The 109,008-nt window shown below is 39.2% G+C and overlaps 6 protein-coding genes across 9 annotated transcripts; 4 read left to right on the top strand and 2 right to left on the bottom strand.

Annotated features, from left to right (window-relative positions):
* The first annotated feature begins 248 nt into the window (after positions 1-248).
* On the top strand, positions 249-39,752 carry grm2b (glutamate receptor, metabotropic 2b). Its single transcript, XM_074666763.1, has 6 exons — positions 249-791; positions 7,017-7,640; positions 27,442-28,279; positions 29,452-30,515; positions 35,554-35,746; positions 39,104-39,752. Exons 2-6 carry the CDS (start codon positions 7,131-7,133, stop codon positions 39,175-39,177), a joined length of 2,679 nt encoding a protein of 892 aa, XP_074522864.1. The 5' UTR covers positions 249-791; positions 7,017-7,130; the 3' UTR covers positions 39,178-39,752.
* A 2,679-nt stretch (positions 39,753-42,431) lies between these two features.
* Positions 42,432-48,567, bottom strand: rrp9 (ribosomal RNA processing 9, U3 small nucleolar RNA binding protein). 2 transcript variants are annotated; one of them, XM_074677661.1, is made up of 15 exons: positions 48,317-48,567; positions 48,118-48,209; positions 47,907-48,019; positions 47,748-47,815; positions 47,014-47,055; positions 46,775-46,901; positions 46,502-46,626; positions 46,311-46,403; positions 46,098-46,198; positions 45,877-46,011; positions 44,540-44,602; positions 44,266-44,423; positions 43,895-43,974; positions 43,671-43,744; positions 42,432-42,585 (listed from the first exon to the last, which is right to left on the bottom strand). In XM_074677661.1, exons 1-15 carry the CDS (start codon positions 48,398-48,400, stop codon positions 42,483-42,485), a joined length of 1,458 nt encoding a protein of 485 aa, XP_074533762.1. In that variant the 5' UTR covers positions 48,401-48,567; the 3' UTR covers positions 42,432-42,482. The 2 variants fall into 2 exon arrangements, with proteins under 2 accessions (XP_074533762.1, XP_074533771.1); XM_074677670.1 differs by having other exon boundaries at positions 44,278-44,423.
* A 119-nt stretch (positions 48,568-48,686) lies between these two features.
* On the top strand, positions 48,687-52,239 carry LOC141796512 (uncharacterized). Of its 3 annotated transcripts, none has more exons than XM_074677699.1 (6): positions 48,687-48,987; positions 49,266-49,438; positions 49,530-49,686; positions 50,844-50,986; positions 51,234-51,462; positions 51,566-52,239. In XM_074677699.1, exons 2-6 carry the CDS (start codon positions 49,283-49,285, stop codon positions 51,766-51,768), a joined length of 888 nt encoding a protein of 295 aa, XP_074533800.1. In that variant the 5' UTR covers positions 48,687-48,987; positions 49,266-49,282; the 3' UTR covers positions 51,769-52,239. The 3 variants fall into 3 exon arrangements, with proteins under 3 accessions (XP_074533800.1, XP_074533783.1, XP_074533791.1); XM_074677682.1 differs by having other exon boundaries at positions 48,689-48,987; positions 50,844-51,019; positions 51,566-52,238; XM_074677690.1 differs by lacking the exon at positions 48,687-48,987 and adding an exon at positions 49,009-49,165 and having other exon boundaries at positions 50,844-51,019.
* Positions 52,240-52,792: 553 nt separating this feature from the next.
* LOC141795630 (putative G-protein coupled receptor) lies at positions 52,793-57,223 on the top strand. The gene is made up of 2 exons (XM_074676595.1): positions 52,793-53,024; positions 55,827-57,223. The coding sequence occupies exon 2, from the start codon at positions 55,917-55,919 to the stop codon at positions 57,195-57,197; it is 1,281 nt and encodes a 426-aa protein (XP_074532696.1). The 5' UTR covers positions 52,793-53,024; positions 55,827-55,916; the 3' UTR covers positions 57,198-57,223.
* Positions 57,224-64,731: 7,508 nt separating this feature from the next.
* Positions 64,732-66,774, top strand: cav4a (caveolin 4a). The gene is made up of 3 exons (XM_074670654.1): positions 64,732-64,959; positions 65,099-65,286; positions 66,095-66,774. The coding sequence occupies exons 1-3, from the start codon at positions 64,732-64,734 to the stop codon at positions 66,243-66,245; spliced, it is 567 nt and encodes a 188-aa protein (XP_074526755.1). The 3' UTR covers positions 66,246-66,774.
* Positions 66,775-69,014: 2,240 nt separating this feature from the next.
* Positions 69,015-77,129, bottom strand: oxtrb (oxytocin receptor b). Its single transcript, XM_074670640.1, has 3 exons — positions 76,994-77,129; positions 75,800-76,865; positions 69,015-70,197 (listed from the first exon to the last, which is right to left on the bottom strand). The coding sequence occupies exons 2-3, from the start codon at positions 76,722-76,724 to the stop codon at positions 69,935-69,937; spliced, it is 1,188 nt and encodes a 395-aa protein (XP_074526741.1). The 5' UTR covers positions 76,725-76,865; positions 76,994-77,129; the 3' UTR covers positions 69,015-69,934.
* Positions 77,130-109,008: the final 31,879 nt, after the last annotated feature.

The raw sequence follows: 109,008 nt of genomic DNA, 5'->3' as shown, positions 1-109,008 counted from the left end.
AAAGTAAGATTGACACCCCTCAACTTAGCTCCACGGGGACTGCAAGGGACGGGTGTATCACTCGCAGATAGACAAAACACAAGAAGTTGGGGACCAATTTTAAGTTAAATGTACGTTTCTATAATGTGTCACTAAACATTATTTGTCTTCTTTTGGGTGAGATATCTCAAATTATTTCCGAGTCCCTCCTGTATCTGTGCAGTGACTCACTGGCAAACAAAGCTCAGTCAGGTTTGTAAGAGGCGCGAGCGCAGCGCTCATTAGAGCTGTGGAGCTGCTCAGAGAGGCTGCACGCGCGCATTCGACACTACTCCAGCAGGATTCATCCGCACAAGTTGATTTCATGAACTTTTCAGTGACTCAGTGCTATAAATAGGACGTGTAATGTAGAGAGATAGGTGTAGTTGTAGTTCAATGTAGATTCACTCCCCTCGGGGCTGCTGGTAGTGTCACACAGCTTTAGATTCCTTTAAGAAGATCATTGGTGTTGCTGCGTGTGGACGTATAAGAAATACTGGGCGGTAGGTTATATTATCACACCGGTCTGTGGGCTTTTCCTACCCACTATTTCTGACTGCAGGCACGAGTTGGAGAGCACAAGGGGGGAGTTTGGCACACTTGCCAATGTGAGCGAGACTTCAGAACCAAGGACAGAGGCAAACCGCTGCCTGGCAAACATGCTCAAAGTGAACCACATCTGGACAACGCTCGTCACGTGAAGATCGTTGCGAGGGTTTGTGAAAAAACGACCAGCAGATACATCACAGGACACGTCTGGAGCTTCAAAAAAGGTAAGACACGATCACTTCAAACTTCGATTTTTAATACCGAGGTTGACTTTTTGACTCTGCATTTCTAATTGCATTCTTGTTTGATAAGATTTATTTCAGTTTCGGTTGTACCTCGCAATCACAACTTGACTGCCTTCACTTAATCGATCAATTAGGCAGTTCATTGTGGAGCAACATTTTTAATTGGGATAAAATCTTACATAGCATCAAATCTTCAGGAACCAGAGATAGATTTTTCAAGATTTTTCCAACTTGACCCAAATTAGACAACATCCAGTCTAACATCAGACTCAGACCCATCAATGCTTTTGCTTTGGGTTCAACCTCAAACAACAGCTCACTTCTGTGATGGTAATTGGACTTCCTACAGCTTACAAGCTCCATCATAGTATTTTTTTTTTTAAATAATGTGAAATGGACAGAAGCTTGCATGCATTAATTTGTTGTCAGTGGATCAGCAGGATTTGATGTCAGGGGATTCCTTTCAAGAGAAAGGAGATGACAGTGATAAATTGGTTGTATCTCCACCATGTCTCTGTGGATGTTATTAACACGTTATTATTAGATACTCCCCTTCATTCAGTTATCAAAGACATGTTCCCATTACTGCATCTGCACTTTTTCTCTCAACCCCTTTGTTTCTACAACCATATTATAATTCAAAAAGCCCTCTGTTGACTTAGAGTCACACAGCCCAGCGACTAGATTCCCCTGTGCTATTTTTTTCCTACAATATGATGCACTTGATCTATGTTCAAATTCCCACTCAGCTGGCTGCTGTCCACCACAGAGGCTTCCTAATTCCTTCAGCTGACATGTCCAGGTGGAGGGATAAACTGTGTCCCGAATGGAGATGATAGAATGATGGAGATTATTAGTGGGGTGACGGCAGCTTTTCTTGACGTTTACTTTATTTAAAGTATGCATGGAACTGTCTTGTTGGGGGGCTAGTCCCAGTCCTTTAAAGGGTTATCAGAAGTCTAATGTGAAGTTGTTCAAGTGGTTTGGTAGTTTTCTCAAGCACCCGCATAGTGTGTATTTTTAAATTCTTATGGCCCCAGTTTGGTGTATTTGTACTTTAGTTTTGGTGCCTCTTACTATCTAAATATCCTTGTTTTTTATGTTGCTATTTAAAAAAAAAGTTTGCTTTCTGCTTTTGTCAATTTTTAATGTACCCTTAAAAACAAGAGCAATAGTATTAGCATAAACTTTTAATCATAATGGATGGATGAATGAATAGATTAATAAATAACTCTGTCATTAATAATCCCCCTATCCAGTTAGTCTTACAAGCAATGTTTTAGATGAATCTCATGAAAAAAAACTGCTGCGTTTAGACTTTTATTACTCAGCCCTAATGAGTCGTGTGGTGAATAAGAACATCAAATTTCATGTCTTCAACGGCAAGGATAACCAAACAAGCAGCGTAGCTAAGTCTAGATGTTTGATGTGTTGGTATATAGGTGATCATTTACATCAAAAACTCCTCCTATAGCTTTTCTGTTTATATCCACTGGTTTTTGTGTCTTTAATAACAAACAGGTGCTTCGTCTCTCATCTCGACACCTTGTTCCACAGACATGAATAGCACAGTTCTTCATACATTAATGCATACATATAGTAATACAGCTGACTGTGCCAGTCAGCATCATCGCCGTGAGCAACCGTGCTGTGAGTCATACATTACACATCAGCCATAAGGAAAGACGCTCTCAAAGCATCTTTATGTTGATGCTGATGGAATACAGTCCTGGGCGGGAGCTGATGTGCATAAGCGGCTGGTTCAAAGCTGAGTAAAAGACACAGCCTTTTCTTTTTGAACTCGCCTTTCAGAGGGAATATTGTGCTCAGACCATCTGGGGGGCGAGTGGCTGAGTGTGAGCGTGACAGTTGTTTCCACATCAAGATACTTTTAATGATGTGATCTGAGGATAATAGGGGCTACTTTACAGCTAATCAGAGGCTGTGATTTAACACTCAAGCAAGTTCATAACACTTCTCTCCATTGGAAATTTTATTTAGAAATATGCTTCTGTTTGGACTCAGATGTATTTTGTGTCAGTCTAAATCTGCTCAGCTCCTATTTGCACTTCTTAAGGTCCTGAAAGGCTCTTCTGGACCCCCAGCCTCTCTTTGACCTATAGGCTGCCTAATTGGCTGTTCTGTATTGGACCATTAATCCACTCTGTGACCTCGTCTTTGCAACCAGAAAGCCCCCATCTGCTTCCTCAGACAGCACGGAGCAATTAGACTTTTTATGTTCAGCTCTCACATCTAGTTTCTCACCTTGGTTCTAATAAAAGGACAAACATGGGGAAGCTTTTCCAACACATGTATCTGCTAATTAAAGAATAAAGAAGAATCTTTTTTTTTTAAATTGCAAATCTTTTTTTTAATTGTTATTATTTTTATTTCACCATCTAAGATAGTTCAATTACTTTTAATTCCCTGCCAATACCACTTGCAAATTCCCCTTATTTATGAGAGAAAAATCTGGTAGGCATTCTGATTGAGGGAAACAACACCTGTGCCTAGTGGCACACCCTTAAATTGAAAAATATGTAACAAAAATCCTCAAATGCAGAAAACGTTAAACCTGTCGCCTAACTGCTAATCTCTGTGTACAGATTAAATGTAGGAATTTATATTTGAGGGTCTTGATTTGATACGGTGGTGTTTGATATGCCGTGTTCTGTTTTCTGTTTTCTTTTTATATAGTGTGTTTCAAGTCCATGTACTGACCATCATGTTAGCAGTTTTAAGCTCTGGTGTTAAAAAAATCATGAAGCAGCTATTTGAGCAAACATGATAGCTATAAATAGCAGATAAATTTAACAAATCTGGTTTCTTTTCTGGACTCAAACCTTTGGTCTTACCCACACTGAAGGTTTTGTCTGTCTTACTTTTCACAGTGAATCTGAGACTCAACTGAAAAAGATTCCCAGCGTTTGCTTTGGGAATATTTGGACAGTGTTTATTTTGCAGAAATGCCTGGAGAGGTGGTTTTTACTTCTCTTTTGACACAAACACATAGTTGCTTCCCAAATCACTAATTGGGCTGTCAAAAAAATGCAGAGCACAAAAACTGGAGTCTTGGCTGTGAGTCGTTAACTGACAGGGTCGAAACACTGATACAAGAGTTTCAAAAAGCCTCCTGTAATCAAAAAAAAAATTAAAACTGCAAAGTACATCCATCATTTTAAAGTATAAACAAAAGTATGGGTTGAGTTATGCACAAAACCATTTCAAAAGAAAACGTTTGATGTATTTTTCCACATTCGTTTGTTGCCACAAAACCCCCCAGGATAATGTCTATTGGTTGTGGCAGGCTAATGAAGGAAACACAATACAATACAAGTGACAGTGTATTAATCAAATGCCATAATATCAGTGACACATGTAGGACGCCTGATTTTCTACCAGTTAGATGAATTAAGTTTTTGAGGCTTTTTTTTTTTGTCTGTTTTTGAATCATCTATTTGTGTATTCCCATGTCAAGGGGAGGGGGAAAAAAGCAGTCTATCTGTCATCAGTTATAAACCAGGTTGTTATCTTTCACCAAAAAAGGAGTTTCTATTGTTTGTTCTTTCAACTCCCTTCAGCGAACTGTTTGAATATTTTAAAAACACAGTGAAAACTGTTTTAATCCGTATCGGTGCAAGGTAAGCACAAGCTGTAGATCATACTGTGCATGCACATAGCCAAGACTTCAGACAGTGTAAAACTGAAAGAATGACAGAAAATGAGTCATACCTTCCTCTGTCATTTCTTGTTTATTAAAAAGAAATACCAATAGATCAAACATTTGTCTTTTTTTAGAGAAAAAAAAAGTTGAATATGAAGTTCCGTTCTTTTCCTTGGTGTTTGTCAGTTTTTGGAGTAACAAAGCGATCTGATGATTCATCATTCTTGTATCTACTGTACAGGATGCAGCCGGCTGTACTGTAGATTTTACTACGTTTTTGTAAATGCACCATAAGGTTTCCCACCCACCACCTGATGTAATATTTATCTGGCTGGATAGGCAGAATCCATTTAACTTTTCCTGTGAAGTGTCTACATCACATGCTTCTCCTGGGTTGTCAGGGGGTATTCTTTAGATGTCTCTGAAAAAGCAGGTTTCCACACGTATGCATGCCCACACGCTATATGAACTTCTGTGCGTAGCTGTTTCAGCTGGTGTTTTTGTAACCTCTGTCCTGCCTCTGTGAGCACAGGAACTGGGAAAACTCTCTTTTGAATAAATTGCCTCTGTGAATAGATGGAAATATTGCTTCTATATTTAGGTTTACAGGTGGCATGTTTTAATTTCATCCCATAATATCAGTTACATTGCTATGTGGCAAATAGGAGAAGTCACCAATAAGCTACCTGCTGCTTGTTAATGGAGAGTGGAGCGGCTGCACATTCAATAGTCCAAACTACAGCTAAGCTCTGTGTGTGTACCAGCGTGAACCATGATTTAAAAATCCAAACACACAGGACATTTGTACATCTCTCTGACTTCAGAAAAATATTATCTGCAGATATGAAAAAGATCATGAATCATGAATAAAAGCCACAAGCCGTAAAGCATCTGTATCTCTGTGTGAAAACAGCTTGAATCAATCTGTGAGCTGGACCTGTGTATTTATTTGTGTGTGTTTTTGATGAATGTGATGAGTGTGTGTTTGAAAGAAACAGGATTGGTTCCCTCTCTCTGTGAGCTCAGCAACTGAACCGGCCTTCCTCTCTAATCAGACATCATAACACTTCCCGGTGAGGCTGAAACCTGTAACCTCCACACAATAGGAATCCATATTAGCATACATGTCTCACTGCCCACTTCACTGCAGTCTGACTCTTTTTCCCCCCTCATCCAACCATGTTTCCATGGCAACCTTAGCCATTCAGGAAACCCACCATTTATGTGGTATCTCAGCTGTAGGCTTGGATATTAGGCATTACTTGAGAGGTGCCTTAAATTTCTGTAAATGTTTGATGTGCTCACTTGGCTGTAATAAGTCTGAGTTTGTCTTTCAGGTGATTAAATTTAACACTGGAAACCCAGAGAACCTGCAATCTCTTCTTAAGTTGTGCTTCAAGAAGTAACTCTGCAGATATGTTGTCTCATCTCAGCCTCCCAACCGAGCAGAAAGCATTATTACTGTCCAGTGTTTTCTATGAAATTCCTATAAATTGTATTAAACTGAGGGAGAAAGAAGAGAAGTTCAGGCAAAAATCGATAGGAGTACAATAAAAAGGAAACTCTCCAGAGAAGGTCAGGACACTTAGATGTGAAACTACCTCACTCAGGCATAAAAAAAGAGTTTCGGCATGTGTTTTCCTGTTTTAATAATTTTGAGTAACTCTAAAGTATGAAGTAGTAGGAAGAGGAAATGAGAGGGTGTCAATCATGCACATATTAGGACATTGGTTGTGTTATTACTCAGTTCTGATTAATTCATCTTTAGTTTGAGAGTGTGTTTTTCTACTTATGATGTAGATTAGTTATTTCAGTTGTTTTCAGTCAAACATTGTGACAAAAAAACAGCTCAGGGCACAGTATTTACCAACCCTCTAAAGCCTTTCTTCTAATATAAACGTCACAGTGGCGTGATGGTTCTTGTCCCGGCATCAGAGGTAATAATAAAGGCATTATGGAGGCGTGACAGGATCACTGTGAACCCACAGAGCAGGCTAGGTTTGAACAGGACTGTGGGTGAGCGCATGTAAATACTGTTATGCTTCTATTACACAGTGTCACAATGTGGAGACACCAATTTGGACACCAATATGTCACTGTTGCAGGATGCAAATAAAAGTAGAACTGTGTTGTGGTGTTGTTGCAGACTTAAAATTTAAAACACAAAGACACATGAAAAGAACATACTCTGAAACAAAGTTACACAAATCAAACAATGCAATAATACAATGATGCATTGGTAAATGCCACATCTGTTCAGAAACACATTTAAGTTGATGCTTTCATGCACTGTTACATTGACACACAGGTGCAAAGACACAACAACACTTTGGATACTAAGAATAAAGATACTTACATAGGAGTTACGAGGTGTAGAAATTAAGATGCCCAGGGATACAAAGATTCATGGATTCATACAGAGATGTAAAAACATGAATACATAAATACACCGACCCTTCAAAGGCTGGTTATTAGGTTAAAAGATATCAGACTGGGCCTTACACAAAATTAACTGTTTCATTATCTTTTCCTTCACTCAGAAAAGATCAAACATGCTGCACCCACCAAATGAAGACCTGAAAGAGATCTGCCTGTGAGCCCCTGTGAACCTCTGCTTCTCTGTACTTCAACAAACCCCTCTCCCCGGTCCTGCCATGCTTAGAGTTGTGCTCTGCCCCCGGTCATTGGCCATCACTGCCCATTACTGGCCTCTCCACATGCTCCTGCTGGAGCTCCTCATACTAGGAGTCCTGCCCAGCATTTCCAGATTACCACCTGCAGCCAAACGTGAGATCATCCTGGATGGGGACTTGGTGATTGGAGGCCTTTTCCCAGTGCACCACAAAGGAGAGGGGACAGAGGACTGTGGTAAGATCAATGAGGAGAGAGGGATCCAGAGACTGGAAGCCATGTTGCTGGCACTTGATGAGATTAATTCCAGTGATCACATCCTTCCTGGACTCCAGCTGGGGGCCCACATCCTAGACACCTGCTCCAAGGACACATATGCTCTGGAGCAGTCTCTAGATTTCGTCAGGGCCTCGCTCACCAAGGTGCAGGATCCAGGCTTCATCTGCCCAGATGGCTCCAGACCCATCCAGAATGAGGTTCCACTCGCCATCTCTGGAGTCATAGGGGGATCTTACAGTGACGTTTCCATCCAGGTAAACAAACAGACTTTTTTTTCTCTCATGTTTTTGGTAATTTAGTGATATCTATGTTTAGTTGCAATGGAGGCTGACAAGGGCAGGCACACTACAAAGGCCCAGGAGATTTTCTTCATGTGAAACCAGCTGCAAATTCAGAAATTATGCAAATTCAACAGCACATATAGAAGTCCAATACAAACAACAAATATATGCTGCCAAAACATTTACAGCAAGTATAAGATGCAGTTTCCAAAGCACACAAATAGGAAACAGCAGCAACAAAAAAAACACTGCTTTACAGGCATCATATTAGAAGACACCCTGGCCTGTAGAGGGCGCTGATACAAACTGGCTTTTCATGATGCACAACAGTAGCTAGAATTTAGATTTTGGCAGCTGGAAGGATGAGATATTGAAAAAATGCAGGATGCCTGGTCTCAGTCTTTCTCTTTCTGTCAAAAATAAATCAAGTTTAACCTAGTGCCCCCTACAGGCCTGGAGCTCTCTGACTGTGGCATGTTCCTCTGTGTTTGCCCCTGAAGTGTTGTCATGCTCCATATTTTTACAATACATAGGATCAAAAGCAGTAAAGAAAAAAAACTACATTTTATATCATGATTCTCAACGATTATTAATATGAAATAGTAACTAATTAAATAACTGATTCTGAATTTTTTTTTTTTGGGGTGGCGGTGGGGGAGGAGGTTGTTATCATTAGAATCAAATCTGTCTTTTCTCACCAACAATAACCTTTTTTCTTAATTGCAGTGTCAGAATTATGCGCTTACTCATTTATATCAAGGGTTTTCTTTGTCCCACTTTTTTGTTTAAAGTTGATGTAAACATACCCACACCTCATTTTTAACTGCAAACCCCACGTCCCCTGCACACTCACAAATACAGATAATTACCAAAAAATACCTTGCATCTCCACCGTGACTGAGCCAAGGGACTGAACTGTCAGCAAAAGAGATTTTCCTTTGGTTGGGATAAGAAACCATCTGGGATGAATCTGTATGAACACTCACAGAGACATCCATCAAACCGTCAGGGACTTCATTTCTGTCTAGCAAGGAAAACAGACCTTCAAAACACAAGGTGATGCAGTTAATTTATCCAGATTGCCCTCTAGCACCCTATTTACCGTGATGCGGATGTTAGTGGGACAGTTTGTTGGTTTAATTTTATTGCAGTTCATAAGACATGCATAGTACAAAAATTCACATAAAGATTTGTGAGCTGAGCCTAAGCTCTTTTGCCTTTAGCATTATGCAAATAAAAAGACTATTTTGATGGGCATTTGGTTTATTTCTTCATTTTATTCGTCTGGTTTCAGATAATTCTTCAATTATTTAATCTATCACTTTTTTGATATCGCCAAAACTGTCATTATGCTTACAATCTTTATTAGCTTAAACTAAGCTTTATGTAACCTATGTACCCTTTTCATACAGTGGTGAAAATTTAGAATCATTAACATACATTAACATACAACATTAACAATCTAAAGGAGAAAAAAATATATCTTTTTTCAAGCTCTCCAAAATATTTTAATTAGCTTGTTTTGCCACTGGCCACAATGCCCGCCTCATTATCTCCAGAAAACTTATGGAAACTTCAGACTGACTTGTTGTTAGTGCTGCAATATTATCCCTTAAAAAACATCAAAACATAAATGGTTACCAACCTCATCTGTTATATAAATTAAAGCACACTTCCTATGGCTACATCCATCCCCCATCTATCAGCATCATCTGACTTCTTTAGAAACACTTAGATGCCAAGCTGTTTTAAAGTTTTTATGAGAAACACAACCCTCAAAGGTCATGCATGTGCTTTCAGTATAACCGTCAAGCATACAGTATGACTAATGCTGAGAATTTCACACATGGCATTAATGAAGCAGTCATGGATTTTCTTTATGACACTTTAAACTATAGATTTGTTTCAGTCTACTTGTGAATATGCAGATCCAGCCTTACCACTATATCTGCATGAAAATGATGAATACTTGATGAATACTGATTTTCATGGTATTCAATGTTAAAGCTTGTCATCAAGGCGGATTGTGGCAGTTTAGTGATTCTGATTATTTCAGTGATTACCCAGTAAGCAGAATAGGGTGAAGAAAGTGAAGTACATCATAAAATTAAATTATATCTAAAGACAACTTAATCTAAATAACCCAAAGCACAAAAAAACAAAAAAACAAAACAAAAAACAAGATAAGAAACAATGAAGCATGAATACACTTCTTACATTGCCAAGGTTCCTTTAGGTTTGATAAATCAAAGTTAAATAACTGATCAATGTTGAACCTTATTCAAGTTTCAGGCACGTTTTAGTGTATTGCCACAATAAGTCTTCCTTCAGCGTAAAATTTTCATTCAGTATTTTTTTTTTTTTTTACTGTAAATAACTTTGAAAACCCTTTTGATGCGTACCGTTTCCTAGAGACAGGGGGTGGATCAATTAACCCACAGGCTCAACTTACCCCGTTCTCCCCTATGCACCAAAATTATGGTTGGCCCTGCAAAATCTTACTCCAAGGTTTTTTGAAAAGTTGACAGCCCTGCAATGAGCAAAAATATATGTTGCTGGAGTGTGGGCTCACATTATTCTCAGAACCCTGCTCGGGGCACCCCAGTCTAAAAAGTCTGGGAACGCCCCTGCTCGTCACCAGGTGCCTCGTTGTAGCCTACGCTTCGTTGCCCATGGATTTGTGCCAAACAGTGGATTCAGCTCTTGGAATTGAGAGAGTTACAGTAAAAGACAGGACTCACCTTTCCCCAGGTAAAAGTCAAACAACTTCACAGGTCTTTATGTCCACAGTGCGCTGATCTCTCTCATTGATTCCTAAATGTTTCAAAGATCGTAAGCAAACTGCCAGCACAGAGTGAAAAACGTACCGTAATACTGTCATCTTTAGCATCTCTCCCAAGCGGCAACCTCCGGTCTAAGAATATGAGACAATGCGGAAGTGCTAAAATCTGCAGTTTCTTGAGTGTTCGCTTGAGGCTGGCACTGGAAGTACCGGAAGTCACATACACACTAAGCCAAAAAAAGCCATTTTCAAGGCAGAAATTAACCTATTTACAGCCTGGTTCAAGAAACGTCTCCTGAGTCGCTAATTTTACTATCGGCACACACTGTATGGGGGGTGAATTTTTTTCTAACTCGGCCATTAAGAGGATATTAAGATAAAAAGCTCGCCCAATAAGAGGCACAGCTGGGGGTCATGTCGTGCGACAGGCGCGAAGCCCTTGCCACAACCAATATGGCCGCCATAGCCGATGTGCTTCATTTTCCGTTTCAGGAACAGATGGGCTACGTCAGCGAGACAACGTCCATGTTTTATACAGTCTATGATCTCTCCCCTACCCTTCTGTTAACCTGTGTGTCGCTGGCTGCTATTACACATGAGATGTCCTCATGCTGAAAACTTGATGAACACTCGACGTCCGCCACTCCCTGAGACGCGCATTCGGTTTGAAGCTGAAGTATTTCTACACTGGATCTGTGGCGTTTCACTTAACCATCATCTGTTTTCCTCCTAATTTCCACTACTTTTACCTGCTGCACCCAGTGTTTACGCTAACCTGATGTTAGCAATCCGTAAAACTGAAAATGTTTCAGCAAAGAAAATCAGTTTAATTCTGTGTGGACTGAAAAGTATTTATTTTACCACCAAGTCCAAAAACCCTGGATTTTTAATTGAATAGCCTGATTTAAAATGTTCATTAGGGATTAAAATGTAACAGTGTGTACCCACAGAAAGCGTCGCAAATTTTTCGGGCATTGATATTACATACAAAGTCAATTTAAAACCGCGAATTGACGCTGCATCGGGCAAGCATAGAGCGGCGTCAAGCGTTCAAGCTTTGAGCAGTGAGTGGCGAGCGTTTCAAGCAAAAATTGCTCGCTGCTCACCGCTCAACGCTTGATGCTTGAGTTGAAATAATGGAACTTTTCGAGCGAGCGTCTTGACGCGCCGGGACAGCCTATCAGTGTGGAGATCATCACCGATGGACAGGCGCTCCGCAGCTGGAATGGAGCGCCTGTAGTTGGTATCCAAGCGGGAGATCCTGGCACCAACAGTCAGCCTGAAGTACCGCTGGAACCGGCCGTCGTCCAGATGCAGCTCCTGCAAGAGACGGTGGAACTCACTGGGCTCACACCATCTCCGTAGGGTAGCATGCATCCAGTACTGACGTCTGCGCCTAGCCCGCAGCAGATGACTTCTCGACAGCAAGTACAGAGCAGAGCCATGTTCAAGGATAAAATGATGTTGGCGGACTTTTTGTGCAACAAAGCCGCGGCGAGCAGTGAGCGTTTATAGCATATTTGTACCAGCGTCAAAACTTGAGCGTCTAGCGCGGTGTGATTTCACTTGATGCGCGAAAACATTCGCTCTCAACGCTTTCGGTGGTACGCACTGTTATGTAGTGGCCACACCAAACACGAACACAAGAATTTATTCGCGCCGTGTGCACGCCCGAGTCTCGCCGCTGGACTACTTTGACAAGCTGAGGGGCGAACGCGCGTTAGCGCGAGACTGTGCATGCGGAGTAGAGACCCCGTTCATTTAAAGACTGAAAGCCCAAAAGAGCATCTGAAAACAATGAGCTGTGGTTTCAAAAGTATGACAGGAGAATGTGTGAAAGCTTTGGAGATCAGAATCAATGCCTGCTGCCTCTCCCTGGTAATCCACCAGCCCTGCCTGGCTGTTCCCTGCGATCTCATCCTCGATCCCCCGAACCTCCGACCCCCCGAACCCCTGACCACCTGAACCCCCGACCCATGTTCCCGGAGGTCTCCCTAGGGAAAATGAAGGGGTTGAGGAAAGAGAGGACTGCAGAGAACTTCCATTTTTCCCTGGCTCTGTCCCTGCCCCGCTCCTTCCTCCTCTCTATCAGGCTAAAAACTCCATTGAGGAAAACACAGTCGGACTCAGTAATGACCCGTGCAGGCAAATCCAGATGGGAACAAATATTTACAGAACTTACCTTCAAAACCTGTCTCCTCAGCGACTTTCACCCAACAGAAGCTCATGGGAGACATACAGGCCAGCGTGTGGTGTTTCCAGAGCCTGATGAGGTGGTGGCTGACCTTTCGGGCTAGGACCCACAGTGACCGGGTTGCAGAGAGCCAGCACATGACAGCTCCGACCACCAAGGGTTTTTCTATGACCAAAGTCCCTCTGGATGACGAAGCAAAGACACAGTTCAAGGAAACAGCTGTCAGAGTACTTGAAGAGATGCTGGTCTCCAAGATCCTTACCAACGCCAAGATCACTCACACCTCAGAAAAAACTGAGGCCATCATCCAGCATTTGTTTGAAAAGATCTGGGCTGAAGTTGATGATGCAGGACTCAAGATCACACCAAAAAACCTCAGCAAAATCGAAAAAGCCATTTTCAAGGACCTGGGCAAGAAGCTGAAAAAAGGGGCCACAGGAGTGGTTCTCCTGCAAATGAAGAACAGCGACTTTGAGAACTACATCGTCTCAGTTTTCAAGAAGCACATGACACCAAAAAAGCCCAGTGCCTGCTGCAGATTCTTTAGGTCCATCTTTGGGGCCTTCTCAAGAAGATCAACTCCGTGATGTGTGAGCTGCCAGTTGCAGCCCCCCCTCAAAACCTCAAAACAGATGATATTATTAACATGTCAAATTTCCTTGAACATCTTGCTGACTCCAGGGTCTTCTCCGGGCTTGCTCCGGTTTTTCCCAAAGAGTCCTTTAGGATGTCACTTTAAAAAATAAAAAGGGGTCAGCTGATGTTCAAGTGTCAACATTCCTCTTGTTTTCTGGTTTTAATTCAGTAGGAAGGGTTTGCTCTGGCACAAACACATGATCCTGACTGTACAACGTAGTAATAAAGCTGATGTCCTCACAATAAACTTACAGCTCTGAGCGTATTTTGGTATAACTCTTTCGACTGTTTTCAGAAAAAAGAACAATTTTACTAGCATAAACATGGTGATGTTTATAATTTATGTTTCTTTATGTTTGTGTTGAAACAAATGAAAATAAAATATGCTCTCAGTCAAAAATTCCACTTGAATACAAAAACTATAATTAAGGGAAGGTTTTCTTTAGTGATGAAGCAAACGTCACTTTCTGTGTTCATGTAAACTCTCATCACCCAGGTCAGAGTTATATAAATGGTTAGATTCAAATTGTTTTATTTTTAAATGCTTTGTTTTAGTCTTGTTTGGTTTTTATCGGTTTCATTTTTTGTTAAAGCTGTAGTCTGTTGATCCTGTATTTGTCATACAATAATGATGTGGTGTTCACTGTATCGTTCACTGCACTGAGTAGCCCAAATGGAGCTCTCAAGTCAAAGCAAAAAATCAGTCAAGAGACAACTCGCATCCCAAAAAAGTCTTTAGTTGGGACCTTCTTAAGTCAAGGTACCACTGTGTCATGCTACAATTTGATGAAAGCAAGCATAGCGTAGAATAAAGCTAGCCACAACAGCTAGGATGCTTCTTACCAAAAGTGCTGAATGTTAGGCGCTGCTCATGTTGTTATTCACAGAAAAGCTGTTTGGAGACATTTTTTCTTTTTGTTTTTGTTTTTTTAATTGGACCTACTCACTGAGCTAACAGTTTCTTGGCTTAAGCTAGTACAGGACTGTTGCTGTTGTTGCAGTCAACAAATCAAACAGGTTAGTCAGTATTCCCTGATTTCAAACTACCTTTTGAACAAAAGAATTATAATTTTGTTTATCATGTTTACTTTTCCGCGACATGTACAAATTTATATGAAGACCTCATCAGCAAATCTGATCATTGTTTTTAAACCTTGAGGACAAAGTGACCCCTCAATTACTGAGCTGTATCTCCAAAGGCACAGTTGTAATAACCTAATGCCAATAGCTTCAGACTTTTTCCCTGTAACTCTTTTAATGTGAGCTGCAACAACCTCAGAATACAGAGTCTAGAGGTATGAGTTTGTCATATTTGCATGAAAAAGCTGGATTTGTGAGTAAGTTAATAGACAAACAAACCGGGATAGGGATGTCCACTTCCCTGGACTGGGATCATTTTCAAGCCCCTATTACACTCAGAGCTTCTTCACTCAGAAAGAAAATGGTAATATGGGTTTTCTGCTCCTGTATGGTTAGTGATCCTTTGACAGCAGCATGTCTTTGAGCAGCATCCAAAGGACTCTGTGTGTATGTGGCTTTCTGTGAATGAGAGACCACACAGTCACAGAGATTCTTAACAAACTTGCAGCTTTGGGGTGTTTTGTATGAATTTGAATACATACCTCTGCTGTCACTGCACTCAACGGCCTCTTTGTGGGCTCATTCAGTCAGAGCCTGGCTGCTGTAATGAATTGCTCCATGAGAGTACGGACAAGGAGATTGTGGGATTTTTTTGGGAGAGATCACTGATTTACACAGCCCCTATTTATCCCTGAGAAGTACTTTGTGGTGATGAAGAGGGTTATAAAACAGAGGAGGACAAGTGCCAGAGATGGTCCCGGGAAACTCTGTTTTTCCCAACTGTGGGGTGCATCTCTATTGGCTGGCAGAGACATGTCCACCTGTTTTTTGGAGTGCAGGCTGAGGCTGCCTGTGACATTGGCCAAGGGAGAGATGTGGGAAAGACAGTGGGAGACGAGCCAGTTTCTTTTCAGCCTCAAAAGGATTTTTTCATAATTAGCTCAGCAATGTTTTAGAGGCTTTCATCATCTCCTTTCTCATCCTGGTTATCCTTTTTATGCCCCCACTGTTGAATTTATTGCCATCTGGGTTGTTAGCTCTATAGAACCGACCATAAGAAATGACTCAGTCAGAGCAGCCTCCACATTTTTACACTTGTGAATTTAACCTAGTGTTACCCACATGGATACATAATGAAAGAACAATGGAATCAGACCAAACTATTCCCACACTTCTCCTCCAAAACAAAAAGTCTTTTACAATTGCACAATCAGAAGAGGCATCTTCACAACTTTATCTCCATGAACTTAATGCAAATAACTTGTTGAACAAATCCACATTCAGATTATCTACATTGTTAAATCATTTACATATCAACTCAAAATATCTTTGGTTTAGCAGCTTTTCCCCTGTGAATGAAACACCTCCTATGGCAGCACTGTTGAGCCGTTCTCCATGCAGATGATGCTTATTGTGACGGGATACCCCTAAAATAGAACAGAGATAGATCAGTACACAATCTTTCCTCAAGAACAGAATAAGCACAGATTCGTTTGTTGAGACTGGTGAATTGAGAAAAGTATTCAGTTTGTTGGAAAGTGTAGACTCTATTGCTATGAAAAGTAATAAACTCACAATGAATGATAATGGAGCTCACTGAAGATCATGTCTCCTACTGCAGCATATTAGAGTTTTTGAAGAGGAAAATGGAGGCCAAGGAGAAGAGTGTTTTTTTCTCTATTTTCTTTCTCAAATGTGTAAAAATAAAGTTGCAAATGTTTGAGAATATAAAACCCAACCTTTGTGAGGAAAGGCCTCTGAATATGTGAGAGAACAGTCGCAAGGTAATGTAAAAAGTACAAATATGTGCAAAAAAGTTACTAATTTTTGAGACAAATGTAGACCATTTATGAGATAATAAAACCACAACTTTGTGCAGAGAGTTGCATATTTGTGAAAATTAAGCCACGAAAAAACACATTTTTGAGATTACAAAGTGGAAAAAGGCTTTCAAACAATGAGAATAAAGTAGCAAATTATACAATTATCAATTTTGACCATTGTGAAGGAAGGCTGCTGATTATGTAACAGAAAAGTCACAAATATGTGGGGAAAAGTACCACATTTTTGAGGATATAAAATCCCAAGTCTGTGAGGAATGACTACTGATTACTGTAGAAATAATGAACAGTATAATTCTACAAAAGTTGCACCAACTAGAAGACTTAGAAAAGGTAAATCCAAACAGCACGTAATGGGTATAACTTGGCTTAAAATATAAATTTTCTTCCTGACCTAATTTAGCTTTAAATCATGTGTTGTAAATAAATCTCAAACCAAATGCGTCATTTATTTTTACTTTTGGTAAGCCAACCATGCTTGTTACTGTTACATCTCCTCGCTCAGTGTATGTGTGACATATTCAGATTACAGGCTACAGTTAGCGTGATCCAAAGCAAAGCAACATGATTTTTTTAAAAGACAATTTTCTTCATCAAAATTTGAAACTTTAAAACTGCACAGAGTTTCTACTTTTCTCACTAATATGCTTTTTTTCTAAGACTCAAGCTCAGGTCCTGGGCTTTTTCCAAGATCCTCTCTCATGGTATGAAAATGTTGTATAAGCTAGACAGGCTGGCTGCAGTGCCCACAGTGCATTCAATTAAATGAAATGGACATTTTTTTTAAATGTTTGGAGGAAAATCTGTCTGTGATCTATGCAGCAATATATGAAACCTGAAGATACCGGAAAAATCTTGACAATAGCAAAGCATTTTTACTTCATAACCCTATGTCTGATGAAAAGAAACATTGAGAGATGAATAAAACACCCACTCAAGCCTCAGAGACTATTACACAACTATCATATCACTGCTATGACTCTTGGGGTGCTCCCCAATAATTTGGGGTTATAAGAATTCATATCTGTCCTGTACACAGTTTTTTGGTGTGTAATATTGTTGGTTTGCTGTGCTTTATTAAATCTGTTGTTGTGTTGTGCACAGTAACTGGAGACGGCTCTGTCTTTATTGTGTTTCTGTCATCATAGAAGGCTTCAAGTGGAAAAAAAAGCAGCTTTGGTGTTCACTTCAAAAAGAGTCTTGTTTATCTTGTGATATTGTAGCTGAACCCATCCCCACCAACCCTCCCTTGTTTAACCCAGCTCCCCCCCTCCTCCCGTCTCCTCTCCCACAGACTGCGATATCGGAGCCTGAAGTTTTAGCACATTGTGAGGAAACTGCTTCGCTGCTTCATTAGCACATCAGAATGTCGTTCGGAGTGAAGGGAAACATATAATGACTGGAAGGTTGGCTGGAGTCAAGACCCATGCGGTCAATAGTATTGCTTACCAATTGATTTCCAGACTCACTTCCCTTCATCCTGTCTGTCTTTGAGCTGTGTTTATTTTCACATGATATCACAGGAAGAAATTACCATGCTGTGCTCTGAATTTCTGCATGTTGTTTGGATTTTTCACATGGTCACTGCACATTTATTTTAATACCTCTAAAAAAAAAAGATTCTCTACTTGTACACTTTATTTCATATGGGACTTTTTCAGTACATTGAACCTAGCAGATGATGAAGAACATTTTCCACAGATGCATCCTTGTACTGAGGAGTAGTTCAAGGGCTTCTCTTGTGGTGAGCGCTGCTTTGCTGAAAGGAAGTAACACAGGGTTGATGTGTTGTAAGTCTCTGCAGCTAATATTAAGCCTCAGTTCTTGCACGCCAACAACAATAACATGGAGTGTCCTCCATATGCTGACATCTACAGAGCGCTGGCCTGTCAGTCAAGTCAGTCATGCTCTTATATGGGCAATAACAAGTTATTTAAAAATTAAAACCCTCATACAGCGTGGGTGATTAAGTATTTGAACCGGGCTAAAAACATTTAAATTTTTGCTGTAAAAATCAGTATTGTGGTTTACAGTGTAGAACAGCAGCTTTTAGGATTTCCATATAGGCTTGGCATTACTCCTACTGCACTTTTACTTTTACTTTCACTTTTCCCTTAAAAAAAGGACTTTTACTTTTGAGTGATAATTCTAGTGAGCAAACTCTTCATACACATGTACAGGCCTATAACAACGAAGAGATAAGAAGAGCTGCCATGTCCACAAAAGACACCAAAACCAAATAGAGCCCTGTCTGCCCATCCCCTTTTTGTGGTCACTAAAACACCAAGGATACCTTGAACATAATGGCCCACGGGGATGACTGAAGTTGTTTTAGACACTCTAACATTTTGTAGTAATTTGGTCAAAATATCAGTGTGGTAGGTGAAAAAGAGCTGATATGCAAAAGTATTTCCAGATTTCCTAGATGTCCTAATGGTCCAGGAATAAATTTCAGCGTGCCATGGACTAGTCTCCTGCATGTATTGTTTCCCGCGATGCACAGCACTAATGTATTTCCCTTTTTTTTTCTATGGCAGGTGGCACTCAATTTTAAGGTGGAGTACTGCCACCTACTTTGCCGGAGTGTGTGTCAGAATTATTTCCAGTCCTAGGTTCTTATGTTTGACGGTTCATCAGAGCTACACTGAAGTGATGCATAGGACCTGCTGGTGAATATTATTTATTTCAGTCATTACAAAGGTGACACCCATCTCAAAGGTAATAGCTTCTTACTAGGAAAAAATATTACATCATACAAGTATATAACACTTCTTCCAATTTTCTAAGCTATAAGTGAATACTAATGTGGTTTTTCCATCAGCATGGTCATTGTTTACTGCTTTTTAAAACCAAAAACCAACAAGCAAAACACTAAAAATCAGCGCAAGCAAGGCAGTCATACTCCATACTAGCTTACTAAGTAGTATGCTGTACATTCAGCTTTTGTAGATGAAATGTAGCAGACAGTGTCTAATGGGGCCATTTTTGGTTCTCAAGGGTCAAAGGTTTAGCAGCTGAAGTCTATGTTCCTTCCATTCTTGAGAACATGACTCACATTTGCTCTGAGATAATTTAATCAATTTTGATGGAAACATCCACTTCAACTCAAGGATGAGCTGGTTAGAACAGGCCGGCAATGAAAAAAGGGGTTATAAAGGGTTCTTGATGACTAAATCCTTAATGCAAAACCAGATCTTTTAGCTGAAAACAACCCTTTAATTTTGAATTATTTAACTTTTAACATTTTTGCAATTGATATGTGAGCAAATTGCTGCTATTTTCTGCCAAGATTCATTTTGAACTAGAATTAGAATCTCCGACATTTATATGTCATTATCTTACTTTATCAGCTGATGCCGAGTCATTTCTTTTCCAACCAGAGTCTTGGAACAGGAATTGTGTTGCCAGGCAACAAAAGTGCTGCACAGCATGTATGGCGCTGAAGATAAACTGCACTTTTACAAGTACCATATAAACCAAGCAACCTTCCTCCAGGAACAAGTCATTTACATCAAACTATGTTGAACTTGGCTTTTTATATTCCTTCTTTGAATGCTGGTGGTGAAGATATGGAGAGTGTGGTCCCAGGATCCATCAAAGCTGCTTCAAATCTGAAATAATCCTACTCCATCGAAGAACAGATGGGTGGCTGATCTGACAGCTATATGTTAAAACAATGCAGGCAATTAGACAGTTTTTGCAGCTCAAGCTATGTGTTCATTTTTACTGAAGAGGTATAAACAAAACAGTTCAAAATGAGCTTTGTGCTACAAAAAAATGCATGCAGGAAAATGTATCAGAGGTGTGCCCAATGTTGGTTTTCTCATTCTTATTTGTAAAATCAATCCTGGAAGGATTGAGGCTGAAGATAAATTCCTGCTTTAATTTAGAAATTGGCTCAAAATAGAGAACGCAAAGTTGATCCTTATAGATGATAGTTTAAGAAAGCATGTTTGTGATGTTTCATGGCTAATGTAGTCACCCTTTCACTGGTATTTCAGGCCTGCATGGTGCACAACAGCATAATAACAATTTAGGGCTGTTTCCTCGAAGCTAATGTGGTATTTGCAATTTAGTCATTCCCCTCATATGGTGGCATCTTTAGATGAAACCCCGTGCACAGAAATAACTTGTCATCATCATAAACTGAACTAGAGTTTTCAAAATTTGGACCAAACCCAAGCTTGGCGCAGACAATTTGGGCTACTCTGTTATTACTGCATATGTGTTTTATTTTGGAATCAGATAGTATTATAGAAATACTGCACTCAGAGCAAGTGTGTTGACTTAGAAAAAAAAAGAAAAGAAGAATCCTCAGAATGTAATAGCTGTGAACCGAGTACCTTCTTCTTTAAAAACTTTATTTAATGATGTATTATACAATTCTTCACTTGTTTGTTACTTCTTTACAAGTCATACAAGCACATTTTTCATCACAGTGGTCATCCTGGAAACCAAGTACCCTTTCTGTACCAAGTAAAATGTTCAACATATATAGGGTGATAGAGTATTTTCTTAATTATGTGATGTTCAATTTCTGCATAAGCTGATGTATCAGGGGAAAAAATGTTAAATTTGGGGTTAGATGGGAGTCGTGCTCAAAATGATAACTCAAATGGTGCATTTATGAGTATCTTTGTTTACTCAATGTCTGCTTCCTTCCAACAAATACCCAAAACCCCAAACCAGACATCTGCTACACGATAGCTGCTATCTAATATCCTTAACGTCATCCCTGACACTAATACCAGATACCGGTACCCATATTTGTTATATGATAGCTGTAACCTTTTCCTTGATTCCTAAAACCAATTTATGGTACCTGATAAACAATACTCAGTATCTTATACCCAATTCCAGATACCTGTTACATGACAGCTGTTACCCAGGTCCTTCTCTCAGGGCTGTATCAGAGACATATAGGTATCTGCATTTAAAACACCTCTGGAAAACAGCTCTATGATTCACCCTTGACATTTATTTTTGCAACTAGGTTTTTGATATAAATAACAACCGTCACTTCCACCATCAAATGAAATGCACCACTCTAAACTAAGCTGCAATGTGCATTAAATCTATTATGCATCACATGGACCTTCACTAAGTGGCATTGCTGGTGAACTGTACAGCCGGATGTCTCATCTCGTGCCATCTACTGTATCTACTGTAGGACGCAACATGACAGTAACCCCAGGGACACAAAGATGGACTTTTCATGTTTAAAAAAAATCATGACAGACATATGAGTAAGAGGCTGCCCGGGTTCCAGCTGTCTCATATCTTCCCTCAAAGCATCTGTGCTGCTGAAGAAACACTGGTCCTGGAATCCAAATACTGCCCCTCGTGAAACATCTCACACAACAAACTATATCAGGCATTAGTTCAATTGTGATGATGAGCAAGTAATAGATAAAGACACAAATATTTACTCATCTTCCAGAAATAGATGTCATAAATTCTAGTGATGCTCTTCCTTCTGTTCTTGAAAAACCATTCTTCCTTAACATACTTTACACCTCAACACCTGAGTTTTCTCACCAATGCAGGAAACACTGACATAAAAGATTTACAACATGAGGTGACAAAAGACTTACTGTAAGTGCAAACACTGTAAATAGCAATTCTTTAGCACGCATATCCAGTTTTAGTCATTGACTGTTCACTGTGTAATGCTTTTGCTTTATGTTTGACAAAGAGAACATATTGAAAAAGGAAAACTTGTGTCAATAGTAAAAAAGAAAGCAATGGGAGGTATAAAAGAGATCCTTCATTTTTGTTGTTATCGTTCTTTCTTGTTTATGAACTATTTAAGTCAGGTTTAAACATATTAACAATCTTTTTAAGATTTAAGTGATAGCGTCTCATGTTGTTCCTCACAAAAAAGTTCATTTACATTTTGAAAACTTTTGAACATGTATCTCCCCCTTTGATGAACAATTTAGAATACATTAAATCATAAATGTTCATTTTAAAAGTTTGACGGCTCTAAGGTGTTCCTGACATGTCTTTGAGTAAGAGCGTAGATAAATAGAGGGAAACTGTCTCCCTGTATAAAAACAGATGCAATATCAAATACTTGACACTCATTATTTCATGTAGAGAGGTTTTAATATCCAAGGAAAGTGATACAATAATCAGGTTCTTTTCACTGTAGGTGGTCTTCCTCTGTGGTTGCAAAATAAGCTTTTCAAAGCAAAGGTACAGTAATGGTATGTAATAACACCACTCAGTTCAAACCCACTTAATTTTAAGTTTGGAGCTATGATGTTACTAAACTTGTATAACCATATTAGGACATAATTTGGAAGCTGAATCCTTTGTGTTTTACTTTGATATAGCTCTGCTAAAAAAATTATCTAAATTTTAGCAAACTAAAAAAAAACATTATTGTCTCACAAATTAACACTGATGTATTATGTAGATTGGTGTTAATCTTGGTTTATGACATGATTCATTTGCAGGAATGTGTGTGATAGAGCATGCTCTCTGTTGTCTGTTATTATAGTGCAAATTCCACCGAATAACAACAATAAAATTAACTAAACTAAATAGAAAATAAGGTATATATATATATATCCAGTTGTAGGGAAAAAAACTCTGTTGCGTTAATAAAAAAATGGTACATAAGCCCAAGTGTGTAACACAGTGCTAAAATGACACCTGTCTTCATTATGAGGGATTTGAATTTTTCGGACCTCATACAATGAGTGAGGTGATTTGCACAAATGAAAACAGTAATTCTTTAAGTTTTCTCAAGTTTGAAAAGAAAAGCAAGAAGAGGCTTCCAAAAAGTAGTCAGACCACCATATACAGCGAGGCAGTGGTATGTGAATGCTTCTGTCAGGTGTGAAGGTATTATTTTTTTGGATACTCAGGTCAGAGCTTTATCACACTTGGAAACCATTTTTTAAAATTTGAACCAGTGGACCATGAAGAGGTCCTAATAGGTGCCTCATATCAGTGCATTTGAATCCAAACAAGCTAAAGGGGCTTGCACCTTTACTGGATGTTGGTTAAAGTGGTGCTTATGTAAATCAGTGTGCACTGGGATTAAGGCTAAGTTTGCCTTTTTCGATCTAGAGTAAGTTTGCAAAATTAACTATAAAATTAGTTGCAAAGTTAGAGCTGATATATTTTTGTGGAGTGGAAGCATATTTACACTTTGAACCAAAGCCTGTACTGTTGTGTTCTCATCTGGCTGGTAGATACAGAGGGTGAAGGGAAACACCACATGAGGACAAACAGACGGTTACTGTCACACACTCCAGTGCCGCCCTGAAAGGTGGGCTGTCAAGCTTCTCCCAGTATCTACTGATGAAGGCCAACTGCCTGTCTGAAAACACTGCAAGAAGAAACCACCTTATTACCATGCAAGTGTGACTGACCGGCAGTGTGGCAGCTCCTGTATTAGCCTTCAGAATACAAAATAGTGTTTATACTGGGCAACATACATGAAACAGGAAGCTCAGGGATGTAATCGAGCATTTGCATAGGTTAACAACAAAATCACTTCTGGGTTAAGATGATAAGACCTCTGATCTATTATGTGCAGTGGAGAGGACTACTGCAGGCTGAAGTACGCTTGTCTGAATACATCATATACGCAGTTCATACCCTGAAGTGCTTTAAGTCCCCCCATGCTCCTGCTCTCTCCTGTGTTTGGGTGTTTTATTCAAAAACAGTTAAGCAGAAAGTTGTGCTTGGATCAGGGTCACTGTAAGTTATTTCTATGGTGAAACAGAATGTATTTGCATTGCAAATGAACTAGTCAACTAGTCTTATCTGTTTCCTTTAGTCAGGCAACACCAGGCTAGCAACTTTTCATTTAAAAGCTAAAGGTGGCTGCATGAAGTACAGCTGCACAATATGGAGTGTGTATGTACTCTTCAGTTAACCCTAGCATACTGTTAGGGTGAAATTTGACCCGTTTTGACATTTGCCATCAATAAAAATACCCTAAACATTGTTTTTTAGCCTGAAACTCAATAACCTAAAGTGATCATAAATACACAAAAACAAAATTATCTTATTATTGTATACTTTTGTGCAAGTGCTACAATTTTTTCATTTGAGGGAATCTTAAAACTGTGAAACTATACAGGCCATGTTCGTGTGTAATTTGTTATGGAACAGGAGGACAGAATTAGACAGTGCCACAGAAACCGTCTGTGTTTCCCCTCATATTTGCTCAGGTTCCAGCAGAGACAGACACCTGCTGGACTTTGAAGGAGCACAGGGAATCTTGAAACAGTGAAAAGTGAAACAGTGACACAGTGTAAAAGCCATGTAATGATCAAACATTGTGCACACTAAGTCATCCAGAGGTCAGAGGATGCCTTAATATAGACATACGAATTGCACCTGCAAACGCAAGCACCTGTAATGTGATTAATAATCCACTGAGTAACAAATCTGAATCAATTTGTGTTGGGGGCCGGTAATGGTGGTTCATGAAATTAAAGGTTCCTGAGCTGACATTTCAGTGACTGACATCATGGTAAGTTTGGTGTGCAACAGGCCCCTGATCTGTTCTTCTGAGAGGAGGAGGTTGGTGGTGGATGAAGATGTGTCAGAATGTGGAAGAATATTCTGATGACAGTTGAGTGTCATATCACTTGCTTTGAATGCAGAGACTAGTTCATAATAAGCTTTTTATCATGTCATGTTTGTGTTCTAGGTGGTAAATGTTGAATCATTAGTGGTAAAAATGGTTTCTTGTGATATAGCAGTGAATAAAGCAGTAGTTAAAGATAGTATTGAAATAAATTCCAAAAGTTTTAGAAGTTCCTGCAATTTTTAAATTCAGTAAGATATATTTAAATTATTCTGGCTTTTATGTGTTTGTATCTTGTGTAAAAGAGAACATGATACTGTGTAAAAGTAGGTGTTTTTCTCTTAAAATGAATGTTGGACATCGTAACAATACACTCTCCCTGCTCTCTATAATATTTTTGAAGGATCAATTGCATATCAATTAATGTAAAATAAGTTATTCAAACAGTCTTAATAGTTCTGTTGTTGAAAAGGTGGTAAAGACTATGAGGGATTTTTTGGTCTGTGTCAAAATTGACCTAAACCATACTTGTAAGGTATTAACAATGAACAGTAATGTGAGGGTTAAATAGGCTAAGCTAATTCCGAAAGAAACTGATGGAGGCAATAGATAGAGAGTCAGGATTGTTTTGTTGAGGATGGCTGCTTTAATGTTCTCAAATCAACCAGAATTCATATGTTTTTTTGGGGGGGAAACATCCCTCCTCTGGTTTTCCACAAACTGCATGTTTTCTGCTTACCAAATGAAATCTGAATTTAACCAACAGCTCCATCATTCAAATTTTCACAGAGTGATGGATCAAACTGACGCAGTGGTATTATCATCCTGGAGCATTGCTGCTAGCAAGCCTAAAAATAGAGTCTGGAGTAAAATGTTCGTGGCACACAGTGAGAACCTGGGGCTGTTTTTCAAATACATGCAGAGTTCAACCCCTGAAATTGAAAATATATAAGAAATAAGAGCCAGCTTAGTGATTGGAATCAGTGAGCAGAAACAGAGAGTCTTTTGATAGCTCTTGCTGTGAGTATGGTTCCAATTATATCCATAGGGATGCCATTGTTTGGGAAGCCTGCGGGCATACAATGATGCCTTAGGGAGGAGGCTGGTCAGTCATACTGACGCTCATGGGAATTCGCTAATCACCACTGAGCCACATGAGGAATCCTGCGTGGTGACAAGTTTTCGCCAGCTCTCTGTCATACTAAGCTCTGTTATTGCGTCTGGGGAGATAATTGCTTTGGTTTTATGACTTTGACACAATCGTTTCAGCAGGCTTGTGTCCAACATGGATGCCTCGCTGAGTTTTCAAATATTACCGTCCATGTTAGATGCAGAACTACAAATGTATCATCCCCACAAGGAAATCAGTGTGTTTGTTTTGGTCAGGTGGGCACCATAATGCCCTGCACCATGTGTCAGGGGACTCTGAATGACTTAGCTCTAACTTTTAAGACGACAGAAAAACAAACAAAAAAAAAAAAAGAAATTCTCATCTGCTGCTTTTGCTGCTATCTGGCCTAATATTTGAAAGGATTTGTGACATGGCTTCTGGTGATGTAGATCCCTGACAGAGGGAGCGGTTTGGGAGGAAGATTGAATTGTTGCAGTGTTCAATGATCTTTTTCTGCCCACAGAGCTGAAGTACACTTAACAGCAGCTCTGGCCTTTAAAGCCCCTAGAAACACAAACCAAGCACAGCACTGTACCTCACTGCCAGGGGTTTTAGGCCCTATGATAAAAAAAAAAAAAAAAAAAAATCAAGTTGGGCCTCATCATTTCCACATCTTACATCTTCTTATATTCATCAAGGCCTCTGTCAGCTGTCATCCATGAACCCCCAAGGCCTTTGAATCTTCTTAGATCATCTGAAAGCAATACATTTTATGAAAGAACTATAACTCATGTCTTGCGATGTTCACAATGCTAACTTTTATCCCCCAATTTTTTTCAGAACAGGTAGGATTTTCCTGCATTTTTCAAATCCATCCAAATCATTTGAAGGTTAATTGCAGCAAGTATTCAAAAAAATACAAGAAATGCCTTTTCATTTATCACCAAACTTTAATATCTATATCTGCTGGATTTCTACTAAAAAAACAACCCTGAAGAATTCAGAAAACATTACTGGAAACGTTTCCACGGCAGCTATTTGGCTGTTAACACCCACCTCTTGTTGTCTAATTTCAACCACCACAGATGTTGAACGTTGCCTGTAGCTGTCAATTCCTGTGCTGCGTTAGTGTAGTTAAGGCAGTGGGGTATCTATTTTCAGCAGCAGATGAAGCAGTGGAGTAAGTGTCGCTCTATTGTAGTATACAGCATTAATTACAGCACCATCATCAGTATTGCAGAGCTCTAGGAACTAATTGGAGCTAATGTTGTTTGTGTGTGCCAACCACAAACTGTGAAATTGCGACATATGTCTTTTAGCATTTTTGACTGAAAGATTCTTCCTCCCTCCCCTGAAAGAGCTTTTTTTTAAAACTAGGTATCGTTATAGCCATGATTTTTACCACTCTGGCCTAGGGAGACTCCTGTGACATTTCAATATTTACAAGTCACATCCTCTGTGTCTATAATGGCTCATCTTTGCTCACAGACTGAGGGAATATCTGCCAGATATATTCAGACTGTTTTAGCTCATCAAAACAAATCTCTCAAAATAACTTTCTCTGAATTTTCTACAGGTGGCAAACCTTCTGCGATTGTTCCAGATCCCTCAGATCAGCTATGCCTCCACCAGCTCAAAGCTCAGCGACAAGAGTCGCTATGACTACTTTGCCCGCACCGTGCCTCCTGACTTCTACCAGGCAAAGGCTATGGCAGAGATTCTGCGCTACTTCAACTGGACTTATGTGTCAACTGTAGCATCAGAGGGTGACTACGGTGAGACTGGGATAGATGCCTTCCAGCAGGAGGCCCGTTCTCGCCAGATCTGTATTGCCACTTCAGCCAAGGTAAGCCGCTCCATGAACCGCCAGGGTTATGACAACGTGATCCGCTCTCTGCAGCAGAAGTCCAATGCCAAAGTGGTCATATTGTTCACCCGCAGTGAAGACGCTCGTGAGCTGCTGGTGGCTGCTACTCGTATGAACGTCAGCTTCACCTGGGTGGCCAGTGATGGCTGGGGAGCACAGGAGAGTGTGGTGAGAGGAAGCGAGGCTGCGGCTGACCGGGCTTTTACTATTGAGCTGGCTTCCTACCCAATCAGAGAGTTCGAAGACTACTTCACTAAACTGAACCCATACACCAACATGAGGAACCCCTGGTTCAAAGAGTTCTGGGAGCACCGCTTTGGTTGTAGTCTGCAGGAACCAGGCTGTAGTGAACACAGCCTACGAGATGGAACTTTTGAGCAGGAATCCAAGATCATGTTTGTGGTAAATGCCATCTACGCCATGGCCTACGCTTTGCACAACATGAGGCAAGCTGTGTGCTCCAACACATCAAAGGTTTGTGAAGCCATGAAACCAGGTAATGGAAAAAGATTCTACAAGGAGTTCATCTTGAAGACCAAGTTCGAAGGTAAACACGGATCAATGCAAACACATGCAAAGTGTTACACACCAACAAGAATGCCTGTTTCATTTACCTTTAGAGCGTGAAATTTATGGTTAAATTGAATTAAGGGCTGCAAATTAAGCATAGAGCTGGTTTAAGACTTCAAATGGTTCCTTTGCAGCATTGAACAGGGCTTTGAGAATATTAAACAGCTAAAATTAATTATTGATTAGCTTCAAAGGATTAGTTGAACAGAGTCTATCTTTAACATTCTTTCTGAATATACTGGATACTGGTTAAATGAAAAAGTAACCCATATCAGCCTGAGTATTAATTACAGGAATCCAGTGTGTTGAGTAAAGACAGCAATTCAGTAAATATATGTAAAGACTGCAATTTTTTTTATTTTATTCATAGTTTGTGTGTTTAATGTGTGTTTTTTTAAGCACAGGAATGCACTTTTATGTAAAACAGTTGTGGGATTGTTACTGTAATATTGCCTCCATAAGCACAGAGGGGTAAAAGAAAACAACACCCCAGGATCAATTTTTCAGTTCTGAAAAAACTTCCCAAAAGATCTCGCACAAGTTTATACAATCGGCATACATAAAAAATCATAATTTGCTCACACAAGATATTTATTTTGTCTTGTAAATAAAGACCTGTTCCCATAAGAAGAAATATGAACAGCTTTCTTTTTGCCACAAAATTATTTCTCCAGTGCATGATGACTTACTCTCACAGGATTTTAATGTGCAGTCAAACATTTAGAAGATGTTTTTTCAATTTTCTTAAACTTTTTTAAATAAGAAGATAATTACAGGTTTCCACAAGACAACTATCTCGTTCCCACAGGCTAGTAGCATATTTGCATCACATAGTGAATAATGTATTTTGGTCACAGAGAAAATCCTTTATGGTAGACAAAGGGTATTATCTTGACATCAAAAGACCATAACTTGTTCTCACAAGATTTTAACTTGAGTGGACAAGATTCAAAATGAATATTCCCTTGCAAGACTTCAGGGGTTCTGAGATTGTGATAACATATAAATTTATTCCAAGATTGAGTTTAGACACAAAGATATTTTTGTTCCTTTCATCCTTGTCTTATTCTCTTAGGTGTCAAGAATCTTGCTCTTGAATCTGTTTTAGTTGCTTAATGTACTCTATTTTGTATCTTTGCTTCCTACCAGCTCCGTTCAGACCTGCAGACACAGAACACCTTGTACGCTTTGACTCTTTTGGTGACAGCATTAGCCGCTACAACATCTTTCATTACCACCAAGAAGACGGGAAGTTCATCTACAGGAAAGTTGGCTACTGGGACCAGACCCTGACCCTGAACACTTCCCTGGTACCCTGGCGGGGTCAAGTTCCCCCCACCTCCCAGTGCAGTGACCCCTGCAGGAAGAACGAGGTGAAGAGTATGCAGCCTGGAGATGTTTGCTGCTGGATCTGTATCCCCTGTCAGCCCTACCAGTACCTCCAGGATGAGTTTACCTGTGCTGACTGCAGCTTTGGTCAGTGGCCTCTGGCAAACTTGACTGGATGTTATGACCTGCCTGAAGAATACATCCGCTGGGAGGATGCCTGGGCCATTGGGCCTGTCACCATCTCGTGCCTTGGTATCCTCTGCACTCTGTCAGTCATTGGCGTGTTCTTCAAGAACAACGAGACACCTGTTGTCAAAGCGAGTGGACGTGAACTTTCCTACATCCTCTTGTTGGGAGTGCTGATGTGCTACCTCATGACCTTCATCTACATCACCAAACCCTCCACTGCTGTTTGCACCCTGCGGCGACTGGGTTTGGGCACCTCATTCGCAGTGTGCTACTCAGCTCTTTTAACCAAGACCAACAGAATCGCTCGAATCTTCAGTGGGGTGAAGGATGGAGCTCAGCGACCCCGTTTCATCAGCCCTGCCTCCCAAGTAGCAATCTGTGGCGCTCTGATCTCATGCCAGCTGTTGGTGGCTATCATCTGGCTGCTGGTGGAGGTGCCTGGTGTTCGAAAGGAAGTAAGCCCAGAGAGGAGAGACGTGGTCACCCTCAAGTGCAACAGCAGGGACTCCAGCATGCTCATGTCCCTTACCTACAACTGCATCCTAATTGTCCTCTGCACTGTCTATGCCTTCAAGACGAGAAAGTGCCCCGAGAACTTCAACGAGGCCAAATTCATCGGGTTCACGATGTACACCACTTGCATCATCTGGCTGGCTTTCCAGCCAATCTTCTATGTCACTGCCAGCGACTACAGGGTAACTACCATGAAAAATCTTATTTTTAAAGTCAACTTTCCAGCAATAGCTAATGTGACTTAGAACTTTTTAAGCCAACTGTTGTGGAATAATGTAAACAGAGTCTACAAATGACTTCCCCTTGTGTTCCCTTCAGCTGGAGAAGAAGGTGTCACTTTATGATTCCATTTGATCACTGGTGCCCAAACTCATGAAAGAGTGAGCTTTCTTTTCATGTGGGTTGAAGGATCTTTCAAGGCGAGAACAAAGAAAACAGTCAGATCAGGTCGGAATATACAGATGCAAATAATTAATGACAGGCAAACTGATTCATTAAAACCTCAGCAGTTCTTAATGCTTAATGACAAAGTTGAGGTGAATTTGATGAGTTTTTTTTTGTTTTGTTTTTTCAACGGTTTCATTATAGAGTGCAACTGTGGAAAGTATATATAGATCTTTATCGTGATGTGCAAACTGGTATTAAAGCATGTAGTCAAATAACTGTGAAAAGCATGGAGTGATGGTTTCCTTACAGGGCTTAACCTCACTAACAGGCAGATGAAATATGACACTTCTTCCACAGAGCTGTCAAAAGGGGAGAAAGTTTTGCAGCTTTTAGCCTTAACACTTATTTAGCATTTACCCTGCATCACACAAGATGATGAATAAATGGATCGGATCTGCATAGAGCACCACACAGGCCATAAATTAGAATATATAACCTTAATTTTCCCCATGTGTAAACAGCTGCAAGGATAAATTCATGTATTTCTCATTGGAATTTAGAGTAAGATAGATAAGAGGAGAGGCATAAAGCTGACAGACCTTGTAAGTTATGAGTGCTGTTCCCTTTAGAAGACAAGGGTAATGCCCCAGTGTTTGGTCAGGCTATGCAACAAGGTCTTTGTTGTGCAGACAGATGGAGGGAGGTCCAGGATCACACAAGCTTTGGATCATCATGCAGTACCTCAGGCTTTTCATGTCTGCAGTGATCACTCTTTCTGACACCCAAACAGTGAATCCAAAAACCTTCACCTTTCCTGATCCTCAGTGGGGGAAAATGGAGCCAGCTGAACGTTGCTGAATGTACGGCTTCACTTGCACTAATTGAAAGAATGAGAGGTCTGGCGCAGTAACAGAGACCTTGATGCTTTGGATGCGTGTGACACCAATAATGATGGCTGTGGGTTCAGTCGCTACATTTCAAATTAGAAGTTGGACAGCAGAGAAGTATCCTAATGAGAGGCTGGCCTTGTTGTCCGGTGGATCATGATGAACTCAAGACTCCACAGATGGAGACAAATATTCAATCTTTCAAACACTGTTAGGTGAAATTGGTTTCAGATCTGACTTGTAGTACATTTGACTTTTTTCTTATTGAATTAAGTGCACTTTAACACTTGGGGAAACAGCCTGCTTTCTCCACCTCAAGCTGATTGATTATTTTAACAATTTCTTTAAATTCAGAAAAATTTATAAAAGATAGATTGCAGTTTGTTTTAATAAAAGTCAAGGGATAATTTGCAGCGAACAGATGGTTATGCAAATAAAAAAAACTAACAGGGTGAGCAGGACCTTGATGCAAAGCTGCACTCACATCTGTGCCCTGTAATTATCATTATTCACAAACTCAAAACCAGCATGGCATAGAAAGTAATATTTTTAACACAGTGTTTTCTAATTTAAAATGCTTCCTGAAAATTTAGCACAGAGTTAGTTCACCAAGGCAACAGAGTCACAGGCTGCTCTTAACCAGCCACCAGCCTCTATCCACCTCAGCCCCCTTCCTTGACGTTGTGTCTGATTTCATCAGCGTCATCTGTCACTGATGCTCATTCTGTTCTATTCTGTTCTGTACCCCTGGGAGTCTTTGCTGCTGCTCTTCCTACCTTGGCATTTTATTTATGCACAAAGAAGAGGGGTGTGTGCTCCCCCCACCTCAGGCGTTGGCATTTCACTTAGGCATATGAAAGGATGTGGAGCTCCAAGGAAAAGAGCCATATTGTGAAATCTAAGTTATTTCATGCTAATATATGTTTTTTAAATGAAACACAAGCGTGGTCCCAAATTAACTGATGTGTTTTTGCCACAGTGTCAACAGGCTAATTAAATTGGTATGGCTTGAGTGATTAGACTTTCCCTGGTTTTGCCCTTGCAGTAGAGAATAAAATAACATTATGGGGTCTGGACTAACCAGGATCAATTTTAATACAAAGTATTAAGAAAACTTGGTATTCGATAGCTGAAACCTTTTAGAAAAATGTAGGGTTAAAAAATAATCCTAAACAGGTTTGTCGTAAAACCACTTCTTTAAACAAAGTAAAAAGGTGTTGACTTCTTTTTCTCGCTGTCCAGACCCATGGCTAAGCCACGCTCCCCTCTACTTACTCAGACCATGTCCACACGTAGCCGGGTATTTGGGAAACCGCATATGTTTTTATATGTTTACGCCTGTCGTCCACACAAAACCACAGCTTTACGTCACTAAATTAATGTTTTCTGAAAACTCTGGCCAAAGTTAAGACTTTTGAAAACTCCAGTTTCATGGTTTTGTGCAAACAGAGTTTTCGGTTCTCAAACGTCACAGCTAAATAATGGGGGCTCATTCTGATTACATCAGGAAAACAACTCCCATTATGGGTTTGGCGTGCTTGGAGCCGGTGGATTTACCCGCTGCGTGTGGCCGAGGTATTTTTTAAAATGAACGAGGGGGGGATACTCATTTTGAAAATACCCAGCTACGTGTGGACATGGCCTCAGTCAAACAATGAACATTTGGTGACAGGGGCTATGGCAGGTGTCACAGTAGAAGACATTTTGCAGGAGGCCATTGATGTTTTTTGGAGACGTAAAGATCACATATCATCTAGAAACCACTAAAAGGGTCTAAAGTACACATTAGAGGGGTATATGGAGGTGGATATAAAGCTTTACTTACAAGCCAAAATTTACAGGTCCCAGTACAGATGTTATAAACAGTATCGCTTTGCTATCACTATCAGCATGGAAGTTAAGGTTCTTGGCTTAGAATATGGGAAAAGTATCATTTCCTTTTGACCATCTTAGCAAGAGTGTCTCTACATTAGTTTTTGCTACAGTATTTTTTGAACCATTCAGCGTGACATTTACCAACCTTTGTTATCTAAGCTATTACAGATGAGTTAAAGAAGCTAAGCTCCAGATGCTAATGTAAGTTGACTGGAGCTGTTTGGACAGCAACTAACAATGATGTACGATCACCAAAGTACACAACCTCGAACAAAATAGGTGAATAAACTCCCAACAAAGTGACACAAAGAATGATAAAGCTTGGAGCTTAAGTTGGGCTAACTTTAGCTAATGTAAGAGATGTTGAAAATGACTGTATAATTTTTTCCCGCTGTGATGACATTGCCCCAGATATGATGTTGACTTGCCTCAGAATAGATGTTAATTTTATTATGTCGAGTCAATGTTGTGATCTACTGCACAACTTTATCAAAAGAAGACACCTTTCTCAGTTCAGATCTGGCTTAGGAAAGGGTTGAAAATGCACTCTGTCACCCAGTCTTTTTTATCATAACTTGTTTTGGAGATGCATGTACCCCATGAACAACTTTGGACCTTTTTTAAACTTCAAATCTCACAAAAAAACTCACAAAACCAAACAAACACTGACTTTCTTTAATGCATTTCAATGGACTTCCAGGCAGAGAATGTGTGAGTGTATGGGAATGGCTATATGTGCATTGATTGGCTCATTAAAGGGCAGGACTTAGCCATAGGTCAATCTGAAAAAGGACTACAGTGTTGTTTACAAAGTATGGGGTCATATGCTGTTGCTGCAACATCATCTCTTTGTAGAGCAGTCCAGCTGCCATGGATCCATCCTCTGAGATCAGTCGCTGCCAACGAAAGACAAGTGAAGTAATTTTACCAGCCTTCATAGCCACGGTTTAACCACACATTTCTTTAGGCTGGAGCTTGAATGTGTGAGGACTTCTCATATTTCTGCAGCCTTGTTGTTGTGCAGTATGTTTAAAGAAGGGAGGGATTTCACTTCACGCTGTGGTTCTGCAAATAGAAGTTTCTGGACTGCAGGGGTGACCAGTGGGGTGGGAAGAGGTGGAACTCAGGAATATGACCCCAGCAGTCAGCTCACATTAGCAGCTGAAATATGACTAACAGAGCCCAGGCTTTCCTGGAGAGCCAGCTGTGCATCTTCCACTTTCTTCCTCCCCTCGCTCCCCTTCTCATGCACATACAGATACAGCATTTGAATTGCTAACATGCATAATTGAAAACTTCACACACACATAAATAATTCAAAATGAGTATAAGGGAATAGCCTAATAAAGCTGCGGGCTCTGGGTATTTTTTTTTGTTTTGTTTGTGAGGCACTGCAGGAAGCAATTTAAGAGCAATTTAGGGAAAGTTGATTTGTTTCAAAGTGGCTGAATTGTGAAACTTAATCTGACGTTTTTTCACTGAAGTTTTTTTTCTATTACGCTGACAATACCCATGTTTTGAATGATTAAACATTAACGAAAAGCACAACTATTCTTTTTTTCCCGTAAGCAATAAATCAATCAACGTAGAAGTAAAGAAAATAACCAATCATCAGTGAGAGAACACCCCCCATGTTCAGCTAAAGGAGGTGATAAAGGGTGGGGGAGAGGTGTTGCTGGGGCTGAAAGACAATGATATAATAAAAAGGAGAGGCTTTTGGAAGGATTTTTGAAAAATAAGCTGGATAAAGGATTTGGGAAAATTCAAGATGGAGACATAAGGGAATTCTCCCTTTTTGAATTAAAGATTTGAGTCTAGCACAAGAATGGAATAAATAAAAACGTGGGTGAACTGACCGGATCAAAGGCTGCACTAAAGTAACAGGTGTGTTTGTGTGTCTCTGTGTGTTTGTTTGTGTGTGTGTGTGTGTGTGTGTGTGTGCATGTGTGTGTGTGTAAAGTGGCCAGGTGTTTTTGGCACAAACTTCATTAGGTCTTTTGAAGACAAAAGGAAAGATATAAATGCAGGCAGCTCTCTTATTCATCAAACACCCACTCTCTGCCCCTCACAGGTGCAGACCACCACCATGTGCATCTCTGTCAGTCTGAGTGGCTCCGTGGTTCTTGGCTGCCTCTTCGCCCCCAAGATTCATATCATCCTGTTTCAGCCCCAGAAAAATGTGGCCTCACTCAGAGTCACTGCCAACCGCTTCAGTGCCACAGTGTCTGCATCTGCTTCCGCCCCCAGCTCCAGCTACTCCAAAGGTACAAAGATCCAACACTCCCCATTTTTTGGTTTGTTACTGCTCATTCTAAAGAAGTAAGTAAATCTATTTACTGGAAACTGTCCTAAATCATTACAAATGTATGCTTTCTAATCTGTGCTGCATGCATGCATTTATAATAAAAGTAGAATCAAAAGGAAGAATAAAAACCTGAGGTAATGTCAGTGTTTGGACTTTGTTCTTACAGATAATTTTATGGACCACGACTTTAAAGAAGAAACCTTAGAAGGAAAAAATCCTGAATATATTTTCACTTATTTTCCTCTGGTTTTGCATCAGAGTGGCTCAGCAATTAAAATCCCGTCGCTGAGTTTGTTTTCATGTTGGCAAGTCTTATCTTAAGCTTCTTAATGAACTGACAACTTATTCACAGAACAAACTTCAAAAATAGCACCGACTTACAGTTTACAGAGTGCAAGTCAGTTAAACTCTCCTTGTTAGAGAGACAGAAAATCGGGAGGAAGGAGGAAAAAAAAAATCCCAACTACAAGTGAGCATTCAGAGGATTAACTTTTGTTTTACTGCAATTAACACATTTAGCTATCAGAAATGAATGTGCCATGATAGAGACTTAGAGGTAGAGGAAGAAGTCAGTTTTTGGGCTTATGCACTTCTACAATATTTGAATGCAGAACTATTTCTCTGACAGACGTGTGTGTATGACAGGGGCAATTTTTCCACATCAGTGGATATGCTGGATTATTCAAAAAGGTTATTCTTACTGATGCATTCACGTGTCACTATTTAGTGTAGTTTATAACTGTATTATATATACCGGTTTTAGTTCAGTCTGTAACAAGAAATATTTTCAATCCCAAATATTGCAAATCTTTAGCATTTAATTAATAATAAAAGATTCCCAACAAATGTTATCTCAAAATGATTTACACACAGAGCAGGTCTTAGTGTACTTTACTTTATGTAATATTATTGACTAAGATCCGAAATCAATACAGTAAATGATCTTATGGCTGAAACTCATGCTGTGTCCCAAGTTGTGTACTTCTCCGCTTACACTCACTATTTTGGGTGCATAAGTGCTTTCACCCTGACAGTATGGAAAACCATAGTGCACCTTGATTTCTCAGCTCCCACACTAAAAATAGCCAAAAAGTCGAGTATGGAACACTGGACATTTCTTGCACCCCATGATTTGCTGTATTGACTACGCAGAGGAAGAGGCGGTAACGAAGCAAACGATGGCTGATGGTTGCAATCAATAAACAGAGGAACACCTGTGAAGAGATGTGAAATCATAATTTCCTGCAAGTGTGAAGGTGCAGGTCACATGCAAATTGAAAGTAACCCTCGAGTGGCACATGAGCAGCTGCTGAGTGATTGGGACTTAGGTCTGACAAGAAAATCATCTTGTACTAACACTGAAAATTTCTGACTAAAATTCCAAAATTATTACAAATATTGACTGCAACACCTATCATGACCTAGCAACTAACCCACAATGCATTGTGTCACTGAGCATGTCCTACACAGGTGAAAATGTCTCTTCCTACCCTAAAACAAAAATCAGCAAGGAAAATTGCCAGTTTAATCCTTCTAGGACTGAAAAGTATTATCATAAGTATTATTTATTTATTTTACCACCCAGTCCAAAACTTTATCAATATGTTTGCTCTGCAGTGAGTGTTGCAGTGCTGAAATATTTTAATGTCCGAAAACACCACACTGACAAACATGTTGTGTTTTGGACAAACTTTCCCAAGGGATCTCATAAGGGAGCAGCTTAAATTCAGAGTTTGACTGCATCTTATAACTGGTGCTGTACTACAATAAAGCAGACTCCCATAGCTCAGGAGAGGGCCACAGCAGCTTAACTTTGCTGCTAAAAATGTGCAGCCCAGCTCATGTCCGTAGTCTAAAAATCCAGCCAGACCAATTTGTAATTGTATAGCTCTACTGTAAGGTTCAGAGACACAACTTGAATCTTATATCTAGCAAGTGGCAAGAAAAAAGTTCCTTCGACAGACAAAAACCTTGTGCAGAAACAGACTCGTGTTAGATATCTGACCATTGCTTTTAATAGTCTTTACCTGCAAAATAGCAGAGGAGTAGACGGAAAGGTAAGAGATGATCAAACCTAATCCTCTTTATTCAAACAGCACTTTACAGAAATCCAAAGTGATTTACAGCAAACAAAGTGAGAGTGGAAAAAACACAAATGATAAAACAAACAGAAACAGGAAGACAAAGAGGGAAATAATAATAAAACCAGAGTCATGAAAAGTCAACAGAATCATCTATCTTTCTTAGTCTAATGAAACAAATATCACCATCTTTACATTCAATTGAACAAAAGTGTAGGTCAGTTTGATAAGTAGTTCTGCATGTTGATATTCCCCTCCTCATTTAGCTTCTTCTTTTGGCTGAGCTTGCCAGTTGACACACTTTTAGGAATAAATGAGACTTTTTTTCTACTTCTTTTATCAGTTCTTCTAATTTTGAAGTTTCTTTCTAACGATGGTCCAGTACAGGGGTCACCAACCCTTTTGAAACTGAGGGCTAACTCACAGGAAATGAGTAGCACAGGAGCTACTTGTCTGATGACAACTTTCTGAAAAAATTGCAGTTTACTTTTAATAAAATTAATCATAGTATTTGTAGTAATACTTTGTGAATAATAATAATAATAATAATAATAATAATAATAATAATAATGATAATAATAATAATAATAATAATAATGTATTGTATTTATAACACACTTTACATTTATTGGCAAATCTCAAAGTGCACAGAAGGAAAAAAAACAATAAAAACATTAATAAAGACAATAAAAACAGTAAAAACATAAAAAAAGAGAGAAGAGACTGCAGTGTTAATTATTTCACAGTCATTATTAATGATTTAAACAATAATGATGATAGGAAAAACACTGTGTTGGTGACCCCTGGTCTAGTACCTCTCATATCTGTCCTCAGTGTATCCTAGCTCTCAAGTCTAGCCTGAAATGCAAACAAATGTAAACAATGTAAAGAGAATGAATGTCAACATGTCAGACTCCTTTCCAGGGGTTGGTTTGGTTTGATGTGTAAGATCATGTCTCTGATTTTGGCCAAACAGAATAAAGAATTTTACAGAATTTGAATAATAAAACACAATAAAACACAGTGAAGATGTATTGGATTTAACTATGAGTAGTCACCTATCTCTTGCAGATGGCTTCTGAAGATGTAAACCTACATCATAAAAAGACAAACGCACAGATCTGCACCTTCTGTGTCCATAAACCTTTGGGTTTTATTATCTCTGCTCTACAGTTGAATTTTCCACCAGTGAAAAACTTCCTGCCTGGCTAACTTTGCTGTGTTTACTCTCCAAGGATCAGCCTCCAACTACGTGCCAGCAGTTTGTAATGGCCGCGAGGTGGTGGACTCAACAACATCCTCTTTGTGAACAAGGTTTTCTCTGGAAACACAAGAGACCATCCCCATCATCAGTCATCCCTTCATGAAACAGGCCTATGTACGCTGGAGCTCCCAATGCCATCCAACATGCTGCAGAGAGATAACTCTGTCTGTGTAGACTGACTGACGGTGGTGAGGTTAACTTTAACTGTGAAAGCTAAATGATGTTCCCACAGCAAGCAGTATGTATCAATTGTAAAGCCTTTTTTTGTATAGATTTAATATGCTGTGATCTCCTCGGTTTACAGATAGATGTGATTAAATGCACCGTGCCTTGTCCTAAAGAGTCTTGTTGTCAAATGGGTGCTTGTGCAGCAATAGTGTTAAACAGTTGTTCTTATCTCGTCCTGCCAGTGCTGTGATTATATCCAAATGTTGTAGACAATGACTTAAAAAAATGCTGTGAAATGAATTTAGCCCTCTGTTAAACAAAATGTGTGACAAATTATAGTGAACGTGATGAAAAGTAGACAACTAGACAACATAAGGGACATGTGTTTAATTGTATAACAATGTGTGCTTTTTCTGTAATTTATGTAAATAAAATGTTTTTTTAATATTAAACACTGATGTTTTTGGGTTTATATCTGCTGTTCTTACTCTTTCCCAACTCAGTGTAGCTTTTGAGGCCATAACAATTAGCATTTTTAACATAAAATAGCATACTTTTTGGCATGTGCTACTTCTATTGAACTAAAGGGAAACTTTGTAGATTATTTATTTACTAATTTAGATATAGATAGATAGATAGATAGATAGATAGATAGATAGATAGATAGATAGATAGATAGATAGATAGATAGATAGATAGATAGATAGATAGATACATACATACATACATACATACATACATACATACATACATACATACATACATACATACATACTTTGGCTGTGTAGGATGGTAGATTTTTTTTTTTAAGTATAAAATACAATCTGCTGAAATGATTAAATGTCTTTTTAAATTCCCTGTAAAAAAAAAACAAACAAATAAATACAAATACACCAAGTCTGTTTTTTCCCCAGAGAATTCACATTTTTGAACACATTTTGTTTAATAATGAGATTTATAAAGAACTGTTTTTCCTCAGTATTTCACTTAAAAAGAGCCCAAACAACAGATTTATGCAGCATAACAAAATCTTTAATGTTTTAGAAATACAATCACATAGTTGTTGCCAGAAATCCTATATATCTGGATAAATCAGGACTCCTTCTGAAGTTCGGCCGTGTCCATCATATTCGTTGTTCACGGGCAATGGATCTTGGGATATGTGAGGCTACGAAGGATTCACCGAACCTGTCCCTCATGGCACCTGAAAAGGAGGCCAGATCGGCCAGATTCGTCGGCCACGGAGGAGGAGGAGCCTTTGAAATGGGACAGCCCAAAGACAGAATGGGTCCTTAAATTGAGCCTTCGTAACCTGCAGCCCCTGAATTGGGACACAGCCTTTATTTATCCCAAGGGAAATTCAAATAGTTCTGTCAGAAGTCAGACTTATGATTTTTACAATAAAGATTTACAGAGATTTAAAGACAACAGGATGTGAATTCACTTTAGCAAACTCCAATCACAGATGTAGAACAAAATCAGTGAAAGAATAAAAGGTACCACTTTGTCCTCAGGGGGGCGCCACAGCTGGTAGAAACTTAAATGTTCCTCATGAGTGCTTTGAGGACAAATAACAGCAGAAACGCAACATAATTATGCTATATTAACACAACTATGACACAGTCAAAAGGACAGCTCCGCTGAGGAGGAAAACACCTGTAAAACTAAAGTAGGCCAAAAGGCTTTAACCTGTGGCATTAACCCTACAACAGTGACTCTCACCTTTGATAAATCAACATCTGATAAAAGCAACTGTTCTATGAAGCTGTGCTGATGAATTGCTCTGCTAACCAAAACACCAAGGGTACCATCACTTTCATGCACTGACAGGTAAATAGTTTAAGCCTCTTGGTATTCCCTGCAGATGATTTTAGTCCATTTGATCACTTATCAACCTGAACACTAATAATAACGTTCTATTGTTGTGAAGTTTTACAAGATTCTGCTCCTCCTTGAGAAATACAGAAGGGGGTATGATGATTTTCCATAAAGTAACAATGCTATGGATATTTATACTTAACGTCAAAATTTTCAAACCACTACACATTCATATGTTGCTGCAATCCGTCTAATAAAAGCATATGTTCCTCACAAGGCTTAAAAGACATGCTGAAATGACAAGGTCATTGCATGAAGACCTCTTCACTAGTTTGACATGTCAGAGGGGCAGGTCTTAAGCACTAAGGTCTGCCCATAGTGCTGCTCCTGTCAGACCTCCAGAGAGCTGGCCAGTCAGAGGACAGTGGCTTTATGAAGCGGGGATCCTTAAAGAAACAGCAGCCAAAACAAAATGTTTCATCAAGGAATGAACAAGGGTTTTCTAAAACACCAGTGAGGGGAAAACTGTGATTTTTTGATCTGTAAATCACATTGAGATACATCAGGGGTACCAGATAAACAGCACAAACCCCCTCTTTAAGATTTGTGTCCAACCACAGACTGTATGAAATGAGTGCATGGATGTCGGCTGAGAGGCATCGATTCGTTTCTGAGGAGGCGTTATGACTCCATCAAACTGCAGGCTGTACTGACATCCAACTAAAAGGGGTGAGTCCAGGCTATAGTTTTAAGGTACAACACACCCACCTATCAGTGGAATCAGCCCTTTTACACATCATCATGCATGTCATCAACAGATATAACGACACGGGATGATTGTTATAAAGACTCTGATGAGCATTCCTTAGCTTTACAGTCTGCATAAAGTCATCACTGATGAACTGCAGTGTTTTGCTGATTTCAGGAGCTGTACTAATGGATCACTAAAGGACATTAGAACCATGAGGCTGCTGTAAGTTATTATCTTACTTAAGAGAGGAACTTTCAGAATAATTTTCAAGAGAAAATGAGCTACATAATTAGAAGGAAAACTTTGGATCTTCTGATCTTGGGTCTTTGTCAGCTCAGACACATTGTACTGACTCTTTAAGCAGCCACAATTATGTGCAAATCCACACAATGTCAAACAAGCACACACTTAAGATTCCAGTTCTGAAGCTTTAAAGCTTCTTAAAAAACTTTATCTTAAATATGAAAAGAAAGAGACCAGACTTGTTGTGAATTCATTTGTAAAACAAATTATATTTTTCCATTTGAAAATATCTGGAGATTCTTTTAAACAAAGGAAAACGAACAAAATTGATACACTTCAAGTTACAAACTAAAAGATTTGAAGCAGTCCACTATTCATCCACTGTGGCTTCCTCTGGACAAGGTGGTTTCCTTTTCAGAGGAATAACATAGATCCCATTTTTGGCCTCTTTTATTCTCCACCATCGGCCCAACCTACAGAAAAACAAACACAAGATCAGAGGTAAGGGGATGAAAACAGCCTGCATCATGCTGATAGGGCTGAAAACAAAACCAGAGAGGAGAGGAGAGATGAAAGCTTGTTCATAATCACACTCCTTTGACATCATCAGATAGTTACATCAGCACACTGATCCATCAAAAACAGCCGCTCTAATGTTCATATCTGACCAAACTCTGTGGTTAACACCCTTTATCAGCACCTCAAACATTTCAGTTCCCCAGCCATGTTGTACTCAAAGGGGATCATAAAACTAAAAACTCTGCTCAGATATAATATGAAATATCAGAATTTGAAGGCTGGCTGCTGCAGAAGTTCTTGAAATGTCTGGGGGCTTAATAAACTTTAGGTTATGATCAAACTGTCAACTGTGATTGTTATCAGTGCACTTTTGTCTACCTCAAGGATTAGAAGAACCCGCATATAAAATTAGATTTAAACTACAGGTGGAAATCCATTTTAGATTAAAGTGTGAAAGGTGTCCAAATCTGGTTACCAAGTCTGGTAAAGAAATAACCAAAAGTCAAAAGTCTGAAGAAAGCTGAGATGATTATGGCATAAATCAGCTGTACTTCATGTAGCATTGAGTATGGCTCTTTATTTTACACATAAAAAGGGGATCAAACCATATAAATTACAGAATGAACTTTTGTCACACATTTTAATGGCCATGCATTTCCCATTTGCTGAATTGTGTTTTTACATACTTGCAGCTTGAGAAACTTTTCAGGTAAGTTTGGGATTCTATTCATTCACTGTGTTAAGATAAACCATCAATTAGGGTGCTTTCTCTAATTTGATGGTGAAACGAAAAAAAAAAAAATCAACCAACTTGTAAAATAATCTTAAAACTTTTCCAAAATGATTTCCTTGAATAAAAAAAACATCCTTAGGCACAAACACAATCCTATGTTTATGCCTTTCCACTGTCTGGAATAAGTGAGAACACTGCCATCTAGAGGACAATTATCCCATGACCATGTGCATGCATTGACACATAACCGTTAATAGGGATGCCTCCAGGCAACACCTATGGAAACATGCTCATTAGTTCGGTTACCTGTGCTCCTGTCCGACTCCTGCCACCAAGAACTGACCACTGCTGGAAAACTTGAGACTGTTGATAAAGCCACACTGGGAGAGAAAGAGGGGAAAAAAATGAATTTAGAGATTTCCAAACAGGGATTTAATGTTTAGAAAAATCTAAAAAGTTATATAATTAGCTGAAGGACAGGTTGTATGTTAATGTGACCTTTGAAAGTGAGTGGGTTTTAAAAATCTCACCACTGGTATACTGAATAGAGGATCCAGCCTGCGGTACTTCTCTCCACACTTCCACAGCTGCACCTGGGAGTTGTGTGAACCTGAGCAGGGGAAACATGCAAACTTTACTTCACACTTCTGCTAAAAATATAAAAAATGTCTAACTACTCAAAGCAAATCCATTGGTGCATTTAGCTACAACTAGCTGCACCAGTTGCTTTAGATCTAAGCGAAAATCCAGGAATATAGGGCACTTAATCCAAAGTTAATAAAACATGTTGATATAATTTACTTTCATCAGAGCAAACTAAAAAAATCTTCAACTAACTGCACCCTGTCAAATGGATTCAGAGTGTGTTTGGTATTAGAAAGCTGGTAAGAAGGACTCTCACAGCCGGAGGCACCTGAGGCAACGGTATCTGAGTTCTGAAGCGCTGCCACCGAAGCGACCCAGTGAGGCTGCTCCAATCCCACGTCACCATGGCAACCATGCGCCTGCTTCACTGTGCTGAGAGGCTTCTTCTTGTTGACGCTCCAGAGAGACACAGAGCTGAGGTGGTTTAGATCATTAATGAGAGAGGGTTTATAAATATCTAATGAAGAAAATCGGTACATATAGGTTCGTCCCAACTGCAAATAACGAGTCAGGAGGCGTGAATGTCTCACCCGTCATCAGCTCCTGTTATCATGTGCTCTTCATTTATAAGCTGGATACAATCTATGGAACCCCTGTAGTAACACAAAACAGTGACCAAGTTACACACAGTTGTCTCTGTTGATAAGAGTCATGAAAAACTCTATCAGAATTTAACTTAAGGAGAGGGTGATGGGCTTTTTGTGGAGTTTGGGGCCTGCCAGCCCTCCCATGTGTCATTAACCAATTAGGAAATCCTTATGTGATGACCTCACCATTTCAGCAAGTCTCATTCTCCTGCCATTTTGGGAACAAACCATTTGAGTTACAGGCAGATTCAGAGATTTCTACAATGTATGAAGATGTAACTTTCTGAAAATTAGATCATGTAAAAATAAAATCATGAAAATTCAGCACTGTGACTTTATACCCATGCTTAAGATATGGGGAAGTATAACACTCCCTCTTTCAGCTTAAATCTTCTTTTTTTCTTGTTGCTTGTGTAGGTAAATTTAATAAAAGTTTGTTTTCAAGAGGTTTTAACAATCAGATTCAATTTGACACAGCAGAATAATGAGTAAGAAAATGAAGTAATGAGGCTTTTTTAAAATCTGGAGCTTTGGTTTTGGTGACTCTTTACATTGTTCTCTTAATGTGCTCAACGTTCTCAGTCCTGAGGATAGATAAATGTGTGAAAGCACAATAACAAAGACTTCACACTTGCAAGCTGTCACATGGTGGCAGTGAAGTCAAAGTAAACTGTTTTATTTATAATTTGATGTGCTGTGGAAGTCAGCAAATTTTGTTGGCAGAGGATAACAAGGAAAAAGTGGGAGAGAGCCAAACTTTTAATGATGCCCTTTTGTGCAGAAAGCGCAGATACTGAGTGTGTGTGACTGTGTGTGTTTGGGTGCTGGGTCAAAGCTAAAAGTGGATGGTTTATGGTGTACGTGGCTTCAAGGAAACATTTTTTCCACCATTTGGGATTTCACTGATGCTTAAATATCAGCTGACAGTTCCTTAAATCAGATTTTTAAAGCAAGTTTAGAAAACTCACATCGATGGGGATGCGAACTTGAAAACCAGGATGTCATGTTGAGGGTGGTATAAATGTTACATAACTGTTGATGACAACTCACATTAAGACTTCATTTAAAAAAAGGAACTTTGATTAGTATAATCTTGGAGCATCAACACAAGGCTTGCTGCATAAGTGCAGTTAAGTCTCTTGAAATCATACTAAAAGTTTAAGAAATATAAACTTGTGAACTGAAATATGCAAAAAGTTTTTTTCTGTAAAACAAAGTGCAAAGTGCAAAGTGCAAAGACCCTCACAGAAACAAAACATGAGCTACACACAGAGACTTACTCATGGCCGTGAAACACCAGCTGAGACTCTTCGGCTATCTTCCACACTCTCACCGAGCGGTCCCGCCCTCCTGCTGTCACACAGCACTCACGGCTCAGGCTGTCCAGTCCTGTGATGGCGTCCTGATGCCCGAATCTAGAGAGTCACAATTTGTATCCAATGAACAAGACAAGTTCATGTGTGTGACAGTTAGGTGAATTAATTCATGATCAGTCACTCACAGAGTTTCTACGTAGGCATTTTCATCCACATTCCACACTTTCACTGAGCGGTCATGAGAGGCGCTATACAGATCATGAGTTCCTTTCCTAAATGACAGACCCTGAAAAAGAAATGGCATGCCATTAAACTCGCCTCAAAAACAGGTTAACACTGCACAACATAACTACAGAGGTTTTTCTAATGTAACAGAGAAAGAAAGAGGGAGTACGAACCGACACTGGACCTTTGTGGCCTGTGAATTTATAAAGATGTTTACATGTTTCTGCCTCCCAGATCATGATCAGTTTGTTCATGTCTCCAGTGGCCTTAAAAAGTAAATAAGAGAAGACAGGCATCAATAAAGCTTCTGTATATCTTAGTTACATACAACTGTAAAGTGCATGATACACTGAAAAATACTAACCAAGTATTTTCCATCTGATGATATGGCCATACACAGGATGTGTGCTGTATGTCCAACATGCCGATCCTCTGTACCTTTTCTTCCACCGTGTATTGTGTAGAGTTTCTTTCCACTCCCAACATCCCCTGGAATAGTAAAAAAAAAAAACAACTTGACTGATAAATCAGATCATACATCTCAGTAACAAGACAGGATATTTTTCAGTTTTTCAAAGTTTACCCTAAAACTTTGAAATATTCAAACAGACACTTTGAGATTTTCCAGTACACTAACATTTGATGATGGAGCAGTCTTTCGCAGCAGAGAAGATGTACTTTTCGTCAGAGGAGATGACAAGACAGGTGATTGGGAGTTTGTGCCCTCTTAACAGTCTAATATCAGAAGCATCTGGTGGCATGAGCTGAAGACAGAATTGATATTCAATCAAAGTCAGCCTGTTTTACAAAAAGCTTTCTCTCTCATACACTAGACAAGTACAGGAAATTGAAGATTTAAAAAACCCACACACTTACGTCTTTGGCAATAAATCGTTGAAGCTTTCCTTTTTGTTCGAGCTGAAAAATCAGAATAAGACAACGATCAAGAACACATACTAGGTAGTGGGAACTGACCTCACATTGTTACTCAAACTTACTATTTTTTCTTATTACAAGCAAAGATGTTGCTTTGGTTTCTCTCTAAAGAGGATGATATTTCGACTGATTAAAATCTGATCCATAAAACGTACCATCTCTCACACTATATAAACAAGAAGATGTCTTAAAGCCCACATTCAACACTTTAAACCACATAACCTCCTTAAATTATAGGAGGTATGGAAATATAGAAGAAGTGAAATTTTTCCATTAAATGAGATTTTCTTGATAGTCCTTCTCTCCTTTTTTTCTATCTCAAAATAGAGCTCTTTGAAAGCTTGTGTTTTTCATTTTGAAAAAGTTTAATGGCATAAAAGCAGCAACAAGAGCATTAGGATGTGTGATAAATGAAATTGTGCCAACCTCTCTATAACTTCAAGAATCAGTAAGAGCTCCAGTTTTATTTCAATCAGCAAGAGTGTGAAGTCTCATGGAAGTCATCACTGGAGATGTTTTACATGAATAAGTCATAAGATAATTTCTAAGTGTGCCAAAAGGATCATGTTTTATTGGTGAAGGCATGGGATAAAATGAATGGTCAGGGCACTGACAGTGGAGTCTGAGAAGAAAAAATTCTAAAATTCTGTACAGTTAGCAGAAAGCACTCTTACCACTTCATCCTGAAGTCTCCCAGCAATAAGATCGGTCTCAAAGGAGTCATCTTCTGCTTTCTTCTCCTCTGATGGGATCAATGGGATCACAGTACATGTGATACATACAGACATGGGATTCAGTGTAGGAAACTTTTGGGCAAGCTAACACTGCCTTACCTTCTTCCTTTAGCTGATCGAGGTAAAGTTTGGCTAATCTAAGCTTCTTCTCCTGTGGTGTTTCATCAAACTCCTGCTCTTCATTTGATGCTTTTTTCCTGGGAGCTGCTGGACTGGATATCAAAATATATAAAACCATAAAAATTAGTGTGATTAATGGTGTGTCTAAATTCTGTCAGGTGGCTACAAGTGAACATATAAAAATATGTACCCCTCTGGCTCAGAGTCACTGGAAATCTCTTCATTATGTCTCGATGGTTTCTTCAATGGAACTTTGCTGCTTTTACCCAAATCCCCATCCCCCTGTCACAAGACAGAAGAAAACGAGGGTTTATATCGATGGAGCTTTCAATGGAGTGAGTCCCTGTTATAGTGGCTCAGCCGAGTTGCTAACAGGCTAGCGTACTCACCTTCCGTTTCGGTCCCACTGTATTTTTCCCCTGTTTCATAATTTTGGGGTTTCCTTTTTTCTTAATGAAGAAAGATGAAGACATGCTGAACGGCGAACGCAGTGTACCTGATTAATTGTAAACCGTTTGTGTTGAATTAACGCTAAAACTTTCCTTTAGAGCAAGTCAACATTAAACCCACATGGGTACATCGCAACCAAACGAGGTAATAGAAGACACGTTGCGAGAGCAGACGCTGATTGGCTGATCTTCATATACACTCACTGTTATCCCGCCTTTTCTCAGAACTCTGAATGCTCATTGGTTAAACTGCGAAATTTAAGGCGCAGGAAACTGTACTGGGGCAAAATACTTCCCTCGGGGAATAAGTTTTCGCACCTTTGTTCCGGACATTATTGTAAAAATATATATTTCACAACATAGGTATCTTGCGCACATGGGTTCTGCACATAGTAAATGAGAAATACAGGAGCAGTATTTCACAGGTATTGAACCGGAAACGTTATGCGCGGATGTTATAAATGAGCCGCAATTGTGCCAGGACCCATTTACTGTACTACTGCAGTAGTACTACTACTTCCTCTACTACGCAGTATTTTCATTTACTGCGCTGTCTGTGTCCACGGTGATTGTTGTTGCACTATATTCCTGAAACCGTGCTGAAAAGCCAGGTGAGCCTCCCGTGAACCGCGTGACATTAAATTTGACTTGATTTTGATGGTGTATTTCAGGACAGGTTTTATCAGTCAGGGGTCCAGCTGAGGCTAGAAGGAGGGGTTGAGGAGCTAGGGGGAGGGGGATGCAACCTCAACAAACTTTCCATTCTTGTCTCGCATGACGGAAATTAAGGTGAACCACGCGAATAAAAAAGTTTGAGTTGAAGTTTTCTTGTACCATGTACAGAAAAAGAAACTCATCTTGTGTCACCTCAATTTTGACTCTCCCCCAGGTTTATTTTCAACCCCGATGCCACCAAAAAGAGAGCCAGGAGCGCTTCAAACAGAACCTCAAGTCAAGATGATCAAGATCGGCCCTGACGCGCAGGGGTTTGGCTGTGATCCAGTGGAGGAGAAGTACAGGATGGTTGAGGAATCTAGCTACTCACCTTTCCCCAACAACGAGGTGGGAGAATTTTATGGTTATAATTTAGCATCAAAGGTCGTTTTCAATGACTACACTCAACACTTTATTCCACATTTCCCCTCTTCTGCAGCATGAAAACATTGATTTTGATGAAGAAAATATTTCAAGTCCAGGCATCAGGACAGACACCATCACCCTCCTCATGAAAATAGAGCAACTGCAGGCACAACTCAAGTACGAGCGCAGATGTAGGATTTTGGCAGAGAGGGAGCTGAGGGAGCTGAAAGGTGGGTGGAAGAAGCTGATCAGTCCTTATTTTTTTTTCACTGTACACTAAAAAATAGCTGCTGAGACCACACAGATTTACTAGTGTTTGTTAGCTGCAGATGAGCAGGGCTGAAGTTATCAGTGAGGTCATGACTGAGGTCATTAGATCACACATTTGATCCCATGTGTAGAACATTAAAGCCGAAGGAAATATCAACAAAGTTTATGTTAAGTGCAAAAAGGCAATCTGAGTGCTTTGCTTTGTGCTTGGATTGCAAAACATTATAATAAAAAGTGTATGAAACACTAAAGAGGATACCTAAAAAGACATTATGAAAGCAGTTCAAACTAAGACAAAGAAGAAATATAAACTGAAAAAAAACCTTGAAAGTTGAAATGTAAGAAGTTCAAAACTTAAGTCACAATGTAATGTGAAATAACGATAGATACGAAAAGTATATGTTGACTATTCTGTGGGAAGTTTTAAACTGTCTACAAAACATATATCTCTTGATGACCTATACAAGCATAAAAGACCAACAGAGATAAGACTGTCAATTTCTTTATTGTAAGATTAATAAGCTTAAGAAACAACTCATCTTTATGTTTTCAACTACAAATGTTCAAAATGAGTGATACATTTTACTGTTCAAAGAAATCCAAACGGGGGTTTTGGGAGCCAAAAAATTCTTCCTTGGCATTCCTAGACTACAATTTGGGAAACAATCGATAGAAAGTTTTTCTGGATTTTATTTGTTAGACATCTGCTGTCTCTTTAAGACTCTATGCTCCACATACCCTCCTCTCTCTGATTGGCCAGCTCTCTGGAGGCCTGTCAGGTGCAGAGCTATGGCTAAACCTTGTTGTTTGAGGCCTGCCGCCCCTCCAACATGTCATAAGGAGATCTTTATGCAATGATGTCAGTATTTCAGCAAGTCTTTTAAAGATCTCATGGCGAGCTTGTGCTGTTTTTTAGAACGGACAGTTTTGAGCATTTTCCATACAGATTCAGGGATTTCTACAACATAAGAGTATGTAGGGGTTTTGAAAACTGAACGTTAATCATGGACACCCAGCATTTATACTTGGCTGAGGCTGTGTATTCATCCCATATTATATCATCAGCAAGCGAACTTACTTCATTCCTGCATTAACATGTGATTTGCCCCTTTTCCAGAGATGAACACACTCATGATGCAGATGAGACACACAGCACATGAACTAAGAGTCACCCTGGATCATGTTCTCCAAGGAGGCGAGCCAGCAGTTGCACCACAGAGCTCTCAGGATGAAACTCTGTCTTTTCTAGCTGAACCTGAGGTAGAGATGAGAGCAGTTCATAACATCCCTGAGGTCAGTGCTTAGAAAGTTAACGTCACTGCAAGAGTAGAGAAAATGTTTCTGCATGCAAATTTTTTTGTCTGTTATTGCAGGAAAAATAGCCTGCTGATGTTCTGTTTGAGGTTTGATTAAGTCCAGGTTTTATAACATTAGAGTTTTACAGAAGCAGTGATACCGGAGTGATTCTGTGTGTGTTACTGAATACTGGTCTGTTTTTTGCCCTCAGGATAATCATAACTTTGTGTACCTTGCCGAGAATCTTCAAGTGCCAAAAAATCTTTATGAGCGTATTGCAGAGATTGGAGACTACAAGAAGTACACGTCAGCACTGCTGATGATACTTTTTGACAGAGAGACATTGGCCACTCACTCTCTGCAGGGGCGAAGGAACACATTTACAGGAGAAGACTGTCAGAAGCCTCAGCTGCCACCTGAGATCCTGAGAAGCATAATCAGTAAGATTAACATTCAACACACATGCGTTTAATGCTGAACCTCATTGCAGATGTGACTTTGATGCTAAGTTTTTTTTTTTTTTTATCATGTTTCTTCCTCCAGATCATGTGGCAGTCAAGTTTGGCGTCGATGGCAGCCAAATCAAAACTTCAATACGCACAAAGTTGAACAATGAGGACAAACTATTAAAGAAGAGACTTGGTTTGAGTAAAGCTGAGCACAAAGCTGTTATTGAACAAAGCCTTTGCCGAGAAGCATCACTCCTGGCTGAAAATGGAGCCATGAGAAGTGATCCTCACTTATAGCCTTTTTGAGTCTACCTTCATGTACTAGTCACCATATTACATCTGATAGTGACAGGTTGCCTTTTTTATCCACAAATCATCACGTAAGTTTCAAAATCTTGTGCAAAAAGCTGTCACCTTTTTCACACTTTTTATAAATCTTCCTTTGTTTTTGTCTGTTTGAAAAAAAAATGGTGACAAACTCTTCAAACTACACAATGAAATAATCACATGTAACCATGAACATATAAACAACCAAGTGTCTTATGTAATTTAAGGTAGTAGGTGTTAGTCTGATAACTAATCACACTGGGTTAAACTTTTAAGCACCAGGCCTTTTATGTCAACGTATGTGAAAAGTAGAATGGTTTTAAATAATAAGGATTTTAGTTTGTAACTTGTTGATGACAAACTGTGTATTGCACCATGATACTGTGTTTCTAGAGTAGTATTTTTTAAGTCACAAATATGCTGTAATAAGTGATAACCAATAGTTGCTTCCATGACTTTTTGTCAGCGTAGTGTTTGTTGTGTTTGTGTAAGAATCAATAAAGTTTTGGAACTTATTTATCACTGTTATCTAAGCTTTCCTATATCAGTACAGTTCTTTATACTCTGGTGAGAATGGAGTTTTCTTTTCACAAGCAGCCAACAGATGTCAGTGCTGAGCCCTGTGTCTGCCTCTGTGAGCAATGAGGAATGAAGGTTAGTGCAACTTCATGTAAATAAAATATATGGGAGGCAATGTTGATAAGAAATAGAGCGCAAACTGCAGTATACGCTGAAGAAATCTGTAAATTCTTTTGATTAATCTGCTTCTTTCTCTAAGAAGTAGAATAAAGTAGTGTACATAAAGACAGGCTTATCTGACAATCGGTGTCACATTCTGATGGATGAAATTGTGTGTGCGTGTGTGTGTGGTGGGGGGCATGCTGCATGTCAGAGGGTGGCAGTTTGAGTCATCATCCCTTGAAAGATGTGATGTGAAAATCTAGTAGTTGGCTCCTCCTTTTTTCCTTTTCACTCAGTTAGCTGTGGTGTCTCAGTGGACATGCACACATACTTACTCAACACCTCTCTTTATCTCTTAGTTTCTGCCCTCCCTGGGGATCTTCTCTTAGATTTTGCCAGCTGCTGATAGACGTCTTTGAGGGTGGACCACTGCTTTAAGATACCTGGGAACTCCACCTGAACATGCAGGTGCTTTTAACAGAGTCATCACCAGGGTTTGGAGGAACTAAACTTTTTCCGAATTTCCTGCTGCCAAAAGTTGCTCGGTGAGTAAGTAGTTCCAGATAAGTTTGTTTTTACATTTACTGGAGATTATATCATACATGCTGAAAGTTTTTCTAACTGAAGAAGAACAATAGGATGCCATCACTCAGATTTTTATGACAGTTCATTCAGAAGGTACAAACCATTTCCTGTGTTCTAGTATAAAATGATTTTTTAGGGATAGTTCAATTCAACGGTGTGTTATAGATTATTTTAATCAATCCTGTCATTTCACTGTTTCTTCAAAATTTGACAACTTTGGACATGATATCTGTTTAAATCGAGCCTTTTTGGTTGAATGCAGGGCTTTAAGACATTAAAAATTTTTGTCAAGCAACCAGTGATGCTATTAGCCAATAATACCAAAAGAACATCACAGATTTCAGGTGGTTTTAAATGGTGAAAGAGTCACAAATAAATGTTTCCTGTCAGCACCGATGAGAGGAGATGGACCAACTTCTCCGTATCACTCAACGTAATTGTTTCTGGTTGTATCCCATGTTGCCACTCACAGGTCATTCTCATGCACAAATGTTATTTAACTTTAATGTGGAAAGTTATTTTTATTTATTCATATTTTAAGAACATCAATTAAAACAGCTTCTTTTCATAAAAACGGAACCCTTTTTCCTATATCTTTCATATTTAAATTAACATAAAAGATAACAGTCGCAGGTTATATCCCAGATTGCATTTAAATTGGGTATTAACATAATTAAGAATGTCCTCACAATGGGTGGGATTATGGGGTTTCCCTGCGCGGGGTAAATACTCTGCACAGCAGCGTTGTGAGGGATTAAAAAAGCTGTATAATTCTATAATCCTCATTATAATGCATAAATACAACATGTAATGATGATTTCTTTTTATTCAGAAACTGGCAACAAAGGAGAGTCAGAGCAAAGGAAACATTGGCTGTGTGTTTCTTTTCTGAACTTAAATAGAAATGGTTCAAACTGGAACACATAAACAGAGCAGTGGCTGAAAATGATCATTTCCGTCAGAGGTAAAATGAAAAAAAATGTGGAGTCAGCATATGCTGAGCTGCAACTGGAACATGATGAAAACGAGGACACACTTATATAATGTGCATTAAAAATGTACATGTACGACTAGTCCTTCCTGGGGGATAAATCTCAGTGCAAACGTGGCATGCCAGTAGCTCACCACCAGAGAAGATTACAGCAGGGCAGAGCATCAGCAGATCTCTGGCAGACAGAGAGCACATGTATTTAGGTTACAGCATCCTCCACAGGCATACATTTCAAACCTGTTCAGGATAAATGGCAGATATATGTATGCGAAGGCACTTGAAAGGAAAAACAGATGATTGGAGGTGTGACAGAAATGTAATAGTAAACAGGAACACTCACAGTGCTTTCTTGATGTCTTATATAAAGAGTCACACACTGATGAAGGGGTGTGGTGAGAAGTTTCCTCTTTGATGGTGTCGTGTAGGGGGACACTGAGCACATATTAATCAATGCAGCCAGTTCTCTGCAGCTGGGCTAAAACAAGCACGCTCATTATCTTTCATTTCTAAAGGACGGGGATGGATAGAGGAGAGACAGGGTGTCCTCCATGAATTATTCCTATTGATCATGTCTCTCTTTCACTAAATACAGAAATTAACTTTTATCGAGAAATATCACACATGTGGATGCAATAATGATTCAATACCTTTAATTTAATTTTACTACTATACGTATGGTGTGTAAAGGGTGTTTGTGTTCACCTGCAGGTTATAACGATAATGAAGATCCCATGTATATTTAAAATTACTCTTTTATAAGAAATAATATTTCTTTAAAGATTACGTGATGCATACTTAATAAATACAGTTAAACTGTCTCTGCAACCTAACCTATCAGTGCCTGAGAGGGAATCCAAACAAAAGCTTAAATTGCCTGTCATAGCCCTACTTAGCAACAGATGTTCATCTCTGTTCTGGCCCTCGAGGAGCTTAGTCAACACTGATGATGTCATCCAGATGACACCGTGATGAGTTATCTCAGTCCCAGGAAAGCCTAAGTTACCAAGTAGAGGTAAAGAGTGTAAAGATTGTAGAGAGCATGGTGCAAGCAGTGTGCACACACAGATAAAAATACCTCTTTAATGGCAGTTATAACCAAATGGGGAGTGAAAAACAGCATTATGTTGCATGACCACCACCTCCTGCAATGTTTGACCAGATTCGAACATAAAGTAGCATTGGTTTAAGCAAACTGCATAGCCAAGCTACCTATGGTAAATCAGCTGATCTTGATGGCAGTCAAAATCAGCTGACAGCTTAGTCGACTAGCTTTTACTCTTCCAATTGGAAAATGTAAACGTGAGCATCCAAATTAAACTGCTTTAGCAGCTCTGTCATGGTCCCACCTTTTATGCTGTGTCTGATTTACCAGTGTCATGAGTATTGTTACTGATGCCCACTCTGTTCTTTACCCTTGGGGTCTGGGCTTCTGCACTCCCTAACTTGGCGGTTATGTAACAAATGAAAGAGAGGAAAGGTGCACTCTCCCCTCCTCGTTGCACTTCCCTCTTCTCTGTCCATCCGTATACACATGACTGCATACATAAAGCTATTTCCTTGGACTGAAGTGATCCCCACTGAACTACCGTAGACACTGGGAACACATCTTTTAAACTCATGCTCAGTTTGCTGTATCTCTGTGATCTGTTTTGGAGCTAATGTTAAATTACATCTTCCATATTATATAAAACAGATATTCAAGTCATATCAAGACTTTTGCCATTCATGTTACTCTTATGCTTTTTGATGGACTCTGTTTTCTTCAACACAGGTGAAGATGACTGAAGGATTCTGCTCTTTTTACTGAACAATGAGGGAGTATGGACAGCAGATGTTTATTCCCAAACCTTTACAATGAATAATGGAGGAAGTTAATTCCCCCCTGATCACTGAGCACAATGACAGCAGAACTATTTGGACCCTGCTACCCTCATCTCCCAGCAGGCAGTTGGGCACCCCTCCTGATCCTCAGACACACTTCAAGGACCTGACTGGGATATTTTTCATGGTGATGCTGAACATTCTGGCACTTCTGGCAAACACTGCTGTCCTGGTTGTTGTTGTCAAAGCTCCACATCTCAGGAAGTTTGTCTTTGTGTGTCACCTGTGTGCTGTGGACCTTCTGTGTGCCATCCTACTCATGCCTCTTGGGATCATGTCCAGCTCTCCATACTTTTCTGGTGTTGCGTACACACTCCTACAGTGTCAGTTCTACATTTCCCTCAATGTAATCCTCATCGCCGCCTCCATCTTTACCATCACAGCCATCAGTGTGGAGCGATACTACTACATTGTCCATCCCATGCGCTACGAGGTGAAGATGACCCTGAAGTTGACTGCATCTGTGATAGTGATGGTCTGGGTGGCCTCAGCTGTGCTGGGGTTGTCCACAGTGTTTGGCTGGCCTTCCTATCGGAGCGTTAGCTCCATCAGTGCTGCACACTGCTCACTGCATTGGAGCCACGGTGACCACAGACAAGTTTTCTCTGTGGTTTTCAGTGTCACCTGTTTCTGCCTGCCTGCTGTTGTGATCTTTGCAGTTTACTGTAATGTGTACAAGGTGGCCCGCGTAGCTGCACGCCAGCATGGACCTCTCCCCTTATGGACAAATAATCAACTAAAGCATCGCTCTGACTCCATAAACAGCCAGACTACCATTATCACAACTCGTAATGCACCACGCAGGACTCTGCGTGAGCGGCCTTTTGGTGGAGGCAAAGCTGCTCTCACTCTGGTGGTCATAGTTGGACAGTTTCTAATCTGCTGGCTGCCTTACTTTGCATTCCACCTCCACCTGACACTTAACTTAACACTCAAAACCCCAGAGGGTCTAGAGAAAGCAGTTACATGGCTGGCATACTCATCCTTTGCCATGAACCCGTTTTTTTATGGGTTACTGAACAGACAGATCAGAGAGGAGCTGTGGAAGCTGAGGCGCTGTTACTTGGCCCGTCCTGTTGCACTTCCAGTCTCCAGCCATGATGGCTCAGGCCACGAGAACTTCCTGCAGTTCTTTCACAGGACCAGCTGCACCATCGAGACACAGGCAAGCATCACCACACCCAGTCCAAGAAGCACTCTGGATCAAACCGGGCAGACAGGATTCAGGATACCAGGGCAGATCCCAGAGGAATTCACTTAAATATTCCTCACTGTTGTGCTGAAAAACTATTAAAACCACATATTACAAGTGATCCTACTGAATTGACTGTATCTTTGAAGCAAAGCTAAAATACAGCATTAATTATTTACCAGTCAGATTTTGTTACTGTTGCCCTGTCGACAAACGTCAGAATGTGTGTTATCAGAAAAAGTTAGACCAGAAACAAAGGTCTGGTTGGCTCACATTGAATGTGTAAATGAATACTTGTGAATATAGACTGCCAAGAATATGTTCAAAAATACTGAAATTTGTGTTTGTCATATTTGTTTTAATTATCTTTGAAGCAAAACTGGTGGAGAAAAGTCAATTTAGTCTGAATAAAACATCAAAGTAAGTTTTTCGTTTTGCAATTAATGTCTGTTTTTACATTTAACTTGAACAGTAACTTATGACACTTGAATCACTTGAATTCGCAAATAAATATGGTCACAGAAATAAGACATATCCAATTGAAAAGAAAGTAAGCAGCCATTGTTTTTTTTTTCTTTTTTATGTGAGGTACTAACATTTTTATTTGTATGAGTATTTTTCGTATTTATTTTGCACAATTTGATTATTCATCATCCTAAAAGGGTCTTTTCGTTATTTATTTATTTATTTTTTTTGCTTCAAATTTGCAAATAAAATCCAAGTACTTTAAACATTTGGAGTAATAAGTAAGCATTTATCTGTCTTTACATTATTAGAGTGAAACCTGTACTTGTTTTCAGAACACACTGGTTACATAAACATGTCCAATCCTATTATCAAGGCAACAAATACATGTGACCATTTGACCATGGAGTGTTCTCATCAACAATTCTGTATTTAATGACAGCAGAGGATGATTCACCTTTCCCCCCACTTGCCTATTTATAATATAATCTCTAACGGTAAAGGGGTGATGAGATGAAAAACTGACCCACAACCATGAGATCAACAGCAGCTTTTATGTAACTTTTATGTCCATCACATGTCCATCACATGTCCCTTAACAGTAGCCTTTAGCTTACTGTCTGTCTGTTGGTTTGAATAAGTGCCAGCAGATCTGCAGCAGGAGCACAGTACCTGTATGTGCACCTGTTCTGTTGACATTTTGTTGGGACAAGCTTTGGCTCCCTGTTCCCTGACCTCTGTGTTGTCCGTACGTCCATCTCTGAAAAGCCTGTGGCCAAGTCTGAGCCCAGTTACCACAGGATTATATAAGGAGAAAATGCCATTTCATAACAGCTGGAGTGGTTTAACATCCTCTTTATCTACTGGCAGATCAACAACGCAGAATTTACATTCAGTACATTCATCTACAAGCATGACCCACATTTTGAATGCTGCCCACAAACTTATAGACAGTTTGTTCCTGTCAAAACAGGTAACTCATCAATATTCGTCACATGGAGACAAAATGAAGATGGGAGCATGCTGAGCCGAACCAAGAAAAGGGGATGCACGGAACCAAGAAACTTGTAAACAGATTCATTAGAGAAATGTATAAAAATAACTCCTGACTTTGCTGTCAGTCTACAATGTTGCTGCTTGTCACTGGAGAAAAATAAAGACTCAGAGGCACAGATAGAAACTGCAACTCAAAAACATGACCCCAATTTATTAATGTATGTAAGTATATATATATATATATCAAAACAGTTAGAAAAAAACTGACTGGCTTTCTCTCTCCCTTCACACAAAACATACACACTTAATGAGGGGGTTTTAAGCTTTCCTATATTTTAAACATGGTTACTAAGTAACCATGCTGGATGTCCATACTGAATGTGTGCAAATTTTCAGACAGCTGCATATTAATATGTTGTAGAAATCCCCGAATCCATCTGTGGACTCCTCAAAAAGATCAGTTCTAAAAGAAAAAAAGCATGAGATCTTCACATTACAATATCTTAAATGGCTTATGACACTTTCGACAAGCGGACTTCAAACACCAAGGTCTGCTCATCGCTCCACCCCCTCCAGAAGGCTAGCCAATCAGAGGGAAGGGGTTTTGTGGCGAGGGGAACCTTAAAGGGACAACACCTGACATTAGGGTTTTCTAAATCTCCAGGGTAAAGAAAACGTAGGTTTAAGCTGTTAATGATGTAAAGCTAATACAGAGACAGAATAAAGCCACAAAAACTCTTTTCTTCATTGACACCATCATTCCAACAGTAAAAGAGTAAGTACTGTAAAGGGTTGCACAAAAAAAAAGAAAAAAACAACAACTTTTGAATAATAACTCTTAAATAATCACAACTGCTCTGTTTTTTTTTCAGATTGCAACAACTTGGCCTGTCAAACTCATGCTGTGCACAGATTAACTGTCTTACCTCACTCACACATCACACACATCCCCTCTCATCATGTACATTTCCATTTGCTTGAAAGGGGCAACCATGAAAATAAAAGGCCTTGGGTTTAAATGATTGAATTAATTTTAAAATTATAATGCTACAGTGCAAAATTAAGAAAAATAACATTTTTTTAGTTAGGAAAAAAATCATCCTTAACATAAGCAGTAAAGGTTATGTGTCTTTTTCTCATTAAGTTAAACCCAGCATATGAATGAGCAATCCTCTGAATGTCCTCTTCATTATGTAATCCAACAATATGACAAGAAGGACAATCAGAGTGATAACAGTACAGTTCAAAGAGCTGGCTGTCTGTTTTGTCAGTCAGCCTCTAAAGTGTGTGATTCAGTCTAATAAATATTGAGAGACAAGCAGACTGCTTAGTTTGCTAATTAAAGTGAAGAACCTGTCTCCTCGTGGCAGCTCCTATTGAAACAGGACTGTTCAAAGTGAATGCATTTAGATCAAACACAAGTGGCTCTGAAATGAAAATAAGGTTTCAGTGCTAACAAAGAGATGCTCTGTACTCACCATTACTAAAACAGAATATATAGTTGAGCTGCAGCAGTATTTACTTTTTATCAGTAAAATTCATCAAATTTGACGTTACATCCCTGGAAGCAGTCGATACTAAATTCAAAGCCTCACTCCAGCAGACACTCAGACTATTGTTAGCCCTTAGATTAACATAAAGCAGAAAGCTTTATGTTCCAATAGAGGAGGAGTTTGTTCAGTTTAGTCTGTGCTACTGAAATAAAAACATTCCTGTGTGTTCCTCTCTGATGTGGTGTAAGATTGGAGGCTCTGATCTGGTGATTATTCTGTTAAGCAGACATAACAAATAATCAGTCTGACCCATTGTACTGAAAACAGCTGGACTGACAGGTGCTGAGCAAAAGCACTGTCTGCATCCCTCGTGTCCCAGATAAGCTGCTGCGGACAGAGGGCATGAACCCTGGATGGAGGTAAAGATATAGATATTCCTCTCACTAATAGCACTATGATTTACATAGTTGATGTGTGACGTCAGCACTCAGTAATCAAGCAACAGTTGTCACCTCTGTACATCCCTTATCTCTTAAATGCAATTCATTCATTACTTTTTTGATTAACATCACCTTAACATATTAGGCTGATATAAAGAGGTTAAAGGCCACAGGTAGTTGGATCGTGTTTGAACACGTCATTGCAGCATCTTCAATGAACACGTTATTCCTTCACCAAGCAACATCCCAGAACACCCAACCTTAACCACCCTCTGAACCAAGCTTTACCAAACGCTAACTGCCCTAACTTGAAACAGGAAGGGTGACAGCACACTCTTTTTCTGTGGAATATGAAAGAACATCTTGTGATGGGTGTAAGTTTGTTTTTTATTTTCCATGTCTGAAGTCAAATCTGATGGAACCACATCGCGTCCTGCAGGAGAAGATGATCATCTGAGTTTTTGAGGGTGAGACCCAAAGAGGGTATCTAAGGGGGGTTTTGTGTGCTAGGTAGGGTTGCAAAGAGGTGGGAAACTGAAGAGTCATATGAGCTTAACGTTACATATAAACTAAACAGGGAAGTTAAGACTCATATTGGTAAAAAGGGAAAGAATCAAGCTGGACCAGGATGTTAAAACGAAACATTCATTTACTTAGAACAACAGAGCTTAACTGAAGTTCTTGTTTTTGTTTTTCATTGAGTCTTGGGCAACCACTGGTTGCCTTTTAACTTATCATTAGGAAAATCGTGAGAACCACAAGTTAGACGAAGCTAGTATCTACATATTTCTTACCTTTTTCCCCCTCACACACACACACACACACACACACACACACACACACACACACACACACACGCACGCACGCACACACAAACACACACTACTGACCTCACCTGTGCGTCTTTGGTCACAAACAAACCCCATCTGGCGTGGTGTGCAGTCCATTAGCATACCATCGTCACAGGCACTGACACAGGAAACTCTTTGTCATCAACACATCGTGTCCTCTCTTAAACAGCTAGAAACTGTCATTACCATGGAGACTGTAAGGTGGTAACTGTAGAGGACCTCACCTATGTTCAACTCTGAATGGATGTTCAGTTTGTGACGTACTTTTCAGTTTATTTAACATGCTGAATACACCTGATCTTGCTCATTTGTTTACTTCTCTGTGAGCAATTTCCATGTGACATATTTCAAACTCTTGGTTGTAATCCTTAAATTTTGTAGTCCGTGTAGGATATTTGAGGTTTGCAGTCTTTGGGTCTTAAGCTTTGTGCTCAGATCATCATACTTTTTGATGCTGTAACAGTTAGTAGCATGTGAAGATGATAATGATGGTTGTGTGAGATGGCCTTGTGATGAAGCCCTGCTGAGTAGCCATGACAAGACTGATGAGGTCGCACCCTCTGGGTTCATAGCTGACCTATTAATAGCAGCTGATGGCTGGTTAATGGGTCCAAAGGTTGACAAAGGTGAAAGGGTTTTTCTTAAAAGCATGTTGTGAAACATACTTTGGTCCAGACAGAAAGCAGAGAACCCTCCTGAAGCTATCTCAACCTCACAGAGGATTTCATAACATGTAATAAAGCCCCCGTTACTTCTGTGAATGACGCTGTAGGTGAACTAGAAGAGCAACTGAACACAGTGATGCTTTGTTGTGATGGCTGAATGATTAACTGGTTTACATAAGGAAGAGAATCAAAGCAGGTCAAAAAAAAAGGTGGAGAATAGTATCCTGTGATTTCTTGCTGGTTTGCTCAACAACTGCATATCCACCTCATTATAGCTGCTGATCCAGCACCCCCACTGGTGTTATCCTGTTTTAATATTATTAAAGTTAAAAAAAATCTTCAGTTTATTTTGAAAACAATCTTTATCTACGTGCCCCCTAGATACTATCATAAGAAAACAAATGTTTGCTGTTATGCAGATGACTCTCAATTATACTTATCACAGAAGCAAGGAAAAAAAAACAGCTGGCTACATTAGGAAACATCCCTTCAGATGTTGATGACTAGGAACACTTTGCAACTCAACTCAGACAAAATTAAAACACAAAAACAACTAAGGTTATTGTTCTTGGACCCACTGAGACATTTTCTAGCAATATAGCTGCCTTAGATGGTATCAGCCTGATACCCAGGACCACTGTTTGGAATTTGGAAGCTCTATTTGATCAGGAGTTGTTCCTTAACTCCAACATTTAACAAATTTTCACCAATGCCACAATCAAAAAAAAAAAATAAAAAAAAAAATCAGACAAACCCTTTCCAGAATGGTGTGGAAAAACATCTATCACATCTAGACTGAATTACTGTAAATCTGATGCCCCAGTAAGTCTCTAAATACTCTCCAGTTTGTCCAAAAACATCAGTGTAAGTACATACTGTCACTATATTCATCTTATCTTTCAGCATCTTCCTTTATCCCTCTTTCAAATCATAACATGGTCAAGGTAGATCTTTTTTTTTAAGTTCTAAGTTAGAAAGAAGATTGTTATCCCCGTTGTAACTTGCTGAATGCCACAAGATTCCTTGCTCAAGTTGTATTGAGACTAAACCTTAAAAAAAGAAAACCTGATTAACTGTCTCCATGATTTCATTAAAAAAAATCTCTATCAATAATATAAAAAAAGATTATGGTCTAGACCTGCTGTTAGCTTATCATCTTGACATGATATTTGACTTGTGTTGGGACTTGATAGATTTAAGAAAAGGACTTTCTGCAGTTTAAAGAGATAAAGAGTCTTGACACATGATATTTTGCAGGGCAAGGAGTACATAAATGGATTTGAAAGAGGCAGAGCGATGCTTTGTGTTTCCATACACTGCATTATAAGGAAGCAGCTCATTATGGCCCATATTCATATTTAGTTGATTCACTCTGACCTCTAGTGGCTGAGGTAATGATGACAGCGATACACCCGACCTTAAAGGGGCCCTATGAGGCTTACAACAGTCCACAAAAGAATACTGGAAACACCTTCAACAGTTACAGCAGGGATTTATTAATTTACCAATTTACCAGCTTTTAAAGCCTGGTTACAGGTGAGCTTGATCTTGATTGACAGTTAGTCGTCTCACCTGGAAGCAAGAAGAGGAGAGTCAGGGGACACACAAAAAACACATGAAGCAGTAACGACAGTAGTGATGAATGCCCATTTAGGAGGTCTGGGTGAATTTATGGCTAAGCAATTTAACTTTCCTGACCAGCTCTCTTTCTGTAATGCCTAGTTATAATCACTCCTCTAAGGGGGCTATAAACATTTGTAATTTTGCTTATTATTATTTGTTTATTTTGTCAAACCTCTTTGTTTTTTCTGTAACATGTCTGTTTTGGACTGTGAACCTGTGTTTTGTTGTACAATAGTTGACTGACCCAAGTTAGGGGCATACATGAACACAGGTGTGTTACATCAATGGGAGTAAAATGTGAGTTTTGGAAGTTAAAAACAATGGAGCACAGCAGTTAGTTCATGAAACTGCTGAAATACAGTGACTACATCAGTGAACCAACTATTTCCTTTAATACAACAGACCGCTTGGCAGAGGGAGTCATTGAATCTGATGTATAAAACCATGCAAACAGGAAGTGTTTCATCAGTTTTTTCACATTTTTTGGTTGCCACAAGATCCCTGAGGTGGCTAAGCCAACACAACAATGTTTTCAGTGGCAACAGATTAAATCAGCCATATGCGCTCAAAGGTCATCTGATCAAACACACACACACACACACACACACACACACACACACACACACACACACACACACACACACACACACACACACACACACACACACACACACAAATATTTTTTGCAGACAGTGGTTGAGAGAAAGTAAACAGTCAGTCAAAGTATGCTGCGGCAGGTTGTACAACTTCCCTATATGCAAACATGCGACATTCACTCTGAACCTTTTCTAATCTTGTCTGTGTCTGTGTTTGTGTCTTTGTGATTGCACTCCCAGAACAGTGTATCAGTGTATACAGAAAATATTCATGCTAAGAGTATTTTTAACCCACTGCACATGAAAATGATCTTCACTTGAGAGACCATCTGCAAATACCACACAGGGCACTGTAACGTTCCCAATATAACCTCAGAGCACAGCCAGCTGAGGGCTCTTCTCAGTCTGAAGCTGCAGAGGGAAGTGACAGGCTCCCATTCGGCTCCAGGGATTGTATTTTCTTTACATATCAGAATGGACTCCAGGAAGCGAGAGGAAGATTCAGAGGAGGTAGAAATTGATTTGGGAGAGTCAAGTGACCCTGACGAATATGATAACGGGGATGAACCTCAGACACTGTGGAGGGCCCCTCCTGCCATGGAGGAAGACGAAAACATTCACACATCTACTCTAGTGGAAATCAGCGACACCAAGCCTCTGATAAATGTCAGAGACCCCCGAGGTATCAATGACTGCCTCAAGGTATTCAACTCTACTGCAGAGGACTTTTGGATCAATTGTCACATGCAGTTTGTAGCCCTCCAGTGGATATAATCTTTTATACTTTTTTATTTTCGGGGGAGTTTTAAGTCAAAAGGAGCATATTTCTGTGTGTCTCCAGGTGACGTTTGAGGATGTGATTGCTGAGCCTGTGTCAGTGCGCAGTGGAGACAGAGTGTGGATCTGGAGTAATGCCCTGTTCGAGGTGTCCAGAGTTTGGATCTACAGAATTGTTACTGTGCTTCTGGCCATTCCTGTCTCCATCCTCTCTGGTGTGCTCTTTGCCTTTCTCAGCTGCTTCCACATTTGGTAAGTTTACTGCTTTTAACCCACATTACAGGTCATGTTTGTAAGATCAGGGGATCACACATCTAGGGATGGGTACCTTTCACATTTGAAACGATATGATACTGATGCCCGATACCTGGTAATTGGTATTGGTACTAAACGGTACCAGTTTTCAGTACTTTTTTGTGTTTATGTGGTAACAAATATAAATTTGTTTGAGGTTAGGGTTAATCTCATTTTTTTTCAATTTAACATATTTACTTTTCAGTATATAAACTTGCAATGCTGCGTTCATGTCCAGCATGGAAAATCACCTACTGTTCCACTCCCTCACAGTCACAAGGATGCATTCAAGTACCTAAACATGGTACATTTTGATTTTACGTGAATCGGTAACCGGTACATTTGGCTGAATTTGGTCGATACCTATAAAAGTACCTAATTCGGTACCCATCCCTACACACATCATAATCCAACAGGATAATATTAAACAAACAAAAATACAACGTTTTTAAATGGTCTTATACAAAATTTAATCCCAATTTTTGTTTATACTTTTACAATAATGGATGAAATATGCAGTTTTAAATATTTATTGATTTTGGAAGGCATTTGCATCCATCAGTTATTTGTGACCCTGACCCCCACTTTACGAACCACTTCTCCAGAGCTTAAGTAAGGGGGAAGATAGAGAAAATATTAAAAATATTTAATATCTTGATTGACCTGCATTACAACACTTCATTGACTGGAAATGACATAAACCTTCTTTGCTAGCTGTGTTTGAATGACATGGATGATTTGACGCTGATGTTTCTCCCGGTAACAGGATGGTCAGTCCCTGTATCCAGTGTCTATCCATGGGGACACGCTGGCTGCAGAGTCTCTGGAACGTTGTGTTGAGCATCATCGTGCAGCCTCTCTGTAAGAGCGCTGGAAGATGCTGTGGAGGCTTCAGGGTTCACATGGCCAAAGAATAAGACACTCTTACACCAAGACTGAGATCACTTGTTTATGTGAACTGACAAGTGAACCAGGATTTTTATTCTTCAGTTTTTGATACAAAACAATTGCTATGTCTACAGACTTTCCACAGCTTAGGTTTGAACACTGATTATTACCCCTTTTGCGAGGCACACAGCAGTTTTCACTAAAAATTACAGTGGCATGCTCGGTGTAAAAATCTAAGGTTGTTTTCCCTTTTTTTTTTCTAAATAAAAATCAATTTCTAATTTGATATCTTCTATGTCACAATACTGAGGTCTTGTTTTACGTTTAGTTTTTTTTTATCATTGCAGTTTAGAGTAGAAGCTTAAGCAGCATATAGTGTGCAGTATCCTTCTCTTTGATACAGGATTAGGTCTATAAATAACTATCCTGTTAGAGAAAGTAATGGCCGGTGGGATTCTGGGGGAGAAATAGACAATAGTAGAGAAGACGTACATGAAGCTTCAAGGAGCTTTATATGACTCATTAATCCTCTATCTACAACTTATCGTTATGACTAAAAGAGAGGTTTAAATCATTCTGGTTCTGCTGTCCTAGAAAAAATATAGTTTTGTGGGTTTAAAAGTATATGTCCTACTGTAACTGCTGCAAGCTTGGACGCACAAAGTTAAGCTGATTTGTAAACTGAATTTGGGTTTAATAAAAGTCTGTAAAGGCAACGTGAGTTTTTTTTTTTTCTTGAAGGCAATTACACAAACATCCCATATGAGTCTAAAGATCTCAAAGAGAGTTGTAATATTTGTATAAAAGAAATTGCTAGTGTGGATGGCATGTCTACACAGTGGCCTTTGTGTATTTTGGCGTGAGGTAGTTATGGCTTGCAGTTAGAGGAGTTTTATGGCTTATTAACCACTACCGCTCTCTGTGGCTTCCAATGCAATCACTCACTCTAGCCTGTTCTCATGGCTTCTCTTGGCTCCATTCACTAACAGAACAAATGATCTCAGCAACACTAAGCTCATGCAGTGTTAAATTTGATTGTGTTTAAAGAGGAGGGTGGGGGTGGGGGTTTGCTTCTCCAAATCTTAAAAGTAGATATAATGTAACACTGAAAGAGTGTCTATAAATCTGTCTGGACTCAAAACTCTTGAAAATGACGTAAGATCTTTAAGACTTTTTGCAAGGCTTTCTGAGATAACGAGGTTGTTACCTAAGGATTCTCTAACTGCTTAATAAAATGCTTGAGGGACGGGCCTCTATCACTAAGGTCTACTCACAAACCTGCCTTGACAAGCCTCCAGAGAGCTGGCCAGTCATAGGGAAGGGGGTTAGTGGAGTGGGTAGGCATTTGAGGCATTTAAACAGGCTGAAATAATGGTTTTCTAGATCACTAGTGTCTGAAAATGAGACATTTTTAAGCTTTAAATCATGTAAAGCTGCGACAGGGTTACCTGCGAGCCCTATAAAAACACCCCTTTTTAAGTTGCAATGACCTTTATTTTTTTAGAATAACTATGCTCATAGAATTTAAGAAGTATTAAACAGATATTTATGATATTTTTGATTTAACACTCAAGGTTTAACATGCCTCAAAAAATTTATTCCAGTAAAAAGTATGCCGCATGCAATTAGTTTGATATAAGAGGCAGAGCTAACAAGTGTTTATTTTTGTCAGTGTGTGACTGAGGAGCTCATGTTTTCATTTGTTTGCACTTTCGTGTACAAAATTCTCTGTACTTTTAACTGTGTGCTAAGCCTTAGCTTACTGAGGATTTTTTTGGTCATTTAAGAAAGGAGGAAGATACTGGTGTTGTTCTACTAAATTGAAGCTCTTATGTTTACGGTATCTGCAATGACATTTTTGAATACAACACATGGGTGTTTATAAAATGTCTTAAAGCAGTTAATGTTTATTTTCTTGATATCTACTGAAAAAGTACATCTTAAAAATAGCACCCAGGCAACTTCTGTATACATGTATTTAAATCACCTAGGAAAATAGCCTATCGAGGTGTAAAGTGGCACCGTAGTTTGTCAAACCAAAATGTGCTGAGTCATACTGCTAGCTACTAGCTTCCAGTTCCCCTGGCTCTCAGTGGACTGAACTTAAAGTTTTAAAACAAATAACTTTACTCAACCTTTGTTTAAAACAGCTTCAAAGAAAAAGAAAAAATAGTACTTTGACATTGTGTCCACATGGTAGCAAAGAGAAGATGAATCGCAGGAGGAGAGGCATCTGTAGGCTGTATTAAGGACTAAGGGGAAACATGCCACGAAATGACCAGGAGGGTGCGGTATAAAAACAGAAAACCAACATTGTTAAAAGTAAAACTTTGTACTTGTTGGTGGATGAAGGGTTTGGTTCAAAGACCAGCAACGTGTCTTATTTCTTCTGTGTGAAAGTAATAATTTATGTGAATTATATCCTTTTTAATGACATTTATTGAAAGTGAATGTTCCTGTGTTTCTCCTCCCATAAACATGCTCTTGCTGTGGATACGAACCACAACTTTTAGTCTGACAACCTGCCAGACTATATAAATTAAATTTACTTGGCCAATTCACATACCTGGTGTTGACAATGAAATTCTCCATATGTTGAGTATAACCAGTTGGCATGTGTCCTTGAGGCATATGGAAAAGAACCAAAGGAGTAATAAGATGTATCAAGATAACAGGTTTAGCCACAGGAGGGAGCTATTATTCTACTTTGATCCCAGCAGGATGAAGTGGTTACATAACACCAGCAACTTGTGAAGAAGAAACAGGATTAATTAAAAATGAAGACATGTAGACACACACATAGGTCCAGTGGAAACTATTTACAAAGTGAATTTTATATAACATCACAGAGTACAAACACTGTTTGATTTGCAGGACATGAAAGTCTGCTGAAAAATAAAAACCGGTCTCCCTCTTAAGACCCCTACCCCCTTACATTGATTTTGTTCCGTTTTCTTGTTTAATTAAAAAAAACCTCAACAGTGAAGATTATCTTAAAATTTTGCAGTTGTCAAAGCAGTATAAATTTTCCAATGAAGCACCAAAAGCAATATAACTTACTTAAATGTTCTATTTTGAGGAGCCAGTGAATTCTTGCAAGTATTGAATTAGGAATATTTCACACAAATAGGGGATAATTTGTTGTATGCCGAATTAACTTTAATAAACGTCCAAAACTTACACATAAGAAAAGACTTTCCCTATAAAATATACTTTTTTTTTCATGATGTCATTTTTACAATTGCTGTTATTTTTATCATTTGAGAGTAAAATGCAACAAGATTTAGAAGGAGCTACAGAACTATACAAGCAACATTTAAAATCTGATTTGCCTTATGTACATAGTGACAGTTCTCCAAATGCTTAAGTCTACAATGCAACTATTGACACCAGGAAGCTGGTGTTACAAAGTGACAAAGAAAAGGGATGTTGTAAAAAAAAAGTAGAGGAAACACTTATAAATATTTAGCTGGTGTAAAGCTTCAGTTTACATCATTTTTGTTCACATTCTTTACAAAAAAACATTTTGCTCCACCTACTTGTAGTAACAGAGTGAAGTGTAGTTTATTTGCAGATTGTTTACAATTTTCAATTTCTGTTCAATTCACAATCAGTGCAATGGCACTGCGCAAAACAGTCAGAATGCCTGAAATATGGGACTTGCCCAATTGCCAGATTATTCTACTACAGGAAGCTTGGATTGCTTTCAGCTGGCTCTTCAGTGTTCCAGTCCTCCGATGCTGGACGTGTGTGAGAGACTCCGTTGGCTGCCTGCGTTCTTGATGACGAAAGTGGAGCAGTTGCTCTTGAGCCTGCACTGCCGTTCGCAGCTGCAGGAGGAGGCCGTCGGGTACTGTCGACAGCAGCAGAAGAAGCACTGCATCAGGTCATGGAACAGGTGACCAGCAAAGAACAGGTAAATCCATGGGTTACAGCAGCTGTTGAGGCTGGCCAGCAACATGGCTATGATGAAGGCAATTTCTAGAGAGGTACAAAGACATAACATGGATTTAAAAAAATATACTTTGTATTTTCTCAAAGATATGTATATTTTTCATCAATATTTCACAGCCATTCTGTTTGACATTCACAAAAACTCGATTACCATAATGCTGCCTATTTGTTTTTCATAACAACACAACAGTCCAGAGTGAACCTTGCTTTACACCCAGAGCATGCTGGGATAGACACCAGACTGCTACTTGTGAATTTTTATACACAGTTTAAAAAAAAAAGAAGCATTATTTGGACCATAGGCACAACAGCCATATCCCTGTGTGTATGACTGAGCAACATTTAGCAGAACCTACTTGTCAGAAATAGATTAGTTAAATATTGTTTAAATCTGTGTATAATCACCTGGATGTAAAAAATAATTGAGTTTTGTTTGTTTAGAAGAAATTTTGTACCTACATGAGGAGCAGAAACAAGGGGGCATTTAATTTTAGGGTGTTACATCTCGAGAGACAGCCAGACACTTCCATTTCTACACAAAATACCTTTATGGTTATACTTCTGTTTTATAGCTCGTAAGTCAAATAAATTATTGGTAATTTGCCACTTTGTATCTGATCAGGAACTAAAAATACATGATGAATAGTGAAATTCCTCAGGGAAATTTGGTTAGAAGAGCACCAACATACCAAAACTGACTGAAACAGTTCATGTAAGCATTCAGCCATTTACTTGTGAATACTGCCCAAGAATTAGCAAGAAAAATAACTGTTTGTGGTCAGTAGTAGAGGATAGGTTTGAGCTTCTGCTGTTAGCTGTTGATGTTAGCCCTTAGCTAACTATTTGCGAGCCAAAAGTTCAAGTAGCTTTGATGCTCACAGTAGCGGCTGTCTGACGTCAGTGATGACATAATCAAATGTAATGTTTACTGTGAAGTAGAGCCACATTTCCTTCCAGATAAATTGAGAAGTTTTGAGATTACATAAAGCCTTTTTAAAGTTCTAAACAACAGCAGTGACACACCATGGCATTTGAGCTTTAACCCTGAGAATGACTTCAGTGGGAAAAGAGAAGGATTATTCTTCTGTTAACATTTTTCTTAGAGTTTATGGTGCGAATTGCTCTTTTTCAAGGGTTTACATATTAAACCTGTATCTCATTTGGAACTGAAAACTGAGGAATGAAAAACCGTAACAGATGACTACAACATCTTATTAGTTAGATGTGAGAAGGTTTCCCCATGCCTTTTCACCAGCTCTTTTTCATCCCACAGATACCCGAGTACATCATGTAAGTCCACCTGTACCTGAGTGGTCAGTGTGGCGCTCCTAGTGTGTTCTCTCGGCAAAATAAGGTGATCTTGATTTTGATCATGAATTTATTCGGCCCTCTTCCTGCGGCCGAGGGCACTATTGTTTTTCGTGCGTTTCTTTCTTATTATAAGTAAGTAAGTAAATTGCTTATTAGACCACCTGAACATGCTTGAAAACTCACCAAAATTGGCACACACATTATGAGTGCCAAAAATTCCGATGTGATACCAACCATGACCCCCAACATCCCATAAAATGCCCTCCAGCGCCACCTAGGCACCCAAAAACACACTAAAATGGCTTTAACGGGTGCTAGGAATGTCGTAGAGAGATGAAACCAACATCAAAATGTTTGTTTCATTGAGACGCACAAAAAGGTAGGAGGTATTTCTTGCCTATCTCACACAGAAAGCTGTCAGTTTGCCTTTCAAAATAAGATTTCGCTGCATTTTTACCCTTTCTGCAAAAATTATCTCCTCCAAAACTATAAGTGGTATCGGCTCCAAATTCATTCACATGACTGACTAGACACTGCTTTACAAAAATTCTTATGACAGATGTTATTTTGGACCCGGTTTTCGAATGGCGAGGCTTCAAAGTCGCTGAACCCCAATGAAGCCCTCTCAGCTCCCTCCATGTAAATACATAGGTTTGGAGCCTCCACCTCGTGCACGCTTCAGCATTTGGGCCTCTAGACAAAAAAATAAAACTCGTACAACTTAAAAAATGACATGAATGGATTCCTGGCAAAATTTCCTACAAAAAAATCACATTTTTACACAGATTTGGGTAAAATTGTGGCCTCTGAGAGTAGTTGTTCCCCAAATTTTTGTAAATTTGAATCCTCCCTTTGCTGCTGCAGTTCTGTGACGATGTCACACACCGATTAGGAGTTCTGTGCAGCTGGTCATGTGACTCAGCATAGGAAGTAATACATGGTATCAAAGAGGGCCAGAAAGGGATGAAACCCTAACAGTGGAGGTAATACCTTGACAGTAGAGGGGAAACAGGTGTGATAGACCTAAAAATGAATGAGGGGGGGGAATATTTGTTTTTGAAAATACCTGGCTACCTGTGTACAAGGCCAAAGAAAGCAGCTAGACATTTAAAAAGAGAGTGTGGCTTGTAACAGCCTGCTGTCAGGCTGTGTTTTTTCCTTTGTTAGATCTTGAGTTTAGTTGTTTTTGACTGATTTCCTGAGCATTTTGATCAATAAAATAACCACCTCATCTGACTGCTGAGCTCTCAGTGTTGTTTTTAAACCTTTTTTGGCTGCATCCTGTGCTTCACAAGGACACAGAACTCCCTTTTTGGTGGATTTATGAGGAGTAAATTTACAATAGCTTTCTCACAAAATTGCTGGAGTTGAAGCTTCTGAGCCATAATTTATAATCCATTGAGTGTTATTGCAGCAGTTACATCCATTCCTCATAGAAACTCTTTGTTCTGGACGAACCTTTTTATGAAATATTTCATCGGAGAGCATGACCAGACCCTAGCAGTGATTTACTCTTATGACTTTTGTGATCTATTCACCTTTCTCACACTACAGTTGAGTAAACAATTCTATTGTTTTGTTTTGTTCGATGAAAAACTCAAATATGGTATGGCATGGATAGTCAGCTGCCAAAACAGAGACTTTGTTTTGATGTTTGTTAGCATGATAGAAGGTGATCTCCAAAGCATCGCTGCAGGGTTTTCATTCAGCTTCTTCAGAGGTTAAAAGAAGATTCAGGTCTAACATTGTGCAGACACTTGTCGGACTGTAACTCATCAGAACCACCTCTGGACTGGCCGGGGTTTTCCATTTTATGCCTACTTTATAATGTCCAACGCTGTTAAAGCCAGCTGCACTTACATTACACATCACTTAAAGAAAAATATATAACCTGACATCCTGATCCATTTCAGACAACCCAGAAACATCTGGGATTAGGGCTGGAAGAAAGAAAGGACGGTTGATGGATGTCAGACAAATAAGACTTTGAGTGGCTTGACAAAAAATGACATATGACTTCGCTTAAGTGAAGCTGTGCTAAATGGAGGTAAACAGTTGATGTCTCTTTCATTCCAGAGATTACATTTCCAATTGTTGAAGCTAAAGCGAGCTTTAAAGAAGCACGTCACCAAAGCAGTGGAAAGTGGAACACCTCCAGAATCTTTTTTAATGGGGTGGGAAAGATTTATTGGACTGAAAATGAAAATGCTGACCTGCTCTATTCATGCTGCACTGACTCTGTTTAGTCCTTTGCTGTATAGTGAGAGGTGCCCTGTGTCACCCAAACGGCTTTGAAAATTTATGACACGTGTTAAACAGATAACTCAAACATCATTTCAGTGGTTCTGCTGTGCTGTGCAGGCGTCTCTTCAGGAAAAACGCCTCATAATGGCAGGCATTCAGACTTCAGTGCAGTGCCCCGGTGCAGATCACTCTGGCTTTACAGTGCATTTGCCACTTTATTATCCTGACAGAGGTGGGGAAAAAACACTGTTCTTGGCTTCTTTCCTATGAAATCAGAGTGAAGAGCTTTTCTGACACTGGAGTTGGAAAAATGAGGAAAGACTGATGGTGAGGTCTAAAGGAGGACTGTGATGGTTCTGCCATCACATGTTTAATGAAGCACACTTTGATGAAGCCCAGTCCGAGGATGAAAAGTTAGACAAATATTAAAGGTGCGCACAAAGTCAAATTCCTTTTCACTTTCAGTGGATGCACGGCAGGTTTTTAAATAGTAATGATGTGAGTTAAGTTCAGACCCTGGAAAATACTTTTTGTTTTCTGCGAAAAAAAAAAAAAAAAAAAAAACTGATCCACATGGGGTTTAACTGTGAGGGATGTTACTTCAAAGAGAATGCAAAAAGTGAGAAAAGATGATTAGAAAGTCAGTGAAACTTTGATTATCTCGACTTCCACTCCTGAATTTGGACAGAGGCTTTTCTCTGAAAAGCTTTCTTTGAAATGAAGATAATACAGATTTATCTTTATTTTACCAGTTTTCCTGCAAGTGCACCACATTATATGAGAAAACACTTGATAGATCCCTTCTTTTTCTAAAAGATCAGTGAAGTACAGTTAAATATTGTCGGAATCTGAAGTATTCCTAAAATGTTTGCTACTTCTTGCCAACATAAACTATTGGAACATGTGGCAAATTTGGTGGCACTTTCAGGAAGAAATTTTACTATCAAGAATCATTCTTATCTGGATCATTTTAACAGTAAACTGGTTATTATAGTGCCAATAGTATTTAAAAAATCAGAGAACCCTAAATGAATTCAATGAACCATCATAGGTTTTAAAGAGTCTCACAATTCTGTAGCTGGAACAAACGTTAAAATGTCATTGACAATGGGATGTTTTATTCTATGTGCTTGGGGACATTAATATTTTGAAGATACATGGTCAGGATGAGATGTTAATATCAAGACTAATATCACGAATATAAGCCAAAAACTTCTTATTTCAATGACAGTTAAGTTGTGGTTCAGCCTTCTTTGCAAATGGCATCCTGAAAAGTCACAAACAATGTTGACAATGCTAAAAGGTAATAAGAAGCTGCCTAATGGATGAACCCATCCATCCAAACAATACAAGGGCCCCCTCTTACAACATACGCTTTTAGATCTGTAAACAGGGCATGCATACTTGGCTGTACTGTGTTTGTTTTCCTCATTTTGTGCCAAACTGCTCGGAAGAAGTCAAAAACAGGAAGGCGATTTTCATGTTTACATCTGGCCTATTTACAGTACGATATCTCTGAATCTCTGAGTGCTGCTGTAATTGAGCTCCAATAACAACACTTACAAGGTTATGAAGCACATCTGTGTCTCCACTCTTGTCCTTCTTTGAAGACAGACTCCAGAGATATGAGGGGCAAATCTGAACAAACTATACAGTTACATAGAAATTATGTAAACCACCACTGGGAACACAGATAGAAATGCTTTGATGTCCTGGTACATTTACTCTGCTAGTGACTTTCTCTGAGCTGATAAGCTCTGCAAATGACTCTCCCATTCATCTGTATTCACTCAGGGGAAGTCTGAAGTTAAACACCATTGTGTTGCTTTGGGAGTGAAGGAGATTGCTTTTGCATTCCCAGTGATACTATTTAGTTAAGACCAGTGACCTCTGTCTGCATGACACACTTTGTACAGGAATATTATTCCCAGTGTTGAACTAAAAGTAATGCTCTGATACTTGAAGCACTTGCAACAAAATAAGAGTGATATCATATAAAATATAAAATCACAGGGGAAATCACCATTTCTCTTCTGTGCACTAAAGATGTTTATGGTTGTGTTTGTGCTTTTACCTTCTCTTGGTGCAGCAGGATCCCATGCAGACCACATCTGGACAAAGAAGAAAGGAGTCCAGCACACTATGTATGCAAGAACAACCACAAATGTCATTTTCACAGTGCGGATCTTTGCCTTTGAAATTAGTCTCACGCTGCTCACACGAGAGAGAGGATGGGCGCCTTTGGAGGGCCTTGGAGTCAGAGCCAGGAAGTGTTCCCTCCTGGTTTTTAAATTGAAGTTCTGCCATATCTTAAAGCAAATCAAGCCATAGCAGATGCTTAAAATTGCCACTGGGATAATGTAAATGCTGAGACTCATCCATGTGATGTATGCCTTGGCACCCCACGGATGCACAAAGTCTCCCCAGCAGTCATAAACGCCTTGCTCGACTTCCTTCACAGAAAAGATGTATGTCTGAGGGGTGCTAAATATCAGGCTCAGCATCCAGGACGCGACCACACACCAGCGGTCCTTCCTCTTGTGCACGGAGCGGAGTGGGTGGCAGATTGCTAAGCACCTGTCGATGGACATCAGAACGAGCATGTATGTAGAAGCAAACATCCCCACAACTTGGAGGTATTTTACCAGCCTGCAGAGAAAATCCGGTCCGTAAAAGCGGAAAGTGATATCCCAAATGAGTTGAGGTAACACTTGAAAAACTGCAACCACGAGGTCTGCGATGCTCAGGTGTTTCATGAAGTAATACATCCGAGACTGGCTGTTCTTGGCGGCGTGGATAGCCCACAAGACGCACAGGTTACCGGTCAAGGCGAGCAGCAGCACCACGAACAGGATGGTGACTTCAACTTTGGCCACATCTTCGTTTCGTTTCAAAGGATTCGACGTGCGATTTCCAAAGTGTGTGTCGTTCCCATGACTGGAGTTGCTCCAGGAAATATTCGGCGCCCAAGTACCTTGCATGCGTAAAAGCTCCTCCATCGTGCGTAAAAGCGCCTGTTCGGCGCAGCCGGCGATCACATCACAAAGCAGGTACTGGACGGCTGCAGTGGTGTGGTTCACCAAAACTCAAGCGTTCAGTCGCCCTTGGGTTTATTATCATCCAGGGGTAAACAGTCTTGTCTGCAGAGAAATGGAATTTAGAAGTTGTATTGCATTCAATCGTAATGGTCTATATTGTTTAAACTTAGTCTGAATTTTTTTTCTTATCGTACAAACATGTGTAAGTTTTTTTATTCCTAGAAACTCACCTTAAATTGAGACATCGGAGCACCATAGTCCTTATCGCTCGAGCTCTGTATATATCTGACCACAGCCGGTGACTCCCCCCTCCTCAAGGAAGCTGTCTGGCTGAATTTGAGCAGACTGCATGTCATAACCCCTCCCTTCCTTGTTTGCTGTACACAGAGTTCGGATTCTGTGGAGCGCGCTGTGCTCTCACCGTAAACCAAACTCTAACATCGACTGGATAGTGCTATTTTTACGCAGCCACTCAGAGCTTTTGCATCGACTTATTTGTCGCTTTTGCGTCTTTGACTTAAGTTAGAGTCTGAAAGAAGCCACTTCATCTAAACAAAGATAATGCTTTGCTGTTTTAAATTCTTGTTTATTTTCTTACAGAAAACACAACAAATAGTTTTCAGAAATAATTCTCCCTAGGGTTGTTATCAGATCCCAAATTTCTCCCAGGAAGTAAAGGACAAATGAATGCTGCAAACCATCTCAAAATGTGCTTCAGGTGACACAGTGAAGCAGCAAAAAATTTAACCTGAATCAAACTATTTTTTTCCAGGATATTTTCTGAAAGCACTTTTGCAGTCAATCATTTTTTAAATTTCAATTCAATTTGATTTCCTTAGAGGAGAAATCGGAACACTTTTGCCTGCACAGCAGAAAAATGAACATTATCTTGCCTAAATTTGTCTCAATCAAAATCCACCCATTACAGGGATGTAATCCAAAGCTGTGTTGTTTTCTTGATAGCTGACATAAATCAGGCAGAACACCTCATCAGGTGTGAAACAGATTCATTCATCTTGTTTTACTTACCATTGGAGGAAATGCTCAGCTTGAAATGAGCTTTAACAGCTTAGTTTGTTTATTTAAATATGACTAAAGGGTTAACCCTTACACTGGACACAGCTCAGACTGTGAGTAACTCAGACTATTTTGACTCTTCATTTCCTTTAAATGAAGTTGATACTATTATGACTGAGTGAGTTATTGATTCCTTTGTGTCAGGGTCCCGTTCACCCTGTTTGGCCTCTAATCTGCTTCAACAACCTGCTCACTACATTATCCTCTACTTATCAGCCTGTTTGCACCCTTGGACCACCTGTGCTTATTTTTTCATCAAGCTATCAAAAAGACACACAGCTTACTTTGGTTTTTACTCATGGAAAAAATGATTCATTGTCCTCAACAGGAACAGGAATATGTAAACATCACATGCAGGGTGTGAAAACCTTTTGTTCCTCTGAGTTTATTTGACACAGAAAGTTTAACACTTGCAGGTGCCGTATCACAGGTCTGTTGTCTGGCTGAATAGGCCTCCTGAAAGATGTCTAGTTAAGCGTGGGTGATAGATACAATCTAGATGAGCATGTTGGCAGATAAAAGTTCTTACAGAATAAAATATCACAATGCAAATCTGTGTTTTTGTGATGTAGCTGCAGGGGTTGACAGCCCGGATGTAAAGCAATCACAGTTGTCCTGATATAGCATAAATTTAACTTCCAAAACAGAGAGAATCAAAGTTGCAAGTGTCAGGGTGTTGTGCATGTTAGGATGTGGCAAATCCGATTTGAGCAGCAGACCAAAGTTTTTAAAGCAGTCCAGTGTGGAGAGGAGAGATGAGAGATGAGGAGCAATCTGAGGATCTTAAAAACTGTTGGAACATTGACAAAAGAGAAAAGATGAATACTCGTACAAAAAGTAAGAGTGGATTGGATTAACCATGTTGGAGGAATAAAGCAAAATATTACTGAGAAGACAGTTTTTTAAAAAAAGTTTCTTTCTGATGTCAAACTTTGATAGGCTGGTATGACTTCACCCTTAAAAATAACTTTTGTATTGAAACTTATACGTTTTTGTGTGTTTAGGTGTCTTCTGCCTGTAAAATACAGTTTTGTGGAACTGGTTTATCTCCTTTGAAGGTGTTGATCTTAGAAGAACCCCTTAAATAGCCAAAACTAGACTTGTTTTTTCACACAAGATTCAAATCGACCAACTTCCTGTTTAGTTTAAGACATAGATAGAGATTGTTTTGGTTAATTTAGGCATTATGCTGAAGCTCCAAAAACAGATCTTTCCAGATGGAACAGGCTGCATGAGGTGATTTTCAAATGGTATGACTTCCTGTGTCATGGTGAGACACCAAACTTTGAAGGATTAGCCTAAGACATTTGAACAGATGTTCATGCGCTGTAAATCATCAAGGTCTCCTCTATCTGTTACTCTCATATCTAACGGGTTAGACTTTCCCTTTGGGAGCAAAAACGTCTCTAGCCAAAGTTTCCTCACTCTTATTTGGCAACAATAAGTTATCAAACTTTTCCCCAGGCCAAGCAAAAGTTTAAAGAAACTTAACTTCACTACATTATAATGGGGTGCTCGCTTTTAGCTGCTCAGGCCCTAGAAAAACTAAAATGAATGGATGAAGCATGAAGCACTGTATTTATTAGTGTATGTTCTGCTTCAGTAATAACTTTCTCAATAATGTCCTTGTGCTTTAAAGACGTCTCCCATCAGTAGGTCAGATTACAATCAACTCTATGCGATAACATCTTGTATTTCACACTATATAAGCCCTGCACTTGCTGTAAGACTGGATTTGATTATTTGATTAAATTTATACATAAGAGAGTTTTAAAAATAGACTGGCGTAGGAACATTTTTGCCTTAATTTGAGCGACTGGCTAGCTGTGGCAGGAGTTGAGGAGGGAGAGCTGGAAGGTAATCAAGGAGAAAGGTGGATGGCAGGTTGGTTTGGTGAAGTAGCACAGCAGCCTGGGAAACTGGAGTTTCTGGGGACACAGAGAGAACAGGTATAAGGTAAGGTGGCAGGCATGCAAACAAACTGAAATGCAAATTGGAAGAGCAGCACACTGAAATATAGCTAGATGGCACAGATGAACAGGAAGCCACACAGGCATGTTGTGTGTGGCATAACAGTCTGGCAGGGGCTGACTGTCAGCACAGGGTTCTTGTGGGGGTAGGTGATTGCTTGGTGACAGGCAGGTTGGTTGATTGCAGTTCCGGGGCAAGTTTGCAGGGACTCAAAGGATTATAGGGGAGGAGATAAGAAAACACCAGACACTCCTTATTCATAATAAAAGGTCTGGAATCATTAGGAACGACAAATAGGCAGACAGGTGTCACGGAAAAGAGACTCTGACTCACAAATGTATTCAATTCTTGAAAAGGCCTGGCTCCATGTTTTCTTTAAAGGTTCAAACTCCATGTGAGGCTGTCTGTGTGATTGTGAGAAAACTCAGACGATATAAGATAAAGTTTAGAACATGGTATGCAAAAGTTCATTAAGTGGCTGCTTCAAGACTCAATAAGAATATTTTTTTTCTGACCCTGAGGACTTTCAGACAGGAACGTCATAACTGAAGATTAACGAGTACAGAATGAAAGACACATTACAGACTCACAGAGTTTCTGTTTTCATTTTAGCAAAGATTGGAAAGAGACTCTCTGACAAGTTGGGATATACTTCAGGACATATGCCAGACGGTTGACATACATTATTCTACTGAATCACTTTTAAGGGGTGTGAACTGTCAGATCTGTCATAAGCTAGCAGTAGTTGATGATACACTTTTTTTCTGGTCAATCCATTATCCAGCATCTCATATTGGAGGGTTCATATAAAATGTGCAGCTGTGCAGAGGAAATATGGGCTGTCAAGGATTGTCAAGGATGTCAAGGATCAACTTCTTGTCATCAGATGTTGAGTGTTTAAAAAAATCATTAAATATCACTCATCTGAAAAATTCAGTTAATATGCACACAGTACGATTTTCATTCAGCTGGGTCTTGAATGGTTAGCAGGTGTTTGCTGTTGACTTTTCCCCATCTGTGCTCAGAGTACAACAGAACAGACTATATCTTTATTGTCATTGTACATTGTGAAAGCAAAACTGAAATGTGACCATTTTTAACGCATCATTAACACTAAAACTGTAAATTAACAAGGAATAAATTGGACATAGACTCAACACACACGGGCACACACCAAGCATTCAAATTATTGCTCAACAGAATCATGTCCATGTGGATAAACATATATTCATCAATGAAGACAGCAAGGCCCCAAGCAGACGCTCAATATGTTTACGCCCCAGGCTGGCTTAAAGCCAACAGGCTGTGCTAAGTGTTTATCATCACCTCCAAAGCATCTGTAGACATCCCTGATTTATCTGCTTACATGGAGAGCAGTATTTGGTGTCAAACATTATGTAAAGTAATAATAGATTGCTGCACACACCAAGGCCAATTAGTTTCTGTTTTGCTGAAGAACATGAGGCCCTGAGATGTGCATTAAGTTGTTATGACCTCAGGTTCTGCGATGAGCTGCAGCAGCCAGCCAAACCCCTGAGGGATTGGCACTTTTTACTGTTGTGCAACAACTCTTCTGAATAAGTATTGCTGTAAACATGTCGTCAGTAAATCACAGCACAATTTTGTGGAACGTATGTGAATGACAGAAGGTAAAGAGTCTTAAAGGCTTTTTTTTTTTTCCATTATTTTTATTGGTATTTTTTTGTTTGAACAACAGAACAAGACAAAACAGTGTCCATAAACACTAGACACGTAACAAAACAAACACATCAATATATATATATACATGTTTATCTATATATATATATATACACACACACACACAAGAATATCAAAATAAAAAAATAAAAAATAAGATAAAATATAAAATACAGCTCTTACGTAACACAGAATGCAAAATACAAAATACGAAAGGTGGTAGATCAGTATTTCAGTGGATCATTCTTTCAGTGCACAAATGTCACTCATAGTAGTCCTTTTAGTAGGATGGATGAAAGGTCCGGTCCAATATAGTCTAAGAACGGACACCATATCCTGTAGAACTGATCCACTTTTATGTATAACGTTAATGGCTTTTTTGATAGCTATCCATTTGGCTGTGGTTGCAGTGACTCCTGTGGCCAAAGTTGGTACTGTTTTACCAGGTTGAAGACAGTTTACAAAGAGCACCACCAACCACTGTTGTTTTAGCTCATGCTCTATTACTCCCCAATTCTGCCTTTTTTTCTACTCTTCTGTCCTTTTCCTTTTGTGAGTCCAGCTCCAGTGTTCACCATCCCTGAATAATTAATAATAATAAATCCAAGAAATTGTTCTTTCAAGATGAATCCATATCTTGCTCTGTAATTGGTCATCTCACTCCTCACTGCTAAACTTTGCCAGTCAGTGTAGTGTCACCAAAGAAACTTTCATTCTACGTGCAGTTAACAAATTTATGTTCTCTGAGAAAATGTGAACGAACCACTGATACAGAGTGATAGCATTGAAAAAAAAACTGACTTTGGTGCTGATAATCTCATTTTAAACTGCTGATTAATAACAGGCAAAATAAATAAAAGTGAGACTATTTCCAAATCACTAAGTCCTCACCATGCCTTTAAGTCAGAAAATATTAAAGATATATTTTGGAATTATGAGTAGAAAACTGGGGGAGAATCAGGTAAAAAAAAAAAAAAAATGCTTCACATAAACATGACAACTACTAATTTGTCATGTGGGAAATAACACAGCAGTAACCTCTGGGGCTACAAAGTGGAGCGAATGCAGATGTGCAAATGTGAAGGCCGCAGGTCTTCAGGTGACTACTTCAAGCTGTCTAAAAATAGAGTCAGGTCCCTTTGGGCCATAGATTCTGATGACTCCTATATGGTTTATGGAGAGGTGTATTGGTGGTTTGTGAATTGTAAGCAGTGATGATCGGCATTTCAAAATGAGACCCAATGAGGATTTCTTGGCCTTTGTATATATTTTTAATAACATTACAACAGTTGGCATGTTTTTTTTGTTTAGTTCCTAACACAGTTGTTCTTTTTTTTTTGTTACAGGTGGTGCAATAAAGTAGGATCGATCGCAAATGATTGTCTGCCCAATGTCACCTTCACAAATCTAAAACAGTAGAGACAAGTAACCAAGAGGAGGTTTTTTGCACCTCTTAAATCAACAATTAAGAACCAAAATGAGCACGAATGGGGGTCCCCAGGGAGTAGAAACTGAAACTTAATTCTTGCCCCTCCTTGATTTTAAATGATGCACACTTGATTGAGGCTGATTTGACTCTCATCTTATCTTATTCCACGTAATCCTTAAAAACATGCAGTCCTTTTGTAGTCATGAAGAATTTGATCGAGAACAGTAAATGGACAACTCCCAATACATCCAAAGTGTTCAATCCTGTAAAATAACTTTCCCAAGCTAGCACTGGATTACTACATATCCTATTGGCTTTTCATAATAATTCACTATGTTGCGTTACATGTGAGATGATAACAAGCTCAACTTTGATTTAAGTTGAACCTACAGTGGATCTTGGATCTGAAAATGTGTGGGCATTATCAGGCCACACAGCGTTCATATTATTCCCACAAAGAAGATGCCTTCAGCTGACTCATTGGGGTTTCCAGAGCAGATCTCTTTTTGCAAGTTGTTTGTTTGTTTATTTAAATCTATGAGTCACTATTAGCTTAGCAAGAAGATCGCACATCCTCTGTAATGGATAAATAAAGACATAGAGGGTAAATCCCAACTTCTCACATTGTGAAGGGGGACCGGTAGTCCGAGCAGTTTTTGTCTTTTTGCAGTTGTTCATTCTGATTTTTTTTTAACTTTGGGGTTATTTTAAAAAATCCTCGTAAGTTGATTTGAGCCTCTCTGTTTTTTTCAAAGCTTGTTTTGTATGACTTCTTCTGTAGTGTCATTTTTAGGGGTTTGCATACCTCTGTCGAGTTATCTTGTGCATCTTCGTGGAGGTTTATTATTACTTTTAACCTATTTTTAAACTTTTAGTAGTGGTTTCATTTTGCATTGGTTGTTCTGGATGATTCTGTAGTTGTTTTGTGTCTCTGTAGTTGTCTTTCAAGTTGTCTGTGTGTGTGGTTGTTCTGCATGACCCTTGAGTTGTCCTCAGAGTCTCTGTGTTGTTAAGCATGACTTTTAGAAATTTTAAATATTTTAAGGGTTGATTTCCATGAATTCAAGTTGTTTAATGTTAATGTATGGCTGTTAGCGTGGCTTTCTGGTTGTTTTTGTCTCTTGGGGGTTATTTTAAATCACTTTGTAATTGCTCCAAGTCTTTTTTCTTGTGTGGCATCACTTTCTAGTTGTTTTAAGTCTTAGTTGTTGCTATTGTTGACCACCTTTTTGACTCTTTTTGTATGACATTCAACTTGTTTTGTGATTCTTTTTTTGCATGGCTCGAGTTTCTGCTTTTTTGTCTCTCTCGTTTTAAGTGTCTTTGTGCTTTGCATAATGCTGTAGCTGTTTTGAGTCTCTTTGTGGTTGTTTTTCAGTTGTTTTCTTTGTGCCTTTTCTGCATCTTGTAGCAGTTACTTTTATGTCTCTTTGTGTTTGTTTTGTATTTTTGTGTTTCAAACTTCATGTGGTCATTTTGCATTGATTTATTGACATTTTAAATTAAAGGTCATTGGTCACTTAAAACGGAAGCTCTGATCTTCAGGCCCCTTGACCTCTTGAACCTTTGGCCTGTGCCTTGTCAGCCTACTCAGTTATTTATCTGTGCACAATCCTAATGAAATTTTTAGTTCAAATTGGCTACAAAACTACCCAACCCTGATGTCCAGTGCTGTAAGTTTCAATTTCAATGACTTAAGTCATTAACAAATATAACTTACACACTGTAAAGCAAAAGTTGATAGAGTTGTAGAACATTGGCTAACAGTTGCTTTGTCATGCACTCACGGTCACCTCACTCTGACGTCATTAAAGGCAGAAATAACATTAGGACATCATCAAGACAAAAACAATGTGATGTAGAAGTGGAAAATGTGGTTAAAATATTTTGTTTCACATGAAAACCTTGACACAAAACAGATGATTGTCACAGTGAAGAGTTCAGCGTGAAAATGGAGAAAGAGGAACATATCAAGTGACAACACAGGGACCCTGTCTGACACTGATTCAGGCACTCTTAACATCGAAATGCATCCTCACATACTTCACTGATTCCTTCTTAAATGTAGTTGGCATGTTGTGACAATCCCTTGACTTGTTGCTGTGGAGGTATCCTGCTGTGGGAAAGCCCGAGCACACCGGGGTCAGCTCAATACAAGGATAAGATGCCAGAGTGTTGGTACAGCTGCCTTGTGGTTTGTGTGCACTCACACAGGTATAAACCAGCAGTCACTCTCCTGTTCCTAACCTGAAGCATGTGTGTGGTGGTGGAAGGGGTCAGAAATCACATGCAGAACTAAATCATGTTAGCGTGACTAACACAGGGTTTGAGAGAACACCGCCAACCAAAACAAACGCTGTCTCCAGAAGATGATCTTTTTTTCCTTTAGCGGTGCCTGTTGTGTGTCTGACATGTTTGAAGGTTGTTTTACAGTCACTAACCATTTCTGTCTGGTGCATCATATTTACATTTTAGAAAACCAGCCTGAACAGGAAACATTTCTGTCATGGGCTTCTCATGAAGTTCCTAGGGTAGTACTCAGCAAATACAGAGTTAAGGATCCCATAACTAAAAACTATTTTCAATGACTTTCTGTCAAATATTTCTGCAGTACACCTGAGTACAACTAGAACACCTCAATTTGTCTAATGAGCCCACTGATAAGGATGTACAGCCTGGTTAGCACAGGTTAAGCAGCTGCCTCAAGTCATTCTGATGAGCAACACTCTCAGGGACCAAGTCCAGACAAATAAGGCATAAAACTGCATCTGCTGTGATCCTCTGAGCCCATTAAGGAAAATTTTGAGATAGAAGCTTCTTTCTTTCTCTGTCCTAAGTGAATGACTTGAGTCAGCCCTTGGTAGCAAGTCTACCTGTTCTTGCTAGCAGCTGGTCAGGATTGTATATTTTCATATGTAGAAAGAAGTTCATCATGTTGTTGCAGTATTTTACCTTCTATTGCACAACTTTGTATTTTGTATGAATACTGTTCAACCCTGGACTACACTCACACTGCAAGACTCAACCCTTCATTTAGATATATTGCTTTTTAATATATTGTTTAGTACCTCCGCCAAGGAGGTAATGTTTTTGGGAGAGTTTGTCTGTAAATAACACAACTCAAAAATTAACATACACATCTTGATTAAATTTTCAGGAAATATTCAAAAGGGGATAAATAAGTAGTGATTAAATTTTGGTGGCGATCCGGATCATGGTCTGGATCCAGGACTTTTTTAAAGGATTCTTTATCATTGTAGAATAGGGCAGTTTTCACCATATGTGTATATATCTCCACGATAAATGGTCGGATTGCTTTGCAAAAGAAAACAAGACATGGTCACATAATTTCTGACGGATGTAAAAGTATGATCCAGATCCTGACAATATTCTAGATACTCAGATCCGGAATGTGAAGTATGTACTGGGTCATCATAATTTTCAACACTGTCAGGTAACAACTTAATGTAAAAACACAATATGCTTGGCTGAGGTCTGCGCTCTCTGAGTCAAGTTTATTTAATTGTTTGCTTTATGTTGGAGCCCACTACTTTTTTTTTACATGGCCCCTATAAGATTGCAATGGTCCTGAACTGACCCTTCAAGGGTCAACAACCAAGATGTCACAGGCAGGTGAAGTGTCTCCTTGGTCCATGGTGTGTTTTCTGGTTTAATTTTCAAAAAAGAAGAAGAAGAAAGAAAAACATTGAGAGCTGGAAAACTCATATGATGGTGAGTAGGGAGAAGAGGAGAAGAGAGTCAACATTTTAATGATGGCTTTTTGAGCACTCCTGCTCTTGCCAGTCCAATCAGCACAAGACTATGATGAGTACTGAGAGTGATATCAAAGCCACATGTATAAAAAATGAGGTCTCACTGCAGATCAGATCTTGACCTCAGCTGTATCTAACCGACTGACTATAAAAATATCAAATTCCATGTGTCTTGTACTGCTCATACTTTGATAAAGAAAGGTACCAGTTCAGGGCCATAAATGGGCAAAAAAACTAGATCTCTTTTGCTTGCTGTCTAAACCCACTCGTGGAAACAGTATTTCTCACAGGTCGATAATTTATCTATGGGAGGGTGGAAATGTTCAGAAAAAATAATAAATTTTGTTGAAAGAGGTTACCTCATTGGGAGTACAAGAGGCTGTTGAATGAAGGAAATCACATTCTGCAAGAACAGGGCAACTACAATTCTGACCCCAAAGCACAGGCCACCTAGCATAAACTGATGGGAAAATGAAATGTGACATACTCTGAAGCCAGCTTTAACGAGCCTAGACACAGGTGCCTACTCATAAGTCAATTCTTGTAAACAAACTGACATTATAAAACTAGAATCCACTCACCGGATTCTGGTTCAGTGCACTAAGACCGTAGACCATTTGGATACATCTGTACTTCAATAAGTGAAACCAGATTCTTTTTATTTCTACAAAAAGGCACAAAAGATTTTGGCATGATTACTCTGTGAAGCCTGACCTATCACAAAATATCCAGAAAATTCTTATTCTTTTTCAACTGAGATGTTAAACCCTGTTAACAAAATCCACAAAAAGTATTGCCATATAATTTTGTTTATGATACGAGTATCATTTTCTTTGTTATTCTTATGACAACTTCTTAAAAATGAGTGATAATCCTCAAGAGGGGTAGAATACATTTTTACAGGTTTTTATGGACACTATTAATCAAGTTGGTGAGATGGTCTTTGAAACTAATGTGTTAGATATTTTAAGTTCAGAAATATAGGGTTTTAAAAAAATCATGAACCTTTTGTTTCAGAGCAACCATTTCGTCAGCCACTCCAGCATATGGACACAATTTGAAGTTACAGGGATAAGAGCCAGAAGTCTACAGGGAATCCATAAGACAACACCATACACCACTAGCCTCTGGCACTTCACTAAAAGGATAGCATAACATTTGCAGCTGGGTTTCATGAACAGAAAATCATACACATGTATGCAAACATAAGGTTAGTAGGCTACTTTTTTGGTTCTTTTTAACTCAGTATGACTTGTTTGTAAGTTTGTCAAACAGAGGCACAATCAGCTCTGTATCAGGTAAATCTCAGTGGAAGGGCTCTCCTGGAGCATCACAAGATGTTTGCAAAACTTGTTCTTTCCAGTGCTGCCTAGCATGAAGCGAAGATGTAATCACATCTCTATTTTGGTCTATTGAAGGTCAATTAGACCTGACACGGGGTTACACTCGCACTGAGTGGAAGCATTTGAAGGTTGTGGCTTGTCAAAGTGAATTGGACGGGGAGTGGATTGGTCCTTGTTTGTCATTAATTATTAAATTGGAATGCAAACAGAGTTAGGCCTCACCTCTATCTGAAGCAGCACATCCATTATTTTAATGTAAGTTTTGTTCAGAGGAGACAGTCTTAGTATGTGTTTCCTCCTTCAAAGGTTCAGAGTTTGAGAAATAAGGGAATATTGAGCAGGTGGAGCAGGCAGAATCCTAACAGGATAGGTAAGACACCAGCCTGAAGCAGAGGGCTCAATAATCTCAAGTAGTTATCAATGGTGGAGCTAAAAAAAAAAAGATGGTTCCCAGAACACATATCTGGCTTCCTGAAACGTCAAAAGAACAAACAAAAAAAAAAAAAGTTAAATCTGTCTCCATAATTTACTGGTTGTATGACAGTTCAAAAATGTTTTGGTTGCATGCAGGTGACTTACAAGCGACAACTTAAAAATATGGGGCAATGCGGGAGTGCTAAAATCTGCAGTTGATTGTCTGCATGAGGCTGGCTTTGGAAGACGTGGAAGTCCCATACACACCAAGCCATAAAAAGGAAAAAGAAATTCACAGCAGAAATAAACATGTTGAGAGCCTGGTACAAAAATGACTTCAGTTGGATCCTCTCTAACGACACACGTTTAGGGTTTTTTTTTTTTTTACAAAGCCCAACCTGTTTCCAGTATAGCCCCTGCTAACTGTTTACTTCAAATTCTGTTTCATAAAAAGACAGGCGATGTTCTTGAGACTACATCCATTTATTACACAGTCTGTGGTGATTCAGTGAAAAATACAAATTCAAAGCATCATTGACCAAAGCTTCATGGAGCATTCTGTTATCCAAAGGTTGAATATTTACTTATTCTCCTTTAAATATAATTTCGTTGTGAAAAATTGAATCATTACCCCAGCATTGGGGAAATGTTATTGTTACATGCATAGGTTTTCAATTCAGTCTAAGTTTATTAAAGACACAAAGATTGACGTTATGGAATGTATAAAAGGGAAATTTATTTTGTATAAAGTCAAACAGAATGTGCATAATGCCGACTAAATCATTTCAGATGTGACAAAGTCAGGGAAAGACATGTTAAAGGTCGAGCCAAGATAAGGGATATTTGAGTCATACAGACACACAGACTGGTGTATCTGTTCTATAAAATGAGCAAAGGTACATTTTATAACCAACATGGGGAAGAGCTTATCAGTGAATAGACCAAGGGGCTTAGGCAGCCACCACCCTAAACTCCTCTAGTCAAGCCTGAAAGCTTAAAGATCCCTGAATAAAACATGTTTTGGAGAAGTTAATCACATTATATTTTCATTTACTGTCTGTTTTTGACAAAAGAAAGGGTTAGAATTCTTTAGATAATGCTAAGGTTGCCTAACAAATGTGTTCACTGAATGTATTCTGTTGAAATGTATGTAAGCATCCCTACAGTGTTGTGCTGAATAAAAGCTAAAAGGTAAATAGGTAATATCTGATGCTAATTGAGATGCTGTTTCCTTTTGTAAACTCTATTGTTTTGGTGCCTGGTAACCAGCCTTCAGATGCTCTGGAAAACAAGCTTTGGCCTCTGGAGCTCCACAGTGAGTGCATTACAATATGTTTTAACTTTAAGCTGATTTAAACAGTTTTGAGTCCCGTTTTGTCATTTTGTTTACAGTAAATTGATGTGATGTTTCTTGGCCTCTCACTTGGTTTCAGCTATATCTGTGTTTTGTACCACTGAATTAAGATATTGTGTTAGCAGATCACACAGGGAGCATGACAAATGAAAGAAAGATGGAGACTATTTAGATTCTTACAGGAAGCCACAGGCAGTGAATGTTATACAGGAGAAGGATTTTCCTTTTGCAATGGAGCCTTGAGAGGCATCAGCGGAGCTGACCAGGAATTTCAGACAGTCTGTCAGAAAGCTTTTGGTCAACAAAAGAAGTTTAGACAGCAAAGCTATCTACAAAAGTGTCTTTGAGGTATTAATCTATACCCAGCAGACATTCTCGAGGCACGGTGGATGTGCACAAAATTATATCTTAATCCATCTGGAAGATGTCAAGATTTTTCAGTCTGGGACAAAGTTGTGCATCAACAAAAAGATTGTCCTTGACATCCCTAGGGCCATGCTGAGAACAGGAAAACAGAGTTTCTTTCTAAAATAAACTCTTGAACTTGCTATAGTGGCAACATATCTTTGAAAAAATAGAAGCAATGAGTCTAATCTGAAAAAGTCACTTAGTGCCATTTTGCTGACGTATTTGACCAACTGTTTCATGTTATCCAGGATGTTACTTGGTGCAAACAGGTTTCATCTGCTTTTTAGGTGCTTGTAAGCATATAAGGTTGCATTTCACTGTCATGGCTGGTTCAAGAAACCCCTTGTGTAATGCCTGTAATGCCAGTTGACTATGGGTCCACAGAGCATGAAAACAGACATTAATACACAGTGCTGCAAGAGCAGTCGTTCTAATTTTCATCTGTTTGTATAAACACTACATTTATATCCAAAATTTGCATTGTGAAGAGTCAACAAAACCTAATTCAACATTTTATTCCAGTCACTTTGTTAATTACACTGCCGTCTTTTCTTATACATCTTGTTTCCAGTTAATCTGAAACCACCTAATGACTCTAAAGCCTTATCAAGAAAGGTTTTTCTCTTTTATAAGCTTGCCAATGCCTCGATGCGTATTTTTACCTCACCTCATAATATTCGGGCATGTTTCCTCAGAGTCAGACTACAACCAAAATGGGAAGAGTGGGTGCTTTGTTGACCCAGGCCAAGTGTATGTAAAAGCTGTGTAAAGTAAATCACTCCTATCTTTCTTTTCATGTGCTGACAGCCATGGGTTGATAAGCATGCATGCAAGAAAACCAAGTGTCTGTAATGAGAACAAATGTGTTTTCTTAACATTTTGCTCCCTGATATTCCCATACATTTCCCATGTGCAGCTCTTTCATATATGACAACATTACATATTTTGTATCTGCTTGTTCCAACACTTTGCTGAGTGAGCTTTTACTGCCAAGAATGTGTTTCTTTATGGTTGCACCATTACTTTAAATGGGGAAATTCTATATGCCATGTGCATGTATGGGTCTTCATTGAATCTTTTGTTAAACTTCAAGTTAATTTATGCATGTTATCCAAATATTTCCAACGGACTTTATTTAAAAAAATCTTGGATGAAACTATTATGAATATTTCAGAAATGAAGACAAGTTAGTCAATATGATAACACAAACATATATTGCAGATAAATGGAGGTCATTCACGTTTTCATGAAAAAGACATGCAGACTATGATGGTAAAACAGAAGAAGTGTTTTTCATTCATTCTCTTTGACATGCTTTGCTGATTAAATTTTAACAAGAAAATTCAATTTACATGTCCTATTTTAGGAGTGAGCGTTTAATCTTGTGTGAATCTCCAGACCTGTTACATGTGGTGCACATAAGTCTGCCCATGTGTACATCTCCCTACTTTAAGGCACTTTCATCTCAGCATGTGTCTGCACAAGTTAAAAACTTTCCATGTTTGAGGCAAAAAAAATGTAAGACTGAGTCCAAAATGATATAAGTTAAAATACAAATCATTTTATGATTGAAGACACCACTTCACACAAATCTTTGCCTTATTGTGTAAAGTAAGATAAGATGACTGATAATATAGTCATGCATGTCTTATCTTAAGTGTAAAGCAAAAGGCATTCGGTGGTAAGCTGGATAGAAATAAACTCACAGTGGCATGGACAATAAAATATCTTCGTACACTAGATCAAGATAATGGTACACGGCTTACTGTCAGGGATGAAATAAAGTGGAGAGCAATAGAGGGAGTTAGGAGAGCAGAACCTCTGCTTAAAAACAAGATTTTCTGTGGGAGTGTGGAACACGGCAGAACCAGACACTAGGGAACATAACATCACCTCGGTATGACCCATCTAGCAGGGAGGGTAGGTACAGTCTGGTGGACAGGAGGTAGTATAGAGGAGGAATAACAAGCAAGCAGAAGAACTGTTATGTGTAGGATGGCCGCATGGATAAAACAAAAAGACAGGTAATGTCTTCTGGCAGGACAAGTGGAACCCTCAAGGCACTGAGTTTTGAAGTTTTAGGTATCTATGATGTCCTAGCCCATTCAACCTATTCACATGGTAAAAATAATATCTTCCAATCACTGAGAGAAAGGTCAGCAAGACTGGGACCCTTGACCAAACACAGGCAGCTGCTTCAAGGCTCTGAGCAGTCTGCTTCAATTCTTAAGACATGTAAGTCCTCAGGTCCATTTCTGAGGTGATCATCACAACAGCACAAGCATACGTTGTCCATCCATCCATTTTCTTAACCACTTATCCTGTTCAGGGTCGCGGGTGGCTGGAGCCTATCCCAGCTGTCATTGAGCGAGAGGCAGGGTACAACCTGGACTGGTCGCCAGCCAATCACAGAGATGACACAGAGACAGACAACCATTCATGCACACACTCACACCTAGGGACAATTTAGAGTTACCAATTAACCTGTTGAGCATGTTTTTGGACTGTGGGAGGAAGCCGGAGTACCCGGAGAGAACCCACGCATTTATGTTGTGCTGAGGTGAATTTTAGTATAACGGAAGAAGAGCAACTTAGAAGAAACCTCAGAAAACCCCAGCTGTTCTGCCAGCCAAAGCATGGATTGATGATCAAAGCGCACCTTGGGAGGCAGAAAAATTTATCTCATATAAACCAGTCCTTGCCAAAACCAGATGTCATTTCAAAGTCAGGGGCCACAGGACAGTGCATCCTGTTGGGGATGACCCTGTCGTAGGGAGAGAGGACCAAAGTGGAGGTCCTTAGAAGACCTCGGCATTATTGATGTGAGGACTCTCCAAGCCTCATTTGAACTTTGTAGTTGGTGGTTTGCTACACACCCCCTTTATGAAACAAATGGATCTTTTTGCTAGACAGGAGCCAGGCCCAGATTGGCTTAACGGGAAGATATGGACAATTCCAGGTGGACTAGTCCAGTTTGGGGCTGCAAGGGCCAGTGTCCAGTCATAACATTGGGTTGAAATATATCACAAAAGCTGCTAACGCTTTCCTTGGACTGGCAGCTCTTAGGTCATGATCTAAAGTGGGCTGGTCTGAGACATGAAACTCCAGTGCTGAAAATGAGTCTCACTCCGGCCCTGACAGGAGCTATGTGGCAGCAACACAGAATTGGCTGTATCTGACTCTAGATAGCTCTTACTGGAGAGGGTAGATTGCTGTTTCCACTCAGAGTGATGTCTGACTAAGTGCGCCTGGGTAGCTCTGATGACAGTGTCAAAACACCCAATTGAACACAGCCCAATCAGGATTAGTCCAAGCATCAGAAGGTGTCTGGAAAAGTTTCTGGGTCCAGGTCTTCTTTCCAGGCTATTACCTCGTCAACACTTTTTGTGATTAAATTTCAGCTTTGTACCCAAAGTAACACAGTAAAGATTGATTTTAACGGTGCTTGTTCCTGGAATGCGTTACCTAATAGTGAGGTCATATTGCACAATCTGTTTTTGTGTAATTATGACGGCATCAGACTAAGCTACAAATTCATGCCACCAGCTGACATGACAAGCTGCACCTAGGTTTCTGACCATTCATTACAATGTACCGATGAGGTCAGAAGGGGCTAAGGCAACACCCTAAAAATGCTAACAGTAGTTGCTCACTGGGTTGCTGAAGTGCGTCTGCTGTTTCTTGTTGGTGCTTCTTTTTTCCAGTTTGTTGTGGTCATCCTGGGATGACACATCTCAAAGGCATGTGCCTTTTGCTTGTGACTTTAGCTTGTGCAGAGCACTTCATGCTCTCTCATGGTAAAAAGCATGGATGGCAGAGAGGAAAATAAAAAAAAAGTGGACTTTGTTAGGAGGTTAAGAAGCGTCCCAGATGTGGACTTGATTGTCATTCACAATGACACACTACAAAATAATAGGTTTTTGGGGCTGATGAGTGCCTACATCTGCAGAATTGGGCTATAATCATACTTTCATTGTGTAACCTGACCTTGGCATCAGGCAGTGCCAGAGAGCTAGCAGGTTTTTTGGCAAACAAAGATGGGTGATGGGTGGATGGGACCACATTTATGACTGTGCTTTCCTTAGGCTCTAAGTCTTTATTATCTAAGCCCATGCTTTCAAAATTCACTTCACCCTCATCCTGAAGATGACACAGAAAACAGAATATGAGGAACATTGTGTGCCATTAAGTTATAAGAGTTCAGAGAGCCTGATACTGCCTGCTGGCTTAATGTTTCAGGCCGCCTCTTACTCTCCCCAGAACAATCAAGCTTAAATAAACACAAATCATATGCTGAGATTTCCAACTCATAAAGACTACTGATAAAACAATACAGGGGCAATGAAACAAACATAATAATATCTGAGCACAATAAAAGGTAATTCAATTGAATGACAAGCCTGTTTGGTATCACTGTCTGAAATCTTAAAGCCAGGTATAAAATATTTGTTTTTCTTGTTGTCAGCAAAACAAGTATTAGCAGTTTAAAAGATGTTCTGAATAAATGTCCACATGATTAGATTAAAGTTGCTCTCATCAACTTTGGTTTTGATTTTCTGCCCAGGCGTTATCACTGCATTGTGCAGGAAGGAAATGAGAGCAAGTCGCAGGCAGCTGTTTTGTTTACAGAAAACAATGAAGTGGTTACAAACAGAGGAAATTACAATTTATGTATTGATTAGAAAGACTGTACTTCATTTGGATATGTCTTGGGGGAGATGTTACTTATCTTGATTCTTTTAAAAGCCTGTCCCTGCAAACATTTTGTATTCTGTGCAGCAAGAGTCATTCTCTATTTATTTATTCTGCTCCACATCAGATGCTTGGGCACAATACACTGATGCAGCTTGAAACAACCTAACTAGATTCTGTATGTCTCCCTGTTAAGGCTCATTACCTGCCACACTCGAAAAGCCAACATCAATATCAACACCGTCTACAGGGATGGCTAGCAGGAGGTGACCCTGCATCTTGCTCAAGATTTAATTTGAAAGTTGCTGGATCAGGGCTACTTTTGCTCTGATGTTTAGCCACGTAGTTAAGTTTCTTCAGTATTTTCCGATGTGATCCTTCCAGTGCGCCAGCATTCCTGTGAATAACTGGCGTCCTGTAGCCTATCCACCACAGACTTGAATAGGTCAGCAATTTGATGATTTCTCCCAGCTAAACTTTTCCTTAACGATTTGCCTACTTTGGTTCACAAACAAACTGTGTGATGGAACATCTTGCCATGATCTTACATCATTAGTACATTCAATTTACATAACTTCCAAACCTTCCACTAAAAAAATAAGATATTTTTAGTTTGTTAATCCTGTTTTTCAGAGTTTCTTCCCGGCATTTCCCTGGTCATTTCAGTAAGTAAACAAATAATCAGCTTTTCCACTTCTGTCTCTGATTTGAAAAAATAAATTTGGGACCCTAAACCCCATGTATTCTCAGCATCTCCCTCCTCAAATAGGCTTCCAGTGATGTCATCTTTAAGTTTTTCCTGTGTTGTTATCAACTTGGTAAGTAACTCATCTGTACTTTGGAGCTCATCCTCATGCTCACTGACCTTGGTTTCTACCTCTTTGGGTCTCGTGTTGGTTTGGTCCAACTCTCCTCTGACGTCTTGGAGTTGTGTTTTGGTGTCTTTTCGAAATTCCTTCACCTCTTTTCCCATGCCTTTCAGTTCCTCCAGTATCAAAACCAAGCTGACTGGTTCTTTCTTGTTCTCTGTCCCAGCAACATCATGTTTGCAGGCGAAGTACCCCGGCTAGCCCTGAGGGAGCTAACATTAGCTACTGCAGTTAGCTAAATCCTGTCATCTTTAACTTGACCGATAGTAGACTTTTTACCTCTCTTACTTTTTTGGACATCATCTGTGCCCTTTCATCCTTAATGTAGTGTATTTTGCTGGTTATATAATGCACGTTGGAGGCATTTTCAGTACATTCTTGTGGAAAGTTCTCTTACCAAGTTGCGATTCCCTCTGCAATGGAACAGAAGTCCTCCCACATCCATACTTTAACTAGGAAGGCACTCAGAGAGCGCAGACATCCTCCAAGCATGTTGTGATTGTCACGCAACACTTTATTCCTACTTTAATGTTATACTCCCTTTCAGCAGACTGTCTGCTATAATTTGGTGTTAGTTACAGGTTTGTAAGATGATTTGTTTCCTGACAGTGTTGAAAATTTTGAAAATGATGAGCCAAATTATTTCACAGTCTTCAAGTTCAGCACCCAAAACTATTTGATCTTTTTATAAAAAGGCTCAAAAAGCCTTTATGGACTTCTGCTTAGTTTTAAACTGGAGGACTTAAATAAATGCTTGCTATGGTACCGGAAAAAAGACTAATCAAAATTCTTCCTTGTGGTGAAACAGTTTGTACTTTGCTGTCAAATAGTGTAGATAATAACTCAAAACAAGAGAGATGACTCAGTGTGTCACCTGCCAAACCATCTCCAGACAACATGGGATCTCTGAGTCATATCATGTCCTCATAACATTTCTGGAGTAAGTCTAGAAAGTGTTTGTGGGTGCTACTTCTAAAGGAGTTTACATTTTTGGCTTGTATTAAGGATCTGAAGAGTAAAGAAAAGCTCTGTCACAGTTTTTTGCCTCCAGTTTCTTGTGACAGATTCTAAATATTTACGAGCTGAGCAGGACAAACTGTTTGAAAGGATTACCACTGTGTGGTTATTTAGCTGAAATATAATACTTCAGATCCTCATTATTTCTGATCCCCCATCAAGCGGGGGCTGCTCATCTTGATGTGTATTGGGTTTTCACACAAGAATGAGTTCTGATGGGATTTGTATTTACAGTTTTGACCACAAAAGCCTATAGGGAAACCATCCAAATGGCTTCTGGAGGCTTCAAAAGCAATAACTGAATGCAGAATAAAAAACTGTGCTTGAGCTCTTGACTTGGTTTACTGCAGATGGAGAAAATTGAACATGAAGGAAGTTTTAGTTATGCCTCTTATGTTTGTGGTGAGAGGGGGTTCAGAGCTTGGGGGAATCAGGCAAACACTGTCAGATCTATCCGTCTGCAATCAGGGGGCTTTACATAAATATAAACATTTAAAACTCTATCAAGAGATGTACTATCAATTAGTTTGAGTACTGCAGCTAAGATGTTCTGAAACAGACAGTTGTTCACTGCTTCAAAGTGCTGAACTCATGGTGGGTTAAGATGAGATAAGACTTCTTATTTTGTCTTGGTGTTGGGTCTCTCAATAAAAAGAATAACATATATATATATTTAGGTTATCAGATCTAAACTCGTCAATGTTTTTGGAAAGTGTCTTGATAAGTTAAGATTTGTTGCTATATGAATTAAGATTTACAGATTGACTGATTTTCTGTCCAATGAAATTTCACATAAACCATGCAACAAAAGCCTAAAACACACAGTTACTGAGCTAATATGTGTCCTAGGGCAAAATTAAAGGTAAAAAAAATCCTGGCACAACTTCACCAACTTCCAAGGTGCTTGGAGAGAAAGAATCTTGAAGAGGTTTTTTTCCCTGTGTTTTTCTTTATGTTCCTTTTTATGTATGATGTTAAATAGATCCTCTGGTCAATTCACATTCTAAAATGGCTGCCAGTGCCAGCACCATCCAATTGAAGCTGTCTTTCAGGCCCTCTACCAAAATGGTGCCGATGATCCTTCCCCTTTTGACATTTCCCCTCACCCTCTACCAGCACCGCACTGGTCAAAAATCCCAGAGTGACTAAAGTGACACCCCTGCAGTCAATCCACTGGCTGAATCAGATGTAGATGTAGTCTTCTTATTTGTTCAATTCCAGCCCTACCCTTTTTAAGTGCTGTTTTTAATTCATTTCTGATGACCCTGATGAAGGCAACAAGCCGAAACGCGTTGGTCTAATAAAGTTGTTTCCTGAACTACAAGTGTTGCTGGAGCTTCTCTGACCTCTCCTAGGGCAAAATTTAAAGATAGTTGTAATAAATGTGGTTTGAAATATTACTTTTAGGGCTGTCGAAATTGACTCGGTAATGATGTATTAATTCAAATTTCTCTTACCACCACTATCTTTTTTTACACGCAATTAGCACGCATTCTGTGTATGACCCTCAGCCCGCCCCGTTGGGAGTTGGGAAAACAGGAATCGATACAGCACAAACATAACATTGTGGTTGAAAAGCAGATATGAGTAAAGACAGTGTTTTGCATGGGAAATTCAGCTCTAAGCACTGCCAGAAAGTAATACCACTTGGCTGCAGAGATACATTGTGTGAGGTATTATTTTTAAGTGTCAAGTGTTGAGGAAGTTATCTTGTTTTTCCGACCAAAAGCACTTGTTGGACAATGTGTCTGTTGTTGTGATGCATGGACTCTATCGGTTTGTGTTGAGCTGCCTAAAAAAAAAACGGAGGTTCAGTTTCAAAACTAGGGCTGGGTATTGCTAAAACCTCACAAATCAATTTTGATTCTTTTGGTTACGATTTGGGTTGATATTGATTCGATCTGATATTAATTTAAATGCTTCAATTATCATTTTGTGCTCCAATTATTAATACAACTGGAATAACAGGCACAGTACCCCTCCACTTGCCACTTAGGCCAGAAAATATTTTGATGCATCGATTCATCAAGATTTTTACCCACCCCTATTAAAAACTTGAAAATTGTCCCTTTAAAGTACATTTGGCAAAGATAAAAAAGTGCAATCATTTTGAGATTAATTATTTAACCATGAACAATCATGCAATTAATTATGGTTACATATTTTAATCAATTGACTACCCAAATTATGTTAAACTCAAAATACCTGCTGAGCATTCTTGAAGGTGTATTTTTTTCACTCCTGTACCACCACTGTAATTCCGATAAGCTTACAAAGCAAATGACACCCTTAAAGTAGGTTTTACACCACTTTTTTTTTACAGGAATTTTTTAATAAAACTGTTCAACCATAAATCTTTTCAAAATAATAGTAATTTTGAGTCCAAAAATATACACACAACCCTTTTTTAGCAATGCAAAAGAAGAGTAAGAACAGTAAGTAGTATGACTCAGCAGAAACTACTTTAAGCAATATGCTAATGACTAGCTAAACGCAAGTTAAATCTTGTGTGATATTTTAATATTTGTCCAATATTGTGAGTTATAATTGAATTTCACTTAAACCAGTTCTACCCTGTCTCTCGTTTTGTCAAAGTAAGGATTTACATTTTTTCTTTTTTATCTACTTAAATAAATGTTTCCTTCACCAGCTAGCTTAGCTGCTAGCACAGCATCAAGCAGAGAAGAGGAGACATTTGAACAACAGCACTAATTTCTGAGGCAAAACGTTTCATGGTTCAGGGAAAACAGTCCTTGTGAAAAAAAGATTTGGAGCCCAATTGTCTGGGAAAACTTATGTTTCTGTACATGGAGCCACATCCTCAAAGTGGAGAAACAGGCAAGCAGGGTATACATCAGCTATATAATTTTATGAATAATGGTTTAAGGATGTTTCTAAAGTATCAAGGGACAAAACATAATCAACATCTGAGAAATTCAAATTAAACTTTGTCTCTCTTTTTTTGTATCTTTAGACAAAGTCAGGATTTCCCAGGACGCACATGGGAATTGATTGATGCTTTTGTGGACTGACCCCATCCACTTGGTCCACAGGAAGAGCAGAGACCAAACAAGCAAACAAGCAAACCAACCAACCACCTCCTTGCAATAATGTCTCATGTGTACAACCCTGCATCCCAAACCTGGGAATAAGACACTACATCTGCGTCTCATAGTAAACTGATAACCATGAAATCAATACTGATGGGCTCTCAGCAGAGCAATTTAGTAACAAGGCTTCAAGCTATTCATGAGATTTGAGAAACTTTATCCATATCAAATTTAAATCTGTGCGTCTCTTGGCCATTTACATAATACACCCAACAGACCTTATGCATGCAGGGCAGAAATCCCAGATTTATGTTCAACAGATGGAGGCAAGAAGTCCTCCTAAAGCATAAAGCCCCAATACAGTCGATACAGTCTATGATTTCTGCATATCAGGAAGTTTCACCTTAACTCATTTGAACCAAGTGTAGAGGAAGAAGGATGATGTCTAAGACGATGAAATAGCTCATCTGATCATCAGCATTGTGTAGCCAGAAACCCTGTGCTTTGGTCCTCTGAGCCTGAAACAGAAGTGGAGCCAGAAGGCCAGCCAATGGAAAAGTATTAAGCTAGTTATAAACTGTACAGTGTTTTTCAGGGATTTAATGGTATCAGTCTTACAATGGATCTGTGATGATGTGAAACTAAAGGTCTCCTGGGCAAAAGTGCAGTTTTGCTGCAGCAACATTGGAGTGGAAGGAAGAAGAAACTTCAGAGACTGTCCTCACAGCACGCCCACCATCTTTTACACTCTTACAAGTGAAACCAAAATGCCTGGCACTGGCCCTAGTGGCAAAATCCTGCTGTGAAATAATTTTAAAACTGAAATTGAGTTGCTCTTGTGACTTTTAACTGTGCCACATGGATGCATTTCAGTTTCAGTGTCACAGAAAAAAGACGAAACTGTGACATACACCCCCCTGCCTCAACACTTTTGCTGTGCTTCTTTACCTCCATGCTCTATGCCTAAATGATCTGAGCCAGATCTGATGACATCTATCCTACACAGTACTTATGTGCAAGCCTTTGACTGGTATCAATGTGGAAAGATTGGGAGAAAGTCAGGAAAAATATTAAAAAAGTAAATTTGAAAGTTCAGCAAGAAAACGGGTTAAAATAAGCTGGAGACTGTCACAGAAATAGGGAGTGTTTGCGGGTAAGTGGTGACTGAAACGATTTTGATTGAGAGGAGAAAAGATATGAGAATGTACTGGATTACACTCTCTTCAAGGCTATCCATTTGGTGTTGATTGCAGACACCTTTGGCCAGAATGGCCAGTAATCAGTAGTGTTTTTCTGGGAGGAAGACACCGTTCCTTGTGAGCAACGTCATCCACTGCCAGGGCATGCATTTGTGTTGGAAGCAGTTAGTGTAGAGCAGTTCTTCTTAACAACTTTGTTCAGGACAACTTTCTGGAGGATACAAAGTGACAAGGTAATGTATTTATTAATATTAACGTAGTGTTATTGTTTTGTGTTAGAACAATCAAACTTTGTAAACTCAGTTTGAAGAGTAGCTTAGTGTATAGACAGACTGTAAAGAGAGTGGACAGCGTGGCTTTGCCATTTACCATTGTACGGTTTTGAAGCCAAAATTCCTCCGTCACAGGCGCAGCCATTGTAACAGTTGTGCAGCCAGAGTCTGCGCAGTAAAGACTGTGAGGGATTCTGGGAGAATCTGAGCGGAGCCGGGTGACAAAAATAATATATATATATTTTTTCTTTCAAGAGTTTAATCACTTCCTGACTCTACCTCCCGACATATTTTACAGTCCCCAAAAAAAATACACAAGAACGGCAGCTGTCAATCATCCTTAAACGTGACATAAAACCTTGTTTTTAACCTCCTATAGTTACTAGCTCCTAGCTAGTACTAAACAAAACTTTTCAGAAAAAAGAGGACCTGACTACAAGGCAGCCAAATAATATCTTCAAATCACCACAACAATCGGACGTGAGAAACATTTCTGGAGGTGTACTAGTTTTTTAAAGTTTGACCACAGCCCATCTGGAATGACTGGAGAGCTGCATGTTTTGACTTATACTGCAACCAGTCACCAGGGGGAACAGTTTTCCTGGCGACCTCACTTCAAGCTGAGCAAGATGACGTCCACTTTTTTTTTACAGTCTATGTGTTTAGAAGGTGAGCAGACTGTTTAGCACTACTTACAGCTTGGTGCTCTGAGTTGTGTCCGTAAATTGTAGTGTTGGTGAACCCTTGTAAGATATCCTATCATTCTCCAACTCCACCAAGCAGAGCAAACGTAACTACGTTCTTTATTTTATTGATAGATCTGTGGGTTGTCATGCACATTATCTTCTGACGCAGCTCAACCCGTCTTCCTCTGCTCTATCTCACATTTACCTCTGGTAACCCCGCTAACCCCACCTACCCCCCTGAAAGAATTTTATTTTCCATATAGTGCCAGATCACAGCAGAAGTAATTTAGAGTTACCTCTCTTATAAATCAGGCCTATACCTTGTTACTTTTTATTTACCTGAACAAATAGCCTTGTTTTATTCATCTAATTCAGCTAGGCTATAAACCTAGTGAAAATACAAGAACTATTACATCACAGCTATCTCAGCACCTTCCAGCTGTTGCCAGAATTGCCAATGAGCAGATCTGAAGGAAAAAGGGCTGACTCATGTCCCTTTGATTGGAAACAGACACCTGAATGTTTGCACCACTCCTACAGCAGAGGCACAAGGAGACAGAAGCTGTAATCCATTCACATTTCATTTTCAATGTGTTCCTGACATCATTTTCACATACAAGCCTTCTACACCAGTTCTAAACATGCACACTTGAAGTTTTATGCTCTGCCAAGATTTTTTCACTCCCCCCAATAGCTAATTGTGCAGTTATAGAACTTGGGGAAGGAAATCATTTTTGGAGCGCCCATCTGTGCTCTTTTCATATCAGTTAATGAGATGTTTTTACAACCACTGACCACGTGCTGCCCACTCTCATTGCCTGACTGTAAAGTCAGAGCGCCACTGTCACTTGAGAATTTCCCACAGGTTTTAATGATCAGAGGGCAATATGTTTTGATGTTTTTGTTGTCTGAACAGTTGAATTTTCTCTTGGGGAAAAAAAGGTCTGCTGATAAAGATAGTTGTAAAAGCAGTAAACAAACCTTACAATTCAGCAAAAAAAAAAAACATGTTTTATCGTATATAATAACTAAGCGAGGTCTGATACTTCAAAAAGAAATGCACCAAAGGTAGCTGCCTCTGTTGTGCTGCTGTTATCTCATATCCAACTAGCCCAGCATAAAGTTTGCTCTTGCAATGCAAGTGCCACAAGTTCATAAACAATGCAGATAAAAACACACTCAAAAGAAAAATGGCCCATGTCCAATCACTTTCAGGCTTTTTTTAGGAGCAACATATGAATCAGTGTCAGTAAAACAGTATCTTAGAGAAAACTCTTGCCTATCTCTCCTTGATTCTTGTATTGATGCTAAGCTAGGCCTATCACTTCCTGCCCTAGCAGTGCATACACCGAGTGATTGCTTTTGATACAGCAAACTAATTCTATTGCACAGTTTATATTCAACACAGTTAAATCTGACCATATATGGAGCGTGTAACAAAGAATGGCATTTTGTTTTATAATTAAATATGATCAGACAAAGATTGGAAGAGTCTGTTCGAACAAAACAACAGGATTATTAATAATTTGTGATGACTGTCTGCTTTTATAGTGAACTTTAGGTGTTTGAAACCCTTGAGAAAAAGGGGACTTTATTTGTCTCTGTTGGCCAGAAATGTGAGTCTCAAATGTTAACAATAATCCCCATTTCTCAGATATATTATTTCCATTTCACAATGGAACTACTTTTTCTTTTTCCTCCCAGGCTTGCCTGTTTGAATTAAGGTTGAACAAACAGACGGACAACAGATGAAAGCTTACAGGACCAACAGCAGCTTCATGTTAAGGCTGACCGGGCAAAGCAAGAAAAAGGGAACATACTGTATCTGGTATGTTTCTGCAGGGAGTGTACCTGTAGAGCACAAAGACGAGGTAATAAGTCAAGTGTTGGCAGCTGTTCTTGTCCATGAGGATTGTGCTGTGTCATTCTTTAACTCTGACCACCTTAAACACAGCCTTGACGGGGGAATTTAACTGCACACTGTGTATAAACTCATGGTGAAGGTCACTCCAGCTCTTATCGAATATATCAAAGACTAAATTGTGCTCAAGGGGATTAGATAAAAAAAGATTAACTTGGCTGCGGTGCTGGTTTATTTTAATAAAAGTCTAAACTAAGGTTAACTGTTTTGAGAAGTTTAATGAAGTTTTCAAGAAATGACAATATTTCTTTTTCTCTGCAATGTGGGAAAATCTGCCAATTTCCACAATCAGTTAAATCAGTCACAGGGGGCTAAACAGGAATGGGAACAAGGGAATGTTTATAGCTGCCTACAATAGAGTAACCATATTTGACAGCAGAGAACCACTAGCATGCAGAAAAGATTTTCCCGTTCAAATCTCCTGGATCTTTTGTTTCCCTCCTTGTGTGATCCTCTAGCTGAGATATGCAACGTGCATGAACTGTGCAAAACATCTCTGCAACGTGTAGAGCAACCATCAGTTTTCATGTTCAGCTACAAGACAGTTGAGGTGTATGAGACGATGGATGTCAAGGTTTTAAACATCAGGATGAATGAACTGCATTACATGGTCAATCTGTGGGCAACATTTAGTTCAGCACAGCTGAAAAGATGCTCCGTGGGGAGATCCGGTGGAGTGGAAGATGGGATGTATAGACTTACCAGGAGGTCGAGGTAGAAAACATGATTGAAAAAGAAGATTGTGCCTTAAAAAAAAAAACAAAAGACCAAAAAGGTGAATCGTTTTAAAAATTGTTGGTTGGTTGAAAATGTTGAACTTCTCTTTAAAAAAAAAAAACCTTGAGCATTTAGTCACATGCTACACAAAGTAAAAGTACATATTCAAATACTTAGTCTCAGGCAGTTTCCTCATGGGAAAAAAAAGGCTTAATCATGAGAATGACTTTCAAGTTGGGTATGTGTGTGAATCGTTTCTTTTTTCCTGTCAGGTTGAACTCGTTTCAAATGCTCTGATCACAGAAAAACATGGACTTAATCACTCAGCGATGACTTTTGGGTATTTGCACACATAAGTGAATCAATTGGGCTGTTAGAGGGAAATCAAACTGGACAAGTAGAAATGGCTGGTTAATTTTCTTACAGAAACAACATGAGGGCAGAGAGATCAGAGGGTATGTGACTAAGCACACTCTCTAAGCACACTCTGTTGTATGTATCCACCACCAAATTACAGTCTTAGCTGTTTGTTGCTTTGCAAAAGACTGGTAACAGGTTGAATTGTACATGATAGTTTGACAGCTTGAATTTACCTCGGGGTGAACTACGAAGTGCACAACAATTGAAATCTGCATCTATTAACTTTTGTTGAAACCAAAGCTACAACAAACACATGCTTATCCCTGACAACCAAACAAAAACAGGATCAAACCACTGACATGTTTGTTTGTTAAGTAAGAAATCCGTTTCCAATGGTAGAACTGGTAAGTAATTTCATTGAATAACTTCTAACTAATACGGTAAGATGTCCCCAGAAATAATTGTAGGGTGTGTAAAATGATAATGGGATAAAAAAAAAGAAAAATATGTAATTTGCTTGAATTTGGTTGTAAATTTCAGACAGATTTTTCAGTCTTAAGTCTTAAGCAGCCAGCCAAAAAAGTCTCTGAGCAACCAAACATAATGACTCCCACCAGCTGATACTGTCAAAATATGAACATGGTGAGACTGGAATAAGAAAAGTGGAAGCCAGCATAAGTAGCTTGGTAACAGTGGCAGCAGGTTGACACCTCATGACACAGTATGGCAAAGTATAAAGCACCCACCTTGGGTTAAAATATCACATAGAGACTGGCATTTGTGGAGCAGATCTAAGTAGTGCATTTACACACCACTTAAACCATCATAAGTGAAAAGCTAAGCCTTTTAAAAAAGATTACCACTGTGCAAAGTCCAGAAAATGAGGGGAGGTCAAAAGCACTCAGGGATGAGCAATTCTCATTCCATCATTTTGAAAGATCTGAGAGAAAAGGGAAGAAAGAAAGAAAGAAAGAAAGAAAGAAAGAAAGAAAGAAATAAAGAAAGAAAGAAAGAAAGAAAGAAAGAAAGAAAGAAAGAAAGAAATCCTATAGTACTCCTCATATTTATCACCTCTCAGATAGATTTGACCTGTCATTAAAAAGCACAGAAAATACAGCAAGGAAGGGGGCTTTCCTATACACAGACCTGTGGCGATTTTGTGATAATTATAATATAATAATGATCCAACTTATAATTAATCTAACCTAAGATAATCAAGATAATCTCAAGATAATCAGATAACTCAAGATAATCCAATTTATCTTATGATGATCCAACTAATTAAAAAAACCTTGCAGTCTTTACAACTCACCAGCAAATATTTACTGAGTTGCAATGCAACAGAGACAGATTATTTCTTAAGCATTACCAAACATCTTTATGCTGCAAATATGTACATTTTATCATAGGAAACTTACACTGCAAAACTGAAGCCTAAGCAAGTGCTTATGTCCTAACAAACCAAGAATATCTAATGTCAAAACACTGAAAAACAAAAATGACACCAGAGCTGATTTAGGTTAATACTCCAGACCACCCCCTGTTCCAGTGATAACTTAGCAGTTAGCTCAAGGCTAAAGCAGCTAGCTTAATCATCGCCAGGTTATGAACCTTCACAAAAGTTCACAAAACACAAACATAGGTATTGTCTTATAAGTAGTTTGAAGAGCAATCGCGAACTACAACAGAGAACAAAAATGCTTGATGTTTCAAACTCATACCTGAAAGCCTCTGGATACTGAACTAAGAGAAGCTCAGATATTTTTCTCAGGCGATGCAACGTGTAGGTAAGGGCTGATTAGGGGAGCAGGTATAGGTATAACAGCATAGGTCAACAGTCTAATGCGCCCCCTGCTGGAATCCTGCGCGCTACTTTTTCCATTAGCTGCTAACATTAATGTATTACCCAGCCTAATATCACCCTCATCCTGCTGTGTTCAACCCTTGATACTGTTTTTGCAGACTCCTTGACAAAAGAGAGAACCAGAGGCGAAGAGAAAGTAGAAAGAGGATAAAAAGGCAATAAAAAAGCAAACCTTTTCTTAAAATAACCAGCAACTACTAATAAATGAAAGAGCTGGAATCAGTTAATATGCTTCCAAGCATACACCAGTCAGGTCAGTACAGGCAGTTGCTTTAAATGTAGAATTTAAATATGTAACTACTTTAAATGTTGATGCAAAGTAAGCCATATAACAATGTATTTTTCTTTTTAGCACAAATTTGCAAGAAAAAATAAACACTTTACCAGAAACTTGGCTGAGTGTTCAAATTCCGTGACTGAATCAGTCCAAGGGATGGTTATTTGACACAATTCAGGCTTTCCCCTTAAAGGCCTGTAGCTTTCACTTCTTCTGCTTAGTGAAGATGACTGTGTTTTTATATCTTAAGAACTGGTGATGCAGTTTTTTTTTCCTCACAAAATCCTCAAAAAGACACTTTGGGCATAAAATTGATTAGCAGCAAATAAGACAAGGGGTCATTTTTCAAACATGCCTCACATAACGTGGATGTAACATATTAAGTGGTCTCACAATAAACAAGTCTATGAATTGTTTTTACCCGTGTGTTAAACTCACTCTCACATCATAATACCCTGGGATCTGAGTGATGACTTGTAAAAATGCTGAGAGGATTGACACACAATCCTTGACCCTGTGTTCACTGCGACTCTGGTGGCCTTTCTAATCATATCAAGGCATTAATGAAAAGGCCTTTTGAACCAGGAAGCCACAGTGTGAGAGGCAAGAAAGCTGGATGTAAGCCCATGGGTGGTCCGTTCCCTCTTGGCAGCCATTCAGGCCTTGGGCAAGAACTTAATCTGATTATATCTCCACTTTAATCTCAATAAACACACCTAAATGAATTAAACCTGGCTCAGATTCTTGTTCATGGAAGACAGTCAATGAGAATTACATTGATCAAGGTATGGAAAGCAAAAACAAAGGTTGACGAGATCCTGTAACTTTGTCTTGTGCATTCATGTTTATATTTTCACCATCAATTCTGAACTATATACTTTATGTGTAGATAATCTGTTAGAGCTGACTTGAACCTCCTTTGTTTTCAGCTCTGAATTCCTCTTGGTGCTGGCCTCCACATCAGTCAGCTGAAATGAGCAAAATATGTGCGGCAGAGCTTTGAGGGAGGCTGGGGATTGAAGGCTACACATAAACTTGCAAGCTCCAAAACACACAAACAGCCACAAACAGAATCAAACAACAGGGGCTGAGGTGCTGTTGACAAGTTGTGTATGCTGTTTTTCCTCAAAACAGAAGTGAAAATGTAAGGAAAAATAAGCAAGAAGTAACTTTAGAGCCTACTGCCTCTAGCAGTCTGGTCAAACCAGAAAGATTGAAAAAAGAACAGAGCATGGGTTATGAATACCAGCATAAGCAACATGCATTTTTGCATTTTCTATCACTAGAAGGTCATTATGGAAAAGAAAAACAACAGATTATGATGAAAATAAATACATATGGTTCTTTAGTATTGTTAATTCTTCAGATATGCTGAGACTGCAGGTAAGGGTCAGCTTATTATCAACACTGATTTCTTGGTTCACATTTTTTTGTATTAGTGCTCTAGGATGACAATGCCTCCACCTACAGGCCATGAGTGGTAACTGTTCAGGAAACTTAAGCGTAAGCCTGGAAAGTAGTGGTAAATATTATTTAATAAGTTTAGCATTCAGTTTCTGTTTTGAAACAGTTGTACATAATTTTCAGTACAACTGCGTCAAATGTTTTCGATCAAAAGATGTACAGTTTCCTATTTATGGACCATCAGTGCATAAAAGTAATGTTCCAGTGTTGAAATAAGTGGATGTGGAAAAGTAAATGCCAACATTAAACACACCACGGTTGTTAAATTTAGAACTGATGTTATGTTGATCATGTTAAAATCAAACCTACAAGCCTTCAGATAAATACAAAATTGTACTTTAAGTAAACAAGCTCAATGTAAAAGTCAAAATAAGGCTTACAAAACCTACA

Source organism: Halichoeres trimaculatus, unplaced genomic scaffold, assembly GCF_033239565.1.
Source record: "Halichoeres trimaculatus isolate MK-OKI-2021-1 unplaced genomic scaffold, fHalTri1.1 fHalTri1_scaffold_1, whole genome shotgun sequence".
Lineage (NCBI taxonomy): Eukaryota > Metazoa > Chordata > Actinopteri > Labriformes > Labridae > Halichoeres > Halichoeres trimaculatus.
Note: the sequence above shows the minus strand (reverse complement) of the source record. Positions and strands in the feature narration are given on the sequence as shown.

What these genes read in the sequence shown, in the direction of transcription:
- grm2b (XM_074666763.1), top strand. Translation starts at nt 7,131, where the DNA reads ATGCTTAGAGTTGTGCTCTGCCCCCGGTCATTGGCCATCACTGCCCAT. An exon ending in ACAGTGACGTTTCCATCCAG is followed by an intron (nt 7,641 to 27,441) that starts GTAAACAAACAG and finishes AATTTTCTACAG; the next exon opens with GTGGCAAACCTTCTGCGATT. An exon ending in CTTGAAGACCAAGTTCGAAG is followed by an intron (nt 28,280 to 29,451) that starts GTAAACACGGAT and finishes GCTTCCTACCAG; the next exon opens with CTCCGTTCAGACCTGCAGAC.
- rrp9 (XM_074677661.1), bottom strand. Translation starts at nt 48,400, where the DNA reads ATGTCTTCATCTTTCTTCATTAAGAAAAAAGGAAACCCCAAAATTATG. An exon ending in GCCACAAAGGTCCAGTGTCG is followed by an intron (nt 46,199 to 46,310) that starts GTTCGTACTCCC and finishes TTTCTTTTTCAG; the next exon opens with GGTCTGTCATTTAGGAAAGG. An exon ending in AATGCCTACGTAGAAACTCT is followed by an intron (nt 46,012 to 46,097) that starts GTGAGTGACTGA and finishes GTGACTCTCTAG; the next exon opens with ATTCGGGCATCAGGACGCCA.
- LOC141796512 (XM_074677690.1), top strand. Translation starts at nt 49,283, where the DNA reads ATGCCACCAAAAAGAGAGCCAGGAGCGCTTCAAACAGAACCTCAAGTC. An exon ending in GGAGCTGAGGGAGCTGAAAG is followed by an intron (nt 49,687 to 50,843) that starts GTGGGTGGAAGA and finishes CCCCTTTTCCAG; the next exon opens with AGATGAACACACTCATGATG. An exon ending in GATCCTGAGAAGCATAATCA is followed by an intron (nt 51,463 to 51,565) that starts GTAAGATTAACA and finishes TTCTTCCTCCAG; the next exon opens with ATCATGTGGCAGTCAAGTTT.
- LOC141795630 (XM_074676595.1), top strand. Translation starts at nt 55,917, where the DNA reads ATGGAGGAAGTTAATTCCCCCCTGATCACTGAGCACAATGACAGCAGA.
- cav4a (XM_074670654.1), top strand. Translation starts at nt 64,732, where the DNA reads ATGGACTCCAGGAAGCGAGAGGAAGATTCAGAGGAGGTAGAAATTGAT. An exon ending in GTATCAATGACTGCCTCAAG is followed by an intron (nt 64,960 to 65,098) that starts GTATTCAACTCT and finishes GTGTGTCTCCAG; the next exon opens with GTGACGTTTGAGGATGTGAT. An exon ending in CTCAGCTGCTTCCACATTTG is followed by an intron (nt 65,287 to 66,094) that starts GTAAGTTTACTG and finishes TCCCGGTAACAG; the next exon opens with GATGGTCAGTCCCTGTATCC.
- oxtrb (XM_074670640.1), bottom strand. Translation starts at nt 76,724, where the DNA reads ATGGAGGAGCTTTTACGCATGCAAGGTACTTGGGCGCCGAATATTTCC. An exon ending in TCCTGCTGCACCAAGAGAAG is followed by an intron (nt 70,198 to 75,799) that starts GTAAAAGCACAA and finishes GTACCTCTCTAG; the next exon opens with AAATTGCCTTCATCATAGCC.